Below are 124349 nucleotides of genomic sequence, written 5' to 3'. Positions count from 1 at the left end.
TAGCTAAAAGCTGGCCCATAATGGACTCGAAAATTGGTTTTTCCTCAAAGTAGTTTTCATTTTGCTTTTGGCTAAGAAAAAGTAAAAAAATTTAGGGCAATCTAGGGAAGGGAAACTATTTTTGAATCCATCAAAGTATTTTTATAATCAACGAAAATGAAAGGGCAATTTAAGGGAGAGTTAATTTCATAAAAATACTTAAAAGGGAGTGTGTTTTGTAAACTGCATGTGGACTTTAATCCACCAGCTTTATTCTTATCTAAACCACATTTCTTTTTCAGGCATTCGGCATTAACCTGTTCACTGCGATTGTTGAAGTTTGAAATGTTCACGCCTTCTGGCTGCCAAACCCGAACAAAATCCAAAAATGAAACAAAAGCTTTCGAAAAAATGGGGGTTGGCTTCTTTTGTGTTACATTTTTGTTAAAAGTCATCTCACGTAGCGGGCGAGCAGCCAAAGTAAAGCTGATACACCGTGTATAATGGGATTTGTTTATTGGTATCATTTGTGCCAAACTTTTTGGGTAGCAGAGAGCGAGAGTGTGTTGGCCATCCCCCGAGTGCAGTGGGTAAAAAAGTTTCGAGTTGCGTTTTTCAAGAGTGCAGAAGGCGGGAATAAGTATCTAAAGTGGTTGTCCCGTACCCGTGAAAAGTGGGGCCATACGCATAGCTAATCCTAGACAGCCAACAACCATCATCATCATCAACATACAGCTGGGATTGGCCAAAATGGTACAGGTAAAGAATGCACTTAAAAAAATGAACCCTCCTTGTTAAAATAAATAAAACATGTAAAAGAAAATATATATTTCATATCATATAATTTATATAAAGTTGTAAGAATTTATTTATTTTTAAAATAAAAAACTTTAACATATCTTCCCAATGAATAACAATCAAATGTTATTGTTTTTTGTTTAGGGTTAGTTTTGTTTTTTATTATATAGTAAATAATTCATATAATAGTAATAATTCATAGTAATTTATTTTTAGTGTAGTAGAACTCCGGGGTTCACCACGTGATGCTATAACGCAATATTGACACTTTCAACGACTTTCAGCGCCGCCAAAAAGTCATAAAGGGTGTAGAGTTGAAGCCAAAGTTTCCACTTGGCTTTTATTTTTGTTGTTTTTTTTTTTTTTTCATTTTTTTGGCCAGCTTACACCGTTCGGCATTCACCTCTCAGATTGCACTCATGCCAAAAAGCGAGTGGGTGGGAGTGCATAAAAGTAAATCCAGGGATTTCGTCGTTGTTGCCACTTAAACTTTTTCACACCCAGACACCGAAAATGGCATCGACCGCCGGAGTCTTTAAGTGCCTCGAATGGCTTCCACGGCCGCACTTCTCCGCTGGACGCCCTCATTTGGGATCCGGGTTCCTGATTCCGGATTCCGGATTGCATGTGAACGGAGTTCGAGACGGAGATGGAGATGGAGATTCGTGTGCCGGGCATTATTTTCATTGTCGCATTTTTCATCATCACCTCCAGCCTCCAACCAACTACCCACCTTCCACCAAGAACTCCCACTAAAGTTTTTATGGCTCGCCGTGCTTGGCTGGCTTCCCCGGATTCTCGGGCTTCTGTCTCAGCTTTTCACAATTCGCAGTCTCCGCCTTTGGCTTTGGCCATAGCTTCTATGGCTTCTGCCGTTGGCCTGCACCTGTGCGTCGCTTAGGACCGGAAGCTGCACATCAGCGCTCCGTGTGCGTGGGCGTTTGGGGTGAGTCCTCCGGCTCCCATTGTTCTAGTACAGTGGGCCTAAGCTAGAATATAGTAACTTAAAACATTACAGCCAAATTCTTATCCGGTTTAAAACTTTTGTAATCAAATTTAGAAAAAGTGCATAAAAAATTTTTCATTTTGGGAATGCTCGATTTTTTGACCACTGTTCATGCACTGTTCACAGCCCATACCTTTGCCAATTTTAGTCCGATTCCAAAGTAGCATACCTACTTCACTACTTTGTAATGACATCCTTGAAGAAACTGCATTCAAAATTGTTCATTTCCATATGGTCGATATTTTAACCCCTGTTCATGTGAGATTTTTCAAAGTTTTTGGTTTTGTAAAGATGGGCGACCCAAAACGCACTTGCAGACAGCATAACTTTGTCAATTCTTATCCGATCTTATAGTGTCATACTTCTTAACATTTGTAATCAAATATATAATATTTTACTAAAGATCGGTTTTTCGACTCCTGGTCAAGCTGATTTTTTGAAGTTTTGGATGGGTTCCATTTTTCACTCTGTGTTCGAGCCTTACTCTTTTTAAACATAATTTAATTAAGATTTCCTGGCCCTGAGCCCACTGTACGGTTTTGTCTCCGTCCGTGGCAATTGCCACTTTTGGTCCTCGGCAATGCATCGCCGCCTTCATTGTCTCTTAGTTTTCCGTACCTCCGCTTTTCTCCTTGGCTGGAGTGATTTTTTGTACTATTTTTTGTGATGAGGTGGGGGCAAATCTCTTTTGAATTATTACTGTAATTACCGTTGAGTTTCGCCTGGCAATTGCTTGTGCAATTTCGCCGCTGCTGCTCCTTGGCATCCTTCGCCGGCTGAGTCCTTGGTTTTTGTTGTCATCATCTCCTGGTAGCCTGTTGTGACACCGCTGATGACTGTGTTGATCCGACGATTATGATTTTATTACGTTTTCGTGTAGTTGTGCTCTGGGTGCTTAATTTCGGTCACAGTTCCCACTCCCCCTATCTGCACTCCGCCTCCTGTTGGGTGAAATATGGCCCTTCCTCGGGTTTTCCCACACAGGAACACAAAAAAGTAAAACAACAGAAGGAGCATTCTCAGGATGAAACTTTGCAGTGCTTCATTGGGCACTTTTTCTTGCTCCTCTCTGCTCGAAACAATCAAAATTAATCGCCTGTAATGAAGCAACCATAATGGCGGACAGAGCCTAGAGAATCGGAGAATCCGAGACTCCGAGACTCCGGGAGAAGTGATAAACGATGTCGCAATGAGCGGAGCGTTTAATTGTGGATTGCCCTTCGGGGGCCGCCTTGCAAATTGGGTCTACCAGAGATTTCTCGGCCGGACTTGGGATTAATCAGAATTGATGATGGCGAATTTATTTAAGGTAGTATTCGGAATGCCAGGACCGATTTTAAAATATCCACCGATTGAAAGCCACTGCGGATATTATGATATACAGCAAGAGCTTAAAGTATTTTGGTTAAGTTGAACAGAACGTCGTTTAAAGCGCATAAATTTCTTGCTATTAATTATTATATATATTTGAGCCACCTTTCCCGCTCGTAAATTGAGTTATTCCCACCATTTTGCTTGCAGTATTCCACAATGGCACACATGCCATAACTTATCGCCATAGAATTTTCATATCCGAATCATATATCATTTCCCTTCAACACACACTCGGAATGCTTTTCACCTTTTGCCAAGGTTACCTTTGCCACTTCTGCCCTCAGATGCGTGTATTGTTCATTATATCCGTCATAATTCATAGTCAGCCACTCAACGCCAGCTCTAAAGTCAACCCACTCCAAGTGGAGCTCTCCTAAATTCAGTCCATCCCGCTGAGAGGGTAGCGAAACATCTGCCTTTTCTAAAATATTAAATAAAGCAATCAAATAAATCTTCCAACATGCCTCATTTATTGCAGATTACCATCCCAGGGAGCTCCGCCGAAAAATGCAGACGAGATGGAAGACTTTGCTTGGAATGGAGGAACATCCCCCCGAAAGTTACACGCACGTACAGGCTGCAGGCCCACCACTATCATTACGGCCAGTTGTCTGTTTCCAGTTGCCAGCATCCCCAATACCAGACCCCAACACTCAGTACTCCCCCTCACTTTCGGTAATCAAGTGGGGGGCTCCACTGTAAGTGAACCTTCAATTACGTAAAATAACGACGAGTAGCGCAGATTATCTCATTAAGGGCGAACGAAATCTAGCAGCCTGCATTTTTAGCTGCTCCTTTAAATTCAGCTCACACTTTTTTTTGAGCAGGGGGGTCGCAGATCTGTTCGCCTGACAAACTAAAAATATGTTAGCTGTCCAAAAAAAATTGTAAAGGAAGATAGAAAAATACTATACTTTGGAATACCCTGTACAGTACAAAAACACTCTTAAGTTTAAGGAAATATTTAATGATACATTTACAGCTTAAAATAAAAAAAATATTTTAATGAAATGATAGAGGTTTTATATCAGCAGTACTTTTAAGAGGTTTAAGTTTTCATTATTTTCATAACACAAATTCATTTAGTAAGGGAGTATGAACTCCAGGTCAATACCCTCTGTTAGGGTAAATAAAAAAAATATTTCCTTTTGGTTTCGGGACATCCTTTTTGGAGTCTGGCGGGTCTTGTCTGCTCCATGTCCTTGAATGAAAGTTCCGGCGAAAGTGAAAGTAAAAGTCGCGACTCGTTGCGCGACACATTTCGCACTACCCATCCCTCCGTACCCCATTTTCCCGCTTTCCCCGCTTTCCCTGCTTTCCCTGCTTTCCCTGCCTTTCCTGCTTCTTTCACTCGCTCTCACACTTTCACTGTCGCCTTGCCTTTCTGGTCTATAAATTTCTATGGCCAAAGAATGCGTGTTTAATGGCCGGCATTGTGGGAGTGTGTGTGTGTTCGTGTGTGTGAGCTTTAAGCACGTGTGGATGGGGATTTCCCGAGCTCAGGGTTTCCCCCTCAGACGCCCGGCTTTCCCACGCTGAGCTCCATTTATTATGCTTCAAAAATATTCGCATTTTTTCTCCGGTTGGTCTTTCGGAATTCGCCTGCCTGCTGCAAATGCCATTTTAGAAGATGTTTTATGTGTGTGTTGACATTTTTATTGCGGCAACATGTGTCGAAATTCGCCTTGCCACCACCCCCTCAACCCCCCGTGAACTACTTTCCACCCCCCGAATTGCTGTTTTGTCTCTCGGTTTTCCTGTGTGTTTGCGGATGGAATGTGGCAAACGGTTTACATTGTACTTAGCGCGAGGCAAGAGTTAAATGTTTTTCCAGGGATTTTCAGTGCCAGGATATTCAGCTGCAGGATTAACGTAGTTACCATTACGTTTATGTCGTTTCCGGGAATTGTTTTGTGGTTTAGCCGCGCAACTTTACCAACTAAAGTTGTTTTAATTACACGCTGATAGGGGAATTTAATTAAATTTTGAATGTTCTGATAATCCAGTTGAAAAGGTTAGGGAAAGTGATTTGAAAGTTGCTAAAAATGAATTTAAATAGAACTATATCAAAAACTACTTTAAAATTGTAGCAAATTTACTCAACATTTTAATAAGCGTTCAGCTGGAAAGCAAATAACGTATAAAACAGCGAGAGTATGACCCAAATATTTTCATACAACCGTATACAAACATCATTAAAAATTCCCTTATTATTTTCGCTGAGCAAAGCTCTTTCCTGTCAACTTTTTTTTTAATAATTAAACACATTACTGTGTGAGTAAACACGAAACCCATTCAGTAAACGGGTATGTCGTAGTTTTAGTTATCTATGTAAGTGATTGTCAACAAGCACTTGTAATTATCTCGGGGAACTAACAAATTTAATTTGTTGTTTTCGTTATTGTTCTACTACTAATGAGTAATCAAAACAACTCACATTTACAAGTTTGCTTTTTGTAAAGTCTATGAAGTCACAAAGTAATTTTATCAAATCATAGGGTTCGTTAATTCACATAATTATTGAAAATAAAAATAAATTGGGTATCACTCAGTCCAGGCCCCTAAAACACGTTTTTTGGCAAAATGCGTGACAAGAGCAATCGGAGATTCGGCAGTGAAAGTGTACCGCCTCAAACTCGTTGTTTTTGTTGAGTTTTACTCTTTTGGGAATACCCACTCTGTTTGAGTGAGTAAAAAATACCTCAGCTCTTGATTCGCCTATTGATTAATGCGGCTGTAATTGCGCAATATTTCCAACAGGTTAAAATAATATGCGTTAGTTTTGTTTGTTGGGCAGCAACACCCTTTTCCAAGGGCGGGTGGTTCAATGAACCCACCGTGAACCGCCGAACTATTACAAACAGCACGTAGATTGCCAAGGTGAGCCACTTCAAAGCAGTAGTTTTAAACTAGTGACGAATCGGTTGAGATTACACAGTAGTAGTGCCTCTATATCACCAACCGATCTGCCCGTTGCTATCGGACGTTGACCCATTTGTGAAAAAGTATCAGGCAAACTGACGTAATTGGCCCAATCGTCAGGTGTGTTAACCCGTCAATGGGCCGGGGGAGTTCCCTGTCCATTCTGTATCGTAGTGGACTCACTCCAATGAATACGTGATGCTGCAATTTAATCACGGGAGAGCTGAGAAAAAGTTATTAGTAGTTGCTCGGCGATTTCAGCGTCATCGCAGCGGACATCCCCCATCATGTGTGGCATTGAATCTAATTTGGCTGCTATATCGGTCATTGAACCGATTTGTTTGCGATCGTCGCACTGATCGCAGCACACTTGTTACCGAGTTATCATAAACAAGCTAGCAAAACTGCAAAATGGGCAGGCTCCTCAGATACCCTGGAAAGTGTTAGCTCTTTTAAACCCCGAAAGAATGTGGTTATCAATCGGTTGCTAGTGCACGACTGAATGCAGTGGTTAAGAGCGAGCTCCTCCTCCTCTCCGATTAGAAATAGCCATATCATCCGACCGGCGTTTGGGCCAGAGTAAGAGTCTTACTAGCCCAGTATAAATATCACCGCATCGTCATGGCCGTCGCACACAGAAATGGCAATCCGGCAACTGCGCAGCTCGAGCTCATCGCTTCCTAAATCGATCGGGATCGGGATCGGGATGATCCTGATCCCCCTTCTGATCCTTGGCCAAGGATTACCTGCTGTGAATGGTTACACCTCTAAGGATCTGCTCACTTGGATGCAGTCGAGTAACTTTGGCTACCAAGTGCTGCAGCAGGCTCTAAATGACAACCAATCTTCGACGGCAGAGGAGGCATCCTGTTTGACCCAGGTTCGCCTGCTTCTCAAAGGAGCCGAGAACAAATCCTTGCCAGCTCTTCGAGGTGAGTTTTTATGGTTTAAAAAAGTAATTAAATATTTACTTAATATTTTTTAAATGCTTTTTGCAGTTTTTGATGCCTGGGGAAAGTTCCCACAGGGTTTGCTTTATGGCCACTTTGCGGACATGGGCAACTACGAATCCTGCCTGAGTTTGGACTTGAATAAAAGTTTGGGAAATGGTATTACCATTACTGCTGGTGCCAAGTACTGTTTGAGCCACATGCAATTTGAGAGTTTGCTCCTGGAAGCCGCCGGTGCAGATGCCCTCACTTTAAGCATTGGAACTTGTATTCCCGCAACCTGCTCGGCTGAACAACTCAACCGTTGGCTACAAGGACATCTTCAGGAAATGTTTGGCCAGAATCCGACCGAAGCTCTTCTGGTGCAGGAACAGGATTGCGCTTTGGCCCACAGAGAACCCTTGGGTGGACTAGACTGGTTTGCGATGTAAGTAAAAAATGTGGGAGTGATTTTTGATTGTAGTATAAAAGGGGGTAATAGATCGTTTCTCCCGGCCTTTGTTTACTCGAAACTTACGCAATATGCACTGGACTGACTGGTTGTTTGTTTGCGTTAGACTCGTTTTTAAGGCCAATGGCATTAGTTTGTAGAATGCGTCATTTCCAAGGTCAAATTCAAACATTAATGATTATGCTGTTATTATGAGCCATCTTTAATTTATATTTTTCCATTGCATAAACTAATAATAAATGCATTTCATTTTTCAGATGTGTTCTTATCCTGTTATGTGCTGTAGTTCTGTTGGCCACTATTTTGGACTACAATGAAGGTAAATACATATTTATTCTAGTATTATTTCTAAATGAATTATTTTATTTTCTCTTACAGTTTCTGTAAACTATCTATGCACCTTCTCGCTATGTAAAAAGCTTACCCCAGTTGCTCAAAACCACCAATTCTCCCTCGCCACGTGTGATTCCCTGTTTGAATGGAATTCGCTGCCTGACCATCATCTGGATTATTCTTGGCCATGGCTATATGTTCCTGCTGTTGGCCCCCAACATTAATGCCTATGATATTGTGGCCTGGGCTCAGACGCCTTTTTCCATGGTTATGCAAAGTGGATCGACCTCAGTGGATACATTCTTTCTACTCAGCGGTCTGCTTTTGGTTTTAACCTCCCTTCGAGAGCTCGATCGGTAATTAAGAGTTTAATTATTGATATTTTATTAGTAAATAATATTATTTTTTTTAGCACCAAAGGTCGCCTTAATGTGCCACTGATGTACCTGCATCGCCTGGTGCGCTTGACCCCCGTTTTGTTCCTGGCAATCCTTATATTCATGACAATTTTCAAGCGATTGGACAGCGGTCCTTTGTGGAATCAGTTCACCGGCTCAACGGAACTGTGTAAAGATTCCTGGTGGGCAACTCTGCTCTACGTTCAGAATTATGCCGCTCCTGGCAGGATGGTAAGTATTTCGCCACACCCAAAAATCCGAAACTTCTAGACATAATCTAATCGCAATTTGGTTATTCCAGTGCTTGGGCCATACTTGGTATCTGGCCGTCGACATGCAACTGTATATTATCTCGCCACTTCTGCTGATTGCCCTCTACAAATGGGGCAAAATGGCTGTGGGCGGCATTGTCCTTTTGATCTGTTTGCTGTTCGGCTGTGTTTTCAGTATAGTTATGCTGAACAATCTGCAGGTCTTCGATCGTCATGGGTGAGATTTAAATCATGTTACATTAAATAGCCACTAAAAAGCATTTTAATACACTGTGAAATATATAATGGCAAACTGAATACCCGTGCTCATCAAAATGTTATTTTTTTTACAGAAACCTTGGTGGTGATAGCACCGAAATGCGGATGATCTACTACCCAACTCACGCCAGAGCAACTCCTTGGTTGATTGGACTGCTTTTTGGTTACTTTTTGCATCATCAGGGAGGAAGAAAGACCCGTCTGCCCAAGTTGGTGGCTTTGTTGCTGTGGATTCTGAGTCTTTCCCTGTTTGCCACAGTGATCTTCGCTGTGTATCCTTTCACTCAGGAAGGAGTGGAGCCCATTACCCCACTGGCTGGCGCTTTCTATTTGTGCTGCAGTCGCATCGCCTGGCCTTTGGCCTTGTGCTGGATTATTTGGGCTTGTCAGAATGGTTTGGCTCCCATTATAAACGATCTACTTAGTTGGTCCTTCTGGCAGCCAATTTCCAAGTTGTCCTACTGCCTCTACATATGGCATTTACTGGTGGAAACGGTTCACATTGGGCGCACCAAGACAAGTCTCCATTTTTCGGATTACGATGCTGTAAGTAAAGCAGGATTATTAATTTTTTCCATGATATAAATTATAATTTTATTTCATTTCTAGATTCTCCGCTTTTGGTCAGACTTTGGCATTACCATTATGGTATCCTTGTTTATGCATCTTTTCGTTGAGGTTCCTTTTGGTCGACTTGAAATGGAGTTACTGAAAAAACGCCAAATGGTAGTTCCAAATACTCAAACTTCTGCTGTGGAAACATCGACTGAACCCACCGAATCGATTCCGGCCACCAGCATTTCCAAACAGAATTTAGTTGTTCCCTAAATCAAAGATATTTAAACGCTATGCTTTAAATGATGTACATATTTTTTTTAATAATTTTGCTATTGTGATAATAAACTGTGAATGTGTTCCTCGAGTTGAATTTATTTATTTATTCATAAAAAATAGCTGTACAAAAAATCCCCAAAAATATGCAAAGCATTTGGAGTATGTAAAATGAAAAAAAATAATGTAAGTATAGCGATTTCGACATATAAATATTTGATACGAATTCAGTATTTCCGCTTAAATATAAAGCTGCTTACTAAAATTTTGAATGACAAGAAAGTGTGAAATTAAATTCATAGATTCTGATATACATAAGAATGCTTAACTTAATTAACTGAAATAAAAATTAACTATTCAATGTGAGTCAAGATGTTTCCCTACTAATACATCTTATGGTAAATATTCTCCCATTAGTTTTGGGCCCACATCACGTATTAAACAGAGCACCCCGCCCATATATCACAATCCTTTCAATCAGCTCCAAAAGAGCAAACTCTGACCAATTTTCCCCCGCGGCGACGCCATATCTTCACAGTAGACCCATTTCCCACAACAATTACCCTTTAACATACACAAATTCCACATCACGTATACGCCCCGTTCGAAAATTGGTCGTTGGGCTTTTCGGCTGCTCGCCTCGCCATCAACCATCTAAAACGATGGGAGCGGGTGAAGGGGGGGAAAAGGCATGGGGATCTATGCAAAGCTAAACGTGCAGCAACTAACAACTAAATTTCATTAAACCGCAGCGCACAAATTGAACTACAACAAACCCACCGCCATCACAAACGCCACAACACCATCCTCATCACCATCAACATCAGCGGACCCCCCGAAAAACGGCAGCAAAAACAAATGCCGCTGGAGGGAAATTTAAGTGCCTTCGGCGACCAAACGAACCAATTTTGTAGCGGCCATTTCAGGCAGCCAAAGCTTCAACAAAACCAAAACAGAAAGAAAAAACTCAAAAAAAGCTGGCCAACAAAATGAAGCGGCATGAAGTTAATGCCGCAGACTACGGCCATGTGCTCTATGAGGCAGCGGATGCCAAAAAGCAGCAGCCAGGACAACAACTCGTGCATGAAGCAGCCAAGTGGGCGGGGGGACATAAAGGAGTGGGTGGTGGGTTGTGGGTGGTGTGAGGTGGGGGAAACGAGGACAAGGACAGGGGGTGGACAAAAATCACGCAACGGAGCATGACAAGCAAACGCAACGTAGCGCATCCTGGCTGCCTTTTGCCACGTTTCCCGGGAAGCGGGAGAGAAGCGAGTATCCTGGACTCCTGGACAACTTCAAAAATGCTGCAGCTGTTCGAAGGGACGGCATCGGGCTCCCCCTCTCGAAATACTCCCCCTTTGGGACCCCAATTTCACCACCCGCTCTCTAGTTCGGCGTGATAATAAAATGAAAACTTTGAATGGCCAAGTGAAGGAATCAAGCAAGATCGAATACACTGGGGAAAACCAGCAGGGTAAAGTGAAAGAAAATATTTAAGTGTGAGCATATTTATTCTATTAAAAGAGTATAAGTTTAGATAAAGTTGCATAACATCATTATTTAAAAATATTTTAAATAACCATTTATATATTTAAATAAAAAATATTTTAAATATATGTTTAAATAACCAGCTGACTTAATACCCATCATAAGATATATAATTTTATTCATGGCTTCTTTTTTTCCAAAGCTTTAATTAACCTGTTTATATAATTGATAAAAGCCCTTTATTTCTTCCAGTGTACTTGGCCAGCTCAACAACTCCGGCTGTTCCTGGCGACCAACGGCGCACCGCATGTCTGGCATACTTAATTTATTTATTTTATGCAAATTTTGGATAATGTATCTGCGGCCGCAGGATACAAAATACAGAATACACAGGCACAAACAACAACAGAGCTCCAACCGCAGCAGCAGGAGTAGATGTAACAACATCAAGGGGTTTCCCAAGGTGGAGCCAACCACTTCCAAGCCCCCCGAGCTCCACATTGCCCATCTCCTCCTCCTCGATTCAAACAAAAAATGTTCCATAATGAAAGCAATTGTTGCCAAACCGCGCAGCGCACAAAATTATTCAGAATAGTTGGTGGAAGAGACACCGTGAGCGGGCAAAAGGACGAGGGACGAAGGACGATGGGGGACGACAGCTGGATGCGGTTGCCAGAGCGATATTTAGCATTATACGCTTCATTGTCTAAAGTGGCGCCCAGGGAGAACCTCTGCCCCGCCGCCTCTTATTGTATTTATTCAAAAGTTAGAACACCGCCTGCTTGCACTAACTACTAATGTGCGGTTCCCTCCACACCCAAAATGAGGGGCGGGGGGCGTGGCAGAGCGGTGGCAAGTTCTATCCAGCGCCATTTGCTTTTTATTGTTTAAAACTGTTGGAAAGTTTTGCCAGAATTTTGCCAAATTTTTTTCCATCTTACTCTAATTTATCTTTTGAGGAGGGGTTTCGTTTTAATGAAAATGTTATCCAAATTACTACCATTTACAGATGGAACCTAATTTTTATTTTATATTCATAGATCAACTAATAAGCTTGAAAGATTTTCCAATTGCATCAATAAACTTTATGTTTATCCAACATTTTTACAAAAAAAAAGTTGGAAAACAATTATTTTTAATAAAGAACCACCAAATTTGTATCATAATTATATATATTTTTTCGTTTCCATAACATACATTATTCCCTATCCATTAGCCCACCCCGATTTTCATCAAATTTTTGACCGTGCCCAAATAAATATTACGTATACGCAACGTTGGCGGGAGAGGATTTTTACTAATTAAAATGGTTTTTCCGCTGACGCTGCCGCATACCGCGGCCAAAGTTTATAATTCCCCCAACGATTTGCAAATGCACCAAAGGAAATATACACTTGTGTACACACATTTAAATGGAACCATATTTCAGGCAGCTCATGAATAAGTTGCGCTCCTCATGCGAACTCAGCCCGTCCATAAATTAGCATTAAGAGAGCTCGGGCGTGGATTTTGATGATTTTCGTGGCCATTATTTTTTTTCGGCGAAGGATACCACTATCACGTGCAGCTAATAAATCTGCCCGAGAGGGGCATTTAAAAGGATTACGAATAATCGAAGGCCTGTCCGGATAAAAGTGATTAAGTCTGACCGCGACGTGGCAACCTTTTTTTGCGTTCTTTCGCCTTTCTTTTTTCTTTCACTTTCCATTCGAGAGTTCTTTTTTTGGATGCGATGTTTGTGCAATTGTATGTGAAACATTTCAGGACTTTTAACCCTTTTTTATGGGTCTGCTCCCGGGGTCGGAGGTCTTGGACTGTCGCTTGCAGTCCATTTACCTGCACAATTGAATGATTTTCTAAGCCTCGACGAAGGGGTGAAGAAATAAACTCGATGGTTTTGGGGGTTGGTGACCAAAAGAGTGCGCAGTTTGTTTGTTTTTTGAGTGGTAAAAGAATTTTAAGCACTGCAATCGGAGTTTCATTGGGGTGGAATTTATTGATGGATTCGATTTCTTAACGAAATGATCGCAGCATTACGTTTTGTACTATTAAATAAGAGTAAGCAGCATTGTTTGTACGTCTTAATTTTTTTAAAGGTTTCACCATCTCCTTTCTTGCGGCAATAAAGCTCCAGCATAGTTGCCTCATTCATATCTTTTATAATTTACTCCTGCCATAAACCTCTCAGGAGAACTAAGAACCGCCCGAAAATAAAGCCTGGAGAATGTGAAACAAAGAAAAGGAAAGAGTGCAGAGGATGCTCTTGTATTCTTCCGCTTCCTCTCCGGCTGGCAATCATAAATATTCACTAACTGAGAGCAGGAAGCGCTGGGCGAGGACATTAGTTAGCCGGCCAGGACAGGACCAAAATTACAATTTTCGCCAGCCAAGTTGCCATTTTCTATCCCTATAACTACTTCCACCAGATTCGCAGACTTCCCATTTTCCCAGCGATGGTCTGGCTCATCATAAAGGACGACTCCCACGTAGGATCCTTCCGGGTGGAATTTTATGTGTGGTCAGGCAATTTGCTGCTTTACAATAAGTGGCTGGGACATAAAAACAATAATTATGCTTGTACCTTTTATGATTATGGTGTGAAAACAACAATTGCTCCCCCAAAAACAAAAAGAAAAAAAGGAACAAGGACAACGCACAAGGATATTTACGAGGCATGTGTAGGTGGAGCTTTAAGGAACAAATTATTAAAACAACAACAAGGGCGAGGGAAAAAGGAAAACTCCGACGGGAACAACTCAATGTTAATGGCCAAGCTTAAGGGGGCGGGGCAAGTCCTCCTCCTGCAGGACTCTCCATTTCCTTGGCCTTAGCTCGAAGCTTAGCGCCTTCCCGTCTGCTTTCAGCACAATAAACAAAAAGTAATTTTCACAAATTTGCCAAACTTGTAAGCCCGAAAGCAAGCGAACCATTGGAATTTATGTGGCGTGCCCGCTTTGAGAGTGGACCCAGGTGCTATTTCCGCCACTCCCCCGAGAACTAGACACGAACCTTTCTTAGCTCCGGATACGGCAAGTCCTTCCAGTTTTTTTTCCCTCACTTGGGTTTTTTTTCGGTGTGTTGCTCGGGAAGGAAACTGTCGCGACGCCATTTATTATCCGCTGTCTGAAGGGTCGCCCATTGTCGCCTGTCGCCGCACTCCCACTTTAATAGATATGGTTAATGTGTGTGGAGCTAAGCTATCTCTGGATGGGCATCCGTAGCCCCCAAATCTATCTCGTACTCCCATTTGGGGGATCCCTTCCAGTTCCACCTGATTGTTCTGCTCTGGGGAGCATTTGAAAATTAAGTGAAGTAGTGTGGGATTGCACAAAGCTAAGGAAAAAATTCAGAAACATACAATATAAAAACCAATCAAATAACTTTAATATAAAAGTTCAATTAAATTTATAAAACTTAAGTTTAATATTTACTGCTTGAATACAAATAAAAGTTCAGTGGTAACAATCTTTGCTTGTAATACATCTACAAGCTTCCACAATTTAATGCCTGAAAACCTTTGAGATATAAGTTGTATCTTCCACATTTAAACAGAACCCATCTGAAGTTTCCTAATTCGGGAAATGTATTATCCCCCACCGCCAACCTTGCCTAATTCAATCGGCTGTGGCAAATTAAAGTTCCATTTCTCTTTGGCGAAGGCGACAAACCCTTGCCAAATCAAAAGAAAAAATCCTTCTTATCTTTGGCAACCCTTGGCCCAGGGTCAAAGTTCGCTGGGAGTTGGTGGGCGAGGCGAGGGGAGGGGAATCCCCCGTCCATGCTTAGCATATGCGCATAAATCACAGGGAAAAAGGGGCCGAGCAGACCGAGGAGGACCAGACAGAAAGCCACCCACTACAGGACAATAAAATGGCTAAACGCTACAATGACAATTCGAGCATGTAAATGAAAGGCGGACTAGAAATGGTACAAAAAAGGGGGAGGTCCTGGAACAGGACAAAGGGGCAAGAAGCCAGAGAATCGAAGGCGGCGAAGGACTTTGGGAGATGCCGCGCGCAAATGAAATTAAAGGCGAGCAAACAAGTTACGGTCAGACAATCAGGAGCGTAAAAAAGGACCTCTGACGACAGGACACTGGCCTGCATTGTGCCGAACGCACATCAGCAGCCCCCTTTTCGCTTTAATCAATTCCGGTTCGGACCACGCCCTCAGTCCTTTTTTTTTTTTTTTTGACTGGCCAAAAGAGAATCTGCCTTTTGGGGATTTCTTGCCTGCAACGCAGAGATTGATTTGTGCTGGTTGAACCCCCGTTTGATGGCCGCCCTTGTTTGGCCTTTGATTAAATTAGATTTCACAGGACATATGTACACATCCCGAAATATTCTCAACTCCAAGGGTGCCTTTGTTTGTCCGGATTTGAAAGAAAAGTGTAGAAAAATGGCGCGTAATTTGCTGTAAATCCTTCAAGTAATTTGTTTGTCAACAAATTGGGCTCGGACCTGGAAGGCGAATGTGAAAATGTTGCCCATTTAACATTTTACCCAAATCCAGCTTTTTTTTTTTTGGCTTCAGGATCAGAGGTTTTTCTTTCTTTTCTTTGACATTGTCTAATGAGTTAATTAGGCTGGTGATGCGGGTAGGTAAGCACGTTCAGATTTCATCATCGGAATCATTTATCTCGAGTGGGTCAGTGTCCCTAACGATAATGTCCTGTGGAGATGGATAAGGGACAGATTTGATGAGGGCAATATGGTAAATGGTGTGGCTGAAATCTGATTTGGAATTAGATAGCTAGTACAAGGAGCTAGGACTTGATTAACCAAGTAAAGTAAGTAAATTATGACTTTAAAGATATGCAGTTTACTTTTTTAAAAAAATGTGGGTATTTGACTTAATATCTGAATTATTAAAAATATTTATTACGGTGTGTTACTTCTATTACTTTCTGTCTTTCTTATCATTTATCTATTTAACTATCCTTTTACTCTGAAATATTTCTTAACAAAGTTTGTTGAACTATAATTTTCAAAACTTTTAAGAGGCTTAATGGGTTTAACCTTAAGTTCTAAAACGATAATACTCCGCATCCAATCCTATACCGTTTCCTTTTCTAATACCATACTTGGCCAAGGTTGGCATCAATGTTTAATGTCCTTTGCAAGGACTTTACCCGAAATCCCTTTCGCTGTTCAATGGAAACCGCAATAATTTCTGTGGCCATGCGTTCGAGTAACATTTATTTTTAGTTTGCCCCTGTCCTCGTGTCCTTACAAAACTAGCCACAAAAGGATACGAAAAGAGGAGGTTGGGCAGGGTGTGTGATGTGTGGTTTGAAGCCTGTCAATGGCCACAAGGACATGCTGGCCAGAAGTAGCCGGAAGCTGGTCAAAGCTGGACAAAACAGAGGCAAATTGAAATGAATGCGTGCGGCAAAAGTTTTGCGGCCAAAACTCGAGTGCAGCTCGCAGGACACGCCGGAATGGAATAATCCTTTGTCCTGCCACGCGTCGCTCCCCCCCAAAAACTTTTGCGGTTCAATTTGAAAAGGAAGCTGCAAAGGAAATTCCACGCACACACACAAGGATGAATAAAATTTTAATTAAACTAATGAAAATGTACAAGGCCCAAGGATATGGTAGGGAATGTATCCTGCTGGCTGGCCAAGTTTTTTCGGTTTCGGGCGGAAAACATTAAAAATTAACTGGCGGAATAATCGAAACTGTTAAAACGTTAATTTAACACTTAAACAAGCCAAACCGCAGGACAACTCGTAACAGTTAACTGTGACTGCTAACGGCAACTGTCACTGTGTATTGGGCGCGTGAGTGGGTGGTGTGGAAAATCAGGAAGGTCGCTCAGTGTGGGTGGTGGGTTGGTTCGTTGGCCGGGTGGCATTCCGATTGGCAGCTCTCTGTGTGTCACATTTAATGCAAGAACGGAATTCCATTAAGCGACAACCGCAGCGCTGCTGACGTTGCTGCCACAGACCAAACCAAACCAAACCAAACCGAACCGAACAAACCGAGCCAAACCAACCAAAAACCCAACCGAACCAAACTGAACCGCCCGAGCCAAAACACCCCGTTCCCACCACTCCCGCTTGCAGAAGAGGAAACGCATTTGCGGTGCCAAATAAACACGCGTCTCGTATGGAACAGGGATCCGTTGAGATGACAGCGTGATTGATGTGCTGTAAAATAAAGTGCAAACTATTAATAACAAAAAGGAATAGTTTAATCATATTTAAAGTAAATGTATTAGATCGCGGTATAATCTTTAAAATTCATAAACAAATAAATTTTACGAATAGGGTAGTTTTATAATAAGATATTCTTTAATATGAAATTAAAAATTCCAAGTACATGATAAACTGATAATTCAATGGTTGGATTCATACGCTTTGTTTTTTTATTATTGAGTTTTAGGAAGAATTTTACTAATTTAAACATATGCTTATCACGACTTCATCTCGAACACAGATACAAGTGTAAGTCAGGAGAGGCACACACGAACGCCCAGCAACCATCAGGAATCCCCCCAAAAACCCTTCCACAATTTAAGGACCGACTGCAGTCTGATCCCAAAACATTTTCACCCATTCCAGGGGTTTCAACTACCCGGAACACGCAGCATATTGCAGATGTTTAAACACAAAGCTTCAATCGAAGTGGAGCGGGGGCAAAAGAATCACAGTGAAGCTTCCCCACAGACACTCGCACTCACACACACACACACACGCAGAAGCGGCTTACATATGTGCGTGTGTGTGGGGGGCGCACATAAATTGCAATCGGAATATCAAATTGGCAACTGGAGAGGGGGAAAAACCAGGACGAGAGCAAGGACGAGGACTCGAGCCCTCGAACCTCGTTTGTTTCTCCTGTTCGTTGTGATTTTATCAATTCAATAAAAACCAAATAAAATCAGTACAAATGCAAATACCATTAATGTATTGGGTTTAACTTTGTTTTGTTTTCGATTCTTCGCTTTTTTTCCCGTGGCCTCCCATCGTATATTGTTTTCTTTTCCAAGTGGAGTGGGTGGTCCATTCAGTGCTATATTTTCATATTTATTTATTATTATGTACGTGTATTTTTGTATTATTTACGCTCTTGTGCCCTTTTATAGTTGACTGGGGACGAAAATATGCGAGGAAATTAATTCAAAAATTTTACGCAGTTGCAGAAAAAATTTAAATCAAAGGGGGAAAGTTGTGAGGCGACTGTTACTTTTATTTCGAATCATAAGGTAGTACCTTATTTTTGTACTGATTATAATAAATAATCTCTCAAGCTACCATAAATCTTTAACTAATGTTTAATAATTCCGAAAGCAATTAATTATTTTTATTCAGAGCGATATCCAGCTGAGGCACCTGATAAATTCCTCTTATGAAAGTCCGTGTTATCCTATTAAATTGCAATCACGGCAAACTAATTTGTTTTCCTCCAACAAATACCAACAGATGCCAAAGAAAAATTGGTCTAGCATAATGAAGTTTTGGCATGTGTGTGGGAGATTTTCCGGGGGCAAGGAAAATCGCTCACCTTTCGACGCTCACTCAACTGCCAACTGCCAAGAGCAAGAGCACAATTCAATTATTGTTTTATAATTAATATTTTGCGCATCAAAATCGCATCAGCAGCAGCTGGGAAGCTGCCGCTAATTTCCACGAACGCCACCCACGCACTTATGGGCGTGGCACACGCAACCGAAAAACTTGAAGGCGCGGGGAGGGAAGACCAAGGGGCAGCTGGAAAAATCCTAGTGCGTTGCGTGTGGCACACAACGCAAAGCAAGGAAAAAATAAAGATAAATTAGGCTGGGAAAATGTGTTGGCTGGATAAACGATAAGCAAGATAATTAATACAAAATTCAATGCAAGAAGAGTAATGATCAAATGAAATGTATTGTATTAATAAATACTGAACCTTTGAATATCTGAATTTTGCGTCTTAAATAATTGTTGTACAGACATAGATAAAATATGGATATATTAATTCTATTTAATAAACAAAAAGTGAGGGTATTTGTTTTCAATATTCCTTAGATAAAATAAGCTTAGGGTCTAGTCTAATTCAAAATCAAATTAAAATCCAATCTAGCATGTGATAATTGGCTTTTAGATATTTTGTGTTTGTCTAACATGTCAGACCCTTTCACACTCTTAACAAAGTCAACTTTTATGCAAATCACTTTGATGCTGCATTTAAACTCAATTAAAAGCAAAATATTTACTCGATAGCCCGAAGATTAATAACTTTTTAAGGACTTCTCTCTGGCAGGGACAGTTCGGATTGAGATAGCCGGAGAAAGTCGGGCAGGCAAAAAGATTAATCTCGTTAAACGCTTAGGCGTGCCACTCGAGTTGGCCAGCAGAAAAGTGGAGCTGGGATCCACTCTTTGCATCTGGGCAAACTTTGCGTGCTGCAAGAGTGTTGCACGCCTCTCGAGGCAATCGGAAAAGCATGAGAAGGTCCTGGACCTGACGCTCCTCATACATATATAATTATTCCTTGGCCAGGGTAAGAGCTTCTGTTTTCGCTATGTTTCCACCTCCGACTTCGGTTGGCGTCAGCTCCCAGTAGTATACTTAATTATATTGTCGTAACTTTAAATGTCATTTGGCCATTGTCTGCGACACATGAAAGGGCCTTAAGTGGTTAGAATTGCACTGCAAGAAATTACAGCTAAGCTCTTAATTTATATTAAGGGGGTCTTCCTATGTGATGGGTTGAAAAAATCGATTTTTTTTTTTTTTTAAATTGCTCTCTTAACATGTCTAGAATACGGTAGTAAAGCGATTTTAGAAAATTCGAAGTCGTTTTAAAGATACAGCAGGTAAAAGAAAGAGCGGTTCGAAGCGCTGAGTTGGCGGTTAGAAACTTTAAACGCGTTTTTCTCAAAACTGTGTTTTTCAAACTTTCCTCCATTGTATCTCAGAAACGGCTGGACCGAATTACTTGAAATTTACAGGGCACACTCAATATATGTAAACGCATGGAATGAACTATTATCAATCGAAAATTTTCAAAACTTCGATTTTTTTATAGCAAAAAACAAAAAAAAAACGCCAAATTTGCAACTTTTTTTCAAATGTCTATCAAAAATCCAATTTTTTTTATATTCATTTGATTGTAGTTCATTCCGTGCATTTAAGCCTACAAATTAAAACGCCGTTTATTTTTCTCTTTTCTGATAAGCCGATCAGCCGGAATCGTGGAGGAAGTGGGAGCTCTTTTTTTCGAGGCGGGGGTGTTCAGAGCGCTGTAACTCTAGTTTGACCGAATATTTTTTGCTGAAATTTTTTATTTATACTGTCCAAATATGTGTTAATAAATGATAAAAAACTTGAAGCTCTAAATATTTACTGGTCGTAGAAAAAAATCCTAAAATAACCCTAAAAAACAGGCCGTCACATAGGAAGACCCCCTTAAATTAATAACTTTTTATCTAAATCATATGCCTTAAACAAACACCTTACTGAAATGTAAAAACCTCATAATTTATGCAATTTTTTAGGAACAATTATACAAAATTATTGTTTTAAAATTTGAATAATTGTTTATTAAGTTTTTAAAAATTCTAGCTTTTAACGAATAACAAATTTTCCCTAATTATATTTTTTCAAGCTTAAAATAAATTATTTTCAGTGCCAAAATAAGATGAGTGGATAGAAAGCCTGCAGCCGAGACTGGGACAAATCAGCTGCCGTACGTGGCCGACTGGCTGGGCAACAACATTGAGATTCATGTGGCAGAGTTCTGGCAGTTAGGACAACGCGTGCCGCTCCCTTCGGTCCCCGTCATAATCCCCGAAAGGGTCTCCAGTCCTGGCTCCACTTTTCACAAGGGGATGGGTCAAGAAAGTTGAAATCTCAACATGCGTTTGGTCCGTCGTATTTTCCAACTTCCGGCCTCCGCTCTCCACTTCCTCTTTATGCTGTAAATATGCTGAGGAATATAATTCATCTGGGCAGAAGATAACGCCACACAGCTGTAAAATATGGCACTACGGACTCATAAGCCACTTCTTTCCCATCCAGCCAAGTCTCATTTACAGACAATGACCGTTGCCGGCTTTAAACTCTCATTATTATTTTGCTCATGCAATTGAATTTCAGCGAACAGCAACAGCAGAAACATCAACAAAGTAGTGGGAAAAACCAAACTGACCAGTTTGTTATTAAGAAATGAGGGAATGATTATTAGCAACAAATCTCACGTTGCCAATAAAATAATAACGTAATTCAGCAAATTGTCTCCGCTTTAATTGCATTCAACTGCATTCAATTCGACAGATGAGCAGAGACATCAATCTGGGAAATAATGCTTAACATTCGTTAAAGGGAAATGAAACAGGTTCTGTTGTTATGTAAACAAGTATTCAAAAAAAGTTAATATATAAATGAAATGAGATAAAACATATTCAAGTTGTATTTAAACCTCAAACACTGTCCTTGAACTTTTATATTTTTAGGTTTGCTTTCGGGAGTTGTACTTCGTGTTTGCTGGTCGAGAAGTTATCCGAAAAGCCCCCAGCTAATTCCCGATTCTCAGTGACTCAGTGAACTATAACTGACGGGGAGTACGTGATTAGAATGCCGGAGAATCTGGGCTCCAAACATGGTCTTATCCAATTGCAGGCACGCAAACGAGGCGGCCGCAAAAGTTTAAGTTTTCGTCTCTCGTTTTGTTTTTTGTTTATCATCTGTGATGTATTTTTTTTTACTTATTTTTATTGCTTTTATTTATCGCCAAGCTGAGCAAGTAGCCGGCCTCGCTCACTTTTGAGCTGGGGATTCGATTATAATGCCACTTAGTGCTCAGTTCCCAGTTGACAATCGAGCGAAGCGAAATGCAAAAGCAGCTGAAGCGGAACATTATTTTTTTGTTACTAGTTATAGTGACCTTGTCGAGGTGTGAATCGGATGGAGAATCTCATGTTCGAGTGAAGAGAATTGTGGGTGGCAAGCAGTCGAAGGCTCCACCAGTCGATGATCCCGTGATTTTCGCGCGGCTCTTTAATCGCGATGCTCGAGTGGAGGGCTTCCGAAATCCCAATACGGGCATCTACAGCTTCCTGGGAATGCACTACGCTGAGCCTCCGGTGGGCCCTTTGAGGTACTCCCGACCGGTCTACAAAAGATTGGCCGGCGACATGAATGCCACGAAACATGGACCGCCTTGCATTCAACCGCATCCGCAGTTTCCCCAGCGAATTATTGGCGACGAGAACTGTTTGCTGCTGAATGTGTACACTCCCCAAATGCCGGATGAAAGTACGGGTCTGCCGGTTTTCGTTTGGATCCATCCGGGTGGCTATCGATATGGGTCTGCGGCCCAGTACGATGCCACGCCCATGGCGCAAAGGGGCGCCATTGTGGTGGCGCCTCAATATCGCCTGGGGTCGCTGGGAATAATGGGCGATGGCACCAAGCAGTTCGATGGAAATCTGGCCATGTTTGATTTGGCCGCAGCTCTCCGCTGGGTCACCGATTACATTTCATATTTCGGCGGTAATCCCAAGCAGGTTCAGGCTATTGGACACGGATCTGGAGCAGCCAGTGCCATGTATCTTTCGATGTCCCAGACGGCCAAGAGTGCTGGGGATGTCCACGGAGTGGTGGCCATGTCCGGAACAGCCTTGTCTCAGTATGCCATGGACAAGGAACCCGTCCAGAGTGTCCAGGAAGTGGCCAAGATCAATGGATGTCCCACAGGGAATGAATTGGAGATTGTAAACTGCATGAGAGGGGTGAGTATGAAAGGAATTTTCAAGAGAAAACTAAATACTTTAATAAAATAAACATCAAAGAAAAGATTCTAATAAACCAAAGAACATTATCACAGTTCCGTTTTTATTCGGAATAATATTCCATTTTGCAAACAAATGCAAGTGTTATTTATTTAAATATTTTTTATTTCAGAAAAGTGCCGAGGAGATCATCAAAAACGACGACAAAGTTCAAACTGAGCGTTTGGCAGGACGAGCTCTAGTGAAAGGACTAACTGGAAATGTTGGATTCCAACCTCACATAGAAAGCGAAGATGATGGCAGAGCATTGCCAAGTTTGATAGTTGGTGAACCGGAACAGCAGCTCAGGAGCAGCAATTTCTCGGGGATTCCCCTGCTGACTGGAGTCACCAAACACGAAACGGCAAATTCTGTGACAGTGGAAACTATAGAACAAGTTTTTGGTTCAGCGGAAAAGTTCCTGGGATCCCTCAGCGATTCCCTGAACAAGTTAACCAGTTTTCTGAAGATCGATAAGCTAACAGGGGAGATTGCCAAACCACAACTACCGGGTTTAACTAGCGTTCTAACTCCCACTCTTCAAGATGTTTGGAAAATACCCCAAACCCTGAATGTGGATCAAGTTCTCTCCAAAGTTGTGGAATCCACAACTGACGTTCTGTTTAATCTACCAGCAGTTTTGACCACCCAAGTTTGGTCCAAGATATCTCCAGCCTTTATGTACAGCTTCGAGTATAATGGCACCAAGTCGAAGGGTATTAACTTCCTGAGGGGACTTCCTATAGTATCGGAAACAGCAAGCGATAAACCAGAAACAGTAGGTCATGGCGATGAAATTGGTTATATGTTCGATGCCAATGATATTTTTGGCAATCCTCTAGAGGAAACTCGATTGACAAGTTCTGAGGATCTTAAAGTACGCAATAACCTCATTGATTTGTTGGTTCAGTTTGCAAATAGAGAGAAATCAAAGGGAGGCCAGAGCTCATCGCTATTCCAGAGTGTTACAGGGAAAGCTACTCCTTTCATTAAGATAGACACAAAACTGGAGACCTCCAATGATTTCCGCTTCTGCGAATTGTCCGTTTTGGGGGCTTCGTTGTCTCCTCTGGCTTCCACCAGTTGCGAGGGACTGGGAAGTCTATTGGGAAACCTGGGAGGTGGTTTGGGTCAGACTTTGGGAGGAGTGGGCGGCACCTTGGGATTGGGAGGCAATCGGGGAGGAGGAAATCGTGGAAAGAGACCAGGAGGCGGTGGCTTGGGCTTGGGAATTTTGTAGGAACTACGTTCTTGGAAACCAAGAACTGTGAATTGTACTTTAAAACTGTAACTGAAATAAAGAACATAACATAAAACACCTGTGAATTTTACTTAGTTACTAAAATACAAAAAAAAAAAGAACAATTAATCAATAAGTTAGTTGCAGCATAATTTCTTTTTCAGAAAACATTTTCCTAAAATGCAATGAAACTACATACGACTTTTCCCTTTTGAATATTGCATATTCAACCTACAAAGTAACACAATATACTCGTGAAGTGCAAGGCTAATCACTAATTCATCTGCCGCATGAACCCCCCGAAGTTTCTCTTTCATTTCGGTTGCATATTGAATAAATCCAGGCGGCTCTATTGATTTAAGCTGTTGCCATGACCGGTCGCTCAATTAGCACAGCTCTGTGCCGGCTCAATGCCTGCCGCACTAATCTCCCTATTGACTTTGCGTCCCTCTGAAAACAGTGTGCCACTGCCCTTCGCCCCCCTGCACCATCCCCTTTTAAACGCCACCTCTGGCATCAAGAGCCGCAACTGAAAAGCGGCGATAAGCAAATTTCCGGCGCGCAAAATTTAAACAAAGAGAGAGAAATTTGTTAGATGAATGGAATTGTGGGATGGGGGGGGCTCACTGGGCTTGGAGCTTGGGGGCTGTGGCGGTTGGGAAGTTGGGGCTACCAGGCAATTTTATAACTTGTGGCCAGATCTTAGCCCGGGAGCCTTCTGCATAATGTTGATGATGGTTGGCACTGGCAACAGTGCAAACAATGGGCATAAGCCCCCAGTTGGAGATGGAGAATGGAGATGGAGCATGGAGAGCGGAGAATGGTGGGCCTCGTCTCTCGGTTGCCTTGACGCCTTTGTGCAAATTCCCGGCAAGCGTTGAACTATGACCAAAAATGCTAAAGCCAAGCCGGAGCCAAAGTCGAAAGCCAAAACCAAGCCGGCTTATGGCGTTGGAGTTCCAGCCTCGTTCTTGGCCATCTTCCCACTCCAAAGTTGGTTGCCGCTGCCAAGTGATGATATTATTAATATTATTAAAACTAATTTCATGAATTTCAATCGTTGAACACTTCAGAAGGAGGAGGAGATTGACTTGTGCTCCTTTTGAGGCTTGTTTCCCTGAAACAAATTGTAAAATATATAACTTTTAGGAAAATAATATTAACTTAATTGTTAAAACTTAAGAGAAAATAAATCTCTAGGAAATTTTCTCGGTTGAATTGCAATTGCAAAACTTTGATAAATTAATCATCCGACCCGATGTCCCGGCAATTACGACATCTGCGGCAATATTAATGGACGCAGAAGATTTCGCAATGGGAAGAGAAAAACTTTACAATTAATTAGGCAACAGATGATGGACGATGATTATAGTTGGCGAAGCCGTAAATAGAAGATGTCTCCATTTGTCTGGTCAGGGATTTAATGACGGCCATAAAAGAATTACGAACGGGGAGCACAGGTCTGCGAATAACAAATGATTGGATGACGATGATGATCAAAGCTGGCTGCTAATCCCGAGTAGCTGCCACCCATTTAACCACCATAATCACCCTCTGGCAGCGGATTCATTTCAGGAGTTCACTTCATTATGGGCCAGTTTACCTGGACGAGCTTCAATTGGCATAAATCAGAGGCCTTTTATGGCTAAAGTGTCGTCCAATTTCGGAAAGTTTTCCCCCCCGTTAGCCGCTTTCCATGGGGTTTCAATGGGACGTTAGTTTCACCCAACCACGTGGTGCAATTTTTCTTCATTAATGCGTAGTTACGCAATTTCCGCAAGCAAAAACTTTTCTACTCTTTGCGTTAATTTTGGCCAATTCAGATGTAGCACCAGCTGAAATTGCACACCCCGATATCAAACATTTTCCGTCGGGCTTTCCATGGCTTTCCATGACTTTTCCCATTCTGTTTGCCACCCCCTTCAAGTATCATCATTCCGGTTTTTGCGGCCGTGCCCGGCCTATTTCGAGTCTTTTGCCAAAATTAGTTCCGCCCCTCGATTTATATTGTCATTTCGTGCGTTTCGATTGTGTAAAGCAATTTCCCCCCGAGATGGATGTTGGATGAGTGGTGGGTGGGGGATCGAATTGGGATGGGTGGGGTTTCACTAGTTTCAGTCGAGTTGTAGTCATGTCTGTGCGGCTGGTTTTCGGCTTAGCTATTCCATCAAGTTACGGCATTGCGGCGTGTCCTGTCGCCTCTCCTCCCCTTTCCCCGTCGGAAAATGGAAATGGCAATGGAAATGTTGACTGCAATACAATTGTAATTCCCCTCGCCGAGTGCTCGTATGTGGGCTCGGACCAAGGTGCATAAATTAGGCCAGTCATTTACTGTTAATAGCAGTTGGCAGCAGCAACAGCAGCAGTGGCAGCAGCAGCTGCTCCAGTTGCCCAATGTTGTGTACTTTTCAAATTACTTTGCGTTTGCCAACTTTGACCCCAGAAGGTTTGGCAACTTGGCAGATTTCAGCGGTCCACAATGTTGAGGGTGGTTACTTTGGCATTCAGACAGTACTGAAAATAATAGTTGAAAAGTCAGTAAAAGACTTATTCGAAATTAAAAATATTAAAATAATGAATTTTTAGATCTAGCAATTAAATCAACAAAATAAAATTGGAAAATTTATCAACCTGATTTGTTTGTATGTTGAAGTCAAAATGCAAGCTAAAGATTATTAATTGTTTTTAATAATACTCAAACAATTTATCTATCTAATACAGTTAAACTTAATTGATCGGCTTTAACGTGCACTGTTCAAATCGCCAACGGACTATAATTTCGCCTATTCAATAAGCGTTATGCGTTTTGAGAGGCCGAATTCAAAGCAACAATTGGTCTAATCCAAATAATGGAATTTTTAAGCCGATGCCTCTGGCAGAGAAAGCTTCAATTTCCGAGTGCCTCCTGCATGCCACGCCCCCCAATCCACTCCTCCTAAATTCAATGCCTCTATGTGGCTGACTGTCCATCAGTTTCGATTTGAATGAGAACGAGGATGTGGATGAGGAGGAGGATGAGGAGGAGGACGAGGAGGAGGATGTGGACGAGGATGAGGGTGTGGCGTCCATGAGGGCTGTCAGCCTCAATTTTGGGCCAGCCACTTGGCCATTGTTCGAATTTTGACATAAGCAAAAATCCCAACTCAATTCCCCCCATCCAGCTTTTCTCCCAATTGGATGGGTGCACTGCAAGAATTATGAATCTTATATAAAATAGTTAAATAAAATTAATTAATTATTCCATGAAACGTAGTATGCTTAATCTGAGAGTTACGAATTGATGTATTCATATTTATTGATTTTTTTAAAACTTTTTTTTAAGTATTTTTCATACAATATTTCTCCATGTGTCGTCTCTAAACATGATGCTCGGATTATGAGCTGCGCTTTGACTACGTCAATTGCAGTCCACTCAGATCGAGAAGCGTCCTTTTCAGTCCACTTTCATTCAGTTGCGTTTGGACAGAATTGAGTGAGCTGCTCGAAGGGTTGCGGTGGCTTTCGTTCTTACCGTCTCTCTAATTAAAATTGATTACCATAATTTGGGCTATTGATTGGCCTCGAACACGCACAATGACCAATGGCCAAGTTCCCCCCGCAATTTTCACCCGTCGAACTGTTAACAGTTTTGACCCGCGATGTCTTTGTTTTGTATCTGACACCTTTTCCTGGTGCACCCATCCAACTATTAATTAGCCGCACGCAATTGGTCGACTCGGGCTTATTGATTACCTTGCCGCACAGAAGTTTTCCGAGGAAGGAGCGGTTTGGTTCGGTTTGGTTTGGTTTTCCCGGGGGAGTCCTCGATGTCACATCACATGTGTGTGGGGCCCTATGACTTATTTACGCCGCTGATTGTTTCTGACATCTGTTGTAATTGACACTTTTCGCAAGGTTCTCTAATGGACGAAGACGCGCAACAAGACCGCAAAAGCCACTGTCAGACCGCAATCTCATTCGTAAACCCCCTCGCATTCGTGCCCTTTCCCCTGCCATCCTACAATCCATCAAAATAGTCTACCCTATCGAAGACATCCCTAATGGCTGCCAAGTAAATGGCAGCAATTTCTAGTCGCCGTAGAGCCATGTTTGCAAAATATCCAATTACATTTGCATTTGATTATGGTTTAAAGGGAGGTAGAAGGATATATAATACTAACTAATAAATAAAATATGGTATATGATATTTTAGCTATTCATATATCAACAATACAAATTTTGTTATAAGTTATATTAGTAATATAATGATTTTAAATGCAATTTACCTTAACTGCGAACCTTCTTCAGGCTCCTCCGAATTTATATCCCCAACGGCAGTCACAACACTCGAGACGGCAGGAGCTCCGGGAGCAGGAGCAGGAGCGGCAGGACCAGGTGGCACCACTTCACCTGTCGGCGAGACAACAGCAAAGACTTTGCCGCAGTCCGCGAAACCGGTGGCCGAGGAGAAGCCATCGAGCAGCGATGCCAGCGGCAGGTCGGCGGCTTTGGAGCGGGCCTACGTGCACGATGTCTACGAGCACTGCGAGGAGCCGACGGGTCCGGTGCGACCCCGGATGGCCCACTTCCTCAGCGGACTCGATCCGGGCTCCGTGGTCTGCGACGTGGGCTGCGGCAGCGGGCGGTACCTCACCCAGTGCAACCCAGCCATCTGCACCATCGGCGTGGAGCGGTGCTACCGCCTGAGCAAGGTGGCCCACGCGAAGGGTGGCGAGGTGAGTCCTGAAGCAGAAGTCCTTCTTCCCCACTAAGTTCAAAAATTATCAAAGAGTCAGCTTCTTGAACTAAAACCGTTTCAGAATTCAAGGAGAGAAATTTAATGAAACGAGTATCATCTTTGATAAGATTAGGATTTTAATGTTTTTAAGTTCCATTGGCTCAAGGTTAGGGGTTGTATAGGTGTTTTTAGATGTTTTTAGATGGAACTAATGCCAACAAGAATGCAAATATTTTAATTGTACTGAAATCGGTTAGAACCGCTTATGCAATTGCAGGAAGAATTTTTTATTTCATTCTCTCGTATGGGAGCTATCCGATATAGCTTCGATTCAGATGGTGATGCTGATCAAGAATATATTATATATACTTTATGGGGTCTGAGGTGTCTCCTTAACTTCGTCTGACTGAAATTATAATACCCTTTTGCTTTGCAAGGGTATAAAAAAAACCCGAAAAGTAATGTTCAATATTTTTTCGATTATTTTATTTATTTATTTATTTTTTACCAGCCCACCCTCCATACGATTTGTGAATAGGTTGTGAGGATTTTATTTATTTATTTAATTTTAACCGGTATGTCTTGACTCCCAACCAGGGCGTTTGTAACGGCTTCCAACAAGTAGTAAGGCCACAATTCCTAAATAGAGCTTCATCTTTGAATAAGTTACTGCTGATGCTTGTTAAGACAGTCCCAACCACTTCTTCTTATATACACGGCACTTTGAATGGAACTAATGTAAATTAAAATAGTTTTTTTAAACAAAAACTATTTTCAAGCTTTGATACCCGTATCAATTTTATTTATTTTAACTGGCCTTCCCTTTGTTCCTCCCGATGTTCTTGTTACAACTTCATTTTCCCATTTTAAAGGTCACACGACTTAAGGAGAGGGTAAGCTCGTTTTGCTCAAAGTTCCCACGAGTGTTTTTGATTAGCTGAATTTTTTAATGAGCCTCGCATGAACACACCAATGCTCCACTCTCCGACAATGTTTATCCTGGCGGATCCCCCGAAAAGAGTTCATTAGAAAATACTTTTCCATGCATCCCGGCACGTTGGCAGCAGTGCCTTAATCTAGTCGGGCATATAAATTTAAAATTACATTACATCCATGCAGCGGGAATGGGTATTTGCCGGGCGGTTGGGTGGATTTGGCATTCGGGTTCGGGATTGTGGATGGTGGCGGTGCCATGACAGCACGACAAGCCGGCATCCTCTGCTGGAAATCAACGCCAAATGTGAGTTGCTTTTACAAGCACCGCGGGTGCCTTCCGACAAGGAGTGGGTACCCATCTGCCCATCTCCCCGGTTCCCCATCCCCATCCGCTGAAGCGTGGAATCCAAGACCCACAACCCGTACTCGGTGTGGCTGCTCGGGCGCCAAGTGCATTGGAATGTGTGGCAGCTGCAATTGTGCGGCAATAAATTATTGTGCAACACGCAGACATCACAAGCGGAGGCCAAAACCCCCAGCAGCTAACAGCTCCAACCGAACCCAAACCCCCCAGAACCCCTGAACTCGATGCAAACCATCTGAACTGAGAGTGAGTGGCAGGCGGCGGCATGGTAATGAATGCTACGAAAATTTTTTAACAATTTTTTAACTTAAAAATTACGACAGCGCTGACAATTTGCCATAAAAAGCGACGGCAACGACTGAGGACTGCAGAATGTCGGAGGCTGTCTGAATTTTGTGCTGACTCGACTATGACTCTTATTGTGGGAGTGCAGGGCGGAACTGTCTCCTCCTCGTCTCATTTTGGTGGAAAAAGTAACTCTAGAAATGGAAGTGCTCACTGGAGGTGATTGCGTGAGGAATCCTTTTAAAAATAAAATACTTATAAGTTACAAACAATTTTTATTTATAAATAAGAGAAAAAAGAAAGTAATAGAATACTCTCTTTGTCAGTATACAAATTAAGAATCGTTTGCAAAAAATACTTATCCATCTACAAATCTATCTAAAAATGTATAAATTTATATGAAATGTTATGAATTTAATTTTTAGTTTATAAATATTTTTATTTTATTTTTAGGTTAATTTTGTTCTACTTTGGAACCACATTACTTTCCATCTCCAGGACTCCTGATGTCTGACTTCTCCGCTTTCGTTTTGCTTTTGTTACACCCATTTGATGTACCTTGAATTCGCAAGAGTGTATGCGTGTGTTTGCAAGTGTGTTAGTGCTGCAATATTTTACTTGGCAAAATGGGGAGGTTAAGGCTCATTTGTCAAACGTCACGACTTGATGATGCAATTGTTGTTCGTGCCACGCATGTTGTCATTTAGTTTGCATGCAGATTTATGCCCTCGCCGAGTTTATTTAAATATTCCTTTATTTTATACCCAATGCTCCTTTTTCAGCTCTTAATGCTGTTGATCAGCCATTTATGGCTTATTTATGCAAGCTTTAAAAACAAAAACACTGTCAACTGTCAGTTGGCATCTTGATTGACAAAAGCTTTTTACCTGTTTCGGGCCACCGTATCTTCCTCTTAAGTAAACATATCGTATTTCGACCCCGACCCCAATTGCTTTCATAGGGGTTAGTTGCCAAAGAACAACACTTAAGGATGTGGGTGGTGGGTCTTCGGAATCCACCCCTCGTCAATGACAATTTATGCTTTTTTAAAGAGACCCCGTCTCGATTTTCCTCCCCCTATTCGCAGTTTCCCGCCCATTCCTTGTTTATCTTTTCGTTTTTTCTTCGGTTAACGCTCGCCTGCATTTCGTGGTTGGACCTAAGAAAATATTATTCTTTAATTTCTGCGCTATTGCATTTTCCTACCTTTGGTATTTTTGGTCTTTTTGATGCAGCCGACTCGCCGGCAGCCAAAAGGCATAAATTCACAATGGCAAAAAGTGGTTGAGGCATGCAGATGGAGACAGATTTACCTTTTCGAAGTTCCCATCTTCTCATCTTTCTGGCGAAAACTTTGCAATTGGTTTCTACTCCTTTGCATCTCGTTTCTTTTCTCGCACACAATTTTTGTGGATCGCATCGCTTACCCAAATCGTTGCACAAAGTTTGGGGCGCCACACAACTAACTTTGATGCATAAACTTCTGCTTTGCCAGCCGTGGAATGAATGCTATATTTTCCTCGCTTTTTCTTCCCTGGCTTTTTGGCATCTCAAGCTGTTTAATTGTCAGGCAAATTTCGTTTGGTTCATTGAATTCAAAGTAAACTTTGTATGCGGTTATGGGAAGTTGCAAAAAGCGGAGAAAAAAATATATAAGTGAAGAAGATATCAAGGAAAATTTGATTTTCTAAAGCGAAAAATTACAAAAAAAAAATTGGAGTGGATTCTTATATTTATTATATTTGGGTTATAAATTTTATTAATCGGTACTGTACCCTCATCTGTATTTTCACCCCTTAAACTCACCTTTCAAAAGACAGACTCTCATTAGGATCCTGTTGAAAGTGCATTTCAGAACTGCTTTGAAGATTGTCAGGACTAAGACCCGCTAAGCCCAATGCTGAAAAGGGGGCTCAAAAGGGGGTTTTCCTCCCCAAGATTTTCTGGAGCTGCGCGAATACGTGTAAATATTTTGCCAAGTCTGGTCGGATGGGGCATTAATCATATTAAACAGGAGCAGGCGTCAGACGACGGCGGGATTTTCTTTTGTTCCCGCTTTGTGTGCGGATGTGTACTCGTCATACAGTGCGTATGATTATTACCACTATTATTAATATTATCATGTGCTCGGTCGTGTGGGCTTGACTTGGCGCCCGGAGGTTGTTTTTGCGGAATTCGAGCCAAGTCCTCGGGAAGGAGGCATCGTCATTGCAATTATTTACAAAATCAGAGCACGTCCTGGCTCTGCTTTTATGCGATTACGTGTGTGTTTGTGTGAGTGTTGTGTGTGTCTGTGTGCACTAAAATGCCTTGAGCCGAATCGCTTATTACGCCACCGAAAGAGATAGCAGCTGGATGGAGAGGGGGACGGGGGGAGGCAGTTGTTGAAAGGCTCTTTTTCATATATTTAAGGTAGGAAAAGCTCTTCGAGATCAGCGTGGAACGTTTTTATATTTTGCCAACTTTGTCGGCGGCATAAAAATGTATTTTTATTCGGGAATATTCTGCGATTTTTATCGGTTCAAATAAATGGGCTCAGTTAATCGGAAAAGCTTCTCTCTTTTATTAGTATAACCTTTGTGAAATTATATATCTTGTCTTACAAGTTATCTAATTAATTAAATTGGGTAAGTAAGTACGTAAAAACAAACAGAGTTGCTAAGGCAGACAATTCATAAATTGCGAGCAATAAAAAGCACCTTCTTTATTACCGAGCATTTTGTTAAAATGTATTGTCACCCACAGGAAAACCTTTCAATTACTTCTCACAATGTAAGAGTCGTGAAACTTTTTGGAAACAATTACGTCAAGTGTTGGAAATTTTCACCCAACTCCGTTTTTAGACGAACGTACGTAATAAGCCACTTTCCTTAATGACAAGACATTTTCAGATCCTTAGCCGGCAACTTTTTAATTTCCCAGTTTGCCCATCCGGTCACCATTAGCATATAGACAGCGGATCCGGAGAGAGTGTGCAGTCATAAAGAAAAGTTTTGATGCCCCTTCCAGCGGCCTTTATTCTTGGGCCACGCATGCCCTGCTGCAATATCCATTTGTGCCCCAAACTCTTTTGGCGATGAACCGGCGAAGTGGTTTGGGGCACTGTCTATAGGTCTGTTCCCCATCTGGTTGCGTAACTTTGCGGCAGTGGTTTTAATTTAAATTGACAACATCAAGCAGTTAAGTACTTGCAGCGACATTTTAATAGCTTGTAAGCCCCACGAGTACCCAAAACTTCCCCTTAACCGAGCGAAAGCTGAGCAAACCCAACACCTTCCCCACTTTCCCACCGAACACCCTCCTTTGTCCGGATGCCACGTCAAGCTAAGGAAAATAAATACAACGGACGCTTATTTACATATTCCCAAACGTAAATACGCGCCATTTTTATTTGCTCCACGTTTTTTTTCTGTTCTTCTTTTTTTAATGCATATTCGGGCACTCAGCAGGTCTTTGTGGGGTTTTACAAAATACCCTGTGAATGAGAAGGGCTAATGGGTATAGAAAAATATTATAAATTTTAATAGTCAATATTCTGAAGAAACAAATTTGTATTTAACTTTTGTGAAGATCAAAACTACATTATTTTACCCAAAAACAATTTTACAATTTGTAATTGCAATTTACAGGATATCTAAAAGTTGATATACCCTTAAGCTCTCCCCGCTTTTCATTTGATTTCATTCTTTTTTCTGGTCGTTTTTAAGAAAGAATTTGCATAAAGTGAAAACAAGCATTTTAATTTCACCCGACGTAGCAAAAATGAAATGTGCGACAGCATATACGAAGCGGTAGTAAACGCTGCCATTTACCGCTGGCGAACGCAAACGCCACTCCTGCCGTTTTGGCTCCCCGAAAATCCCCAGAGCGTTAAAAAGTTTTGCAAAGTGAGGCGAGCCCGATGGAAAAAACGCAATGGAAGGTAAGTAAAGGGGCGACAGTCGTAATTGTCGAGGACCGGCCAAAACGAGATGCGTTGGAGCGGGGAAAAAGCGCAATGCCAGCAGACAAAAACAAACCAATTTAAATTAGACGACCCCCGCTGGCTGGATCTTCCACGTTTTCTTTCGGCTGTGGGGATAAAGTGTTGAAAACTTTCGGTATCAACTTTTGACATTTGCCGTGCACTAAATGGAAATTCGGGCCCGGATTAGGCAAAGTGTCCGAGAGCGACTGCAAGCGATGATAAATGTCTGCTCTGGTCAACACTCTATTTAAAAATGTATACACTCTGAAATAAATTAGACAATATTTAAGTACAAATTTTACTAAATGTTATTTATTTAATTATACCTATAATACATCCTGCAATAAAAATGAATTATCTACTTAAGAAAATTATAAAAATGGAACTTTCCATTTTTTGGCTTCCACAATTGAACAATCAAGTTTTTAGTGGAAAAGTCACCAGTTTAAGTAATTTTAATAATAAATAATACATTTTAAATTTTTTTTATTTTTTAAAGGTATATTGTTCATTTATTAAAAATTTTTTTTTTTTTTTTTTGGTTTCATAAATTCTTTCCAGTGCCTAAGGTAAACATTATGAAAACAATTTCTGGACAGTGCTTTTGTGCTAGTGCTATTCCCACTCTCGATGTGGGGAGTCCCCATTTGAAATGGGACACATGCCACGCTGGCAGTTTAATATAATTTAAACCTAAACACATACCATGGCAGACACACACTTATGCCATATCAAGAGGTATTTGTCTCGCTTCCTCCGGGGGGTTTGTCAAGTAGCCGCCGCGTCTGCCATTTGACGCTCGGTCCCATAAATTACCAGACACTTGGCAGGGAACCCAGTATACCGAGGGCATCTTCACATTTCTGGTTAGTCATTTGCCTGCCCCCTCTCTCATACACACATCTAGACACAAAAACAAAACTATTAAGTGGGCATAAAACTGGCTACGGTCTATGGGTATTTCCCGCCCAGAAAGCTCAAGGACCTCTTCTATTTTGCTGGGAGGCGGGGTCAGTTGATGGTCTTCGTTACTGTGAAGCAACCCTCGGACTAATGGAATATGCAAAAACATTCCTGGAGATATAAAACAGGCAAAGAGGCTTAATAAATCCCATGGATCCTACATTTAGGAGAATGTCTGTGCTCATGGCCAAGGGCGGATCATAAAACTAAAGCACTCCAGAGCTTAACCCAAAGATATTGAATGTGTGCTATGCTCTATTGAAAGATTTAATGTGATTAAACAAAAAGAAAAACAATATTTGTGTGAAATTAATATTATTGAAGGGATTGAAGCCATTGTAAAACATGCACTAATTATCTGGATGTCAATTTTTTGACTACCAATTAAACAGTGTATTACCTAATATTTTTATAAAATTTGTTTTTACTAATTTAAATTCAGCTCAAGCTGCAATTGCATGCGTAAATTACTATTTATCGTGCATTTATTGGAAACTAATTTGGCATTGATTTCAATAAATTTGCATTTAATTGATCGGACTCGTGTTTTTTGTGACACAATTCACTGCGCTAATTGACAAAACCGAGCGAAAACAAATGGGAAAAGCCGTGGCCAACAGGTACGGACAGATATTGCATGTGCAATGAGCCAAGTTCTTAATTGGATGAACTGAGGAATCCCCACTTTCACCCCCTCAGTTGGACCAACAAATACTTTGCCACCTTTTTTGGCGAACTGTTTTTCCCTTCTGCCCTTCTCTAGACATTGTCAAGTGCAAAGTTTATTTTCTAGGCTGGCGGGGAAAAATGTCTCCTGGGACCGTCGGCATCGCTCGAGTGGAGTCTTCCTGTCTCTCCTTGAAGGTCCTGGGTTTCTTTTATCCGGGGGTTGTGCATTTAGCTGCTCAACTTCGACGGGGGTGGAGCTCAAATGTCAAGGATGCGCCTTGCACGGGGGTTGGCCAGGTCTAAAAAGTCAATCACAATTCCCAGTGCAATCACAGCACGCGTATTAATATTTAAAGAGGTCATCGGAATTGGTTCCCCTGTCTTTGAGCCCACTTATTGGCTCAGAAGTGTGCGGAGTTTGAGATAAGACGTCGCAATTTTGTGGCCTGCAATATTTTCCACTTATTTGGCGATTTGTTGCAGTTAAGTGGCAGCATCAACCCCAGATGTTCCTATCTAGATCCATTTTATGTCTGGCAATTTTCGTGCTCCATCTCCTCTTGTTTTATGATTTGTCTCAGTGTGGATTTCGCTTTCACTGTTGCATTTTTAATACCAAGCCTGGGATTGATTTCGCATTTACATTCGCTCGGATTCGTTTTCGGATTCTCCACCTTTTATTTATGATTTTACGCCAAGGATATGCATCTTGAGGATACACAATGACAGGCTCTGTCTGCTAGCCGTCTGGTAAAACTTGTCTAGGAAAACGCAAAGTGAAAACTTTCCCTTTTTGTCACTGTCTATTCAGATCCCTTTGTATCCTCCGCCCGAACTCGGCGGCATTTCAATTACGTTTCCCTCGCAATCAATCACACTCAAAGTTAGAAAAGCTCTTCTCCACATCCCGGCAGCCAAAGAGTGGAAAAACATTTTGCATTTCCCTCTCTGAGTTATGCTAAGTGATTTTCCCATTGATCATTTGTCTGAAGTATTGGACATTTAGATTTACTTTTGATTTGATTCTGGCGCTGTTAAATGGTGTCAGTAAAGTTAAAATAATACTATTAATATAATATTTTATAAATTTTTAAAATCATTTTATTAACATTCAAGGTCTAAAAGAAATGGTAACTTTCGCTTAGTTTAAAAAATATGGAAAATGTTTCCCTTAAGAAACCTTTAAAGTTATAAAAATTACTCCCATAGTTTTTTATTTACTAATTTACCAAACTGTTTTTTATGCCAACATTAATAATTCCCCGTGGAATCCAGTACTTACCTCGTACAATTTTCTTATAATTTGTTATGCCAGTTGCTGGCCAAACTTTTAATTCAACAGCAAAACCCGAATGAATAAAATTATGCCAAGGCAAATGAATTAACACTTTTGGGTGTACATTCCTCGGCACCGATCCCCCGTTGTGCCACGCCCCCTTCCCTCCCCGCCCCTTCAGCATCCGTTTGTTGCCCCCTGTCACCGCTCAACTTTCTGATATAATTCCTGGCTGAAAAGTTTTGCCGCCAGCGAGTGAAAAAGGGGAAAGAGCCCGGCTCAAACCGGAACTTCCGTGCACTGCTCAAGTTCTGGGCCGTCGCTTCGCCTCCGTTGAAAAGAATCTCTTCCGCCGCCCCCTTTTTGGTTATGGGGGCGTGGCGGCAAAATAAATTTGTATTGTTTTGTGTCCGGGGGCAAGAGGCAAGTGGCGAGTGGCGGCGAGAGGCCAGAGAGCAAACAATGCGAGCTGTGAGAGCTCAAAAACCGCAGCCACTAAATGCATTACGTGAAGGGGTAAGTGGGCGGAGTGGAAAAGCGAGGAAAATCGGGGAAAAGCGAGACTGCCTCCTGCTCCCCTTTTGCGGCTACACTGTAACGGCTTTTGTGTGGGCGGGTGAGAGCTGGCTTTGGCATTGTTTTCCTGCACGGATATCCTTAATGAGTGGAACTGGGCCGCCGTCTCTCCTTCTGCTCCTTCTGATGCTTCTGAAGCTTCTGTTCTTCTGTCGAGCAACAGCAGCTGCCGCCCCCAAAAGCAGCAGGCCATCATAATTACCCCGCCCACTTGGCAACAACCCCACTCCATCCATCGCCCTCTGGACCAACACCACCCCCCACCAAGCTGACAAACACACTCAAGAAAACCGAAAACTGGGGAGCAGATGAATTCCTGGCGGGGGTTTCTTCGCATCTCTGACCACATGAGCACATAAATCTTCGGGGACGGCGACGGTGGCTCCCCCTGACGGACGGACTGGGAAAACTACTGTGGTTGGAGAGGTGTCAAAGAACTTTTATGAAATATGGCTTGACAGCCGGTATAACTGCTTATAAATGCATTTAAAGTTAAACAAATGTGTGGTTAAGTGTTGAAATAAATCATGCAACTTTAAATATTCAATGTGTGATAAGCAAGTGTATCATTAAGGAGAATATTTTTTTTTTAAGATTAAAAACAACACAAGATATATCAATAGCTGAAGAATATATCATTTTAGAGTAACACAGAATATATACTTGATTACAGTAAAAAGTTCTTAAATTTTCATAAATATCCCTTTTAATGCATTTTAAATTTTATTTATTTTTTCTTTACCATTTACTTTTGTCCCACTGTACAATCAGTCCCATCGTTATGGCCGTGTAATTATCACGATGATCACTTTTCAACATTACCAAAGCGAGGAAACTTTTATATTAAAAGTAAACTTATGACAAACGAGCAACAGAAGGGCAGCTGAAAGAAGGAAAAAAAATGGAATCCTGGACAGGACTCACACCAACACTACCGCACACACGTCAGCTTGTAAGTGTATGTGTGTGTGTGTGTGGGGGTGCCCATTGTCAAGTGTAATTTATCATTCAGTCAACGTCCTTCGATTGCAGTTTATCTTCGGAACTTACTTTACTGGGTCGTCACTGTAATTTCTCTCTCCTCCACTATATCTTTCCCCCCGATCTCTCCGTTGGTTTTCCTTTCACACTGGGCACGATTTTCTCCCGGTTTCCCTTTTCCCACGAGTAAAAGCAAAAGGAAAGTATATTAGGGGAACAACAAGGATATTCCCTCGGAGTTGTTATTGTCCCGGCTGTAAAATGAATGGCAAATCAGGAAAATCTGACCCCCAGGTTGTTAGTTTCCTTGCAAGGATTTTTAAAGCCAATGGGAGCAAAATAGCAATTAACATGGATTTTGAAGCATCGACCTCGGTTTTTCCTTCCTCTTTCCTCTCGGCTCTCCTGGTAATAATCGGAAATAATTGAAGAAAAGCAGAAAGAGCAGGGAACATCGGAGGAAAAAAGAGGATATTTATCGGACTGAAAAGATAGAAACCGGGGCAAGGGTCACATCCTTTGAAGGATGTTTGTGTGTTCAATTTGTAGCGTTTTAATTGTTTTTCATGCGATCTAGAACGGAGGATGGAGGGGCTAAGATGGGTGTTTTGCCGGCAACTAAGGTGCACCACCGCAAGCCACTGAGCTAATTTTGATTGCGGTGCATGCAACGGCATCAGCAGGTGAACGGCGACGTCGGTTGCTAATTAACTATGCCACTGATGTTTGGTTCGATTCAGCAGATTGCCCTCAAATGCGGGTTAGCAGGAAGTTTAAATGCTTAATGCCCTCGGGGAATACAAAGCCCCTGGCAGAAGTCAGTCAATGCAGTCGGGGGAATAATGAATAGGTAACAGACTTTTGAAGACTCTTAAAATTAATTTTTTTCTGGAGTGATTGAAAATGTGTTACTCGAATTCACAGACCCTATATCTATCATATCTGTATATTGTAATAACAAATAGTTCATTTTGATATTTTAGTGTATGGTAGAATTTAATAAATATATTTGTTGCGCAAAAAACTTAAAATTTAACAATAAAGTCTAAACTGTTTTCTCTTTACAAAATAAGTTATACAAATGCATCGGCATTTAACGGTTATCCTGTAAATTCAAATGTTACTCGTTACTTTCTTGATTCTCGATTTCTCTCTGTTAATATATCTCATGTTTCTCCCAACAATTTTGTAAGCAGAAGAGAGCAACGGAATTCCGGTTGTAACTCCGAAAATATTGTTTATTTGGCTAATGCGCAGACTCAACACTTTTGCCGGCAGGATTCAGCAACAAATGTTTATGTTCGGGGCTGTGATAATAAACAAACTTGGCTGGGACTAGAAAAAGTTTTTCTTTGGAAACAGAATTGCTTTTTAGTAAATAAGAACAAATTATCAATTTTATAATAAAAATATTTATAAAAATATACAAAGTTTATATTTTATTCTGTAAAGTATCATGAAAGGTTGTAAATATTGTTAGATATTTAAAGAGAAAACAAAATATATATGATGAGCAACATATTGTTGAGAAATAGCAATCCTTTGAAAAGACTGAAAAGAATTCTTATCACTAGACCCGGCCAAGTTCCCTTACATCCTTTAAATGCCGTTCTTTTCCCCGGATTTTCCCCCGCCGAAACAGCTGATTTCCCTGCAGGAATTTACTCCGAAAAGTCCGCTCATTTTCCCCAGGCGAGTTACGAAAAGCCCGAGTGGCGACGAAGTTTGGAACTCACCACCCGTCGAACATTTCTGTGGACTGTTCTCGGTGTGAAGTCCTCAGAAGGAGCCCGCATATCTGGCTTAACACTGAAAGCCGTTCAGTTGAGTTTTGGTTACTGCCGCCAACGGTTTGCGAGCCGAAAGTGAGCGCGTGTCGAGCTTTTTGTGTGGCGTTGTTGGTTGTTGGCCAACTTCGTGGGCGATTGGCAGCAAACATAAACAAACGAAGTGCGATTTTTCTCGGAACCTGACTAATTGATATCACGGACATGGGCCGGCTAGACTTTGGCCAAACTTGGCCTGGCCAACAGGAAGCGGAAGCATTTTGGCCGCAAAATACATTGTAAACTTCATGGGAAATGTAACGAATTGTGTGCGAATAGAATACTACAAGGAAGTCGAGCAAAAATCGAGCAACACGAATATATATATATATAGCTATATTCCTGTGGGAGACGCTCCCACTCGCGTGAGGGTGTGTGTGTGTGCGCCCCCGTGTCGGTGTCGGTGTGTGTGTGTGTCTGGTCGGGCTGGGCAAATAAATGCTCTTGCTACGCTTTTTTAGCCAGTTTATCTTAAGGCGAAATACTGTAAAAAATTGTAAAATGGATTTACGTTTCGTATTCATCGTTTTCCTGCTCAAGTGGACCCATGCACAAGGTAAGCACAAAACACGAAAAAAATACTCGTACAACTCAAACTGAATGAGGGAAAAAACCCCATCCTGGTCATGGGTTTCCTTCCTTCCTTTCTGGGTGTTTGACTGGCATTCTCTGTTTGTGCAGCTGCCACAACTTGGGGCAGGCAGAGTGGGTGAAAAACGAATGGGGATGGATCGGGGTGCAATTCAAGTGCAGTTCACCCGGCCTGCAATTGCAAATATTCCATAGAAAATTGCTCAACAGAGAGAAGTGCAAGCTCGTGAATGTATGACATTTGTATGGCTGTGCGATCCCGTAATGAGTTGCATTTAACTCATCCAACTCAGCCAACTCACTTGGCCGAGATGTTTTGGGAGCCCGGCATATTTATGACGATTGCCGGCAGGTGTTGAATGGAGCTGAAAGCTCGTCCAAAGGCATCCCTGGGATGTCAGGCTCGAATGCATCTCAATGCGGGATTATTGATACGCCAGGTTGTCTGGGAATCCGCATTCCACAATCAGACATGTCCCACAAACAAAAATACTTGGGATAAGTTGAAATGTCTGTGCATTAAGTCTACCAAGCATAGAAATCACTTAGATTCATGTGCCACATTGAAATAAGTTGAAACAAAAATAGTAGATATTAATTTCCTTTACAAAATAATTAGGGTTTACCCTAATAAATAGAGCTATGCCTCCTTGAATATTCTGAATTAATTTCCTGCTCATTTCACCATACAGTAACTTAACTTTACTTGCCAGATTAGCATATTTCCTGATTTGCATTTATTGGCCCAAACTTGCAGATAACTTTGAGGCATTTACGGAACCATTCCATCCGCCCAAACATACTTATACGCAATGCATTGATTACTTCCTCTGCGAAACTTTGGCCAACTATAATTCATAACTCTTGCTTATCTCGCCATTAAGTTGTAGCCATCAAATGGGAATTCGCATGTGGAAAACTTTTATGCCAGACGCAAAACAATTTCCGCAGCTTCCACCCAAACAAATTAGTGGAAAATGTTTTGGCAACGAGAAACGAGAATCCCCCCGGGCTGGCTAACTAACCGAAATGAGTACGAATTCGAGTCGTGGGCCTGAATACAAGTGAGTACTTGGGGCCATGACTCAAGCGGACTGCTTTTGTTGCATAAAATATGCGCGTTTAATAAGGGGCTTCCCACACTGCCCCCAAAATGTGTGGCATGAATATGTAAATGTTGGCCGCCCACACAACAAAAAAAAAAAAAAAAAAAACGAAAACATTTCTGCCCCGGCCACAAATGATACAAAAGATATTTCATATTTTCCGTAGGTACATGCACGTATGTACGAGTATGTGTATACATTTCCATTTTGCCGCTGTTCAATTTGCGTTCTTTACGCTTCGCTCTCCTTTTTTGGTTAAGGGCATTTTTATTATGTAGTTCATGCATGTAAACGAATTCAATTGAATAATATCCTGTCATTTTGTTGTTACATCCTCTTCGGGCTACCCATTATCCCCCGCGCGAAGTTTCACCCGTTTTCCCCTCGAATTCCCCCAGTTTGGCATGTCAAAATTTTTATCAGCGCACAAAATCCGCCAATGCAGGATGAAGGATATGGAGGAGTAAATAAATAAATCCCGACAACACGCGTGTCCCTGTTCCCGTACATCTCCATCCTGCTCCTGCAGATCATCCTTCCCGCTTTCCCCGCATTCCCTGAAAAGTATGCAATAAATTTCGAGCAAAAAATATATTGGCATTTTAGTGGGTTGGTTGCTCTCTTCGCGTGTGTGCGGTGTGTCCAATAAAAGAAAATTAAATACTTCTGGGAAGAGATTCTTCTTTGAGTACATTTTATTGTTACTCAGTTTTTTAAGGTTTTAAAAATATATATTACACGTTATGTAGTTATATTATAAATATTCAAACTTACCATCTTTTTGGTATTCAAGGTACTTTGTTCTGTAAATTTTCACATTATTATTCAACCCACTTTCATTAAACTTACTTTTCTTATTTCTCTTGCATTTTGCCCAATTTGTATGCCATTTTCCATAATGGCTCCCAGTTGCTGGCCATACTTTCCGATTGCCAACTTTCCTCAACTTTGCTTAATTTATAAATTATGCATTTTGCAGACAACGTTACCAGGCAATTATCATTTTTCTGTTGAATTGTTGTCCCGCTTGTTTTTCGGTCGAAACTGAAGAAAGTAGGCTACGCAAAATTAATTTCTTCTGTGTGTTTTTGCCCGAGTTGCTCGGCATGTGCGTGTGCTTATTTATTTGGCTGGGATTCAAGAAAGGACTTGGCTCGGTTGTCTTATATTTTTGGGCCTCGTGCCTGGCGGCTAGCAAAAGCAAAGGGCATAAATTTATTTGGCAAAAACACAGGAGCAACGAACGGAGGAGCAGGAAAAAAGTTTTGCAGACCGGAATATTAATGAGTATTTAACCTAAATTGTTGCTGCCTTTGATAAGTGCCATGAAATATTCCCCTTGTAAATGCCGAATCTATTTTTGCCCTCTCTGCCCTGCGGCATCAATGGCAGACAGGAAAACTTGCCATATCTCTGCGGAATGTGTGGGTCTTCCCTCGGAACTCAGGCATTAAATTACTTTAAAGGAAAGGGAAAAAAGGGTTAAATTATTTTAGATGGTACGACGAACCCATGAACGTTTGCCTTTAAGACTTTTCTCCGGAATAACTCTGGGGACCAGCACGAATTTTGCTCTTTTCCGACATCCTTGTTGGCGTCCTGAGAATAGGTATTATTTGGCCAGACTCGAGTTAATTGAAAAGGTGAAGGTATTTATGCCAAAAGGGAAAAGGACCTGGCCAGCAAGTAATAAAGTAATATGGAATTAATTTGGAGTCTATTAAATATAGAAATATTTTAGAAATTGACAGCCAGCTGGAAATGAGAAAATATTTGCTTGGGAGTTTATTAACCACAGTGGTAATTGACTAGGATAAATTAAGTAGAGCGAAACGAGGAGAAAAATTTGTCTGTATGTGGAGGAGTATCACTCAAATGTTTGTTTTTTTAAGCTTTGTTCTAATCAATTACGGGAAATATTCTAAAAACATAGACAAATATTTGGACCACTTAAAATTTGAATGTGTAGTCGACTATTTATTTTAGCCAATTTCCACTGCTTTTACACACACAAGTTCCATGCAAAGCAATTACCAGTTTCCAGTTGTATTCACAACGTTGGTCCTGGCAAATTGTAATTTATCTTAGCCTTAGGCCAAAGGACAATTCAGGCAGATAGTCCTGCGACACACACATACACACACACGCATAGTTACACATTGACACACGAGGGAAATTTTAATTAATTTCTGCATCAATTGAACGGCTGTCATAATACAAATAAAAGAGAAGCGCACACAGGGATACTTGTTTATTTGTTTGCTGGGGCAAACGCACTAATCAAACAAAGCTCACAAAAGGACATGAAGGACATGCCATTAAAAGCGATCCATGGGCCCCACTCATAATCGCCATATTTTGATTAAGTTAATTAAGCGATTTCTCTTCGGTGTTTTGTGTATCGGACCAATGCTAATCCTCTCCCACACTTTTGATTCCCCCATTGAGGCGAGATTACCCGCTGAGATTCAAGTGTTTGCCATGTGGAAACATAATTCATTCCATTATTATCCAAACTGGGCCAACAACAATGGCACAGCGGGTAACAAAAACTGCAACAACAGCAATGAAAATAACAACGGCACGGAGCGGGGCAATTGAGCCTAATGAATTGCCATAGTAAACGTGGCTGAAGCAGCTGGCAAGGCGCTTGTGGCCCATCAAAACTTTAAAGTGCTCAAGCTTGCCATTAAAAATGGAGGAAGCGAAAAAATTAACACTGGCAAAAATACGGAAATACGGAAACAAAAACATCAACAAAAGCCAGGAGTATTTCCATAATGAACCGAGGCGAAAGTTTTGCGCTCTCGCCGGGGAACGAGAAAGTTTGGAAAGCGTGTTGGGAAATTGGTTATTATACTAAGCCAAAAGAAGAATACTATCACTGGCTTGCTTTTCAGAACTCTAGCGCAAATATAAAGTTATCTTTCTTCAAGCAAAAACAAAGGAAAAAGTGGTGAAAAATTCAATGAATTTTAAACTGGATCCAACCAAATTCTAGAGTTGTTTATGAAATCAAGAGACTTCCTAAACCCTTTTCCAAATCCTCGACAACCCACTGTATCTTGTTAAAAATAGAGTGCCTGAGTATGACGACATAAACAAGTGTTAAGCATATTTTTTTACGACAAGTTTGATATTTTCCCGCCCCCATTTCCCACCAATCTGCCATTTTCCACCGCCGTCTAGCAATCATAAAGCACTGCGAAGGCGGCGGAAAAAAAAGTGAGGAAAAATAAGAATGCCATGCGGTCAGTGATGATGTCTGGAACTCCCAGCCAACTCCACCTCCTTTCTGGCATTTTCCGCGCATTTTTCAAATACTTACCCTTTGGCCTGGGAAGCCGGAAAAAAGGGTCTCTGGACCTGCGGACCAAGTGTCATTGACATTTTAATGTGCTAATGAAGATGACGACCCCAAAAAGCGGAAGAAAAATGCTTAAGTTCATAATATAATCAAATTGTTATAAAAATAGTCGGTTGACAGGCTCCGTCGCCTTACTGTCCAGCTTTATATTGTAATTTTCCCCGCTTTTCCCCCTTTTTTCTCTCGTTTTCTTCATTATCGTCATTGCATTGCGGTGCTTTTAGTTGGTTTTTATTTTTTACAGAGCTGCTCAAGGACCGGCGGTGTTTATGGGTTGTTGCAATTTTATTTATATATTTTGTGGCTTTCATTCTTCTTGGTATTGTGGGTCCTTTGCTGCGCTGGCAGTCAATTATGTCAAAGATGTCGATTCGTGAATGAAAATTGCAGGGCGTTAGCGTAAGCTGCTTTTTGCAGAAGGTTGTCCCTTTTTATTTCGCTTTATCCCCAAAGTGCAGAAAATGTTAAATGTAGGTTATAATTTTAAGTGCAGCAAATGGAGGGACAGAAGGCAAAAAAAAGATTGAGTGGTTCAGAGCTGACAAAACTGAAATTGAAGGGGGCGTAAAAGTTTTTCCTCTAGAACATTTGGCCAGGCTAAATAAACGGAACTGCAGTAATCAAGAGAGAAGTTTATAATTGAAGAACTTCATTTCCGCATAAGTTCATGAATAATGGAGTCGTTAACAATTTCAGTTGGAAATTTAAAAAAGTTTGAGGATAAATTAGGCTTGAAATGTGACTAAATTTAAGTTTAGCTAATCTACTTTCATCTGTTAAGATGTTCTCTCCGCTTTTATGGGCGAAGGCCAATCTGGTGCTCCATTTAAACTTAAGTCGAAAACTCTTATCAACCCCAAGCCTTAAGCAGCTTCATCTCTGGGGCACTTAAATTTTAAATGCCATTTGCTAACCCTTTCTGCCTTTCTGCCGCCTTTTTATGACTTATAATTTTTGCCAACTCATTGCCTTTGACTTTGCCAAGGAGAATGGCAGCCACACTTTTGGACTTCACCATTTGTTGCGCCGGAAATATCCAAGAAGTCTGCATAATTTATCAATGTCAAAAGCTGGCCTGATGATGAACGCTCCGAAATTGCCAAGACAGCAGATTGTTGCCAAGCCCGCTCCATTGTCCTTTCTCGGCGAATCGATAAACTGACTTGTTGCCCCGACAAGAAAACAGGGGGATAGGCCATAAAATTTGAGCTTTTTAACAAGCAAATCGAATGAAAGGCCGACGACGGGGATAATGTTGATATGAGCGCACAAAAAATAAGCAGAGAAAAGAAAAGAAATGAAATGAAATGAAAAGGACATGCCCGCTGACCCGAGTCCAAGCTGCTTATCAATGGGACGAGCTAAGCATTCCATTCGGCTCCTTCTTTTGTTGACTTACCTTTTGTACGGCCAGTCAGGACATTTTATATTTATTAAAAAAGAAGCAAGAAGCTGCAACAACAAACAACAACTTTCGCTCCGTTTCTGGGTTTTTTGGGTAATAGGCATCCGGTCATAAAAACATGAATTGTGGCTCTTAGCAGCAAATCCAATTGGGCATAAATCGGCTTTGTCGCCAGCACATGAGATGGATCCTTCCTGGTCCTTTTGCGGGGGATTCCCTTCCTTCTCCTTGAACATCTTCCTCCCCCCCAGATTCCATTTAGGTTCTCAGGTTCAGGTTCTGCTCGTTTTATGGCTTTGCTCGGCTCTCCATTGTAGGCTTTATTTTATGTGCATTTAGGCACAATGCGCTTATTGACTTAATGACAAATGTAGTTAGGCAACACAATGACTGACAATGCACTGCGAGAAATGTTGACATTTAAATGGGAAATTAAAAGTTGGTAAAAATTAATAAAAGGGTATTTAATATTTTATTCAAACCTTCATTCATGGGTAGGAATAACAAAAAGTATATCAAATAAAATTGAAGTAGTAGGAATAGGTTATCCTGGTTCCTGTTCCTGATTTCCTTGCCTGTTTTCCTGCTTTCCGCTGCCGTTAACGTTTCTCCGGCTGTTTGTGAGCCAAAGTGCTTGAGTTTCCTATTATAAGGGACTTAACTGAAATTGCATTGTGGCCTGCATCCTGCACTTGTCACCGCCAGCAGCCCCGAGCTATTTTCTTCTTCATTCTCTGCTGCTTTTCTCAAGGATGTTGACAAATTTACAAACGCGAAAGTGAATTTTCTTTCAATTTTGTTGCAACGACAGCCGGAGCCAGGAGCTTCTTATTCCGATCACCCCTCTCTTTCTCTCCCCCGCAGACGTCTCGTTCGCTCTTCTGGAGTTTTCCCTTTATCGCCCGATTTTCCTGGCAGGCAGGATGCGCGCCTAAGTAGTTTTTGTATAATTGCACTCGTCATTGTCGCCGTCGACATCCTTGTTGGGGATCCTTGTCTTCCCCTCAATTTCTCACTTGTCTTTCCCTCCCTTTTCCACCTATCTACCCCTCTCTTTCACCCCTTAGCAGGGGGTTACCCCGCGGCTGTGACAACAACAGCAATTAAGGAATGTTAACAAGCGCACTTTTCAACTTTGGCTCCCGGCCCTCTGTTGCACTTCAAAGGTGTGCCGCTGTTTGTGTATGGGTTTTTCTCCAGGTGTAGAAGAGTGTGTTGTGCCACGCCCTTTTGCCTCTTCTCTGTGGCTTTGACAGGGTATTTATTCACGAATGTTACTTAAGCATATTAAGGAACAGAAAGCCTTATTTTTTACAAATAAGATATAAGATTCAAAGGTATGTATCTTTTTATCTAACAGTCAAAAAAGAACATATATATTTATATATTATTTATGTATATACATATTTTTGTAAACTGCTGGTACGCCACTCCTTAAGACCATTAAAAACTATTCGCTAACCCAGTTCAAGGCAGTCAACCCTAACATCTGAATTATTCATAAAGCCAAACACTATAACCCAGTTACATTCCCAATCAGACGATGATTGACACATTGCCTTTGAGCACTCAGAACGCCGCCAATTAAAAATCAATTTCAAAGGGGCATTCCTACGCCGCCGTTTAACAAATCTGAAAATAATTGAAAGTTAGCAGCATAAATCCCAAAAACAACTACCCGTCTGAGGCAAAACTACGGCATAGTTTTTAAAATTCCCCCGTTGACAATTAAGTTAAACAGAAAACACAACAAGGAGCCGGAGAAAGGCCTAAACAAAACCAGTCGCAGACATAAACAGAAGCAAAACAAAAGCAAACTGAAATGCGTCAAAGGCACGCAACCCTAAAAACCGAAGAGGATAATGGGATGAGGGGTTAAAGGACGTGTGGGTGGGTGACAGATACATCCGCCCACCCACGAGAAAGGAGGAAAACTGGTTTAGGTTTCGGTTTCCTTTTCTGCTGGTTAGCAACCCTAATTTACTTTTAATAACTTCATAGGCAGAGCTCAAAACACGAAAAAAAAGGTGAGGGGGCGAGCATTAAAAGTGTCCTTTTTCACATGGCCAGAAGAAGAAGGACGAATGTGGCGGCGTTAATTTCGATTTTGCTTAACGAGGGTTAAATGCCCGCCTCGCTCCAAACAGTTTAACGCAACTTGTCAGAGTTTGTCAGCGGCAAACGTTGGCAGCCAACGGGGCGTATGAGCGATATCGATAACGATAATTACACATGCAGACGAGCTGCTTCTCCCCCCTATTTTTTTTTACTTTCTCCCACCTCTGCAACGCATTCAGGTGAAAAATTCAATTTGCAACGTGCAGATAGGCCCGCCAGGCCGAACATGTCTAAGTGTGTGATTGGGTTTCGCATGGGCTGGAGTTTCATTCCCCTCGTTTTTTTGGGGGAAAAAACTCTATAGGATGGGCATTCCGAATTTGGATGGCTGGTGGCTTGAGGCACATCAAGTGTGCGGCTGCATGACTGAGTGACTTTGCTGTCAGAACATAGATTTGTGATGCAAGCGATGCCGAAAAAAAGAAGTCAAGCAAAACGCAACCAAGAAGTAGACAGATGACAGGCTCAAGTATGGGGACCATGAAGATGATATCGTGTCACGATTAGGTGGAAAAATAAAATAATAAAATAAATGAATAAGTTATCCTTACTTCCTGTTCTATAAGTAATAAAAACTCATTATTGATACAGTACTTTAGGAATTACATACCTATTGTATGCTATAATATAACTCTTTAATCTGTAAATATAATCGTTTCGGATAACAACTTTAAGCCCTTTTTAAGTTCCATCTCTAATCGCGTTCACAGCTGCAGACGGAAAAATCGAAGACCAAGAAGAAATCGAAAAGACACAGCCCAAAATCGAAGGGGGAACCAGACTTTGAGTGACTGAAGCGGAACTGTGAACGCCAGATTCTGTGATTTGATGCCATGTTCTGGTGGTGGTGGTGGTTGCGATGACGCCTTTGCTGGTTTTCCAGCTTCAGATTCAGATTCGTATTCGGATTCTAGCTCCATCTGCAGCTCCTTCTCCATGCTTTCCATTTTGGTTGAGCCCAATGCCATTGCCATTTCCATTGCCTGCTTTTGACAGTCGTTTTGCAAACATGTCGAAGCCATTAAGACAATCATGCGTTCGTTCTTCTCGGCCCCCAAAGTCCCCCCCCCTTCGACTACACCAAGTGTTTTTTTCGGAATGCTCCTTCTGCTCACACTTCCCATTCCGATTCCTGCAGATTTTCCCCCACCTTCTCTATATTTTTTTTTCTCTGTGTGCCGGATCGTTTTGTGATGCATGTTTTGTTTTTGAAAAATGGCTGTCGCGTCACTTCTATTGTGTTTTTGAGTGTTTGTCCTTCGTTCTCCTCATCTGCCTCTCGCTTTCGTCTGTTTGTCACAAAGATTTATGCGTTGCAATTTACACAGGAACGCTGAAAAAAAGAGGAGAAAAATATAGAAGTGCGGCAGAAATGTTTGCCCAGCGCTTAGATTGAGTGGAAGTCCTTTTGGTGGGCACTGCGGAGGTGTTGAAACGGATTCCAATACTGAAGAAGGCTTTCGCTGCTCTCCATCACTTTTTTTTCACTCCTGTCTCTTTGAAGGACTATACAAGTCTAGTGGGTGTGTTTTTTACGGAACCATTTCTGCTGGTTGGTATGCATTTATTCATCAGGGTGTTAAATTACTCAAGTGGTTGGGAAATTCTATTAGTTTTTATGATGCTGATAAATTGATTTAGAATAAAAGAATGATACTATTATAACAAATTTATTCGCTTAACGATTTTTACTCATTTAAGGTACATTTTTATATATTTTATTTAGCAGGACTCTCAAATGTTCTCTTATTTTATTTCTTAATTTGGCTTTATAGTACAATTAAACACGAAATTTTTGTTACCATGCATTTTAATCAAAAGTTTGCAGCTCACTGAAACCAATTCAAAATAATATTCCGGTTGGGTTGAAAAACTTAACGACTTATGAGTGGGCATAAAACGGATCCGGAACTAAATTATCCCATATTTCAAGGGGGCACATGACACGCCCACTCCTATAGAACACCACAAAACAGACACCTCCCCCGAAAATGAAAAACCCTCTCGTCAGACCGAAAAATAAAACGCATTGCAGCATAAAAAGTTTCAGGGGACCATAAAAAGCCGGGGACAAACTAATGAAAGGAGCCAAAAGGGGGATGGAACTTGCCCCAATCGTTATCGCAACAAAAACAAGGATAACGGATAGCGGAGGACAGGACGGGACAACAAGGACTATAACGACAGATTGAACCCTTCGCTTTTAATGCAATTAAGTTTAATTGAAAATTTTCACTCCGAAATTATGAGGCGAACGTGTCGGAGGAGAGCGAGAGTGAGGGGAAAACGGCAATCAGGCAGATAGAAATTAACATGAACACACTGTTATGGTGGAGGAGATATCCTGGGTGCTTGGCACGTACTCGTCCTCGTCCTTTCGTCCTGTCGTTTCTGACTGAAAGCAATCAAGCGTTCAAATCACTAGCCCCAAAAAGCCCAAGTTTTCTTTGATGCTGCGTGATGGAAAAGCGGGGGCGGGGGTGGAGGTAAAGGGGGCGTGGTTAGCCGGCAGGACTTTATTACAAAACAAACAAGGAGGCAACAAAGTGAGACGGGAATACCGATACCCATTCCCCCCTCTCGGCATTTAACTTATCTTTTATCCTGATTGCTGTTGACGATGACAGGGATAATGATGATGATGGCGCCTGGCCACGGACTCCTGTCCTCCTGTCCGTCCGCCGATTTCAGACTTTCCTGTTACCTGTTAGCTGTGTTACCTGTTAGCCCGGATAGGATTTGTGTTTGAACAAGCGAATGGCGCTTGATTTTAATTAGCATTTGACACAGCAGCTTGACAGCTGCCAGATCCTTGACTCCTGGCTCCTGGCTTCTGGCTCCCGGCTCCTTTTTCAGCTGCTCCTGCTTGCTGTTTAATGAGCCATCGCCCAACTGGAATGGCAAATGTCCCCGTGTGCAAATAAAAATATCCTTGTGGCTGCTCGTGGACGCGAAAGGAAAAGAAGCGCATTTCCCCAGTAACATTTTACGCTCTACAAAGTTTCGAAACAACAAAGAAAGTAGTTGCTGTCAGTGGAAATTAAACTTTGGCTTGGGTTGGGGTTCAAATGGTCTAGCTGGTTTGCCTGGGAATTTGCTTTAAGAGTTCTGAAGCATTTAGGTAAACTTCATTTCTATTTATGTGCTTATTGATCAAGTTGCTAAAAAGGAGTTCCTTATCACAACATTCAATAGAATCTTTCATTTAAATTTCGCTCGAAAAACACACCTCAATTTCACAAATCTCCCAAGTGCATTTGCAGCTTCAATCGAAGCCCGGCACTAAAGTCCGCACACTTTTGCCAGATAGATCTGGCTGGGAATTGTAACTGGGATAACTGACACTTTCATCCATCCAACCCAGCACAACCCACACAGAGGACCCAGAAGCCCATCCAAGGATTTGTCACCGGATGCACTGCGCCGGAAAATTCAAAGTGAAAACTTTGCATTTGCCCTGTGCGATCCAATGCGATGCGATGGGATGCACGATGTACGATGCACGAAAGTGCTCGTGTGGCAGGATGAGTGTGTGTTTTTGCAGGTGGCACGGTGTCAGGTACGGCTGGCTGGAGACTAAGCTGCCGTTAAGGCTCCAACTGGAGCCAAAACCCGAGCCAAGTGCATCTGCATCTACATGGATTCGTACATATGTACGCCAGATATTGGACACATGCTCCTTTTTTCTGGGAGAGGAAAAGGGCCAAGGGGCCTACCAAAAATGTGGAGCAATAGTTGGCAATGATTCTCCGTAGACAAACTAACCCACATGTGGGAGCGGCAATAGATATGCATACGGCTATGCCAACTGAACAGGGAGAAAAAATGTCTGCCCAAATCTAAGTAAATTATTTTGGCAAAATTGAACAGGAAACTAAATTTGTGTCGGACAACATGTCAATTATTCCTGAAAACAACATATTTAATTAAACAAAATTCCAGTACTAATTGTATTTTCTCAGAGTGCATGTGTATATGCCACAAGTATTTGCACAATTTTTGTCTGTTTCCCCAGTCTCCTCCTCTCAAGATTGTAATGCATTTACCAGGGGGCACAAAACTTTTTACCCAGCTCTCGATGCAAATGTGTGAGCTCTCCCGTGCGTCCTGAATTATTTATTCTCCCTGCACTCTATATGCACAAGTCAGAGTTGTCTAAGCATAAATAAAGTAGAAAAAAAAAATAAATAAATGGGAGAACAAATTCAAGTTTTCCTGGACTGTCGAATGCATCATGACTCTTGAACATTTGAACACTGGTCAAATTCGGTTGGGGGTGTTGTGAACAATTAGAAGAAGTGTCACTTCAGCACACCCCTTGAAACACGAAAAAAAAAACAACAATACTAACAATGGAAAAACAAAGTTAAAAGAAGTGAGTCACTGGCAAACACCCTTGTCTGCGATCAGGGAACAGTAAAATGGTACAATTTATGGTTTGTTTCGGGTTGTTTCAGGCGTTGTTATAGCGCTGGGTGTGCGTCGTTATGATTCATAACTAAACAAGAACAACCAAAAAACTTCTCGACAACATCCCCGGAAACAATTTGCGGCACACGAACACGAGGCGTTTACAAAAGTTTAATTTTACTCACTTTTTGTGGACGGTGGTTTTTTCGTCGGCAAATGTTCACAAAAACTTGGAATTTTTTTTTTTTTTGTTGTTTCATTACAGAATTTATGGTTATATTTTCAGAATTTAAATGCAGACAATTTGTGGGTGTGTACTAATAGAGTTACAAAATGTAATTTAATTTATAGTAAAGTGATGGAAATTTTTAAATGTATTTTTAACCAAGTATGAAGTGTATTATTGTAGGTTTGTTTTCAAGATATTTCTATTCAACTTAATTGCTTCTTCGGCACGTACGGAAATTAGATTTAGGCATGACACACAAAATTAAGGATGATGAACCTCTTCACACATTAAATATACATGTTCAGTCCAATTTGGAGAGCTCCTCCATCACTAAATGCCCCACTGACACCCATCCATTATTGTAGCCTTCGCTTCTTCACATACAAGACACATTTTCCCGAGCAGCTGTTGCTGCGTCTGCTGTTTTTCACGTAAATTATGGCAAAAATTTAATTATTGCATTGGCCGCTCTACTTTACTTTGCCCGCCAGGACGAAGGCCGAAGGACGCAGGGTGGGGATCGGAGCAGCCCGACTAACATAGTTCCTTAGCCGGAGGCAGCAACAAAAACGATAACAACAAAAGTTGTATGTCGAAAAGTGCGCTACTAAAACAATTAGCAAGTCTCCGAGCGGGGCTATAATTAAAACAACAATGGGGATAGGGGAGTGGGGCACTTCCTTCTTATGTGGGGCTGCCTTTGATTGATGATGCAAAAGCAGCTAAAGCCGAAGCTAAGGCCCCGGCTCGCCCCTTGAAGTATGCAACATATACTCGTAAGGAGCTTGCAAAGGCGTTGAAGGGACCCGCACTTTTGGGTGGTTTTTCTGCGGGTGGGAGTGGGTGGTGCAGGCTCTGAGAGCCTTTGTTTTGTTTTTGACCCGCCAGCAACTACAGCGAACTATGCAGTGCCACAAGCAACTACAAAAGAAATTGGTGGCAGAAGTTTAGTAAGCAAAGAGAAGTGGCAATACTCTTAGTTTATTCTTATTATTTAGAAGATAATATTACAATATTTATAATATTAAACAAATAAAAAGTATTAACACAAGAAATTAAATTGTTTTATAATATTTCTAACTATATCATGTATATTGGGCTTTCAATATTTTCTTTAATATAGGTTTTGAAATTGGTTTCCATTTATAAAAACTAACCAATTTTATCCATTACTTAGTCATTCTTATTTCCTCTATGATATCAGCTTTATACCCACTTTAGTTAGAGATGCCCAAGAGGTAGCCAAGCAAATGTGTATTATTATATACATACACATGCTCAAGATCCCCCCACTCTATATCGCTCAGTCAGCCAAAAGGAAAAGAAAATGTTTAAGGAAATTGCAGCAAATATTTTGCTTGTTAAGTGAAACCCAGTTTGGCGAAACGTTTTCCCAGCAATTTCTTCAGGCATTTCGACAACGTCTTGGTCCTTGGTCCTTGGTCGTGGATCCCCCGACTGGATTTTAGTTGCTTACTCCAGAAAACCATCGCCCTTTTCCAGCAGGCAGCACTATTTGATGCATTTTGCATAAGCGCTGGGCAAATGCCTTTGCTGCTTTGCTGCTTTTATGCAAATTTCTAGCATTTTCCATGTCGTTACATTCTTCGTCGTGTTTTAGTTTCGCCCGTAAATGCAAGTATACATTTATGTATGCACATATGTGAGTGCAACTTTCCTTGGCATGCAATTAAAACTAAATTAGTAGGCCTCTGGGCCACATCTGCTCGGTTGCAATCGCTGCTGTTGGCGAATTTGCTCTGTTTACTAATTGAATTATTTAGCTGCAAGTCGCAAAAGTTTGTTTTTTTTTTCTGGGGGGGCAATGTTGTTCTCAAACAAACTGGAAAATGAAGCGTAATCAAAACAAAGGACCTCCACCCTCGTCGAACCCTTTTTTTAGGTGTTGAACATCACCGCAGGGCACAAACCGCACAAGCCAACTTTGGTCCTGTCGTGGTCCTTGTGCCTGGTCAGCAAAGATATGCACAAACCGGAGTAACAGCACAAAAAATACCAAAAAAATTATGTCCATGGTTGAGCAACTTTCCGTTGTGAACACGCCCTGAACGCCTCCCATTCCATTGTTTTTTTTTGGGCAACCCCACATGCGACATTTAACCCTCGAATTGTGCTCGGCGGACACATTGAATGCTTACACTTGGTCACGAGTTGTGTTCCCATTGCTCAGGGATTTGTTGTAGAAAATATATAAATGAAGAAAAAACATTTTGTTACGTGCTTAAGTAATATAATAAATTTCCGCCTTTGGAGTGTGGTAAAATCTGCATGAGAAAGGGGTAAATAATAAAGATACACTTCTATGCAATACCACAATACAATTTATGCAATATCTACATTTATTTTTAAAATTACTGATAACACATTTCTTCCTTTAAAAACTTTTCCCTTTGGTTTGCATTTAGATTTTTCTAGTTTTTTTTTGCTCCCTCACTGTTTGGTATTTGCACTTTTTTCCTGACTTTGCATGTTGATTTTTCGACTGCCATAACTCCCTTTTCTTTTTCATTCCCAGTCCACTTCAGTGTTTTATTTTCATTTTCGTTGTTGAAATAACATTGACATGCCGTCTTGCTGGTTGACCCCTGTTTCCCCATTTCCCTTCCTCACCCTTTTCGCCACCCATGTGGGGGTGGAAAGTCCTGGCGGGTGGACATGCAACACGTCTACGCTTTCCCCCTCGAATATTTTCTGTTTCTGTGAACTCCGATCCGAAATTCGATTTCCAGCTTGCGACTTGGTGCAACGTCTGCTCGCTTTGTTGTTTTTCGCTCTGGATGACATGCAACTTTTGCCCCAAGCTGTTTGTTGCCGTCGTTGTCGTTGTCGTGTTGCAATCGACAACAAACTGGAAGAGCAACAAATGTTGCCTCGACTGCCTTTTATTAAATAACGTTTCAATATTCCAACGTTTTCTGACATATCAATTTTCACGCGGCGTGGCCTGCATAGATATATAAAGTCGTGCACTGAGAAAAAAAGCTCCATTTAATAATAAAATTTTATAGTTATAATATAGTCAGTTGATATTTTATTCTAATAGGAAATTTAAATTAAGTTTATGGATTATCTATATTTCTACCTTTTTTTTTGTTTAGTGAAATTTAAAGTTTGTGATATTTTCAGTGCATCACAAATATATATTTATAGATTTCAGCGGCGATATGAATAAAGTTTTGCATCTTGTTCCGTTTGCTCTCGCCCCTTCTGCGTTTTGGCGTGTGTTTGTGGGTGACAGCAAATTGTTTAGATATGGCATGAAAATTGAAATTTATGTCTTTGCCATTGACAGATTGCTCGCAGCAAATACCCGAGAATTGGTCTGCGGTTAGCAAATAAAGATTGTGCGATAGCGCAAGTGTTCCTGAATCGTCGATGGGGTGTTAAGCATTGAAAGCAAGTGGAAAATGGAATTTCGGGCTTTTGTGGGGGTGAAAAATGCAGTCGAAAACTGCCATTGATTCAAGCAATTGCGATTGGGGAACGGAGAGCCATTTGTAGATTAACCGAGATTTAAAAATAAGAAATGAAAATTTGATATAACCTCTGCCGAAGTCAAGCCAACAATAAGTTGCTCTTTTATCGGTTTAAATTCTCTTCTGAAATCTTATCTGTTTTCCATTTAATTTTCATTTTTAAGCAGGCAGGCAGGGAAATAACAAAAGACTATGCTAATCCATGGCTTATCTAACCTATGAACCCAACCCTTTTTTACCTTTTCCACCCAGTTAATTTCCCAACGTTAGCATTATGCAAAATAAAACAAAAAGGGGTAAAATGTACAGTGAAAAAACTACTTAGCTGCTAAGCTGCTGGGTCCTTTGCCGCATATGCAAATCTAAACAAATTAATTCCGAACTGAATCCTTTGTGCGGGAAGAACTCCTCCCCGGAATTTTCCCCCGCATTTGCTGCAGTTTCAACTGCAACTTCATTTGCAACGTCAACGGCAATGCGCATTAACATTGTTTTCATTTGCCAACGAGCGCTTTGCTTTTTTCTCTTATTTTAAATTTTTTCGTTTCTTTTCGCATTTGAACAAACCGCTGACGATGATGATGACGTCGCCGTTGACTGACGCAGCGGAAAACGGAAGGACCCGTGACCCCGAACCCACTCCAATCCGCGCCATTTTTATATTTCACATTTCTTTCAACGTCTCCCATCTTCACCCTTTTATTTCAGGTTCGCATCCGCCGCGGATAGTGGAGCATCCCATAGATACGACAGTGCCGCGACACGAGCCAGCCACGCTTAATTGCAAAGCCGAGGGCAGTCCCACGCCCACAATCCAGTGGTATAAGGATGGAGTCCCCCCTCAAGATCCTGCCGGGCTCCCACCGCATAACCCTGCCAGCTGGCGGATTGTTTTTCCTCAAGGTAAGCAGCCAAGATTGCGCGGGAGTGGAAAATTGAAAAGGTTAAGTGAAGTCGAGCGGTACTTGGAAATCGAAATGCTTTTGCAAATAAAAAACATTCAAAATTAAAATTGTTTCTGAAAATATACAAATGATTTTTAATGATTTTATTATACATATTGCTAAATGATTAAAATAGTTAACTTACAGTATTTATAGCTTATGAATTTTTTTTCCAACTACAAAATAGCATCATACCTTATAACGTTTGTAATCAAATTTAAAAAAAACCGGAGTTTAAAGTTGTAATTTCGGTGAAGGTTGATTTTTTCCCCCTGCTCATGAAATATTTTTCTAAGTTTCCCGATTTTGGCCAATAGGGGACCTTCTTCTAGAGGTCCACAGGCTATAACTTTGCCATTTTTAGTCAGATTCCAAAGTGGCATACCTCTAAATATTTGTAATCGCATCCTTGAAGAAACTGCATTCAAAATTTTAAGTTCATGTTGGATTTTTCCAAGTTTCTGATGATAACTTAAAACTGTAAATATTAAAATTTTAATTTTCGTAGTTTCTTCCTTGGGAAACATATTTTTAAGGCTTATTTTCAAAACCAAAAAGTTTGCGGTGTACCTATAATATTTTTTCCCAGCTTCCATTACCTTCAACAGTTTGTCCTCTTGTTTTATTTGCATGCATAATTATTATTTCAGTTCCATGCTCTTCGTTCATAATGAATGAGACAATGGAGCTGGGTGAAAGGAGAGATCCTGGAAGTTGCTTAAAAAATATTCATTTCGCCCGGCCATCTGTTGAGTGACGAACAAACTAATTGCTTTTATTTTAAACTTCCCTTCACCCCCCGTCAGTTTTTTCGGTTCGTATCATTTGGCGGCGGACAGCAAAAATATTTTTGCAGAAAAATTCTTTGGTCGACGTCGGCGGTGGGCAACAACTTCATTAACGCAAGGTAAACAAACATTAAGCGGGGAAATGTGGAAAAACTGGGCGAAAGTATGAGAAAAGCAGTGGCGCAAAGAGAAAGCGACAGACAGACAAATAAAGACGTAACGGAAGCCAACAGAAGCGGAGCCAGCAAAAGTCAGCTGCAGCCTGATGAGCTCTGATTGCGAGAAAGCGAGATAGTCGAGCACTGAGAGAAATTTAGAGATATAATTAGAATTTACAGGAATTTAATATATTTTTAAATGAAAATTTGTCTTGCTGATAGAGAACCATTTCTATAGTTCTTCTCTAGATTTCTCTCTTTTAAGGAAGTTAATTAGATATATTTCTCTCAGTGTAGGAAGTATGAGTGACTGCTACGAGTGACTCCCTGGCTCGGCATGGACTCTCCACAGAGCTGAGCAGAGCACTCAGCAAATTTACGACGCAAAAAGCCAACGGGAGCCGCGTTGATTATGCTGATGATGCAGTTGGAATCGCAGTCTCAATTGCGTGGGATGGGGATTTGCGCTGGGCCGGGTGAGGATTCAGAATTCAGGACTCAGGAACAGGGAGACGGGACTCAACGGGAGCACTCTGAGCTTGCCACTTTTCACACTCGATCTGCCTGGGCGCGTCTGGGCGCTTATGCCACTGTATTTGTACTTGCCGCATGCCACTGTATTTGTTTATCACTTAAGTGCAAAAAGGGATTTGAGCATTTTGCTCTGATGTTGCCACTGGCATTTCCAGACTCCGGCTTCCGCTGATGCCGGCGAAATGTCTCTATGCCATCTTTTTTGTGGCGCTCTTCTAACGACTTTTAAATGAATTAATTCCACGGGTGTCCTGGCACCATATCCTGCCTTCTAATGTGTCCTTTTCCTGCGCGGCGTTAGTATGAATGGAAATTTCTGGGAAATTTGTCAGCTCTTTCTTTTGGTACTTCCTAATGCCAAGGGCAGAATGTTGGCGCTGCCATTTAAACCACTAAATTATTTTTAAGCAACATTAAATCATTTTAAAGAGTAAACTGTAGGGCAGGCCTACACAACTTAATAACTTTATTTCCGGTCCCTGACCTATCTTTTTTGTTTTATTTACAACTGTTCCCGCATGTAAAACTCTCCGAAAATGTTCCACCAACTCAAGGCACAAATATATTTCACATCACATCATTGCTCCCCAGAGGCATAATTTAAATTCTAATTCCGGCAGCTTTTCCCACTCCGCCGAAAGGGACAATTCATCTTACTTATAAGTGCCAGACCACTTCGAAGGCAACTTCAACCAGACATTATTGCTATAACGACGGACCAGCAGAAAGTCCAGTTTGCCACACTATCAAATGTAGGGCCCAAACTCACAGAAAGAGATGAAAACAAAATCCCTCTTTAATTTAAGGGGAGAAAAGAAAGTTTTCCTGCTTTTTTTCGGGGGCCTTTAAGTGCTAAAGGGAAACGGACTAGAGTAGAGAAAATGTACAAGCGAATAGGGAATTTGCAATAAAATACTAAAGCATGTACAATGTGTGTATTTGTGGGAGTAGGAGTTTTGGCCCAAAAAAAAAAAAGAAGCGACGAGCTAGAAGCGAAGTGAAAAGTGACATGGAGGAGCGAGCGATGGGAAGACAGACAATAATTTACGTAACTGCACGACAGGAAAGTAAGGGGGAAAAAAAAAAACAGAATCGAAGGCAAGACGTGGGGCACACACACACTCTCGCACTAGAAACAAATGTCTGCGTGTGTGTGTCCAAGGCTTTGTATATGTGAGCAGCACTTTTACCACTCATCTGGTGGGAAAATCCTTAAAGGTGGCATTGGTGCTGAGCTAGTGAAAAAACATTCTTAAAAGTATTTTATGTGGTAAATAAACTTATGATATTATATTATATTATTATAATTATGATATTATTTACACGACTCTATAGTTTTTTCATACTTTTTATATTTTATTTTCAAGTTATTTTAAAATTTTTAAAGTATAAAATCCCATTTTAGCCCTGAACGTAGTAGTATTTCAAGCTGCTTTACAGTCACTCATCTCCAAAGTCATTAGATGGAGAGACATCCTTCTTTTTCACGTCCTTGACTAAAGTTACCCTAGCTCTATATTTGCTCTGTCTGCCTCTCAAGTACTTGCATGCAATGCGTTCCCTTTCTGTCGGTCTCCTCGTTTTCCTTCCCTTTTCCACACCTCTTTGCCACCCTTAACGTTTATTTAAATGTCTGCCGGATTTGGCCATAGTTTCGGCCCTCTAAGAAGCGCTTATCCTTCGCCAGCGGGAACCTTAAAAGGCAATCAACTGGCGGAGGGCGGGCGAATAAATCAAAGAGTGGCTTTGGAGCCGGGCTGATTGCATTTTCGAGCTGCGGCCCGGCAACATCTTAATTAAAAAGCAGTCGAGGCTCAAAAGTTAATGCCTGCTTCCCTCCGCCCTTTTCGGTGAAAATAACTTTATGCACTTTACTGTACAGTGAGCACATTTTAATGAGTTTACAAACGCTCGACACATTCGCAGCGCCATAAAAATCTCTCTCTCTATATATGCACATAAATAAATAAATACAGGGCTTAAGTTGAGTGGTGTTGGGACCAACACTGCGTATGAGTTATGTTTTTATGAACGTGGCAACGATTTTCCCATCATGCTTTTTTTTTCCAGGTGCCTCAGGGCTGTTTATTAACTGAAGGTGTGAGTGAAAAATGCTTTTGAGCCGCGTTTAATGAATGAGCGGAAGGAAAATGGGGTGATGGGGGGAAAACAGGGCTTAAGAAATCCTCCTGGATGATTGAATTAGTCAGGGGAGAAGGGCAGAGGTTAAAATGAGAGGAAGGAAGGCGTATTTTTAATGAGGAGATTACCAGGGAAGTGGGGATAAAGCTTGAGTGATGCAGGACTTATTAAAAGGAATAACCAAGAAGTATACTGTTTTTCATTATGATTTTTTAATGGTGTTTCCGCTCTTTTTAAACGAATATGTGGAAGTAAATACTAAGCTACACACTTTAATATTTAATGATGTATTACTAATATAAAAGAGATTGTTTAGGAATTACAAATAGTATGTATTATCAAAAAACACACCCCAATATAGCCTGTTGATTGATCCACCTGTTCCACTTTCCAAATTGAAAGGGAAAGCGTTCTAACCAAAACTCTACCCATTCAGCCATTGTGCAGATTTGCCTAATTCCACTTCGTTTCAGACTCGTTTTCAGGCTCAATTAAAACAATTTACACGTCGCATTTTACACGAGCTTTAAAATTTAAACCAAATTATAAAACACTCAAGAGTTAGAGGGGGAAAAGCACGCACAAAAAACGACAATCAGAGAGTGCGAGCGGGGCAGCGAGACTCAGGTCATCTCTTTCTGGCACACGCACCAGACAATTACGAAATGTTACAACATGAAAACGGGAATGGCTCCCAAATGAAATGTTTGAAAATTTATGGGTATTTTAAATTAAAACGGAAGCGTGTTTTCAGCGCGTTCCTCCAGCAGAGTCGCACCAATACAGAGACACTGCGGCAGTCACACAGATACAGCCAATATATTTTATAGCTTCCCCCTTGTCACCCCAAGCCCCCTGGAAAGAGATTCCCCACCATAAAGTTGCACGTAGCACACGGCAAATATTTTTCCCCAGCTGCTCTCGCTGCGCGCTGCTGTTTTTTGCTCTTTGGTGTCAAATCAGTTTCAATGTTTGCACGCACAACAAAAACAGCAAAAACAACAACAACAAAAACAAAACAACGAAATGCGAAAGGAGAAATAATAACAACAATAAATATAAGCTACCAATTCGCAGCGAATCGCCTGGCTCAAGTCATTAAAGATATAAATAAATTTATGTGACTTTTGGCAATGTTTTCTTCGTTTTCTTCTTGTATACTTGTATTGTTTTTCCTTTTTTCCGGCTTACAAGGCAGTTGCTTGCCAAATCCAAATTAAATTTTCAGCAACAGAAATGTTCAAGGGGAAAAACTTGAAGAGGGAAAGCACAAAAGCACAGTGCGTTTCAAAAGTGTTAGGTATTTTCGAGGAAAATTTAATTTAAATAAGAATTTTAACCACCTTAATTTTCTGAAACGGACTTTAAACATTTCTTGCTCTTCTGCTCAACGGTTGTCATTGCAACGAATTCTGTTTTAATTTTATTTCTTTCTGTTGGAAAGTATAGTGAAGACGGCTCCTGGGATAAAGCCTTAGTTGCTCTTCTCCCCTTGTAATTCATTTCAATTTTTAATAGGAATCCGCCCTGTGCCTAGCTAATGAGCTTAGCTCCGGCTTACCTTTCCCGGGACCACGTTGCGTATGCTGAATATTCAGCTCGCCAGTTGATGATAGAGCAAAACGGATGGAAATGGGTCAGTGGTAATGGTTAGATTGAGTTGGTTAAGTTTCTCTAGTTGGGTTATCAAAGCTGACAAAGCTGGCTAAAAGTAAAAGTTCAGGCGGAAAGTAAGATTTCACTTTAACCTGACCTGATTGCAAGGCAAAAAGATTAAAAATACTGTTGCCTACTTTTCAGATGAAAGTTGGTTTTTGGTGGTTAGGGGTTTTTAAGGAAGAAAAAAGATTAAAGTTTTAAAGTTAAAAAGTCTGATAAACAAAACTTTTCTAACTCTTTAAAACATATCTTCTGAGATGCAAGGGATACGACCTCAATATCTTTTTGTTGATTAAGCAACAGCATAAGAGTACCATATTAAAGTTTTTACTATTAGTTTGTGCTGCGTAATCTTGAAGCCTTTGAGATGTTCTATCTGCTGTTTTTGTTTTTCCCCTCCGAATCGCCGTTCTGTTCGCTTTCTCCCAGTTACCCGCACACATATGATGCACGACAATCGAGGAGCCTGAGGCGCTTCAACTTATTTGTTTTATAAAGCGCACCCGCGGCTCAGGACTCAGAATTCAGAACTCAGAACTCAGGACTCCAGGACCCATTGATGGCATGTGTGTGTACAGCTGGCGAGGAAAGATTAAATGAAAGAATAATACAGCTGAAGAACCCTTTTGTCATCTTCACTTAGCGCAACACTTAATTTCACTTGGATGAGGCACAAGTTGTGTAAATTGTGCGAACTTTGTTGCCGCTGCTGCTTTCTCATTTTCTCCTGCTGCAAGGAGCAGATAAATATGGCACACACAAACACACACACACACACGAACAGACACATATACAAATGCACACCCACACAAACACACTTAGTTTGACATTTAATTTTAAGCGCATGTTGGGGAATTCTTTTGTGCTCCGAAAAACAAATAAACAAACAGTGTAGACAACAAACACAAAAGGGGAAGGGCTCCAAATGAAGGCAGCTCATGGAGCAAAAGAGATAGCCAGCGGATTCGAGCGAGATAGCACGACATGTAGTAACTATAAAGTTGCTCGAGAGACATTTTATGATTTGAGCACTTGAAGGCAGCAGACGCGCAACAGACAACAGATTGCCGTCTGTTTTATGGCCTCCAAGAGCCAAGGGGTTCAAGGATGCGGGGTTGGAAGCCCTTCCATTCTTTAAGGAGGAAAAATGCGGGTCCTGAAGAGCCAGCAAATCAACGTCTTAGGGAGATCTGGCTTCCGTATTTCCCAGCTCCTTGCCAGTTGCCATTTGTGAAATTACAAATAGGATGAGTTGTTCAGGAAAAGGGAACAGGAAGTACAGAAAAGGAAATTCAAAATGCAGAACGAAAATATTTTTATTATATCTAAAAATAATTTATCCAATTTAATTATAACCAGAGCCATAAATAAAGCATACCTCATTTCTAAATTATGGTTCTTCGACCCCCCGCAAAAATCATTTCCATTTACTAATAAAACTTGCTCATTTCAATTAAAATTACTCACTTTTTGTGAGTACCCCTGCCAAACATTTTTTCCCCATCTTGTCTTCAGTACTTAACTCATTCTAATGCCACCAACCTTTTTCTCCTCCACATCTTTTTGCAGGTTGTCAATTCACGTCGTGAAACAGATGCCGGCATCTATTGGTGTGAGGCGAAGAACGAACTGGGCGTGGCAAGGAGTCGAAATGCCACGTTGCAAGTGGCGGGTAAGTCAGCTCAAATCCACAGCTCCCCAATGCCCTAACACAGAGAAAAAAAAGTTCAAGCTACCAAAATATATTTTCAAGAGGAACTTAGGGAACAGAAAAGGGAAAAATTCAGTTAAGTGGGTACTAAAGAACGTAATTATTAAAAAAAAAGTAATTTAAAGCATTTGTTGAAGTGAATAACTCGCTAAACCTTCGAGTAATTTCAATTTATTGCTGTGTATCCACACACCTCCCTTTGAATCGTGTGGTGTGCGTTTTTAATATTCTAAATTGATGTTGATTTTTGCTGTGGCTGTTGATGTTCTTGCTACTGTTGTTGTTGTTGTTGGTTGTGGAGTGGGGGAAATGGGGGCGTACTAGCTTTGCCCTTTTCCCGGCCAGCAGCCCAAAACACCCGCCCACTTAACTAACTAGCTGTGGAGCTGCTGCGTTTACAAGTTTTACGCTCGAACGCACCCACTTGTCTTGCCAGAGTTCCCTCTCCCTCTCTTCCTCTCACTCTCCGTCTCGCTCGCCCGTTCTATTGCCATCTCTCTCGGCACGCTCTATTGCCGCCTCCATTAACCCGTTTTCATTTCAGCTCTTCCGTTTTTTTCCTTCTGTTTTGGCCATTTTTTGCAGCTATTTTTTGGCTTTTGAAGCCTTTTTAGCCTGGCCTGATGGCCCAAAATGGCGAGTGGGCGAGAAATATTTGGTGTGTGTGTGCCGGATTTATTGGACCATATGCCCAAAAAAGACTGTGGTTAGCAATTTCCGAGTTGGGACAGGTCCGAAATGAATTCTGATGGCCTATGTCATGGGTTAATGCGTGGCCAAACAGAAGCTAGATTTAATTAAAAACGGCTTACGGTTTCTGATATTCAAGTTTAAAACAAGATTTAGGAGAGCCATTTCCAACTAAATGGTTTGTTTAATTTAAATTCAATCCAAAAAATACAGTACAAAAATAAGAAAATTAAATTCAAAATTATTTTAGATATAAAAATACAATTTCGGGGATTTCATTTTGGTTCCAAAATCTGTTTCGATACTTTTCCTCAACTGTTGCCATTAAACATCAAGCACAAGGAGCCGGAGGGAAAGTGGTTCTGATCCCGAAACCACCCACTTTCTCCCACCACAACCACCATCACCAATGCGGCAAAGACCGCCACTTTGTCTTTTGTTGGCTAATATTTCTTTTATTTGCCTCTGCCTTTTCATTCCTGTATGTCGGTCTGTTTGTCCGCCCGGCTGTCATGTCCTGTATCTCCTCCCACATGAAAATCGATATTGCTCAGTGTGGAGTTTATTCTGCCTTCATGTTGGATTCCTGTTTTTTTTTCCTGTTATATTTCCCGCTCGCCTCCTTTTCGAGTTATGTTTAGCCTTAGCTGCCGAGTTGGGTTTGCTTTTTGCGGTATATCCTTGGGGAATATTTTTCAATATTTGCATGTAAATCACGAAAAGCACGTCAAATTTGTTTGCTTGGTTAAAACGTCGTTATTGCGGCTTGCGGTGTGGGCCAAACGAGGGAAACTTGGCGAAGGCAAAAGGCGTTCACATTGATTGGGTTAGGCAATAAAAGAGCCAACTGCCAAAGGAAAAACCAGAAAGGAGCAGAAGGAGCAGGAACAGGACCTCAAATCGTAGGCAGGCACACTTGTTCACGTGCTTTTCTCCACTTTTTTTTTTTGTATTCCTGAGGTCGGGAGTTTGTCAATAGTAAACATAAGTTGCACATTGTGGGCATATAAGTATACACATTTGATGTTGTCAGCGCAATTTCGCTTTGAGCGCTGTCAACACACACGAAGCCTTTGACCTGATATTAAAGGACTTCTTTCCAGGCTTAAAAGGTAGGTGGAAGACATACTAAACAGCATGAATTAGAAAATTGTAGGGGAATTGTTTCCGCCATTTTCGCATTCATATCTATAATTTGGAAAAGGCTTTACTTGCTGGAATTATAGCTATTGAAAGCTGACAAAGCGGGAAATGATTGAAGGTCTTGTAAGCATATTATTAATGTGGCTCGGAAATATTAATATATAATTTTAGTTAAAGAGAAAAGTCAGTAAAACTTTTAGTTAGATAATATTCAAATTATGGGCGAACCAACACCTTTAATAATCCAATGAAGTAATAATTAGTAATCGCCAAATAAGTTCCTCTTATTGGCGTCTTAATTATGCCAGAACAGTCTGTTCATTAGCTTAAATTGATCACGTCGCTGACTTGAAGTAGCATCCTATCATAAATCTCGCCGCAAACAGAAACACACATAATGCGGCCATGATAAATATAGATAAACGGTCATTTATTAACTCATTATCAGCAGCTGTCCGAATCCGGTCGCTGGAAGCGTTTTGCACCTTTGGAGCGGAGACTTTTCCGCTTTGGTGAGCCCGTGACCCGTGACCCCTGACCCCACAGGATCCCAGGAGCCACAGGAGCCACGGGAGCCACAGGAGGAATACGGCAACCGACAAGGACGAGGCCTACACAACTTTTGCCCAATGGCACTGAACCTGACACTGATTATGACTTTGATTAATTTATTGATGGTTGGCGTGTTTCCTGCTGTGTGTGCTTTCCATTTTTTTTCCCCGACTTTTGCTCTGCGTTCTATTAAAAGTTTGCCACGACTTTAATGGAGCCTCCGTGGGTGTGTTGAAGTTGGCTTCCCCTCTTTGATTCGGGCTGATTTATTGCGCTTCAACTTTAAATTTAATAAAAGTCATGGTTTTAGCACATTTTTGCATAACCAAGACAGCCAAACTAAACCCAAGCAGAAACAAAATCTCGACCGAGAAAAAGAGCACCCCGAAAAATGTAAAAGAATTCGCTTATTCACTTTGTAGATTAAAAAAAAAAAAAAAAACGCAAAAGCAAATTTAATTTACGTAAAAGCTGCTTTCGCTATGGATTTGTTCGTTGAACATCCTGCTCACACATATATATAAAATATTTTTTCGTTGCACAAAAGGTTTGCTTTTGAGGGCAAACGAGAAGAGCCGAAAAAAGTGTAGAAATTCACTTCGCTACGCTTTTCAAGTGCTTGAAAGTTGCTTGATTTATTACACCGGAGTTGAGCTGCCGTTTGCCTTTCCCCAAAACTCGGTTCTGTGATATGCACACAGGACAAATAGAGCTCTGAGGTGTGTGCAAATTACGGCGTCCCCTCTGACCACGCACACAAAGAACGATAAGGACGGCAGAACCATCTGAATTATCCAGCGCTCCACGCTTTTGTCGCTCCAAATCTGCGACTGCTAAAGCAAAATGTTGATAACACTCTGATTTACTATGCGAAAGGCAGATGGCAAAACAGAAAGCGTTTCGGAAGCAAATGCAACCAGCATTTCAAGAGAAAAGTTGTTGAAAGTAATGGCATAAAATGGAAAAGATTTTATACATAAAACATTTCAAGTGACCGTTTCAGTGGTTTAAAAATATATCCCATATATCGGCCTCCATTATCGAACATAATTGAATTAGCCTAAAAGCTGCGTACGAATCGATGCCCCGATGGAATTTTTTACAAATTAGAGGGCCATCTTTCACCGCCTTGTGGCGTATAAAAATCACATTTATGCCATTTACCAACAATTTATCTTTGCTGTCAGGCCGCAAACACGTAAGGAAAGAGGGATGGCCAGGGGTCATTGGTTTCTGGGGAGCAGGAGGGACAAAAGACACCGACGTGGGGCATTTATCATGCAAAAACCCCCGGATAATTTATAACCTCAGCCAAGTGGACAGGGGCCAAGCCACATACACTCACACACTCGCTCCGTAATAATCATTTGCTCATCTTTCAACCGACTTTCCTCGCTTTCCCCACTTTCTCCACTCTCCAGTTCTCCGCGATGAGTTCCGCCTGGAGCCGCAGAACACACGGATCGCCCAGGGCGATACCGCCCTCCTCGAGTGCGCCGCTCCGCGGGGAATCCCCGAGCCAACGGTCACCTGGAAGAAGGGCGGACAGAAATTGGATTTGGAGGGCTCGAAGCGCATACGCATCGTTGACGGCGGCAATTTGGCCATCCAGGATGCCCGCCAGACTGACGAGGGTCAATACCAGTGCATAGCCAAGAATCCTGTCGGTGTGCGCGAGTCCTCGCTCGCCACGCTCAAAGTGCACGGTGAGTCCTTAACCCATTTCAGTGAGGAGGGCTATTTTTAGCCTTTTAGAAAAATAAGAGAAAAGTTGGTAATTAAAGCTTTAGTTTAAAAAATTTTACATTTTTTTCTATCCAATCTGGAATGTTTTAAACTTGTATTTGGTATTGTATTAAAAAATATTTGTTACACATTTACCTATTTATTTTATTATTATTACTATAATAATTTTGTTTCATTTGTAGAATTTGTTCCTTCGTTTTTAATGATTTTGTGTGCTTTCAATTTATTGATTTCCTGGCAAATTATTATTCCCCACTCTTAGCTATAAAAAAACCCAATTTCTCTCCAGGGTTAATGGTTAGAAAAAGGGCCTTAACCGCCGCCCAATCCAAGCACCTCCAATCAATGTGTCATGTCCAATTTGCCGGAATGTGACTAGGGTTGGGTTTTGGGTTCAGAACTCTTATTGGTTTGAGGTTTTTGATTAAATTGCCGCTTATCATTTCCCCTGTTGGCCATTTCCATTGCAGTCAAGCCGTACATCATTCGAGGACCGCATGATCAAACGGTTTTGGAGGGAGCCTCGGTGACTTTTCCCTGTCGAGTGGGTGGTGACCCCATGCCGGATGTCCTGTGGTTGAGAACGGCCTCGGGTGGAAATATGCCATTGGGTGAGTTAATAAATTCTATTTTTATAAGTACCTTCTTTTAAAACTATAATTATTATTCTTAAATATTTCTCTATACTCAAAGATCGCGTGAGTGTTTTAGAAGATCGAAGCTTAAGACTGGAGAGGGTCACCATTGAAGACGAAGGTGAATACAGTTGCGAGGCGGACAATGTTGTGGGAGCCATCACTGCAATGGGAACCCTCACTGTGTACGGTAAGTTCTCAGGGAAGATCCAATAAGCCGATTATAGAGAACCGCTAGTTGGGCACTGTTAGCTAATTAGTTTACCCGTCCTCCTACTCCCCGCACTCACACTGTAGCCCCCCGAAATTCATCCAACGTCCTGCGAGCAAGTCCGTGGAACTTGGCGCCGATACCTCGTTCGAATGCCGAGCCACTGGAAACCCAAAGCCCACCATCTTCTGGACCATCAAGAACAACAGTACTCTGATATTCCCGGGAGCACCGCCCTTGGATCGATTTCATAGTTTAAACACTGAAGAAGGTCATTCGATACTCACGCTGACCAGATTCCAAAGAACGGATAAGGATCTGGTGATACTGTGCAATGCCATGAATGAGGTGTCCAGTATTACTTCGAGGGTTCAACTGAGTCTGGATTCCCAGGAGGACCGTCCACCGCCTATTATAATATCGGGTCCAGTCAATCAAACGCTGCCCATCAAATCGTTGGCCACTCTCCAGTGCAAAGCTATCGGTTTACCCAGTCCTACGATTTCCTGGTACCGAGATGGAATCCCCGTGCAACCGAGTTCCAAGTTGAACATCACAACTTCGGGGGATCTGATAATATCGGACCTCGATCGGCAGCAGGATCAGGGCTTATACACCTGTGTGGCTAGTTCTCGGGCTGGGAAATCCACTTGGAGTGGCTTTCTCAGGATAGAACTGCCCACCAATCCGAATATTAAATTCTACAGAGCCCCGGAGCAAAGTAAATGTCCCACAGCTCCCGGACAACCGAAAATTCTGAACGCCACAGCCTCGGCTTTAACGATTGTCTGGCCAACAAGTGACAAGGCGGGAGCTTCAGCTTTTCTGGGATACAGTGTGGAAATGTACTGCACAAATCAGAGCAAAACTTGGATACCCATTGCATCGCGATTGAGTGAACCTATTTTCACAGTGGAGAGTTTAACTCAAGGAGCTGCTTACATGTTTATTGTTCGCGCGGAAAACTCGCTGGGCTTTTCACCACCCTCTCCCATTTCGGAGCCCATAACTGCTGGAAAACTTGTGGGTGTTCGAGATGGAAGTGAGAACTCCGGAACCTCTCAATTACTTCTCAGCGATGTGGAAACCCTGCTGCAGGCCAACGATATTGTGGAAATACTGGAGGCCAATGCCAGTGACTCGACCACCGTTCGACTTTCTTGGGACATAGACAGCGGTCAGTACATCGAGGGTTTCTATCTTTATGCGAGGGAGCTGCACTCCAGCGAGTACAAGATGATCACTCTACTCAACAAGGGCCAGGGACTCAGTTCCTGTACGGTGCCTGGATTGGCAAAGGCCTCCACATACGAGTTTTTTCTTGTGCCATTTTACAAGAGCATCGTAGGCAAGCCGTCGAACTCGAAGCGCGTGAGAACTTTGGAAGATGGTAAGGGTTTAGCTAAGCCAATAATTCCTTATCTAAATATAGTTTTATAAAATCTTTTATTAACTGATTTATTGTATTTATTTGATGATCATTTACTTCACAGTTCCGGAAGCGCCGCCTTATGGAATGGAAGCTATTCAATTTAATCGCACCTCTGTGTTTCTGAAGTGGTTACCACCTCAACCAAATCGGACTCGAAATGGTTCGTATAAATATAATATATTAATATGTGGTTTATCTTGAGTAAGAAAATAGGTTTTTTTTTAAGAAGAAAAGATGCATTTCTTTAGACTTATTTGTGTTTTTTTACATAAATAGAAACCATTTAGATAGTCCCGATAAATATACCAATTACAATCCTGCATTCCCAAAAACTCCCGATTACCAAGTTAACCGCCAGTCAGTTCCTTTGTGTAAATAAAGCGACTCGATGCGGATGAATTCTCTGCGCCATTGTTTACATTTAATTTCATTTGCTCTCTGTCCAACCGCCCGAAAATCTCCATCGAACAGGCATCCTCACCAGCTACAATGTGGTCGTCAAAGGCCTGGACGTGCACAATACGACGCGGATATTCAAAAATATGACCATAGATGCGGCCACGCCCACCCTCCTGTTGGCCAACCTCACCACGGGAGTCACCTACTACATCGCGGTGGCCGCAGCCACGCGGATTGGAGTCGGACCCTTCAGCAAGCCCGCCGTTCTCCGCATCGATGCACGCACCCAATCCCTGGACACTGGTTACACGAGGTGAGAGGGGTGCACTGCGAGAAAAATAGTTTATTTTTTGAAAAACATACCTCATTTTATAAAATTTTTAAATCTTAAAGTACAATTTTTTTTTTAATTTTTAAACATCTTTTAAAAATTATTAAATCACATTTTACTAACAAATTCTTTGTCCGTATTTAGCAACAATATTTATAAGTAAGATTCCATTGCATAATTTTTATTGGGAAGTTCTCATTTTGCCAATAAATATTTATTTGTATTGCAGATATAATTTCTTTTTCAATTTATATTTTCATAAATATACATATACATATTTTGTATACCCTTATTTTGATCAAGTGTAAGTCCCTTTTGTGTGGGTGGGCGTTGCTGTTGGGCATTGTGGAGCTGCTCATTTGACTGCCAAGTGTCGCATCGAGGTCCACATCAATCCATTAACGGCCAACGACAATGGCCAACGACTTTTGCGACCATTAAACTAAGCCTCCACCAGGGCACGTACACCAGGGCTCCATCCTCCATTCTCCATCAGCCATCCTCCGATAGCCGTTCTCATTCCGGGTTCTTTATTGTGTTGTCTATTGCAGATATCCCATCAGTCGTGATATTGCCGATGACTTTTTAACACAGACCTGGTTTATCGTCCTGCTGGGCTCCATCATTGCCATAATTGTGTTTCTATTGGGCGCATTGGTTCTATTCAAGCGCTATCAATTTATCAAGCAGACCTCGCTGGGCAGTTTACATGGTGAGTGAACTTTAATTTAAATTTATACTTATTCTCCCTTTTGTGCAGTTTCTTTTTTGGGGGGTAGCTTCGTAATTGCTTGTTCTTTTTCGTGTAAGGATTTATGGGTGAATTGAGGTTTAATTTAGTCAAAAAATAGGGGAAGCTTGCTGTGAGTTTGTGAGAGAACTAAGATAAATAAATTCCCTAGTTATTAAAGAACATTTTTAACAGAAAACAGATACATTTATATTTATTCCAAGTAAGGAAAATGAAGTCTGCATTTTACTCCCTTGGCTACTTCATCTGGAAGTACATCCCACTTTTATGGGACAATCTCCATTCCGATCCGGGACATGCAAGCATTTTGCTCCACTTCCCCCTCTGCGTAATCTATGATTTATGACCTGAGCATTTATGGCCGGTCTCAATTAGGTTGCCATTTTGTAAGCCACAATAACTGCAGACATCGAGACACGCACTCATAACATTGTAAAGACTACAAGAACCGAAAACCCAGGGTAATAATCTTTGGCAGTAAGCCACAGCGCCAAGGTTAAACCGACTATAAAAAGATAAACAAGCCACGATAACTAGACCAAAAGTGGGGGAGTCTTCAGGGTAGGAAAAGCGCAGTGGAAAGGCGGATGTATATAGTAAATAAAAACGACAAACGCTCACGTGAAAATCACATCAATTGTCTGGCGGAAAACTCTAAAAATAGTAAGAAAATAAAAGTTTGCTAGCTGCGTGCTAAAAGTTTGGCATACCCTATAAAATTTGGCAGGAGATCTTATGAATAATTATGATAAAAATATAAAAATAAGAAAAAGACTTCGTAAAGAGTTGTTCAGCCAGTGTATGGATAAAACTTGGATCTTAAGGAAGAAATAATAATTAAATGGACTCCAAATACCCATCCACTTTAACAACTGCAGGGCATTAACAATCCCGTTGGAAAAGGGCGTGCAAAAGCTTTTGCCAATTGAATATAAAAAGTAATTTCCGTCTTTTATTATTTGCACGTTACTCCGCCGGTGGAGCGAAAAATCCCGGGGCAGCTGGCTCTCCGTTTTAGTTTTAACGAGCCGTAATCATTGCCAGCCCCACATAGAAGCCATTTCGATATATTCAGTCTCCCCGTATGTGCTTTTTTATTTCAGGCAATCACGCAATCGGAACCGTGCGAAAGTTCCCAACATTGCCGCTAAATGGAGGCGGTGCCGTCGGTGCCGTTGGCTCCAATTCGACAGCCGCAAGTGGGCAGAATGGCCTCTGGATCGATCCCACCGGCGGCGTTTGGCGACAGGGAGCGGGAACTGGCGCTGGCAATTCCGGCGGAGCGGGGGCGAATGGCACATGTTCGACAAAGGAGCAACTTCCGGGATACGCACAGGCCACCGCCCAGCAAGGACAACAGCCAACTCTGCTGCCTGATTACGAGAGGTGAGTCGGCCGCTTTGTTTATCTGCCCGGGAAGTTGCCTTAATATCCTGTCCACGCCTCGCTGACTGTTTAATTACAATCAAAAATTGGCAAGCAGTCGGCTTACATGGCCAAGGGATATGGGTTTGGAGGTTCAAAGGAAGAGTGGTAAAAAATAGAGTTCACTTTAAAGTAAAACTTTAACAAATAAACATTAAAGTTAGCACTGAAATTCAGATGATTTGACTTGCAATCCAATTTTTCTTTGTGTAATGAAATCAGAAGTACTCCTTTCTCCTGTAAGTAAAAGATCCATAGCACTATTTACGAGCCGGGTCGTAAAAGATATTCTGTGGAGCTGCAACCGCTGCCACCATAAAGATTCCCCAACCAAAACCGAGCCACCCTCGCAGTGGTAAAACCCTCTTCTCCATCCGAAAAGCCACCGCAGCAACAACAAACGCCATTAAATTGTTACACTTGAACGGGTTTTACTTTGGGCCATGGTAACTTGCCCCGGCATCAAAATGTTTACGTTGGCAGGAGGGCGAAATGCAGCCGTTATTTAATTTCCATATACGCAACTCATTCATATTTCCCCGGGCTGTTTTATCTCCCTGGTTTATTTCGCTCTGGTTTTACATTTTCTTTCTGGCGGTTTTCTTTAAAGGCTAATGAATTTTTCTTTGGGCAAAATGAATTTCACATGCACTCTGTTAAATAAAAATCCGTTTTAAAGTTTATATGGATACAAATTTAATTCTGTGAAGATTTAATTTAGCAACAAAGTTCGCTTAGTTAATTGCCATCTCTAATCAAAAACTGCCACTCAAACTTGTTTATCCGAAAAATATGTTCTTTAATTTGTCAATCTCCACCAACATCCAAGAGTATTAAGCTGTCACTGAACTCTTAGAAGCTTCTAAACCTTCAATCCCGATATCAAATTCTGACTTTCAGCTAAATAAATCTTTCTCAGTTTGTCAAATGACTCTTGAAAATTCTGATGAAAGTTTTTCCGAGCTTAAAAAATTCGCCCTTTATCGCTTTAATTCCATTGAGCCTAATCCCTGGGCCATGTTCAAGCTGGCCATTTGTGCTTTCCCTTCCTTTGGGCTTTCTTCTTACTTCTTACTTAGGAATTTATATAGAAAAACAAATTTTCTTTTGTGTTTCTCTTTTCTTTCCTTAAAGCTTAATGTACCGTTGCGGCAACAATAATAAAACAAAAGCAGTAATGCAAAAAATAAAACAAAATCCAAACAAGAGGCAATAAAAAAGTGGCAACTGTTGGCGACATATTGCCGTCTCGCTCTTTTTACACCTGTCTCACTCTGGCAAGCCGGAAAACTTTCGCGTATTTATTTGCGGCATTTTACGCATTTATTTGTTTAGACTTCCTTTCTGCGCTGTTTGAATGAAAAATCCGCCCACCTTTAACCCTCCCCCATCGCTTTCCACTTCACTTACAATTTGGAACATTTCCTACCACCCTCGCATAGCTCCAACCCCCACCCCCCTCCCACCCATTTCCCACCCCCCATTACCGTTGCCACTTCCGTTACGCGATTTTCATTATTTCCGTTTCCATTTTTCCGTTGTATTCCTGCGAGCGCCGAACTTTTCCTTCTGCTGCTCACTTTTAACAACGTTGTAAAGTCGTAAAAAGTATAACATAAGCACAGGAATACCAAATTCCCAAACAGGATCTTCTTTTATTCTCCTTGTTTACATAAACACTCCCACTCCCATCGAAATTCCCCCTGAAACACGTGCGTCATTACCTAAAATTTCCAATTAAAATATTTAATTTCTTTCGCGGGTTGTTGTCTGATTCGAGGAGTTCTTGCCAACCATCCCCCGTTGGAAAAACGCAATTTTCACCGCTAAATTAACAATTAAAAATTGATAGTCCTCGGGGAAAAAGCGCAAACTCTTCAGATCTGCATATTTTGATATTTCCCGAGTGTCCTTAAGGCCACAGCTTAATAGCTGGAAAAATTCAAATTACTTGGCGTATTCTCAGGCGTCTGACGGAATGTGCTTTTTAATTGGGTCAACCGTATTGGTTTGAAGATTTTAACATATTTAAATTAAGTACCAAAATGAGTGTACCGCTGTACTTGAAAATCTGTTAAGTCATTAGCTTTTTTACAAATTCCTTTAATCTTTAGTTCCTTAACTATTCAAACCACCGTGAAATGGCCAAAACTATTTGCATTTTCCTGCACCCTCCAGAAACATTTCAGTAAATTTTAACGAGAACTCATTGGCAAAAAGCAAAGCGATAGATAAGCATTATCTCATTAGCTAATTAGTGTGTAAAAATTTGCGCAATAAAAAAGTTTTTCCGCTGCTTTTCACTCTGCGTCTGACTCGGGGAACGTTAATTTTTTGTGTTGGCAGGAACTCGCATGGATAAAAGTTTGATTTGAATGGAAGTCCAGCTTTTTCCCACTCCCCCATTTCGGATCCTTCGCGTCTTTTTCCACCTCTCCATTTCCTGCGCGGCTCCATTTTAATTCATGAACCTCCTGCAGAACTCCCTCTAATTACAAAGTTGAATTGCTAATGGGGGAATTTCTGTATTGTATTTGCCATATTTAACCAAATTGCAATTGCCACGGTTGGCGGCATACAAAGGGAAATTGCAACAAAATTTTTAATGACTAGGTGTGAGATGGGAACAATTTCCGGAGTTGCATTCAGTTCCTAACAAAAGCAATTTCCTCCCATCAACAACAACATCGGATGATTTATGAAATCGTTGATGTGAACCCCAGACAGGCATAAATACACAGAAAATTATGTGCACTCGAAATAAATCAACATGAAAAATAGATATAAAAAATAATATATTTATGAAGGCAAAAAGGAAAGGATTTTTTTTAAAACCGAATAAATTTTTTTATCACATTTAATTAAACGATAAATATTTTCCTAAGTGTTTGTATTCACATCCATTTCTGTACTGAATCAATTTTCATCTGGGGACTTTCCACCTCTTTCCGATTGCAGACTGTCACCACTGAATATGCCCGATTATGCGGAAGTCGCCTGCTCCACATTCAAAAGTCCCACCCACGGCGCACCACCGATGGGTGGTGGTGCGCACTCGGCCTCCCTGTACGATAGCTGCGGGGCCTATGCCACCACCAATGTGGTGGCCAATGTCAAGCTCTACCAGAATCGCTATGCGACGAAACCCGGCCAGAATAGCAGCAACAACAACAACCACCAGGGCAACGATTACCAGTCCACCGGGATGTACTCCGCACCACCGAGTGCCCACTACGGATGCCTCGAGCCGAAGCAACAGCAACAGCAGCCTAATCTGATGACCACTTCGACGGCGAGTACAGCGATTTTGACAGCCTCGCCTGCGAAGTCCAAGAAGATCAACATAACCGAGAACAAAATGGATCAGCTGGAAGGAAAGTCGGAGCGAACGAATCCCTTCAACCAGCAGCAGCAGCTCCTCCTGGCCAGCAATGCCCTGAAACAGGGACTCGGCGCCTATGCCAACACCACCTTGGCGGCTCAGATGGCCAGTGGTGGTGGGGCAGGAACCCTGAGGCGCCAGCGTCAGCCGAAAACGCTTTACAAAAGCGAGAACAACATATTGGGAAAGTCCGGTCTGAGGCAGGGTAACATGAATGCTAATGCAAATGGTTGCAGCAACGGAACCATGGACTTTCTGACCGGAGGTCCTCCTTCGGAAGGCGGGGACTTCTCCGGCTTGGGCTTGTGCAACTCCACCAACCAATTGCTCAACGATTGGGCCTCCAGCGCCTCGATCGCCGCTCCCGGGGACTATCATTTCGGCAGCAAGCAGCCCAGCAAACAGCATCTGTATGTGAAGGCCAAGGATGGAACTTGGTCGGCGGTGAGCTCGGATGCCTACCAGTCCTTCAAGCACCAGCAGCAGCATCATCCCTTCCTGGCAGGATCAGGTGACAACAACAAGTCCTTAGCTAGTGTAAACAGCTTAGCTGCCGATAGCAAATTCCTGAGTAGTTTTGGTTCCAGCGCCAATGTCTAGGCCATGGCTTCAGATTCAACCTAATGCTTGGGTCAATAGAGAGTTGCTCAATAAGTTAGAGGTTCAGTTGTGACATTTCCCCAAAGGATTGCATTAAGGAGATAAAGAGAAGGATTATATCAGTTGGTTGGTGGAAGTTGGGTTGTGGAATGTTGTAAGGGTTTTTTAGGGGCTTCTATTTGATTTCTAATTGCTTAGGATAAACAAAAATATTTATTTATTAACTCTTCTAAGCGCTTTCCATATTTCATATCAATAGTTTTCTTTGATTTAGTGATCTATATTTCCCCTAGATCGATATCCTTCAATTCTAGAAAAACCCTTTTATTATTAGACCTATAATATCCAACCCATAGCCCATCTCAACTTCCACCAGAACTCACTGATAGTTCCCAAAGGTAGTCTCCAAACCAAAAAATCAACAACGAAATGTATGTAAAGAAATACAGAATGATTGGCTTGTAAATATAATGCCCCCAACTATATCCTATATATAAAACCTTAACCCTAAAGCATTTAAAATATTGCATTTGGAGCAAGAAAAAAGTAATATTAATTTAAAACAGAAACCGACTCAAAATAGCACGCAAGTAGCTAAAGTAAGTACGCAAGAGAAATCTCTGAAAGTTTGTAGAAAAGCATTACGAACTTTTGCAGAAAATGTTCCCACGGATAAGAAACCAATGTTGAAGCCAAACGAGAATACCCAACCCTAACGAGAAATATTACTTAGAGTTATTTGAACAGAGCACGATGCAATTAGTTGTGTGTTGATAAAAGAATAGAACTCACCTCCCGCAAAAAGCTAAGTAAATGCTAATAATAAGGCTGTTAAATGTAAAATATCATAAATGATTCAAGAGCGAACGACTAAATCTACATTTAAACCATGTAATTAAAGCATTAAAATGTAATTAACTGACACAAGACTTAGTTCGAATAGCTAAAAAAGAGAAAAAAACGAAAGTGAACGGATTACAGCAAATATGGGGATTTAGCTGAAAAAAGAACAAATAATATTAAACTAATCAATTAATTGATAAATTATGCAATGAGAAAACCTAAAAATAAAAATAAAAGAAATACAAAAGTAATCCGAAAATATGCAGTGCGTTTCGTAACCATATGACAAGCTTTCTTATATTTACGAAACGCACTTTTTTTATTTACTTATTAAACGAGGTTTATCGAAGGGTTTTTTATATTGTATATAGCTTCCTTAGTGCTTTCAAAATAGCCATTTAGTTTGGTTAATGGTAGTAATACCTATCCCAAAAATTATAGTTATGAATCGTACCTTTGTTAGCCGCACAGCAAAATTTTTGTGGGCAAATCCCGCTCTAATGTGTGCGCAATTTTCCATTTCAGCAAGGACTATTTGGCGACGGCACAGTTGTGCATACATGGTGCTGGACAATTCAATGGATTTTGTGATTTGAATTCATTTTCTGGGCCTGGATTGGGTGGAAAATTCAGGTAAACCCAACTATTCTGCGGCCTGCCCACAAAACTTTCCACAAAACTGATTCCCGGGGAGCGGCAGATTTTCCACCGATGGCCAGCTAATTAATTATGCACTTTGTCCGCCTGGCCGAAAGCCCAATTTGTCCTACAAAATCATTAATGTAGGGATCCCTAATGAGACATTGTTTTTGTCCCCGGAACCTCCGCACTTGCATCCGTTAAATGTATAACATTTGCAATTGCAAATTCATGATAAACAATATTATTTCAGTTTCCTGGCTCTTTTTGTTTGCCATTGATTTTTTGTTTCTCGATTTTGGATTGCAGGCATTGTTGCAAATTGTTATTGACAGTTTATGTATGTCTGTTTTTGTTTTCCATATTCAAGCTCTTTGAATTTACATCCAAACCAGGCTTTATAACAAATACATATATATTTAAATGTTTGCATGGAGAGAAGTCAAATGAAATGAAAATCAATTTGATTTAATGAAGCGTAATAGCATTGGAAGTTTTTTCTTACTTAGTTTCGGGTATGTGCTTTCAGAAGATAGTGGGAATTATTTTGAAATAAATGCAGATAAATAGTCATAAGAAGGATGTTATTAAATAAACTATAGTATGAACTTTATTTACGGTGAAGCAAACAGATTTATTTTAAAGGTTCCGATTAAATAAGAATGTTAGGAGTTGGTTAGGTGTTGGCTTATTATAACTTTATTTTTGGTTTACAGGTTACGTATAGGATTGGTGGGGCACCCAAATTCAGTCCAGAACTAAACGAATTTGGAATCCCCAATTCGGTTTCTATTTTCCAATTCCAATTGAAGGCTTTAACTGCACTGCCGGCTTATTACCCTCGGATGAACTTTAAGCTTTTGCCGCTCGAGCAGCACCAGCTGCAGTGAATGCCCAGGCTAATGTATCAGTGACCGGGCCCACACCATTAACTCCGACACCCCCGAATGAATGCCCGGCGATTTCGCCACCCGATTTCCCCGCCCGATCTGATTCCCCATGGCACATCCTACGCACATCCCACTCCCAACTGACAAAGCAGCTAGCCAAGCCGAAACTACAAATAGCCTTAGTGTCCGAAACACTCGCTCCCGATTGCCACTGGCCACTGGCCGTGCCGATAAATAAGCCCGAATTTATCATGAACATGGAGCAAACATCCCCACATTCCCGGGCAGCGGGGCAGTGGAGTCTGTCCCATATATCGTGGGACTATAATAGCAATGGCAGGCTCATAATTTTTGGCACCAAATTGCCCGATAGGCGTTGAAGCGTTCAATTGAATGTCGTCTAGCCGAAGACCTTTCCTTCGTCCAGCCACACCCGCTCCCAGCCAACTATTGTATAATCAAAACTAATGGTCTATAAAGAATCAATTCTCAATTTGTTTAGCCAGCTGCTGCCCGATCCGAGCCGAGGACCAAACAGGACAACGACGCAGGATAATGCTGTAAAACGCTCTCTCCCATTTCGCCAACTAAAAAGTTTCCTTTTCCCTCGTTACAAGCTCTTTGTGCGTGCAACACATGTGACAAATAAAATTTAAATGCATTTTGTAAATAATACTATATTGGAAGTTGTTATTGTTTGGGCGGCATCAATAAGTGGGCTTACAGTAAGTATTAAGGCTTTAAAAGGAATTTATAAATAAATATAGTAAAAAATTACTTTTACGATAAATTTATTTTCAGTATCCGTTTCCATGCTTAAAATATGATTTCCGAATCGCAAATTCCTGAAACCCACAGTAAATGAATACAAATAGCTGCCTTATTAGGGATATTTGCACAAAATTAGTTTCCACAAATTTGATGCATCGTAAAAACATTGCAGCTGCGATGTGGCGGGTGGCATTTTTGATTTGATTGTATTTAGGCAGTCGAGTGTGCGAGCTGTTTGTGGGGGAGTGGCAGGACAAAGGGGGCGGCGAAGCACTGATTCAGCAAATTTGCCATAAAGTTTAATCAGCAGCTTTTGGCAGCATCGCAAAAAAGCTCGTAAAAGACCAGAGACACACTCACATGCGGGGACAAAGTTTTATGCGCATTTGAGTGACCATAAAAATGCTCCATGGACTCCGCTGAAGTGTCCTGTGTCCTGCTAGTGCTGCAAAACAGAAGGATAACACAAAACAGAAATGAGGACAAGTCCTGCGGAAGCCGTTCTTTTTCCACTGCCTTTCGATAAGGAAATTATGCTGGGGCAATTCGATGAGATTAGCCAAGAACATTTCGCGGCCACAGATACTAAAATCAGATATCATAATAATAAAATCTAATGCAAAGATAAGTTGTTTTGAATCGTAGAATACTATTTGCTGCATATGGTATACCAAAAAAACTATTCTGTACTGCCAATAAAATACAATAAGACCCACTATCGTTTTTAAATGTTTTAGCCAATGCTTCCTGAAAATCAAAGCTTTGAACTGAACGCCAAACAAGTCACGTTTAAATGGTTATCATGTTCTTTTTCCCTCAATTCCTTTCTATAAAATAAGTGACCTTTGCTTTTGTTTTTGAACCCACACCTCTTAACTTTTTAGCACACAGCATGTAAAGCGGAGATATTTGGTAAATTGCCTTTCGGTGCCTGTGCAAAACCAATTTCATTTAGACTCCCCAACAACTGCAAAAATGTTAGTGCTGCAGACAGAGAATACAAACAATTTCCAGGAATGTTGGTGAAAGGAGAAAAAAAAACGGTTCAAATCTAGTGGGGAATTTCGTTTATTGTAGGGCTGAGCAAACATTTTAATTTGTCCATTATGTTATTTTTGATTTTTCGGCTTTTCCCTGCTATGTATTTCTTGCCTCACACACAGTCGCAGCTTAATTGAAAATGGTCTTTGCAGCTCAGCATGGGGAGCCCTCAAGGGTTGATTACACATTTCTCTTTCACTTTCTCCCCAGAAGTCGAGTCCTGGTACGTACACACACTAATTAAATGCCCCCGACAGAAAGTTTTGGCAACTAAATGAAATGCTGGCCGTGGTTTCGGCTTTAAATGGCTAAACTTACATGTCGAGTTAGTCAAAAAGTTTAATTTTCCCCTCCCCGAAACGGTCAGTTTCAACTTGGACGTCTTGTTCTTGGGTAGTTCTGGTCCGGCTTTTGCCTTCGGTGAGTAATTAGTAAAATGCATTAAAATAAATGAGCTCGAGGAGCGGCAGACAAATGGAAGTCACCCGGAGTAAAGTTACCTGTTTTGAGTGACTGCTCTGGGAACTTGGTAGTTGCAGATATTAAATTTAGTTAGCATGCCTTTTAATTATTAAAGTGAAGATGTGTTGGGGTTGTTTAATTTATGATCTAGTTAACTAACGCAATTAAGGTGAGCATGAGAGATTCTGTTGACAGTGTTTATTTTTCACTTTGTTTAAATCTCTTTAATTCAAAAAGCTTACAAGCCGAATGGCAGGTACACAATAAATGATTTTATGACACAACTTTTTACAACTCGTTTATTCAATCAACACATTACGTTCTGCCAGAACAAAGGCTGGAAAATATATCCTCCTCGTTGCCCAAAAGGACATGACAACCTGGACATTTTGAAGGCAGAAAGAAGGAAGGACAAAAGCGGAGACAAAGCGCGAGACATTTCAACAGGCCATAAAATACATTTTGGACGCCTTTTGTGAGTCCTTTGCCGCGGGCCTTTGGCGTTGTAATTCCTTGAATGTGTCAGTCGTCGTCGAGGACGTTGTCATCCTCCTTGGCTCCTTCTTTCTTCCCGCTCTGCGTCTATTCTAATTGCGAAATATGGCGACAATTTCAAAGAAGTTAAGGACATTGACGCCCCTCAGACTCGCTGCCAGGGGATAATACGATTTCGAATGACATTTTCGGGCCAGAGCCGTAATAAATATCCAGAAAAGGAGGGAGGGGTCACCACCCCCCTTGAACTGAACAGATCCCTGCTCGTTATGTAATGGATACTTAGTGGCCGTAAAGAAGGAGGGCTCCCAGCACAAAAATGCAAACAAAACTATTAAATGAGCATAAAAAAAGAAAGAAGAATATACGAAAGGTCATTCGAATTTAAGTTAGTCTGAAATACTAAAAATTTAATAGATGAAGAAATGTGTTAGATTTTTTTGAGTGATGGTATTATTAAACTAAATATTTTTAACTAAAGATGTTCAAAAATAAATATATTTAAAATAATATAAAATACCCTTTGTTTTCGTACTTAAATTTAAAAATAGAAAGGTAAAGAAAGTACAGAAGGCCAAATCTAAAACTGAAACCCGAGCCAAGGGAAACCCTTGTGGCCTTTCCCTTCTCCCCCTTGTTTTTCCCCAGTGTATGGCCCCACTTTATGAAACGTTTTATTATACTAATTTGTAGGATGGCAATGGTCGAAATGGTAGCCAGTTTCGGTTACATCGAATGGCCAACTAAAAATGGCAATTTGCCATTGCATGAAATGAGCGTGGCCCACACGGATTGCACTGCCAACTGGGGTGGATCCCAAACTAACACACATACAAATACACACACATACAAACACTCACACTGAGGAGCACCAGGACACTTCCCCAGCGGGAAAGTGGGAAGGAGGTTTTTAGAGTACTTGAAAACCTGCTTCTTTTAGCAGGCGTACGGGTAGGAGTAGAAAATTTCGGACCGCTAAATGGGGTGGGTTTCTGAATATGACCTTAAGTTACAACGAAGTTGTGACTAATTATTGTCTTTCTTCAGAATATGCACGGTCACATCAGTATAAAATGTCGTGCAAAATGTGTCAAAAGTGAAAAAAAGTTAAGTTTATTCTAAAAAACAAGATAAAGGTAAGTTATAACATAAATATTTTTGTTTGTATATCCTTATTTCAGCGTTACGGATATGGTGAACATAAGCATTTTTACGAAAACTAAATATTAGCCGCCAGAGGCGGTTGTCAAGTAAGTAAGTAAGTTTTTTATTTAAATTTATTTTTCAATTTCACAAGAACAAACAAATGTTTCTTTTCATAAAATTTGTAATAGATTCGACATCAAAGATTCTGGCCCATATGTCAATATTAATGGCAAATCTGAACGTGCGCAAGCGGACATTTCGATTTCGTCATTTGAAGAACTCGGCCACTTGGACTTCGATGCCGAAGTCAATCCAGAAGCATTTGTAAGTACTCACTACATTTTTAATAAATTTCAATAGCCATGCTTGTTACTATGTAATTACATTTTTTTTAAATTCATATAATAATTTCTCCAACGTACTGTATGGTAAGTATACTTGTTTTTCTAAATTTCTCTATTTTTCCCAATACTTTTTATATATTTTTTGATTTGTATTAATATGTTATATATTAATATATTATGGTTTTTATTTTCAGAGTCACTCAGAAACGACAATTACAGTCTTCGCCAATATCAAGATGATCTGCGTTCATCGTTCACTGAGGCAAAAAAATATAATATACAAAAATACTTATGACAAAGGTCCTTGGACTGTATATAGATTAATAAATGCATATACCAAATTAAAAAGTATTGTTTTTTACATGTGGAAATTCTGTAAAGCGGGAAGGCCAAAACCCAGTGGATTTTGGCCTGCATTCAGCAGCCGTAGGTCCAGTGGATTTTGCCCTGCAATCAGCAGCCGTAGGTCCACTGGATTTTGCCCTGCTTTCAGCAGCCAGAGCATCCACAGGTTTTTGGCCTGCAAACCTCCTTTACCCCTTCCTTTTGTGTGTCACCCCCGTGTATTTTGAAAGGAGAGACGGCAAAAATGTAAGGGGTGAAGGAGGTTTTTTGCCCTTCCGCTTGTATGAAGAAACCACTGAAAAATAGCATATTTTCCACATCTTTTTCCCGCTGGGTTCAGTCAAGTCTCTATTAGCAGACAATGCTCTTGAGGGTCGCAGCCAGTGGAAGGGGCAGCTGGAACCAAGTTGGTTTCGGCTTGATTCTCAAACGTAGCCAGCAAAAGAGTCTCCTAATACATATGGAAAAGGTAGTTAGGTGCATTAGTTAGAGGGTAGCAAGGGGTTGATTCGAGTAGTTGGCTTCTTAAATTATACTATACATATATACTATATATAGTATAGTATACCATAGTATAGTAATTAATGAATTGCAGAACTTTATGTAAAAGCTATATTATAAAGGTAACTCATTTAACAAAATCAATTTAAGATTTAAAATAAAGAGTATTAAAAGTTCTTCCACCCTTAATCACATTTTCCCAGCTCAATCGTTTTAAATGCGCTCACGAAAATTGTTTAAGTGTGTACGGGTGAGTGTGCCTCAGTTAAGGGATTTTCGCCTGAGTTTTATTAAAATGCCATTGTACGGGTTGGTAGTCGTCCAAGGCCCAAAGAGCGCCAAGTGGACAATGCGCTACGCATTGGGTCTCCACTTCAGGACATCACACACATACACACACACACACCCAAACACACACCAAGGGAAATGCTCGTTTGGTGAATCGTTAGCATTGCATTTCAAAAACAGAGAAGGTAGAGTTTCGGTAGAGTTTCGGTAGAAAGTCGGGGATTGCCAAGTTTTAACGACTTTGTTTCCGTTACGTCTAATTTAATGAAATTCGTTTTGCTTTTTGGTCGCACTCCTTTGCCATGCTCCTTTTTGCCAAGTTTTGTGCATAACATTTTCAAAAAAGGAATTCTAATGACTTGGGCGGTGTTCTGAAAATTCGGAGAAGAACTCTTGTTAGTTTTGTTTTTGGGTCTGCGTCCAGTCTGTTTTTGGTTTTCTGTCTTTAGTTCGTTTTTCAGCTTGCTCTATAATATTTTGTTTGGTTTCTGATTTAATGACGGTGGTAGTGTGTGCCCCACTTGTTGGTGGTTTTTCCACTGCTTTTCTGCTCGGCAGGGAAATGAAGACACAACTGGAGTGATGTGGCATGAGGTGGAGTGTGCACTCAAGGGGCATCAACTGGCTGAAATGTTAATGTATTGGGCGTAACCCCGATTACTTTTGCCGATAAGCAAACGATTACTGCGCACTTAGCAATTAGCTTACTTTCCTTTTTATTGGTTGAGGATAATGGAAAATTGTTTAGTTTTACTTTAGATAAAATACTTTATAGTATTTAAATAAAATAAGTTAGAAATAATATAAGATATCTCTTTTATTGGTTTTGTATATAACGTATTAAGCAAACTCTTCTTTATCAACCTCTAAAAATCTTATCGGAAAATCCGTTAATAAAAATTCAATTTCAGGCAAATCGTTTTCCTTTTCCCACCACCACAAATATCCAATCCGTTGCATCTTCAATTACGTGCAACCCATAAGTAACCAGCGAATATCAATTTAGTTGCATGTTGCACTTCTGCCACGCCCCCTCGAAAAAAAAGACGAAGAGCATAAAAAGTGAATAAGAAGTGGAATAAATTTATTCGGTGGGTTGCCGTTGCACCGCCTCAAAAGTTATAACTATTTGTGGAAGATATATATGCGGCTATTGCGGGGGAGGGGGTGAAGTAAACAAACTGATTTGCATTTATGGAAATGGCATTTTAGCACACATTTCGCCCTTGCGCCCCTCAGACAGCACGTAATGGCGTAAAAATGCAAAAGGCAAAGGGAAATGTCTGCAGGAAAGCGGGAAATCCCTTTCGACCAACTCAAATAGAAATGTCCAGTGAGTGTGTGTGTGTGTGTGTGTCTCTCTCTGCGTGTGTGTGTGTGTGAATGTGGCATAAGTAAATATTTATGTTTTATGTTAATGAGAATATGTCTGACTTTTTGCTATTTGAATATTGGCAAACGGTTGCGAATGGTTGTCCTGGGCCAGGACTTTCTCCCTGTCGCATATTTGTTTGCTTTTGCTCTGCATGTGTGTGTGTGTGTGAGTGTGTGTTTGGTGTCCTGGCCCCAAAGAATGACAAATGCGTCGGGCTCTGGTTAAAGCTGCGGTTGCAGCTTGCATATTTTTCATTTAACCAACAAGCAAACAAATGCAGGCTACTGTGGTTTTATGTGGGCGTTGTCGAGCCCAAAGAGGCGTGGCACATCGGCGGTCGCCTTCATTACTTTATGGGCATGAGCATGACTTTCGCTGGTAGCCACCGCCTAGTGGCTTGTTTGCCAATAATTGACAATTTAATTTGGCCAAAGTGTTTGGGTGGCGGCGATAAATAAAGGGGAATTTGAAGGGGGAAGTGTGGGAAAATAAAATGCTAATTATATTGGAGAATTTCGAATACGCTCACTGATTAATAATTCCATTGCGTTTCTGCAAGAGGGTTCTACAATATTAAAGAGTGTTTCGTGATAACCTTTTTGAGAAGGCATTCTCTGTTTACATTTATTGCAAATTTTTTTAAATTAACTTAGAAATAAACAACATGCTCAATGACGCTTGTTGTGTTTACTTTATTTTGAATTTAAACCTTTCATTAAGCCTGTTACTTTCAAAAGGCAACAACTTGTTTCACTTTACAAACATAGCAATTAATTCAGGCTTTAATGTTGTTTATTAACCATTATTTTTCATGACGTATTGATGTGAGTGAAAAAACGTAACCCATCGTTTTGGGCTATTTAATCAATCAACCATTACTTTTTTTTTTGTTTCAATCCCATTAAGAATGTCAACTACTTTTTGCAGGGCATTTTGTGTTCGATATTTTTATGCCCATATTATATATGTATTTTTTCCTCGCATATTTAATTAGTTTGTTGTTTATGGCCTTCATGAAAGTTGTTTGTTTTGTCTTTTTGTTCGCCGGTCTGATTTTTTTGTGTTTTATGCAGGGTTATATTGTTGTTTGTGGTCGTTTGCTGCTGCTTGTTTATTTAACCCTTTTTCGTTGTTAATTTATTAATGCTGCACTGATATGCCGCTTAAGCTGACGTTTAATTAATTTTATTAATTTTTTTGCCAGCCTAGAGTATCAAAATAAAAACTGCATTATTTTTGCGGTTTTTTGTGTTAATAAAAATTGTATTGGGAGTAAAAGAAAAATGGCGAATAAGTAGACTAATTCAATCAGGGCGAATAAACATTTTAAATGCAAATAAATGGATTGAAAACAGCGTTGACACTTTAAAGGGAAATTAAACTGTGTAAAATATTTGATGTGGTGTACTATTAAAACTTCAAATGCAGATAGTCTTATAGTCAGTATTAAATTGTTAAGAAATATTAAAACCATGCGTGCTTTTCTGTTCATACATTTTTCTTTGATAAACATCAGAGACATTTGGATATCCCATAACCTGCAGATTTTCGAAAAAGGTCCATTATATTGCTAAGATGCGATGCCATTTATCCGGAGTTAGTTCAAGAAACTTTTATGCTAAAACCTTGCCATTCATCCAGAGTCTGAGGAAAAGACAAGGAAAAGCGGGCATAAATATGCTCAGGCATGTTTCCAGACTCTAAATGTGGAGATGGGTTTTTCAGAGGGTGACTCCGGGTGGACGGGTGTGTGGACACACACTGAAACCGAGATTGTCAACAGGGGCCCAAGCGAAAGTGATACTGGGATTTTCCGCAACGGCAACACGATGTGGCAGAAGGCCCAAAGTAGACAGCGGGAATCGCTCCCGTCACTCCGCCTGATGATGATGATGACACGAGGCGGCGGCTGAGGAGCGGGTCTTATGTTTGACTTCGATGCTGAAATATGCATTATAGTTATGGTAATGGCCTGGCTGGAAACTACCCATACTCCTCCCCGTCGCCATCAGGAAGCTGATGTCAAAATGATGACAGGCATATTTACGCTCGTTTCGGGCTTGCCTCCAATGCCCCCGCTGAAGGCCAGAATTCTCGGGATTTAGTACGGGATTTGCAGTTATCTTAAAAAATACTCTATCTTTATTATGCACTATATTCTTACAATATTTATAAAAGCTCTTGCCAAAAATATTGATAATTTAAAAGGTAAATGAAAGCATACAACACACGTAATTTATTTTTTACGTGTGTTGTATGCTTTAAAATATCGAAACATTTGGCAGCTTGCTAATTTTTAAGGCTTTCTAATTATAAAGTAATTACAAAACCCAGAAATATTTAAAAATTAAATGATTTTGAATATTTTTTCGCTTAGGGAAATCCAACTTCGTTAATACTCCGTTTTGAACGTTTTGTCTTTTGCAGCTCACCGTCATTGTTTTTTCTTTCGGCGTTGTTTGCTTGCTTGCCGCGTCGTCTTTGGTTTTATGGCTTTTCTTTTCATTTTCCACGCCGCTTTGCGCAAATTTACAGAGCCCGCCGAAAGGAGGAACAGAGAGGGAAAACCAGGAAGAGGGAGACGGGACGAGCGTGCCACTGACAGGCCGAGCAAGGTTAAAGTGACAAGTGCGATGATGTGGCGCCCTGCATAATGCCGAAGGTAAGACTGAGGGGGCGGCAAGGCGATGGCGGTTTCAACAGGGTGGCAGGGTCCTTGTTATGGGCAACATATTTGCGTCGCGACAAAAACAAAATTACGTGCAGCCATCAGCCAGCAAAAAATGAAAGAGAGGGAAAACGAGCGGTAGACGTATAAAAACTTTTGCAGACTGCGAAACGAGAATTGTTCTTGTTGTACCTGGTACTAAAATGATTGAGGGGTATGTTGTTTTTAGAAAGGTAAAATAATATTGGAAAAATAATATATTTTAAGAAGTCGAAATGCATGCCATGATTAACAAGAAAAGGAATAGAATTTACAATATCTATAAAATTAAATAAAATAAATAAGTTTTGTAATTTCATTTAAAGCAACTGTTTGCTATTCGATTACCACATATTTTATTTTACATATTTATCTTATTTTCATGAGGTATTTTATAGTCGCATCACCTTGCAACCTGTTGTTGCCTTCGATGTTGTTCGTGTTCTTCGTGTTGCTGCTTTTGTTGCTGCACTACTATATCCTTCTGATGTTTTTGTTGTTCGGTGTTAGTTCGCTGTTTGACTGCGGCTTTTGCCTTTTGTTTTTATGCCACAGTAAAAACACTGAAATGCGATACTATTGTTGCAACAATTGTTGCTGCCCCCATGCTGCTGTTGTTGTTGTCCTTGTTGCTGTTGTTGTTATTGTAGTTAGAGGCACATTATCCAACACCTCGCTGTTTTGTTGGTTGTCTCGCACAATGTGTGGCCATGTTTGCCACGACTGCCAGCATGAAATCTATGGATTTAGCAAGCACTTAAACTTTGTCATATGCCGCACGAGGGTTTCAGCCTGGTGTTGATGTTGATGAGGATGATGAGGTTGTTGTCGCCGGCTTTGGCACTGCTTTACACCTTCCCCGATTCGTACTTGCACCCATTCACTCTTCTCCCGGCCATTTGCACTTGAAAACATTCAAATGGTGCATTAACCTTTGCCATTTGCCCCCGCAGTTGGCAGTGCCAAGTGCCGGAATGAAATTATGATGCTAAATGCAATTACCAACGGTTAACTCGATGGAGTTAAATGGTGGAAACGGAAAAGCGGAAAAGGGTGACCATTGAAACGGTTAAGGTCGAGCTGCTAAATCGATTAGAAAAGCAGTAGAGGAGCTCAATGATACATTGCTTATACATTGCTTAAAAAATATTACAAATTTAGAAGAACGAGTGAAATATATTTCCCAAAATTAGTTTAAATACATTGGTTTGTGGCAATAACGAATTCCCGCTTGGGGATCAAAGTGCTAAAGCGGAAATAGTTCAATCAACTTAGAACGACACTCCGCATGAGGAGAGTGGCAAAAACAAATCGAATGGCGAAATCCGGCTACTCATCTTTTGGCAAAATATATCCGTATATGTATATAGCACGCAGTATTGGCTCGTAATCCACGTGGATTATGTCAAAATTGGTATATCATAAAAACGTCGCGTACGTGATGCGAATGCCAAGGCCCGTTGAGATCCAAAAACTGGATCTGGCGAAAATATTGCCGAGCAGACCGGAACGTACTCCTTCCACTTTTCGTGTCCGCGAAACTGTTCGCACCCAGACTCAAACTGAAACTCAAACTCCAACTCAAACCTTTCTGACCGAATGATTAATTTGTATGCGCCAGGCGGTGACTTTTGCGGTCCCGGGACAAAGGCCAAAAGTGTTTGGCATGTAACGGAAATGCGCGGCCAGAGACCACGAAAATGGAATGGAAAGCGGGAAAACAGACAGCCTTTGAATATGCAACCGGAATGGGCGAAAAAAGTATTTCCCGACTACTTTTTTTCCATTCGGCTAACGGATTTTCCTCAAGGGGAAGTTTTCCCTTTATGGCCATGCCATATAAACTTCTTGGCTTTTTGCCAACAACTTGTTAAAAAAAAATCCAAAGACTACAAGCAAAGGCCAAGTTTTGCCTCCATTCCTTTGCTTAATTTTTTACAACATGTAAAGAGCAAAATAAAATTCATTGCGCGACAATTGCCCGAGAGGAGGAATTTTCCTCCAGCAATCGGTAAGTGGGTTCCACCTAGAGTCCGTGTCAAGATTTCATTAGGGTTTCCCAACCAACAGCAAAGCTCGGCCAATGCATGTTGGAATGGTAAGCCAGGCCAAAACGGAGACCGGAAAAACTTTGGCTCATTAATTGAGTCGCTCTATTAGGCAAGCGACCAGCGGAGAGGCAAACAAAAATTAAACAAAAATCCAGGCAAACAAAAAGTATTCGCATAAATATAAACGATGCTTGGCTCGAATGGCATTGTATATTTACTCTAGGGATTAAGTGAGGGGAATACATAACAGTTGAATACCCTTTAAAAAGGTTGAGAACTGTCAACTATTTAAATTTATTTAAAAAAATATTTGGAACTGTATTAATAAATAAAAGAAAAATTAATAAATTGATTTTACAAAGAATATGATAGTATATATAAATGTTTTCCAACCAAAACACTTTCAGTAAAACAACCAAATACCCTTTCAATCCTTATATACGCGCCCACGGAATCCTTTTCGTAATTTTTGCAGTCATTCCTCGAAATGAGTTTCCTTCTGGAAGGAAAAGCCTGGCTTCCTATTTCAATTTCGTATATCAGCAATTCGAAAATGAACTTTACACTTGGCCTGGCGCCGTGTTCGTTACGTTCGGTTTGCCCTGCCAGGATATCTCAGGCATCTGTATCCTTTTCTTTTTATTGTATTACCGCGAGTGTTATGCTAATTTCCGGAACCGGAATGCCAGCTTCCTTCCCCCATCCTCCCCGAAGTTAGATCCTTCGCTCCGTCTCGCCGAACGGGAAATGAAATTTAACTGAATTTGCATTGGAATTCGATTAAATCGTTTATGCAAACATTTCGTTTCATTTCATTTGCGGGTTTTTCGCTTTCCCGCCTGAAAGACTTTTGGGCCGTCTTTGCTTCATCGCACTCCCAGCTCCATCGTATTGCCCCATGTGAATGTGGGAATCCTTTTGGCCTGCTCCTTGCCGCGTGGAAATTTCATTGAAAAGCCCCAAGTTGATTTTAGCGTTTATATCATTTGCATAAACTCATACATTTGTTTGTTTGTTTGTTTGTATCTGCCTCTGTTGCTCAGCTAAATTCGTGTTAGGCCTTGTTATTTATGAATTAATTTCATTCGGCATGTAAATGTGCATCAAGGTAATCGAGTATGCCGCCTTTGAAATGGTTTACCAATTTGCATAAAAAATATGAACACATTTTTGAAGGAGTCTTAACAAAACGAGCGAAGAGATTGATGCGATATGACAGGTGGTCGGAGTTTTTTTTTGGTTGAAAGTATAGATATGGGAAGAATTTCAAAAGGTGTGATACTGAAATTGGTACGATTGGTTTTTTTTTATAGAAATGAGATTGGATTTTATCGCAGTAAAGATAAATAAAGGAAATATGAATGCATATTTTGATATATCTAATATAATTGTATATGGTCTAAATAAATTTTCTTACAGCTCAAAGAAAATCAAAGTTTAAGGTCTACTTCGTTAAATAGAAAATCCTAGAGTTCAATGGTAAACCTTCCCCTTTAACAATAGACCAACCACCCATCATAACTGACCCAACAACTAGCATTAAGGTAAATCCTTCTCAAGCACTTCAAGTGTTTGTCGGTGGCGTTGACGGTGGGCGTGTTTGACAAACACCCCATAGACGCATTTGTAGCCGCGTCGAAAATTATAAATAGCGGTTATTATGAAGCCATAATTTATGCAAATGAAAGGGTGGCTGCTCCGCCTCAAGATTGGGGGAAAGGGCTCGGGCTCGCTACGAACTCCACGCAGCTCTAATTGTTTGATTAATGGTTTTGGTTTAGCGAAACTGGGAAAGCCGCGGCACGTGCTGTCCAATATGAGTGGCTAGCAACCACCCACATCCCACCCAATTCCACCCGAATCATCCCATCTCAGCCGCAAGCCCACATCCCCCAAGAAGCGGAGACTCCCCCGCAGCAGAATGTAAAGCACAAATATTGTTTCAATGCGGAAACTTACCTTTTAAGACGGCAGAATTTACCCCACGGCCACAGACAAACTTCAGACTCCGAGAAGGAGTATCTGTTAAATTTGCTTACGTATCTTCGGTGCTGCAGCACCCGGCCAAATGCAAATATTTCACACACACTCGTATGTGATTACACTGAAAAACCACTCAAATTTATAATTTTTGTATATATAAAAGTTGTAAATTACAAAGACAACGGAATGTTTTCCATAAATCTTAATTATTATAATATGTAAGGACATTTTTTTTTTTTTAAACCTATTACGATATTCTATCAAATTAAAAATATATTTTTGCAGTGTCATTATATGCACATACATAAATAGTAGATATATCATGTCTTTCGTTTTCATGCATTTCCCGGCCAAGGTTTCTGCCTGCTTTTTGCCATAGTTTTTTCAACAAGTTTGCTCGCTGTTTTTCATGTTTATAATGGAGGAAAAAGTTTTCCCATGCCGCATATTTTTGGCAGAAAGGTAGGCGGTGGAAAGGTGGATTTTGCAGAACATTGAAATTGCATTGTTTGCCTTTTGGCCCGGCCGAGTACTTGGGTGTTTGCATTCCGGCTAACGGCTGAGCCAGATATTTTATGCAATTTTTATGCATCGTCGTATTAAAAGTATTGTTTGCCCAGTTAAGCTCCTCCAAGTTGCAGTCTAATGGCGCCATATCTTGTGATTATTATTCAGGTATGCCCCGAAGACCAGACACGGTCATAATTTGGCCAACCTGACCATCTCGACCAGCCCTCGAATAACTTTCCAGAGAGCGCCACTCGTCAATTCCTTCATAGACACAGGCGCACAATGAGGGATATGCCAACGAAGACGGAGAAGTTGTTAAAGTTCTTGGATCAGCGCCACAAAAAGAGAGATACAATAAAGTTTTCAATATGCAAAAAAAAAAAAGATGGCACAATATAAGATGGAGGGGAACAAAGTGTGCAGCAAATTGAAAACCCAATTGAAAAGTTATTGAAATTGCACAATAATTTCTTGAATTGCATGCCCTATTGAATTTCTGTTATAACTTTTTGTGCACCCCCTCCTTCTTAACCCCTTTCATTCCCAACTATCCCCCAACTATCTCTTCTTCTTGGTCTTCTTCTTAGCCATTTTCAAGCATCATTTGAATGGGCCAAGCAAAACTCGATGGCCCTGGGATATTCCATTGTATTATTGAATTGTTTAATTATGGCTGGGAAACTTTTTTCGGGTTTCTTCGCAATTTATTTTGCTGACGATGAATGGGGAATGAATAAATCATGGTTTAATTACGAAGCGCTTTAATCTTTATAAGTTATCACCAATTGTTGAATTAGTGGCGAATGGTAAACTCTATCTAATGTGCGATTTTCCTACCATTTGAAATGAAAAGTCATTGCCTTGGGCTTTGGCTTATTGAATCCTGCTGCTGGTGGTTATGGACTCGATTCCGATCCTGATGCCTAGTAATTGCCGGACAAAGGTACCCTCAACTGCTGCCCATCCAAATTAAAAGCCAACTGAAGGACAATTATCCTGTGGATCCGAAAGAGGGAAGCCCCGAACCCAGGCATGCATAACAATAACAATTAAAATGTACGACAACTGCAAATTGAAGATGTTTGCAGGCGTAATCGAAGCGGAGGAGGAGAGCTCACCTGCTAGGCAGATAACGAAGGCTCCTACCCAACCCGCTGCTCATCCTGCTCCTCATCCTGCTTATGGCACGTACCTAAAAAGCATAAATAATGGGGCTGCATTTGAACAGGACTCCGTTCCCTGCCTTCGGTGTCTGGTGCTCTTCGAGTTGAATGCCAAACGCCTGCGTCCAAACAACGCCAATGCCAATGACGCCAATGCCAACGCCATCATTGTCACACACACTCACCCCTGCGCACACACCGAGGCACACACATCCTGGCCGCCAGGAGCAACAGCATCCAGACTAGGAACAATGTCGAGTCCTAGCCAGGACATCTACCTGCTGACAACGTCAACCTCGGAGCCTCAGGATGGGTTCGGCGTAGGCAGAAGACTCCGAAGGACACTTCTAAAAATAATTGTAACAAGGCGAGATATTCATAAAATATTACCTCGATTATTGGAAGGTTTTTGGATTAATGGATAAAAGAAATTTATTTCACCTGGGCTAAATATATGTTTAACAAAATAAGGAAATCTTAAGTCCTCTTATTAATGGTTGTATTAATATCTTCACTCCACTTCAATACAAACAAATCGAAGGATATTAACAGTTTGTTTTGGTTACCTTTTAATTAATTACCTTTGTTTTAGGTACCATTATTTTACTACTGTGCATTATCAGAATTATTGGTAGCTGTCCACATGACCAAGAACCGAACACAAAGGGAATAAGTGACTGCCGGCAGGGGAGCGTTGGAGAATTGGGGAGCGCGACAGCTAGATGGGTGTATCGCAGTCGCAGGAAGGGGAGTTTTAGAAGACAGGCAAATGGAGTTCGCCCCCTGACACGCTGAACTCTCAAAGCGAAATGAGAAAAATCCCCACACACGGAGGACACCGGAAACTGGGACAATCAGAACTCGAAACCCTTCCTCCGCCCATGGAGCGGCACCCCTCTTAAATCAGACTCCACTGGTGCCCACACCCACGGGGAAAACGGAGCAGGACTGGAAGCATCAAAAAGCAATGGCTTAAGTGCCCTGGCATTGTGAGCCTGACAGGAGCAGAATGCGTCCAAAACGGGGGACGTAGAAGGGTTCCAGAGGCGCTGTGAGGGGAGTGTGAGGAGGGGCTGCACTGCCGCAGGAGTGTCGTGTCACCCATTGTTCTTTTCACAACTTTTTTCTTATGCACTGCGCCCGAGAGTATTGCGAATGAAAAAGGTGCCTTCGGTGAGGCTCCTGTGCACAGGAAATAATTTTAAAAGAAATTATAACTCAGTCTGATAGTAACTTCATATAAGGAAAATATTTTTAAATATTGTAGCCACCTTTAACTTTATTTTAATATTAAACAAATTGTTTTTTCAATTATTGAATTTTTAAATTAATATATAATAATATGTAACATTTTATTAAAACGCTCTTTAGCTTTCTCAGTGCCTCTGAAGGTGTTCGACAAACCGCTGCGGTGGGTGGTGCCAGTGGGCGTAAGTGGGACATCCGAGGGGGAGGGGGAAAGGGGTGTGGACTGGCGAGTTGATTACGGGCAGCGCCCCTCGGGTGGACTTAAGTGGGCTGACTGACTCACCAGAAGCGGTGAGTAGCAGCGCTGCCGGTCCCCAATGAAGCACCTTTTGTTGTAATGAGTTTCGAGTGCGATTTTTGAATGCCCCGCTCCGTCCGGTGGTGAAAAAGTAGCAAAGAACCCCATCCACCACCAGAGGATTTTTCTCTTTTCAGATTTTTAAGCGGCTTACGGCGGATCGGGTGTGGAAAATGGGGGCACGGGTAGCCTGCGTCTGGCCGAGCAATTCCGTCATTTTTGGTCGCCATGGCCACAGGAGGGAATTTCGGTGAAATTATTTTCATTTTCATTGCGGACACCCAAATCCCTTAACCACCGGATGCCAAACTGCAGCGGCGAGAGCTTTTCAAGTGGCAGGTGTCTCATTTTGGGGCTAGACTCTCGATAACTAAAGTTTAACTGCTTTAAAATGGCACGCACCTAAATAAATTCCATTAAATCAAAGTACTAACTTTATTTTTAAAATGTATTTAAATTTAAATAAATTGTAAATCTTTTAATTGCATTTTATACCTTGTACCTAAAATATGATTCCAGGCAAAATTTTGATTTAACATTTTCCGCCAGCTTAAATTTTGATGTATTTATTCCATTTAACTGGATTACATTGAAATCAATTTCATGCCAATTCCGAAACACCAAAAGCATTTTGGATTTTCGTTTTAATTATCGCAGTTCCGCAACTAAAACGCAATGCAATTAGCATTAAATGAAAAATAAAACAGAATAGACAAATAGCCACAATTAAAACGAAATTCAGCTTTAAAATGTACATCGAATTTCCGAATCAGAAATTAAATGAACTGATCAACGAATTGAACTCCATGGGAAATGGAGCTTAAAGGAGGTGGGTTGGGGGTCGTGGTCCAAGGGCTTTGTAAAATTTCCAATTGCAGTTGCCAATTACAGAGGAAAGTGCACGGAAAATTCTGTCCGCCTGCAGGCTTTTTTTCTGTGATGCCTCAGCAAATTGAATATGAAATGAAGAGAGTAGTTTCGGTTGAAATTGTGAAATTTCCTAGTGATGAAATTAAATCCCCTGCAGCTCAATATATCGGAGAAATGCCGGCTCAAAAACGCACTAACAATAAGCAAACATTTTTGCAATGACAACTAAATAAACTCAACAAAAACTGAGAGCAATGGAGTTAGTGTGCAAACCAAAATAAATATACTCAACATGGCACTGGGGAAAATGGTTTGATTTCAAACATTTAGGGTGTTTTTTGCTCAGTTTATATAATTTAAGGCTGTAAATAAAATACGATTATAATTAGTAAGCAATATCACTTCATGAAATTATATTTTTTATTAAATACTGAACCCTTTTTCGCAGTGCACCACCTACCCATTCGTTCGAAATGGACCCCACAAAAATCAAACTGACAACAAATCCCAATGACAAAATCAAGCAATGGCAATCGATAGCTTCCACAGTAAATGGTCATGTTTCGGTCTGGCAGCCAGGACGAATCCTGGCGGGGTTTCGGGGCTCCATGGGGTCCGAGGAGGAGCAGTAGTTCCCTCTGTCGAAATGTCAATGCAATTGTCATTGTCTTTCCTCCCAGAACATCTCTCTGTTTGTAGTTGCTTCTCGTGTTTGCCGTATGCATCATCAATTCGGTCTGTCCAGTGGCCAGGTTTGTTTTTCGGTAGGAAAGGGCGAAGGATCGGGGACTGTGGATTGAGGATTGGGGATCCGGGCAGCTGCTGTGGCCTTTCTTATTGATGGGTTAGACAAGTGAAATGCAATAACCGATTCGAACTACTTATCGGATGAGTTGGAAAGCCGAGCAGATGCAGCTGTCAAAAATGGAAAGCCTTTTCAAAGGTAAAAGACCTTTGGGACAGAAAATAATCTGAGTAGGTAATTTTAAATAGTAATTTTATAATTTACATATTCGTATTGTTCTTGTACCTTATTTCACTGTATATTTACATTTCCTTCATATTTTACAACCCACACCCTTTATTTCTGTAGCTCTCGGATTTCCCTCTCGTCTGGCGAAATTCCAAATCGACTTGAGCACGTTTTCTGCTGAACTTCTTCAGGCTGCGAAATCGTGAGGCGAACAAGTGAAAGGCTCCTCATTGGAGGGCTCTTTTTGGCCTTTGGCTTATTTTATCCATTAGACCCACGGCTCAGATGGTTGTGCATCTTTAATTGGAATCAAATTGGACTCTTTCGTTTTCATGAATAATTGAAGTGGGCCAAGGAACTTGGACGATAATCCCCTTCCTTCTATCAATTTCAATTATATAATAATCATTTCCGTCTGGCGTCGCAGGTTTCCCATCGAATTTCCCGGGGAGCGCGTGTCTGTCAATCATAACTGCCAGGCTGCGAACTGATGTAAGGAATAGAGAAGGACTCGTGATTAAGGGAATTTGACCTTCCGATATTAATAAATTTAATAAATTTGTACCAATGAAAGCATCTTTGTATTTCTCCTGTTATAAAAAATCGTAGAAGATTTAAAAATCCGTAAAGAGAATTTCTTGATTATTATTTAATTGAAATATTATATAAAATCCAGGGACCGTAAATAATGATTATTGTCGCTAATTTTAAATGAATAAATCAATCACTTCCAATCAACATAGAACAAGCATGACTAGCACGTTTTTATCCTTTAAGGATACACTATGAATATCCTTGATGATTTTTAATTTTTAATTTTTATATTTATTCTTCTATTGTTAAACATTATGTTTGAGCAAAAAAAATAAAAATCACAAATAATCATTATTTTTGAGCAAAAAAAAAAAAAGTCAAAAATAATGATTATTTGTGATTTTTATTTTTTTCGCTCAAAATAAAACTCACCAAGCAACAACTTTTGATCCTTTAAGGATATTGCCAATATTGTCCTATGTCCTTATAAAGGGACCCTAGAGCAACAATTGACAACGACCGCTTATTAATTTTATTTATTGACATATTAAAGGATCAAAAGTTGTTGCTTGTTGAGTTTTATTTTGAGCGAAAAAAATAAAAATCACAAATAATCATTATTTTTGAGTTTTATTTTTTTTGCTCAAGCTTAATGATTATTTGTGATTTTTATTTATTTTTTGCTCAAAAATAATTATTAGTCTTGATTTAAAAAAATTACAAAGTAATTTTTAAAATATTACTTATAATGATTACGGTCCCTGATAAAATCAATTTTAAGCTTAAAGTTCCCAGTATAAATCAATTTATCGCTGCCATCTCTGCCGATATCGAGCTACGCCAATCTCATCGCGGGAAGCTGCGATGGCATTCGCTGCAAGTTCATGCCAATTAAGGCTAATCAAATTATTTATAATGCCTAACCTATTTTCTCCTAGACGAACGTCAGTCCCTGCAGTCCCCCTTCGACTCCTTTATGTAACTCAATAAAAAGTGAGCCCAGTGTGTAAGAGGAAGTGAAAGTGGGAGGGCCCAACACTTTCGCCACTTGATGCCGCCCTTTTTTCGCCAACTTTTGCAATAACCACTTAAAATTCACTCAGCTGTGAATTATGCTCACGACGCGGAGTGTTGTTCTTGTTTCAAGGCGAGTCTGCAGGGAAGGGAATTAAAAGCAAAGGCGTGGTAAAAGGGGATATTCAGGAAATATTTTTTAACTTTTTGATTTTTTTTATTAAAGCTCCTAAATGAAGAATTAGAAGAAGTGATATAAGTTATTTGGTGATATCCCAAACCCTATTTACAAGGGAAGTACGCCTCTGGTTAAGAGGGTCCTTGTGATAGAATCCGGTGGCAGCCACCGATGGACGCATGTGACGCTCTTCGTGGGCGTAGTGGGCGTGGCATGGCCTCGTTATTGGGTGTCGATTTTAATTTGCCCCCGATAAGGCTTCAGTCGAGTGTGTGACTTTTGGCCGCCCAAAGGATGTCGGAGACTTTAAGCGATTGAGTCTTTAAAGTCTGAATGGGTTGTCTTTGATGTATTAATATGGTAATAAAATAATAATAGTAGGGTAAGATGGGGTAAAACCGCCGGTGGGTAAAACCGCCATTTGGATTTCAAATTCAAATGAAGCGCCGAAACGATTAACCGTTGATAATGTAGATTCTGATTGATAATGCGCGGTTTTTGAAGTCGGTCGGAATACTGCAGCTTTATCGTGACAATTTCTATAGCGCCATTTTTGTTTCACTCGACGGCGCCAAAAAATTTTTGTTATAAAGATTGCTCAATCAAGTGTAAGTGAACGGCTTAAAAAAAAAGAGGTAAGTGTCCGCTTATAGTACGAACCTTGATACTGATGTACATGTATCAAGTTAGTCAATATTTCCAAAATTGTACAAACTAAGTGACCTCGAAAAAAATTGGCGCGTGGGGTAAAAACGCCGCGAAAAGGTGGGGTAAAAACGCCACACAATTTGATAACGGAAAAACTCGTTTTAATCGAGAATGAATGTCTTTCAGCATCATGCCTCGCAATTACGCAAGAAAAAAAATCAAAAATTGATGAAAATATATTTCAACGGGCAATCGAGGAAGTTCAGGAGGGCAGCAAGGTGGCAGTTGTTGCCGAAAAATATGGGATTCCCCGAGAGACTTTGCGAGACCGAGTCAACAAAGCGCACAACGCTTATTATGGCCATCATCCCCAGGTAAAGTGTCAAATATTCACAATTTTTGTCAATTTAAACAATATGTAATGTCATGATTTTGAATTCAATTCAATTTAAAAATAACAGCCTTTCTTTTTGAACAGATAATTGCAAACAGTTTTGTATAAAATGATTTTATCTTTTAAATAAGAATATTTTAATTTTCAGTTTCAAACCTTTGTTAATGCGACATTTCTTCTTAGTTTAAAACTATTTTAACCACGTAATTCTTATTTTACAGATTTTTACTGACGACCAAGAGGCATCGCTTGAGAAATATCTCATAAAAGCATCAGCTATATTTCATGGTTTCTCTCGGACAGCAGTTCGACGACTTGCTTATGACTTCGCTTCAATTTCTTATTTTTACTTTTATATAATATATTCGTTGTAACATGTAATATCCATTTGAATTGAATAAAAATTTTTCTCAGAAGTTATTGACATTATTTGGGTACTTAACTACACTAAAACCAGAATGGCGTTTTTACCCCACTAGGTGGGGTAAAACCGCCGTTTTAAACTTTTCTTCTGAACGATCACAATTCTTTTAAAATAAAAGCTACATAAAAACTTTCTAAATGAATTATGTAGCCAAGGGATTAAACTTTCAGAAATATGATTTGGATCATTGATCATTTTATAAATGAAAGCTTGACATCGTCAAATATACATTTTTGGCGGTTTTACCCCATCTTACCCTATAGTATAATATTTTTCTATTTTAGTAATTATTTTTTTAATAATTTATTGCTCCTAATATTCAGAATTCTAATCTTCCAGCAACCATCTTAATCAAGTGCGAACTAAAAACTTTCCAAACTGAGAAATCTTATTAGCCATCCATTCACCAGCGCCTCAGCTGGTGGCAACTTAATTTGTCAACTCAGCTGTAATTTATCTGACTCACTCCCAGATCCAGACAATGCCTCATGCCACCGCTTGCGACCCATTCATTATTGTAATTTATTTGCAGCTGAAAAATGCCAAATATTTATTTAATTTTCGAGTATTCTTCAATTTATTTGTTTGCACAAAACCGAATCTCAGACAGAGTCAGCCGAGGGGAAGCCACTCCAGAGGGCCACCCCATTTCCCAGGCTCCCTGGCTGAGTGACATTTGGCAAGGCATATCGATTGCGATTAGTAGAAAATTTTCAATTTTCCTTGGCAGAAATGTCAGGCTAGCGGCGCAGCCTCCAGCTCAGTATACAAAAATACGGAAAAGAACAAAGAAACTGAGCAACAGCAGAAAATATGTACAAAAAAAAATCGGTGGAAAACAAACTTTTGGTTTTGCGCTTCTGGCGATGTTGACACCCGATGGCGGCTTTTCCTTCTAACCTCCCAATATTTTTTAGAATCCGACCCACACTCCGTGACAAATTTCCTTCCTGGTGTAACCACTGTGAAAATATTGTGTGGCATTATCGACAGTGCACAGTGGGGTGAAAAAATAAATGGAAAATTGCTAAGCAAACAAAAGTAATAAGTACTAAAAGGAAAAAAAATATATTATAAAAAATATATATAATATATTATTATGTAAAATAATATTTCTTTATTATATGACTATTTACTTTAAATAATCTTTTGTTTTTACCACTGTGCCTGGGTAACAATGGCAACTGCGAAGGGATGGATGCCATCCTTGGTTCCAGTTCCGTCTCAGTCGATTTGCCCCGTACCACAGTGAAGCCCATGGGCGTGGAAAAGGAGGCGGTGAAGGGGAACTCTGACGGGCATCTCATCCTCATCCCGGTCGCGCTTCTCTATTTGAAATCCATTTTGTTTGCCTTATGGATTTGCGGGGCTTAAAGTGGCTTCCTGCTTCGTTTGCTTCATTTTGCTATTGTTGAAAATTTGAAGTTGCCCCCAACAGTCTCCGACCCGAAACCCAAGCCCCAACGTCAAGTGTGTCGTCTGGTCGCTGTTTTTGTTTTATTTTCCCATGTTGACTATTGGCTTAGAGTTATGGGCCAGCGGCGAAACTGTTTACAATCGCGGTAAGGCGAAGGCGTTGGATTTTTGTTGGCGCCCTAAGACTTTAATTGGGGGCGCCCCGAAATAAAAGGCGCTAATTGAGAGTGGGCAAAGTTTATACGGGGGATTAGCTAAGGGCTAAAGGAAATACAAAGGGGATCCTTAAGCCTAAGCCGGGCCAACAGGTTGTATTTATTATACAACAATTTAACTTAAATTTTTGAGTTTGGGGAAGTGGTTCGTTTATTGTAAGGGATTTCATTAAAGCAAATAAGGTGGAACTAATACCCTAATGATTTACATATTGGATATTTAAAGTACAATGTATTGCGAAACAAACTTAGGAACTTTCCATGGTTTTTCTGTGGCTTCCCTTTTCCGAAATTCCTTGCAATCTTTGTAACTCATTGTTCTCTCTTTTTGCAATTAAACTTTTCTGGCATTTCGTTTATTCCGCTTGGTTTTATTTGCTGAATTGCCGTTTTGGCATTTGATTTATCAGCGCTTCTCATTTCCGTTTTGGCCATTGATTATCTCCATGGAGCTTCTTTTGGCCCAGGCGTGCGTGTGTGTCCATGAATCCCTGTATCTTTGTATCTGTATCTGTGTATCTCACAGCTCTCAGCTCACAGCTCACAGCTCACAGCTCGTTGTAAATTCGTTCTGGCAGCTTTAATGTTTGCCAAAGCGGAAATGGAAAACTTTTGCACGTAGTCCTTGGCTCTAAGTGGCCAAGTAGCAGAATGCACGTTCTCCGCTGCTTATTTTGTTGCCCAGCGATCGAGCATGAAAAGTTTTGGTTTCATTTTGGCTGTTCACGTATTTGCACCCGCACACATTCCATTCGCATGTAACACTTGCCGGGCTGGATTTCTTTAAGGACATAAGCGGACCCGGGACTCCAGATGGTCTGAGCTGAAATTTGCACGCACGTCTGCTCATTAAATACGCATTGAAACAAAACTGAAATGAATAGATGTTGGCTATCCAGGGGCTCAGGTGGAAACTTAAAAGGGGTACTTAAAAAAAATTACTGCTTGAAAGGTATATTATATATATAAATGGTTTAGGAACTAAAGTTATTCCAATCTTTAAAACTTAAAAGCTTTCTAAGTTACTCTTAAATATGATAGCCCATTACCCTCACCAGAGTATCCAAAAATTTACATATAATTTCCCACTTTGGGTATCTCCTCCCTACTTGCTATGCCACTGATAAGTTAAGGACACGCACACACTGGGATATATGTTGTGCTAGATAATGAATCTTCTGACTTTCCCCTTCCCCCGACATCGCAGTCCCCTCTCCATTCATCAGATAGTCTATCTCTGCGAGGCTGTTTCTGTTGAGTTGTCTGTCTGCTTTATTTGCTTTTATTGTCTTCAACTTTATTCATATCCTGTTAAAATGTATAACTTTGGGTTTTCGGGTTATAAATTAAATACGAGACTATGTCAAGTGGGGCGGTAAGGGGTGTGGCTCGGAGGGAAAGGTTAGGCTCCTCAAAGTAGACGATTGTGTTGATAAACTGCGATATGCAGCATAATTAATGAGCTTGTCATACAATGCCAATATTTTACATTAAACACACGCACACTCACCGCACAACAAGAGGGACATGTTTGACATGTGCATTGTGTACTCGAGGCAAATGTGTAATGGTTTAATGAGTAAATTACATAATGCACTCGAAATCCTGCTCCAAGCCATGCAATTAAATTGAGATAATTGCTTTCAATTCCCAAGCAGCGTCTACAAAATCCTCTGCGTAGCGATCCACTTCTTATAGAGATATTCGGGAGCCACATTTCAGAGTTAATTAACTCTTACCTGTGTTATTTGCGGTCCTTTACCCGCCGAAACTTGACAAGTCATCAATAATTGAGCTGCCAGCCAACCTGCGAAATTCATTGAAAATTGCCCAAAAGAGGGAAAAACCAGAAACCCAAAAACAAAATAAAACTGTTGAAGCAGCAGAAAAAAGCTTTGACTTTTGGTTACTTTTCATTAGGTCTTGGTTTCAAATTGTGGCATAAAAACAATTGAAAGGAATTTTCCTGATGTTCAATAGAGACTAAAATGCTCTAACTTTATAATTTGTAAAAAACAATTAATCTGAAAGAAAATTTAACAATGAAAGATAAGTAGTTAAGAAGTAAACAAATACCAATAAAATATACATATTTTTTTATTATACGTAATTATACATTATACAACTTCACTTAATTATACATTAACTATTTTTCTACTATTTCAGGGATTTCAGGGTTTTAAAAGAAAACCAATTGGCATAAGCTGATTTTTTCACCCAACCCCAAAGCAATTAAAAGTAATTACCCCTAGTTAAGGGTATAAATAATGGCAACGCCAATGGAAACCACTTGAAGAAGTCAAGTCAAACCAAGCGAAAGACGTTGGAAATCAATACACACACACAAAAGCTGAAAAAAGGAAATGGAAAAGTGGAAATGCAAGACGAAAACGATAAAAATCAAGTTCATTTAGGAAGCGGAGAGGGAGAAGGGGACCTCAAACAGAGACACAGACAGATACCCTACACACACCTGGTTAGTTTTTTTTTTAGAGCTACTGGTTGCCTGGCATTAAAGTTAATAGAAAAAGTTGCTGTTGGCCAAGATTCAATCATGCGATATAAATAAGCAAACACACACACTGAGACAGAAAAGTTGGCGGCCAGGTAAATAAAACAATGGTCAAAGTCAGCACCCCTTAACCCCTGAGTTTCCCCGAAAAAGCCTTCACCACAGAAGAAAAAACGATAAGAAGTCACAAAAACTTTTCTTTTGCTTTTCCTGTTCTTCTTTCTCTTCTCCTTGGGTTTTCTATTTTTTGTCAGTCTCAAGTTGAAAAATTACACAATGCGGGACAGTTTGAGAGTTAAGTTTTTGGTCATTCTCTATTTGGCCGGTTGATATTTGCTGGTGTTGATTGAAGTTTGCATGTTGACTATCAGGCTGGAAAAGGAAGACAAAGTAACACAAATAAAACTTTTAAATTCCCTCTTAAAGTTGGCAGTCGAGTTCACAAATTGAAATGTCGAGACGGTGATCTTGAAAAGGTGAATTCTCTTTCAGCAAAGAAAAGATATAATAAAAACTTAAAAAAACAAAGAACCCAAAATTAAATTCTTCTTCAGTTAAAATGTTGAAATTACTTTAAGCATTTAAATGTATTTGCAATTTGTATTCGTATAATATTGGATATATAAAAGATTTATTTTAACGTAAGAAAATTTATTCACATTTAAATATCCCCTATGAACCGGGGAAAGCTTTAAGACGAAATCAAACTCCTGCCATCGATATTATTTCCCCTGCCGTTTCAGATTAAATCCATTGAAGCATGTGCCCGCATATTGAAATCTCATTTAATTCAATTACAAAGCGCCACAACTTAAAGCAGACAAAGGTCTTAAGGGTTCCGCAGTCGAGGGGTCAGCCCCTGAACTTCCCCCAGATTTTCTGCTCCCCCCATTGGAGTTTCACTTACGATTATTGCCTACTTTTCAGGGTGGCGGAACGGGAAATAAAGGCGGTCCGAGCTGATTGCGAGTGTACAACAAGGCTTATGCGCCACATGCAACATGTATGCTTTCCATTTCCGTCTTTTTCTTATGTGTATGTGTGTATGTCCGACCCCTCCACGTATATTCTTTACATGCTCGAATTGTCATTGAAGCGTTTAGACATTTTATTAGATTGTTCTAAAGACCAACGCCAGGATATCGCCCCTTTGGCTCGACTGCCCCGAGATTTATGCACATATGCTAAGCACCGGCATTCGAGGGTTGTCTGCTGCCCCAATGTTGACTCTTGGCAGTCTGGATTTTCCGACCCCTGTCCGACTTCTGTGTAGTTTGCTGCCGTTTCGTACTTTGCTTTGCTTTCAGCCTGCCCTGGCATTTTCCCCATCTCGTTGGGCCACTTGTTTCCCCCAAATTAAAATTGATTTGATTTTTGTGTGCGTCCTCCTTCGTTTCTGGGCTTTTCTTAATACGCCTAAACTGCACATGTGCCGGCCGGTTTGTCTTTTTTTCGGCATCTTCGGAATTTTTGTTAATAAGGGGGACAAGGAATTTTAATTTGGAAAGGAAAGAAAAGCATGCGGTTTGATTGGATTTGTCTTACAGGAAAATGAATGATGAGGGTTCAGTGTTTTGTCCAAATTTTGACATATTACTTTGCATTGAAAAATATCGCATTGGAAAATTAAAGAAAATTTTTTTTGTTTTTAATTCCTATTATTACATATAATATATTAGTAATTTAATATATAACGTGTACTTATAACTCGTCAGAACCACCTTTAAATGAACCAACAGTCGTAATCAATTAAATTTAACCCCCTCTAAACTCTATTAACAATCCACACATCGCTTGTTCTAACCAAATATCCAAGGAATTTGTGTAAACTCCCCCATAATATGTTGCTACCCAACCCAAAATCCGAGAATATCTATGCATGCAAAAATTCTAAAGATTTTTTTAATGAAGCCAGGCACACGCCTGGCACACAAATCTCTCTGGGATTTGACGAGCGAAAATTAATATGGAATCGAAAAATCATTTACCGTCGCTTATCGCCACGACGACAGGCAGGCTGACGGGCCAACGCTGCGTATGCGCAATGCGGAGGAGATTGGAGCTGGAAAGTAGCTTATTTAAATTATCAACACGTTCGACACTCAGCTCCACGGGGTCGCCATTGCCATATGTTTGGTCCATTAAGATAAGCGTCAATCGAACGAAACAAAAGGGATTGGGGACGACGAGGTGTACGAGATATCAGGGGGAGATATATCCACGGGGTGGTTCGACATTTTTTAGGTGGAGCGAAAACTGTAAATCCGGCAAATGTGTAAAATATTGTAGGGCACGTTTTAAAATTACCATCAATAATGCAGGCTAAAATCAGCCCGAACAAGGAAAACCTTCGACAGGGTGGTTCCACCTTGCTATTCCTCCGCTCTCCGGTTTTCCCCAGTCGATGTCAGTGACACTTGGCCCCGGTCCTTTGACTTTTGTTTAAGTCCCAGCGACAGGGACTCGTTTGCCAGTTTGATGGCTTGATAGGCATCAGGCCCCCCCTCCTCTCTTCTCTCCCTGCTTCCGGGGGTCTGGACTAGAATCCTTGATTCCTGATTTGGTTGACATTTTATTGTCTCCAGCTCGTTTCGTATTTATTGAAAATGTGTTTGCTTTGGGCTTAAAACGACGGCATTCCAGCAATTCAGGGGAGCTTGTTCCTGGCAATGCTGGAAAATTTATTAAAAGTATAATTTATTTGCTAAGAGGTTTAAGGTTTTATTTGAGAAAACAGAGATGAAGCTCCTATTTATAATTTAATCATCTTAAAAGAGGATACTTTGAACTGGTAAAGTATCTAACACAATTAAATAATCACAGTTATATATAAATATTTTCTAAAAGGGTATTCAAGTTTCGTATTCAGCACTCTTTTCTTTCCTGTTTATTTCTATATCTCAGCTTTAACGTTCTGTTGTGGAAGCTGCCACCTGTCCCAAGTACTCTTTGCTGCCAAAAGCCGATTTTCGGAGTATTTCATGCTTTAATCCGCGCAGCTGTAGTCAAAACTCCGCCATCCAGCCCCTGTCAACCCTTCTGCCCTTCGTCCTTTGGTCCTTTCAGGTAAATGGACTGGCCATAGAGGCAGACGCATTCCAGAGCTCGCAATTCAATAAAAATGCCAGAGTTGTGCGGAGTTTTCTATTCGCGCTGGCAAATTTGTTTGGTCTTTTGGACTCGCCGCTCGGATTCGAGCCATCGACAGGGGGAAAGTTCCGATGCCCAGTCCGCTCTCCCGACTTTTGCATTAATCACTTTTGCAAGCGTTCCGCTGTGAGGCAGGCGGCGAACAGAAAATAAAGAAATGGCGAAACGAAAACCAAGAAAATCCCTACGCAAAGGCATAATAAATGGTGGGCGAGACAAAGAGAGATGGGGAGTGAAAAACCCCGACGAGACCCTTTAATCCGCTGTGCAAATGAGCGTAGGCAGAGTGGAAAATTTATGGTCTCTCTATGGTCTGCCGTTGTTACCTTTTTTTCGTTCCAATTTCTTTTTTTCGAGAGGATTTTTCAGTTCGGGAATTGTGCACGAGAGTTGGGTAAAATATAGATGTGAAATTTGATATAGAACTCTGTGAATGGCCCCCTAATAGAGGTCCATTCGGGTTCGCCAGCGTTCAATCAATGAAAGTGCACACATATTTCCCTCTTCTTGGTTGTTTTGCCAGTGCAGTGATAAATATTTTGAGTGCCTTTGATGAATAGTTATTCGGTTTGATAGATAACGTTAAAGGGCTGTTGCGGGCTTTAAAACTTTTAGAAAATACAGGCAACGAAGTATACCAAAACATTTCAAGCAATATTAAAAATTAAATTTACCAGAAATTCAATTTCACATCCAGGGCCATTTGCTTACCCAATGAAATTCAGTTCGTAAACGCCTGCGGAAAATTCCAAATAAAAATTGTTTACTTTGGATAATTTGGAAAACTTTAAACTTGGACTGATTCAATTTGGAATTGAATATTCATTTGTCCCACACTTTCTCGTCCTCCCACTTAGCCATTCATTTGCTTTGTGTCTCAGTCCTCGGGCCATTTGGCTGCTGCAATGTAAATTGTCAAATTAATGTTAAATTTGTTGTAAAATTTGGGCAGCAAACTTTTGGTAATGTTTGATAATGGCCAAGTTTTGTCTCGGCAAAGTATTATTAAATTTTTCTTCATTATTTATTGGCGGAAACTTTTGTTCCGCTGGAAGGCAACAAAAAGGAGTGTACTTCGATAACAAAGTATTTCAGTTTGGTGGTTAATGTTTAATGCATTGACATGTTTTGTGCTTGAGAAATTTAAACCGAAGTATAAAATGAGTCCCATGTGAGGTTTTGGTTGCGGAAATATGCCAAACCAGAAACTCAGTCAGTAGTAAAATTTTACTTGCCCTCCAGATCCAACTCCACAATATCTTCTTCCCTTCCTCGGGTTGCTTCATCCGCAGAAATGCAGTTATTCTGACGTAAATTGGGTTTACATACCTAACCACGTAAGGAACGTTTCGTTGCTGTAAGGCGGTCGGAAAAGTACCTGTTGTAAAATGCGAACGGTACATGCAATGAATATTACGGGAAGATCTTTAATACTTATCAATTCAAATGCCCTACTTTGTGGTAAAAACTATTATTAATATTTATTACATCACAATGCGACTTCAACAGCTTATATTTTATGAGATATAGCTTGGCCCATATTAATGATTTTCGTTTTATATTCATGAAACGTGCGGTGCACATGCACAAACTTATGGTAAATGCATTCGCACACACACATATGCTTATTTATGAACCGTTTCATAAACCGCAATAAAACAGAAATTTCGCTCCGCTCTCTGCTGCCTTGCCTCTCTCTCTCGCCCACTATCGCCATCTCTATCTCCACTGATGCTGCTCCAATTTTGGCCAAGATTCGGGGGTGAGTTTGGGGCGAGGAGCGATTTTGTGGGGAGGTTACAGAAGACAAAGTATGGCCGCATTGGGTTACGACTCCTTGCATCCTAATGTGACTCCTGCGGTTTGCATTTGAATGCAATTTGTGGCAAAAGCCGAGATAAAAACTAAGGCAATAGGCAAGGCTTATGGGCCAAATGAAATGTCTGGATAAACGTATGACAATGGAACCGAATAAGCCCTAAACTTTTAGAGTGGTTTTGGGAAATTGTTCTCAGGCCATTTTGATTTAGCAGCATTTATTCTTTGGAATACAATAAAAAGATGGAAAATTTAAATATAATTTGGTTATGGCAATATTTTGTTGACTTTAAATATATTTTCTTCTAGATTTTAGTATATAATGTGTAGATTAAAGCTTTCTGAAGTTCCTGCAGTTCAAGAATTTCAAATTGGCAGTTAAACTTTCGTGAAGTTATCTGCTCATAAATTTGAAAAATACGCTTATCCCATTCCACTGAACCGCATAACTCGCGTTTATGTCTTTATTAACGAACCGCAACCGAAAGTTGCCAAGCAGATCCAATAAAATTATTAATGACGACTAATAAAAAGAGTGAGTATAATATTCGCCGACCAGCAGGCAACAAAACGATTAACCCAAAAGGGTCTTACCAACTGCTTCCGAAAAGAGCCTAAAACCAAAAAATATGCAACGAAAATAACAAGAAAATACTTGCTGTTAACGATAACAAATCGCCGACGGTTAACAGGCGGCATTAATTCCCATTCGCGGAGGCATTTATTGGCTAATTAAAATGGGTGGAAGGAAAATAGCCAGCCAGTCCTAAAAACCAGCCGCAGGCTATCAAGACAAGGAATAACGATGGCAATTAATAATTTTTGACAATTTACACAACATTGCGCATCGGCGGAGATAAGAAGTGAAGACTCCTTGGGCCACAACCCTTTGGTAATTTGTCCATTGCGCTAATAATTTCATCAAGCGTTTCCCACTTTCTTTGTCTTTAAATTTATACTTATATTTAACTGCGCACAAAAGGGAGAGCGCTTTTCTTTTTTTCTGATTTTCCTCTGCCGCTGACAACTTCAAGTGCGGTTGTCCTTTTCATGGTTTTCCCTTTTTTTTTCAAAAACAAACCAGCTGCTCCGCCCTCTTGCCATTCCATCAGTTTGTTTATTCGCTTAACTTGCGTTAAAATAAATCAATTATTTTAATTCACGATGACAACTCGCGTCATTTTCAGGCCAGCGTTTTTGTTCGCTGCTCTCTTGACATGGGATAAGGATGCTGAAAGGCGGAAAAAGGATGGAGTAGGGAATGTCATGCATAAAATGTCAATAACAGATATGAATACGAATGATTGAAAGCGAAAAGAGGTAGTGGGGATTTATTTTTGGGGCATTCCGCTTTTATGCGTGTGGTTTTCAATTTTGAATACTGGATAGCTAGGGTAAAATTCGAAACCATGGAATTTCAGTGTTAAAACTAGATTCAGTTGATAAGTAATCCTGTTGAATGTAAATCCAGTATGCAAAAAGTCGTTAAAGCACTCAAAAATTTGCCTGCCACGCCTTGCTCAACACTTGCCGCCCAAAAGCCCCACACACATAGATGCAGGAAATGCCATTTGGCAATTTCAATGGTGTATCCTTTGGCAAACACGCCGAGTTCGAGGGAGATGGCGCACTAAAAGCGCCTGGATATATCCATTTCGCTTTTTGGAGGATTCTTCGCGTGCCATGTTAAGAGCTGCAACAACAATGGTAACAGCCATTGTGTATTACATGCGTGTGAACCAAAACTCAGACAAGAGGATTTCCCATTTCCCCCACCCATCCCCCAAAACATTTCCATTCACAATCAAACACATTCACAATCGCAAAATGGAATTGTTCATTTTCCAACTTTGGCATTGGGTAAGCACTTTTTGTGTTTATTTATTTAAGTGTTATTTCGTTTTACTTTCTGTGTGCGTGTAAGTGTGCGTGTGTGTTGGTATTGGAGTTGGTGTTGGTGTTGGTGTCTGCGAAAATTGAGTTATAAACAAGTTTTTTGAAAATTGTTTAAATGGAAAGAACAGATTGAATTTCCTCCTGTCGAGGGGCGTGGGCCACTTGAGCTTATGTCAAGTGGAAAATCGTTTTGTTGTAAGTGTCTGTGCTTGTGTGCGTGCACTATGAATATATTTTTGATCAGCCTGATTTATTTATATATGCAAATCGCCTAATGTGCTCCAAAGGGTTTCCCTCTGGGATATCGTCCCACTTTAAAGTCGCCTAATTTTGTTACAAGAGTGTGGGGTTCCTTGATTGGCTGTTTTTTCTGGCTTCACTTTTCATGTTTGCAGTTGGGTGTTTTGAATTGTGTATTAATTTTATTGGCCTCATCATTTTGATACAATACTTCATCTAGTGCATTTAAATGTTTGTAGGAAGTGTATTCAAATTTTTGTAACTCTTAAATTCGTTTTTATAGAATTTGCAAAAATACTTTTGCAATTTTTATGAGTGTGCATTAAGCTGAATGCACCTTTTGTACTCACATGAACTAAAATTTTTATTTACATTTTTCGGAATTTGTGTAAACTAAAATAAATAAAAAATCTTGAAATGCTGAAAGAGAAACACCAATTTTTACTACCATTAGTTTGAAAAGCCACCCCTAGGATATTTTCCCTCCTTTATTTTTGCTGCAACTCGTTGAAAGCATTTTGCAGTCTGCATTCAAGTGAAGCCCTTCCACTGATAAGCTGGAAAATTAAACGAACTGATATCTTAGCACTACCCCTTCAGATCCCCCCTCTTTCTCCTCGAAATGAGCATTGTTCTGGCTGCAAGTTCAGCACTTGGTTGCCACAATTTATGCATTTTCCATGGCATTAACGTTGAAAGGCGTCGCAAATGAAATGCCATTCAAAAGGCTTTCGCCTTCCAAGTTCGGTTCGGCTGCTGTTGTCTGGTTAGTTGGGTTACCTGGTTAGCTGGTTAGCTGGCTGCCACACGAAAATCCTCCTGCCCAAAAAGGTCACGCAAATTAGTGCGGCAACAAAAACTCTCAGCGAGGGAAAAGTTTTCCGAACAGGATAACTGCCAACTCTGGACGCAGACTCCATCTCGATGCTGGTTGTAATCCTTGCTGGAGAAAACTTGTAAAAGTAACTAGATAACGCAGCGACCAACAAACTAAGTAGTTGTAAGGGGGGTTGAGGGGGAGCCACAATAAAACCCCAAAGGAAATTCAGGAAAATAAAGCATCAGCTGAACAAGGTTATCGACCTCACTTGAGTTTCGATAATGATACCTGGTTAACTCATCGAACTTTTTGATTATCTTAATTTAAAATTGTAGCTCCCTAATTATAACAGATTAAACTACTTTCTCTCTTCGCAACAAATTGCTTAAATATAAATAACTTTTCCAAAATATTTGCCACATGTCACAAACATCGGTGAATCCCCCGCGCCGTTGAAATAATTAATAAGCTAATTAATCTATAATAACGTCAAATAATGAGCCAATATTCGAGCAAATATTGCTCCTGGAAAAACCCAGGCGATGGAAGCTGCGACAGCAAAGCGGGGGAAATTCGAGGCACACTGTGTGTGAGCTCATTGAAATGCCATCATTATCGTGCTCATCATCGTTTACATGGCAAGTGCCTCATGGTTGCATGCCGCAAACGCTGCCGCTTCATTATCCTTATTACTCCTTTCGCTACAGTTCCCCAATCTGCCCATCTCGGTCGGCACATGTGTGTGTACACTGTGGAAAAAACCATGACAACATCCGGTCCAAAATGACAACTTTATTTTTCTTGTTATAATTTTTTTGTTGCCAATATCAGCTTGATTAAATTAAAATAATAAATGTATTTATATATTACATTTATGGTTTACTTTATAGTCAAATATAACATTATCCTTGTTTCGATATAATGCTATTACCAAATAACTGTTTAAAAATTCCCAGTTGAAAGGTCGCAGACAGCTATCACTTCAATCATATATTTTTTTATTTTAAATGCACACTAATTTATTAAAAGTTTTTTGCTTTGTGCAGCTATCTCACTTTGCGCCGGCGGGTTATTGTTTCCATTTTGATTTATGTCTGGCATCCTTGGGCTCCTCTTGGCCTCGTCTACTATTTTAACGTTGTTAACCAAATTGCATAAATTAAGTGCGTTCGTTTGCTTGAGTGGCTCTGGTTCTGGCTCTAGTCCTCGGCTCCCGTGGCCCCTCCCTCCGTCTCCCGATCCGTCCACAGTGGATATTTATGCTCCTGCCACTAGCTGAGTTTCGGCTCGAAGGCTCCCACGTCCCACGTCCTTCGTCCTTCATCCTGGCTGCATTTGTGTTGCTAATGTGCGCACATTAGACGCACATGCTGCCTGAATTGTGTTTGCGTTTTCCCTCGTCGCATTTTTTCTCTCTGAAAAGGGGAAATCATGTAAAGCAGCTGGAATATTTTATAATTGGCATGTAAATGCATCAGCTTATGTAATCCTTTCCCAGCTATAATGAAATATTTTTATATTATTTCTGCTTTGCCTTGGTAAAGTTCTGTGTGCAAGGCTAAAAGTCATTAAAATTAAGTTTGAACTAATTGTTTCAACACGAACGAACTCATTAAAATGTGAAAATAAAGAGTGTGGTATTTAAATATGTTTTAAGCAGGATTATTTTTTAAATAATAAAGTAACCACATGTGAAAAGGTAAAACCAACTAAAATAGCATCGATATGCAGTTGGCTAAGCTTAGAGACTGCGTGACTAGTTATTCGTAATTTCCCGCTTGTTATTAGAATGAATGAATATCAATTGCCCTGCACCAATTATAGTTTCCCCAATCCACAAAAATATATTGTAAATATTTGCTTTGCCATAGTTTAAACGGTTTAAAGCTGTATAGAAAATTGCTATAATTCCGGCTCAATTATTGTAATAATATTTACTATTGAAATATTGACTATATAAGTGCGCTGCTGCCTAGAGTTGTAGTTTCACAGTTTTGCGATGAAATTGCTTGTGCTTCATTTGTTATACTTGGGCTTTATTTGCCTATGTCGCTGTCAGGAGGACGACGATAATGTCAGAAGGATAATGAAGGAAATGGAAGTAATGCCGGAAATATTAGATGAGCCTCCAAGGGAGTTACTGAGGGTGAGTTGCATTGTTTTTAAAGTAATAAACTACAAACTAATGGTAAAGTTTAGATAAAATATGACAATACCTTTGACATTGAGGAGGGCAAGTCATATACTCCGAGCGAACTTAAATTCCAACCCAGACTTGATTGGAATGCGGATCCCGAGTCCTTTTACACCGTTCTTATGATTTGTCCTGATGCTCCGAACCGTGAGAATCCCATGTATCGATCTTGGCTCCACTGGTTGGTGGTTAATGTCCCCGGATTGGATACAATGAAGGGTCAGCCCATTTCGGACTACTTTGGACCTCTGCCACCAAAAGATAGTGGTGTTCAGCGCTATCTTATTTTGGTGTATCAGCAATCGGATAAGTTGGAGTTCGATGAGAAGAAAATAGAGCTGAGTGATGCCGATGGACATAGTAACTTCGATGTGATGAAGTTCGCTCAGAAGTACGAGATGGGAACTCCTGTAGCAGGGAATATTTTCCTATCCAGATGGGATGAATATGTTCCGGAATTGATGAAAACACTTTACGGAGTCAATGAGTAACTATTTTGATGGGGTTCTGAGCGGTTTCAATGTTCCTTGGTTGCGTTTATAATTATTATTCTTCTTGTTTATGTTAATAAAGTGATTTAGTTAGCTATGAGCATTCCAAACCCCTTTAGCCTTTCTGTTTTCAAACTCTGATTCATCTCTAATAACAACTAGTTAAGTATCGATGCCTCGGCTGATTGCAGAACTGGGTCACTTGAGATGTTATCCAACTGCAATGATACACCTCACTTTTTTCCTCAATCGCTTTGATTGACTAGCTACATTTTCTAAATCCCACAAGCTCTTGAGCAACAAGAAAAACAGGAACTTCAGGCGGCTTTGCACTTGGCACAAAACTCACTTAAACTTTGCAATCATGATACGACGTAATGTTAGATTTCCATTTATATAAACTCGAACAAGTGTGAAAGGTGCAACTTTTATGGGGGCCGGAGAAATGGAAAGCCGCCTCGAGGGGAGAGTTTTCCCCAGCACTTTCCACTTCCTCTCCGGTTTCCACTCAAATAGTAACTAAACGCAGTCGAGCACAAAGCGCTTTTTGCGGGCAATGGCAAATAACCTTAAGGTTAAGATTACAAGGTAATTTGATTCAATTCGAGTGATAGGCGTGCCAAGGCAACAACAAACGGCCCAAGATGGAAACGGAGATGAAGACGGTTTTCCACACAGCGTAGGAGAGGGGAGTGGAAAGTGGGGAGCGGGAAGCGGGAAGCGAGGGGGAAATACCCGGTGTCGGGCCAATTTCCCCAGTTTCAGTCGGATAGATGACAGTGTCAAGATAAGAATTGTTGCAGCTTTGCTTTTGCACCCCTCCAGCCAAAAAGTCGTACCCTCTTTCACTTTTTTTTTTCATTCCTTCAATGATTTTTTTCTTTTCCGGCTTTCCTTTTGTCGGTATTTCTGTTTATCAGTTTGTGTATAAATTTGCCTTTATTTTGACATATTTAGTGGCGGTTCCAAGACAATTGTCTCGCCGATAAAAAGCTCAGAGATCTCGCTGCGATTTGCCTATTACTCCATTAAAACGGCATACAAAATGGCAAAAGTGGCCACAATATCCATCTCGAGTAATTGGATTTAGTTGGCATTGAAAGGAAGTGGATAAATGGATAATAATCTTTTAAATATAAGTTTGCTTACTTACAAGACAACAATGATGTTAGATATTACTTGCAAGTTAGTCTATTTAAAAAGTCTTGTTGGCACTTATATCCCTGGAAATCCTGCATCATCGCTGATGATAAACCTATGATAAATTCGCTCATTCCCACATCCCATCTTTTCGAGCTTAGCTCTAATTTCACGCTCGCCTGGTCCCACTATTATAAGAAACAGTTTTTTCCACCAAGCTGCCACCGGGCGTATGAGTAATCTGGCCAGGATGTCCCAAATCCCCGAGCTTTTTTGCTAGCCGACCCCTCGATGTCCTCCACTTTTTTTGCGGAAAAAGTTTCCTTCTTTATATTTATCCCATGTGACAAATTTGGTGCACAAGATTTTCGCCTCGCATAATAAATTATGCGTTGCAGTTGGTCGGAAAAAAGAAACTAAAAATTAAATTATCGGAGGAAGAAAATGAGGAAAAACGAAAGAGTTAAAAGTTTGCCATCGTTCGTGGGAAATGAAAGTTTTCCGTGCACGCTTTAATTTAATAATCGCTGTCTGGAGTCGTTAAGTCGGGGCAAAGTTTTTACGACTAGTTTACCGGATTTGACATTACACTTAATCGCTCAAAAATGCTTTTAATTGGAGCGTTGTTTGCATGAATAAATCATGTAATAAATAAACAAGCCGGCACACTTGTTGGCCATGCATTATTTATGCCCCGAATCAATAACTGTGACACTTTGGCCAGCATTTCGCATGCATGGCAATGACTGATGCAGATGAGCACTAGCTGGCCGCACAGGATAACAAAGGACGAAGGGGGCTGAGGGACCAACTGTCCGATCCTGCAACCAGCAACCTGGCTCCTGTCACACAGTTAAAATGTGATAAATTCCATTAAGTGACAGAGAAACGCACACGAAATGCAAACGTAAACTGTATTTGGGCTTAGAGATGAGCGAACAGGTCGACATCAGGCAATAAATTATAATGATTTGGCTTACATAATGATGAACAAAGTATCCATTTACTTCAAATCTTAAATAAATCATTTGGAAAACAAAAAATCTAAGAAAAAATCAAGAAATCACAGAGTTATTTTAAGATTTTGCAAGGATTTTTAACGACAAAAGTATATTGCAAACTTCCATCTCTATACTGCTGTGGATAAACATAGAAATGTTTTGAATAGACAGGCAAGAAATCCATTTTGTGCGCCAAATCAAAATGTACCAGCCAGGAACAGACACATACACTCTGGCGCACTTACCCATACAAACACGTCTATAAACTGTAAACATCAAGTTGAAAGTTGCATGTTGCACATTGAAAGCCAAAACTGACACCAGCAGACATTTAGTACGCATCGCATATTGAAATTGTAATTTGATTTCTGCCTTTTGCCCCCAACTGTCCAACTTTCTATCTGGCTATATCCCTCTGTGCCAGGACCTCTTATTCTCTCCAAACTTATATACCCCCGATTGAGTGGTATTTCCAAACCAGTTGGCAGGCCCAAGAGGTCCTTGCCCTGAGTCCTGACAGTTGCGTATTTAGCAACTGAGTCAACTGACTAAAACTGGGTCAAGCCAATAACAAAAGGGTTGGTAAATTGCAAAGGGACTCTAATGGTAGTTTAGTTACTAAAAATTTAAGATCACTGTGTATATTTTTTTCAACAATATTCAAAAATTCTTGATAAAATTTAACAGAGAAGAGAATTATGTGAGTTTAAACTATTTTCTGAAAACATTGAATTACATGGAAACAATGCCTCTTTTTATCAGACTACAGCACACCTGGGCCATTTTACTTTAGCGGAGCTTTATCCATGGATCAGGACCCTCTTCAGAGTAGCAGTTCGCTGCACTTGTGTGCTGACAAAGCCTCTCGGGGCACTTAAATCATTATTTAATTTGAATTTAAAATGCAGCAAGGAATTTTCCACGGCTGTCGCTGTTTGTCGACTGAAACAAAGCGCGGACAAATAAATAAAATAAAATGGCAAACTCATTACACTGCCGACTGCTGGACTGCGACGACGAGGATGTTAATGATGATGATGATGATGATGATGATGTGGCAACAAGTCGGAGTCGGGCGTCACTTTCAACAATGCCCCATGCACGCGCGTATACACACAGTGAGAGCGAAAAAAAGTGGCCAACAAAGGCACAATGGGACACAGGAGCCACCGCCCACTTTTGAGCTCTCCCACTTGGCTGCCTGCATTGTTGGCTTTCAGTTTAAGGGGGGTGTGGTGGAAAAGGGGGTGGGGGAAAAGTGGGGTAGTGGGTGGCAGGAAAAGCGGGGAGGGGAAACAACGCCAGCGGCATCTGGGGCATTGATGCCAGGTGACAGACGGCACTATGCAGGCGCGTCCTTCTGTGAGCCACTGTGTGCGCAATTTTCAGCCTGCATATGCCGCCGTTTTTCAGCTAATTGCCGGCTATTTACATTTTAAATCGCAAGAAACTTTAAAGCCACTCTGGCCACAAATGCAACCAAGCCGCGCTGGAGAAAAGTTTGAATTTTAATTGCTTTGTATGAATAGTTAACATGTGTTAAGTTTACTTTCTTAGATTTAACAAACTTTGGTTTAGTGATTGATTGAAATTAAAAAAATATAAGCCATAAATTGAGTCCTGAAGCCTGCGAGCTATGAATACGAAATGTGTGTGGTTGGTCATATTTCAGTTTCTGGCACCTGAAATATGTCAATTCTTTGTCGTTTCTGTGGCTCACCTCACTGCAAGTGACAAGTCAAGAAAGGAAACAACAAATATTTTGCCATGGGGTTTTTGCCTCCAGTCAACCCAACCTGTTTAGATATTCAAGAAGTATGAAAAAGCCTCTCATTTCTACTGGGTGGGTTAAAACTCTTGCTACCCTATATTGCCTTAAATATCGAGTCAATATCTTGGTTACTCAAAAAAAAAATTAATTATAAAATTACCTTAAAATCTGACTTAATCTGAACTTAATGTACGATATTAAAAAAAAACATACATCGACATATGTATGTAATTTTTCAGCACATATGTATGTATGTGCTATATCAATAACGGTAAGCTTTGCTATCGATGAGCCGTCAACGATAGGCAGACACCGAAATATACCGAAAAATACCAAAGACTCTAAACTTCCCCACCTCTAATTGCCTATACTTTTGTAAAAAATCGAGTTTATCGCATTATCCATAACTTTTTTTACGAGGCTTGAAGTTAAATGGGCTTGTGGAGTTTTTTAATAACATCTATTCATTGAATTTAATTGCAGTGTCTGACACACAAAGAGATCTCGAGTCCGATTAAAGTAAGACAAACATTTATGAGAAGAAAGAATAACTTTTTGCACGGATCATCAAACTAAAAAAAGTAAAAGAGATATGGATAGGCAATCAGCAGTAGACTTGGCCAAGCCATTCGCCAAGAATCTGGCCCTCTATGGCACAGCGACGAAACGAATCTTAAAGGAGCTAGACGAAATCTCGAGGGATCCACCACCGAACTGCAGTGCAGGCCCAAAGGAAAACAACCTCTTCCAGTGGGCCTCCACCATCATTGGACCCGCGGGATCCGTCTACGAGGGCGGAGTCTTCTACTTGGACGTACTGTTTCCGGTCAACTATCCCTTCAAGCCGCCGAAGGTGAAATTTCGCACTCCCATTTACCACTGCAATGTCCACAAGGTGGGTCATATCTGCCTGGACATTTTGAAGGAGAACTGGTCGCCAGCCCTGACAATTTCCAAGTTGCTGCTCTCCATCTGTTCCCTACTCACGGATTGCAATCCAGCCGACCCGCTAATGCCGGACATTGCCAAGCAATATCTGAAGAATCGTGCTGAACATGATGAAACTGCTCGTCTCTGGACGAAACGGTGGGTCCCTAATACTAGCCATTAACGACCCTTAATAATCTTCGTTTCCTATAGGTTCGCAACTGATGGCTAAATTCTGTAACTCCAAATGATGAACAAACCAAAAACTCAATGACAGAAACGAAAATATATATTTTATTTCGCAGTTGCGTTAAATACTAAAGACGACATACTTAAAAATTTATTTTGCACGTAAACAAAAAAAAATGTAATAAGGTTACTGGACTCGGCTTTGCATTGATCGAGTGGTATTTTTAAGTCGAGCCATATAACTTATGTGTGTGTACCTTTTTTCTCCTTTTTTATTGACAACTTTTGAAATTGTTCATGCCGCAATTGGGGAAAATCGACCACGCCCACCCACCTACGCCCATTGTGGTAATACTTTTGAGTGGCCGACCGATGGCGTTGCCAGCGAATTTCCGCCAGGGCCAAAGCAAAAATTCGATAGAGTATGAAAATGATTTTTTGACATCAACTTCGTGATTTCCATGCAAAAATATATTGTTGCAAAAACAAGGGAGCACAAAGTGGGGTAAGGTTAGAAAGTAGGTGCTCTACTCTGCCGCTTATCGATTCGAAAATTACAGGCGCAAAAGTTTGTGCGAAGGAAACACAAAATTAGCACAGGCCACGTCGCTGCCAGAAACTGTCAAGTGTTGCATACTTTTTCGGGCAATTTGAGAGGGCCAAAAAATTCCCCGGAAAATCGTGGAGAATTCCAGCGAAGTGGAACACATTTGCATGAAACTGAAGTTAGAGAAGGACAAACATTAGCTTAAGTCAGATAGCGAAAGCTACTAGAGGACGTGAAGCTCGAAGCCACCGAAAGCCAAGCGAAATTCTTTTAGCGCTCTTTTATTTTTACGGTGGGCAACCCTTTTTGGCAACCAACCCTCTTGGCTAACTTAAAATCCGGGGGTAACAAGTCAAATATGCTGCCAAAGTTATTGATGGCACACGCACCAAAACAAATTTGCTTAAATCTGTTTAATGTTTTCCCATTTTTTGTGCGCCCCTTAACTGGGTTTTCCTGCTTCCGCATTCGATATTTTTCGTATTTTTTAATTTTATAAATATGCTTTTTCTTCAAACAATTTGTTTAAATTTTTTTATTTTTCAGCTCTGTGCACGATTGGCTGCATAGATCATTTTGATGAGGGTGTTTGCGACTGTTTTGGTTCTGATAAGTTGAGTGATTCGAAAACATATTTTACTACTTGTTTGGAAAAAGTGGAAAATCTGTAAATTTTGTATCTCGGTAAATAAACCCTTTATATTTTTACATAGGTCTCAAACTTTATTCATTCTCATTAATTTTTCATCAACATTTTTCCCTCATCAATTCAAAATTCTCTTTAATTAAGAATGCTCAAGCGACGAAGTAATCCGTCTTAAAACGTGGAAAGCCATGTTTAGTACCAGAAAAAAATCACTCGAATTTATCTCACCTCTTAATAAAGTAAAGAAAATAGTTTAACAATCAAAAGATTTACAAAAAAAAGGACAAGAACAAGTTGTACAGGGCTTTATTAAAAGGTAAAATAATTCTAAATATTTAAATCAAGCAAAAATACGTAAGCTACCCTGCAAGCGGCGAAAATCGGGCGAAAATCCCCAGCACACATTCGCAGCGTAATCAACAAAAGCACTAATTGCATAGAAGACACGCTCTGACATTGATGTCTGATGCCATTAAGTGGGAGCGAGAGGACCGAGCTACGGATATCTCTGTCTGGCTGCCTGCAATTTCATTTCATTTGCGCTTCATGTGCAGCGGTATTAACGTTACAGTTGCCATTTACCTTTGCCAACCAGGGCGCTGATGACGCTAAGCTGTCTGCATGCGTAGACACCGCCACCCGCCAGCCACCTTCTCATTTTCCACCCA

At 40.7% G+C, this 124349-nt stretch overlaps 5 protein-coding genes and 1 long non-coding RNA gene across 6 annotated transcripts; 5 read left to right on the top strand and 1 right to left on the bottom strand.

Annotated features, from left to right (window-relative positions):
- The first annotated feature begins 6785 nt into the window (after positions 1 to 6785).
- Positions 6786 to 9569, top strand: LOC108101256 (nose resistant to fluoxetine protein 6). Its single transcript, XM_017205512.2, is given in 9 exon segments — positions 6786 to 7011; positions 7078 to 7456; positions 7738 to 7799; positions 7859 to 7890; positions 7892 to 8169; positions 8226 to 8442; positions 8513 to 8700; positions 8816 to 9287; positions 9351 to 9569. Coding segments are annotated over 9 exon segments (2073 nt in total).
- A 12289-nt stretch (positions 9570 to 21858) lies between these two features.
- LOC108101329 (carboxylesterase 1E) lies at positions 21859 to 24133 on the top strand. Its single transcript, XM_017205638.2, has 2 exons — positions 21859 to 22778; positions 22951 to 24133. Exons 1-2 carry the CDS (start codon positions 21879 to 21881, stop codon positions 24055 to 24057), a joined length of 2007 nt encoding a protein of 668 aa, XP_017061127.1. The 5' UTR covers positions 21859 to 21878; the 3' UTR covers positions 24058 to 24133.
- Positions 24134 to 30932: 6799 nt separating this feature from the next.
- Positions 30933 to 31984, bottom strand: LOC108101263. Its single transcript, XR_001772065.2, has 3 exons — positions 31673 to 31984; positions 31247 to 31518; positions 30933 to 31185 (listed from the first exon to the last, which is right to left on the bottom strand). It is a non-coding gene; the product is annotated as an uncharacterized LOC108101263 (long non-coding RNA).
- Positions 31985 to 40597: 8613 nt separating this feature from the next.
- LOC108101312 (roundabout homolog 2) lies at positions 40598 to 79676 on the top strand. Its single transcript, XM_043207914.1, is given in 13 exon segments — positions 40598 to 41173; positions 58049 to 58176; positions 58178 to 58243; positions 65135 to 65237; positions 69083 to 69367; positions 69878 to 70018; positions 70101 to 70236; positions 70340 to 71643; positions 71747 to 71845; positions 72157 to 72397; positions 72967 to 73127; positions 74270 to 74552; positions 77550 to 79676. Coding segments are annotated over 13 exon segments (4089 nt in total). The 5' UTR covers positions 40598 to 41055; the 3' UTR covers positions 78574 to 79676.
- A 37098-nt stretch (positions 79677 to 116774) lies between these two features.
- On the top strand, positions 116775 to 117570 carry LOC108095155 (putative odorant-binding protein A5). Its single transcript, XM_017196098.1, has 2 exons — positions 116775 to 116921; positions 116975 to 117570. Exons 1-2 carry the CDS (start codon positions 116775 to 116777, stop codon positions 117458 to 117460), a joined length of 633 nt encoding a protein of 210 aa, XP_017051587.1. The 3' UTR covers positions 117461 to 117570.
- Positions 117571 to 121762: 4192 nt separating this feature from the next.
- Positions 121763 to 122626, top strand: LOC108095134 (ubiquitin-conjugating enzyme E2 E1). Its single transcript, XM_017196075.2, has 2 exons — positions 121763 to 122458; positions 122513 to 122626. The coding sequence occupies exons 1-2, from the start codon at positions 121965 to 121967 to the stop codon at positions 122529 to 122531; spliced, it is 513 nt and encodes a 170-aa protein (XP_017051564.1). The 5' UTR covers positions 121763 to 121964; the 3' UTR covers positions 122532 to 122626.
- Positions 122627 to 124349: the final 1723 nt, after the last annotated feature.

The sequence above is a fragment of the Drosophila ficusphila genome, unplaced genomic scaffold, assembly GCF_018152265.1.
Source record: "Drosophila ficusphila isolate 14025-0441.05 unplaced genomic scaffold, ASM1815226v1 contig_412, whole genome shotgun sequence".
Taxonomy (NCBI): Eukaryota; Metazoa; Arthropoda; class Insecta; order Diptera; family Drosophilidae; genus Drosophila; species Drosophila ficusphila.
Note: the sequence above shows the minus strand (reverse complement) of the source record. Positions and strands in the feature narration are given on the sequence as shown.

What these genes read in the sequence shown, in the direction of transcription:
- LOC108101329 (XM_017205638.2), top strand. Translation starts at nt 21,879, where the DNA reads ATGCAAAAGCAGCTGAAGCGGAACATTATTTTTTTGTTACTAGTTATA. An exon ending in TTGTAAACTGCATGAGAGGG is followed by an intron (nt 22,779 to 22,950) that starts GTGAGTATGAAA and finishes TTTTTATTTCAG; the next exon opens with AAAAGTGCCGAGGAGATCAT.
- LOC108095155 (XM_017196098.1), top strand. Translation starts at nt 116,775, where the DNA reads ATGAAATTGCTTGTGCTTCATTTGTTATACTTGGGCTTTATTTGCCTA. An exon ending in CTCCAAGGGAGTTACTGAGG is followed by an intron (nt 116,922 to 116,974) that starts GTGAGTTGCATT and finishes GGTAAAGTTTAG; the next exon opens with ATAAAATATGACAATACCTT.
- LOC108095134 (XM_017196075.2), top strand. Translation starts at nt 121,965, where the DNA reads ATGGATAGGCAATCAGCAGTAGACTTGGCCAAGCCATTCGCCAAGAAT.